This window comes from Bubalus kerabau, chromosome 1 (genome assembly GCF_029407905.1).
Source record: "Bubalus kerabau isolate K-KA32 ecotype Philippines breed swamp buffalo chromosome 1, PCC_UOA_SB_1v2, whole genome shotgun sequence".
Taxonomy (NCBI): Eukaryota; Metazoa; Chordata; class Mammalia; order Artiodactyla; family Bovidae; genus Bubalus; species Bubalus kerabau.
This window is the reverse complement of record NC_073624.1, coordinates 60002906-60147084: the sequence shown is the minus strand read 5'-3', so window position 1 is coordinate 60147084 and position 144179 is coordinate 60002906. Positions and strand designations below refer to the sequence as shown.

The 144179-nt window shown below is 40.3% G+C and overlaps 1 protein-coding gene across 2 annotated transcripts; it reads right to left on the bottom strand.

The window, feature by feature from the left end:
• Positions 1–26482: 26482 nt before the first annotated feature.
• Positions 26483–88766, bottom strand: LOC129641498 (histone H2B type 1-K-like). 2 transcript variants are annotated; one of them, XM_055566204.1, is made up of 6 exons: positions 88617–88766; positions 72566–72628; positions 71312–71428; positions 46916–46973; positions 46704–46792; positions 26483–27192 (listed from the first exon to the last, which is right to left on the bottom strand). In XM_055566204.1, exons 5-6 carry the CDS (start codon positions 46723–46725, stop codon positions 26840–26842), a joined length of 375 nt encoding a protein of 124 aa, XP_055422179.1. In that variant the 5' UTR covers positions 46726–46792; positions 46916–46973; positions 71312–71428; positions 72566–72628; positions 88617–88766; the 3' UTR covers positions 26483–26839. The 2 variants fall into 2 exon arrangements, 1 of the variants encoding a protein (XP_055422179.1); XR_008709362.1 differs by lacking the exons at positions 26483–27192; positions 46704–46792; positions 46916–46973 and adding an exon at positions 63734–63815.
• Between the last annotated feature and the right edge of the window lie 55413 nt (positions 88767–144179).

Genomic DNA, 144179 nt, shown 5'->3' with positions numbered 1-144179 from the left:
GACAAGCCTGACAACTTCATTAACAGTATTGACATTAAGCAACACTGACTGTATCTTACAGTTAAATAGAGAAGGAAAAATTACAATTTTGGTACCTTTTAATCAAACTCCGCTGGAAGTCCCTGTCAGATCTGTCCTTGTTATTTCTTGTGCTTTTTCCAGCATGCTCTTCCTATAAGTGTTGCTGGGGAGATGTTCGTCTCCCAGCCCCCTCTCTGCATAGTAACCACGAGAGGTTCAGGAGGAGATGTTGCATAGTGTTCACAATAGATTAGCTGTGAGCACTCTCTCTCTGGCACGCTACCTGCCACTCACAGTGCCCAACAGACAGTTGCTGACTTTCATCTGCGGAATGCTCACAGTCAAAGAAAGATGCCTTTACGCGGTGTTTATTACCTTTCTAGAACCGCTTCTGCCTTTAGATATTTTCCTGTAGGCTGAAATGCCTTTGTTCTTGACTGAGAAAGAATCCTGAATAGAGAATTAATTTCACTTCCCCAATTAACCTAAGAAAATAAACGTGGAGAAATATAGCAGGAAATAGTCTATAAGACAGAGGAATGACACAACTAGTGTGTCATGTTTTAGCAACAAATGCAGTTCAAGGCTTAAAAAAATAGTTGAATTTCTATTCAAATGTCTTGTTGAAATCACATCTTTTTGAAGTGGTGTGAACATGCCTTTAAAAATACTATAAGGGATTTTTTTGTTTTTCCATTTCATATATTTACCTTATGTCTATGACAATAATGCATTTGGTAAGAAGTCACCATTTTGACATCTTTCCTTTGAAATGTCTTTATTTTATACATTTGCTTCTTGTCAATGTTTTGAATATGTCATCCCTTTGAATGCATTCTCTGGGCTTGTGCTTATGTGTGGTATCTAACAAACAGCTCTTCAAGGGGCGTTGTGAAATTATTTGGCATCCAGACAATTTTTAAAGTCGACCAATAAGATTTGTATAGAGTTTTAAGTTTTACTCTTCCTTTATTATCCCTTTTGCAATGCAACTTTCCCCCCACACATCAGTAACCTTTGACATTGAGCCCCGTCTGCCCAATCATACACTGAAAATTGGTAATGATGAATCCAATTCGCAGGGGGAGTTGAGCTGTCACCTAATTTCCCTGAGACAGGGTGTCATGGGCATAATGACAGTGTGTCCACAATGACATAGTTGGGTCAGCACTATTGGGATATGACACAATTTTAAGAATGTCCATGTCAGAAGGACAGTTTGGCTTCCATCAAGGAAAGACATGCTCCTATATAAAATATGAATTGTATACTCAAATAAAACACATAGGAAGAAGTGGCTGTGTGAAATCTTTTTATGCCTTTGTGCCGTTTTCCTCTTACCCTCTGAAGAGTTCCCACAGGACCAGCACTAAGCTTCTCTTCATTAGAACCCAGATTTCAATTTAAATTTTAATTAGAATAGATGACTAGAATACTTACCATTCTCTGTAGTTTCTGCATAAAGCTAATCAGCATCTAGAAGCATGCCCCGTGTTTTCATAAAAAGATTAGGATCTTATTCCACAAAGATTCACTGCTATCCATAAAATTATTTTATATCCACCATACCACTATTTTTGTGGATGAGTCATTTTTGGAAGAAAATATTGCGTTTCCATTTATATAGTCACAAAACCCAGCAGAAAACTTGATTTTAAATATGTTCAAACCTTCCATTTTTATAAGATCATAGCTTTACTAATACACATCCCATAAATCCCCAGAACCGCGCCCCACCCCCGCCAGTACTTCAAGTGTAACTTTGAATATTGTAATATTTTCTACAAAGTAAAAGGAAATGTTAGTAAGCACCCTATACATGCTATCTGTAACCCAAACTGGTTCCATGATAATAAATACAGATCTGAGTGATCACATTTAATGACTATGTAATCAGCACCTACATTTTTGCACTTTAGAGTTTACAACACAATTGCGTTCACTTGTTCATTCACTTAGCAAATATTTACCTTTACTGAGCTATTCTGGGTCAGGGACTGTTCTAGATTGGGAGGGTAGGAGGCAGATTCAGAGTGAATAAGACTGACAAAGCCTGACCACATACTCCTTACATTTTCTCAACTGGTTAGAAAAACTACTATCCAAATTTTACAGACTGAAAGAACTCAGGATCAGAGAACTAGGCCACTTGTCTAACATTATCACTCAGCTGAATGGCCAAGCTGGGACTTAGGTCTACAGTGTCTTCTCTCCAAGGTTAATGTATTCAGTTCAGTTCAGTTCAGTCACTCAGTCATGTCCAACTCTTTTCGACCCCATGAATCGCAGCATGCCAGGCCTCCCTGTCCATCACCAACTCCTGGAGTTCACTCAGACTCACATCCATCGAGTCAGTGATGCCATCCAGCCATCTCATCCTCTGTCGTCCCCTTCTCCTCCTGCCCCCAATCCCTCCCAGCATCAGAGTCTTTTCCAATGAGTCAACTCTTCGCATGAGGTGGCCAAAGTACTGGAGTTTCGGCTTTAGCATCATTCCTTCCAAAGAAATCCCAGGGCTGATTTCCTTCAGAATGGACTGGTTGGATCTCCTTGCAGTCCAAGGGATTTTCAAAGAGTCTTCTCCAACACCACAGTTCAAAAGCATCAGTTCTTCAGCGCTCAGCCTTCTTCACAGTCCAACTCTCACATCCATACATGACCACAGGAAAAACCATAGATAACAGTAAAAATAGGTATGAAATTCAAGGTTCTCTGTAAGACAGTTCTTTTTTCCTACATGTTTACTATAGAACAAATTTATCTTAAAATCATAACAAATACCAAGAGCAACTCAAATAGAAAGGAAAAATAAAACATGGCCATTCTCTGGCGCAACTGTTGCTTCACTCCTTCTTAGCTAACTTTGTTCCCTCCAAAAATGAAAACAACTGGGACATTTATGGTTATTATAAAATTTATGCTTGCTGTTTGCTATGAACTAAATGTTTATGTCCCTCAAAATTCTCACATGGAAGCACTAACCCATAATGTGTTGGTATTTGAAAGTGGGCCCTTTGGGAGGAAGTTTGGTTTAGATAAGGTCGTGAAGAGGGCCCCCATGATGGGCTTATTAGAAGAGGAAGCAGGACCAGAGTTCATTCTCTGTATCTCTTTGTCTCTCTTCCATGTGAGGTCACAATAAGAAGGCGGCCATCTGGAAGCCCAAAAGGGGACCCTCACCAAGAACTGAATCTGCTGGCACTTTGATCTTGAACTGCTCAGCCTTCAAAACTGTGAGAAATAAATGTCCACAGTTTAAGCCTCCCAGGCTATACTATTTTGTTTTAGCAGACAAAGTAGGCTAATACAGTTATAAAAGAGAAATCAAAATATTGAAAAGAATGGTGAAATGTAAAAATAATACAGTTTCACCATTCAGAGATAACGTTATTGCTCTATCTCAGTACACATATATCCATATATTTATAATTATTAAAATATGATCAAACTGTACATATTTCATGTTAATAAATACAGATCCATTTTTAAAGACTCTATAGCATTCCATTCTGGGTAATATCATAATTTATTGAACCCTTCTCCTTTTAATGGACATTCAACTTTTAACTAAAAACAGCCAAAGTTAACATCCTTTCATAAATATATAAATAAAGATCTTTATATATTGTCCATCCGTTGCCATTGTATAAATTCTTAGGGGTGAAATTGATTGGGTATAATCATGGACACATTTTATTAATCATACATATGTCAATTTATAATTTCTACCAACAGAGTATGGGGCACCCATCCCTCATGCTCTTATCTGATAAGCAGAGGAAAAAGCTATAGCAATGTTGTTCTTTTTATGTTTCCTTTTTCCCTCATAACAGATTAATACACATACATTATAGAGAATTGAGAAAAGTATGCCATGCAGCAACTAAGCCTGTGCACCACAACTATTGAACCTGTGCTCTAGAGCCCAGGAGCTGCAGCTCCTGAGCCCACATGCCCTAGAGCCTGTGCTCTGCAACAAGAGAAGCCACCACAATGAGAAGTTGGCACATTGCAACTAGAGAAAAGGGTGTAGCAGTGAAGACCAAGCACAGCCAAAAAACAGATAAATAAAATTATTTTTAAAATTAATAATGGTACATCCAAGAGGTAAATCAGCATTCTGCTATATATCTTTACATGAATTTTAATGTCATAACTTTTTAAAGTTGTGCTTATTTTGTAAACATACTTTTGTGTTCTTCCTTTTTCAAACTAAATCTTTTAATTGAAAGAATTATTTATCTAGAGAAAACTTTACAAATCATAATGATGAATTTTTGCAAAGTAAATGTATCTATGTAACCACCATCCAGGTCAAAACCAGAACATTATCAGCCCCTAATTTCTGCCCACAGGAAGTCTCCCTTGAAGTCCTTATCAGTTAAATCCCCCCAGAAGTACCCACTATTCTCACCTCTAGTACCATAGATTAATTTTGTCTGGTTGTGAAATTAGATATTGTATTCTTTCATTTCTGTTTTTTCACCCAACCTATATACCCACATTGTTGCATGTAGCTAGCAATAGTCTATTCCTTTTAATTGTTATATTGCTATATTATTACAACATTGTACCACTCTTTATCTTTTCTACTGGTGATGGATATGTGAGTTGTTTCCAATTTAAGTTAATATAAATAATACTATAATAACATTCCTCCTTAAAATCCCCTCCATCTTCCTTTTCTGGACCACCTGATTTCCAAGGCCTACTGTACAAGTACCACCCTGGGAATTCCATTTGCCCCGTCCCTTGGCTGAATTCTTACCTGGATTCCATAGCTTCCTCATTCTTGATTTAATTTCTTATCTTTATGGATTCATCTCAGGTAGCTTCCTGAAAAAGATGCAAATGAAATACATTTTTTGATGTCTCACAGGTTGGAAAACGTTTTCTCTTTGAATTGTAAAAGCATTGCTCCACTTTTTCTAGCCTTTTATGTTGCTAGTGTGAAGTCCAATATCATTCTCATTCTAGATCCTCATAATCTCCAGTGTGTGTTGGGAAACTCTGTGATACTGTGCCATCTAGTATATTTTATCCCACTCAGTTGGTTCTTTCAATGATTATACCCGCATTTTTCAAATCCTGGAAATTTTCATCATTATTTCTTCCATAATTTCTTTCCCTCTATTTCCCTCAGTTCCCCTCATTCTAGCATTATGACAAAAAATACTACCAACTAGTTTGTATTCTGTTTTAATTCTTGGGAAACCTCCTGAACCTTAAATCATTTTTGCTTTTCTTTTTGGAAGATCTCTTAACTTTATCTCCAATTACTCTATTGATTTTTTAGAATGTTGTGCTAATTTATTTTTAAAGTCCAAAATTTTCTATTTTTTAAAGTAGCATCCTGTTTTTCTTTTATTTATTTAAGTAAATAACTTGCTGTTTTTTATTCATTTTTAAATTTTGTTATACATTTTTATTTCCTTTACATCCCCTAAGCTGCCTTTTTGTTTTGATCTCTTTATGCAGTTAGAGAACTTCCTAAAAAATCTGTGGATTATTGGCTATCTGTTTGTATTTGAAAATAAAGCACTAAAAAGCCATGGGCCAGTTTGACAGTTAGTAGATTTCATTGTAAAGTTATTGGGAGTGGTATTGGGTGATCCTCTAATGCTAAAGTCCACAGGTTTTTATTCTTGGGGGATTCTGTTTCCTCAAAGAGGACTCCTTTGTTGTCTTTGCTGAAGGGTATAATTCTTATAGCTAGGATTCTGTAAGCAGGGGCATGAAAGATGCTGCTTTTCTCACCATTGTGTATGTGTGTGGGAAGGGAGGTGGTGGTGAGAGGTGTGTATAACTCCAGGACTCACAGGAGTTTCACTTCTCTAACGATATTGGGCATGTCATTAATCTTTCTGAACTTCAGTTTTCTTATCAATGGTAATTCCTATTTCATAGGATGCTATGAGAATTAACACCCTATGAATGGGATTCCTTGGTGGCTCAGATGGTAAAGCATCTGCCTGCAATGTGGGAGACCCGGGTTCGATCCCTGGATAGGGAAGATCCCCTGCAGAAGGAAATGGCAACCCACTCCAGTACTCTTGCCTAGAAAATTCCATGGATGGAGGAGCCTGGTGAGCTATAGTCCATGGGGTCGCAAAGAGTCAGACATGACTGAGCGACTTCACTATGAGAATTAAACCAGATACCGTGCATATAATATTGAACATATAGGTTATATATAACCCAATGAACATTCTAGCAGTTATCACTTTCATTGTTAGTATTACAATTGCTATTATAATTATAATCAATTTCACAAATGGCAAGAATCTTCTTGGATATTCTCTCTCATCTCTTAGCAAAACAACTTGCTGTAATGGTAAAAATGAGAAAGAGAAAGTATTAAAATCATATTGTCCAGATTATATCACAATTTATTTTAAAAAGCCTCGTCCAGGGACTTCTGAGGTGGCAAAGTGGTTAAAAATCCACCTGGCAATGCAGGGAACACTGGTTTAATCGCTGGTCTGGGAACAAAGATCCTACATGCCATGTGGTTCACTGTGGCTCAGACAGTCAAGAATCTGCTTGCAAATGCAGAAGATCTGGGTTTGATCCCTGAGTCAGGAAGATCCCCTGGATAAGGAAATGGGTACCCACTCCAGTATTCTTGCCTGGAGAATTCCATGGACAGAGGTGTCTGGTGGGCTACAGTCCATGGGATCACAAAGTCAGACATGACTGAGAGACAAACACAGCAACCTACCAATGCCACGGGGCAACTAAAATCATGGGGCCACTAAGCCAGTTATTCATAAGACCAGTAGTTTGCAAATATTTTCTTAAATGGCCAGATAGTAAATATCTTAGGGTTTATGGGACAAACTCTCTCTGGCACATTTTATGACACAGTACCACAGAAGCAACCAAGGACAACTCATAAACAAATGGACACAGCTGTGTTCCTAATAAAACTTTATTTAAGAAATAGGAGGTGACCTAATTTGACTTGAAGGCTATAGCTTGCCAACTCTGCTTAAGAAAAATGTCTTCTTACACTAATAATGAGAAAACAGAAAGAGAAATCAAGGAAACAATTCCATTCACCATTGCAACGGAAAAAATAAAATACTTAGGAATATATCTACCTAAAGAAACTAAAGACCTATATATAGAAAACTATAAAACACTGGTGAAAGAAATCAAAGAGGACACTAACAGATGGAGAAATATACCATGTTCATGGATTGGAAGAATCAATATAGTGAAAATGAGTATACTACCCAAAGCAATCTATAGATTCAATGCAATCCCTATCAAGCTACCAACAGCATTCTTCACAGAGCTAGAACAAATAATTTCACAATTTGTATGGAAATACAAAAAACCTCGAATAGCCAAAGCGATCTTGAGAAAGAAGAATGGAACTGGAGGAATCAACCTGCCTGACTTCAGGCTCTACTACAAAGCCACAGTTATCAAGACAGTATGGTACTGGCACAAAGACAGAAATATAGATCAATGGAACAAAAGAGAAAGCCCAGAGATAAATCCACGCACCTATGGACACCTTATCTTTGACAAAGGAGGCAAGAATATACAATGGATTAAAGACAATCTCTTTAACAAGTGGTGCTGGGAAATCTGGTCAACCACTTGTACAAGAATGAAACTAGAACACTTTCTAACACCATACACAAAAATAAACTCAAAATGGATTAAAGATCTCAACGTAAGACCAGAAACTATAAAACTCCTAGAGGAGAACATAGGCAAAACACTCTCTGACATACATCACAGCAGGATCCTCTATGACCCACCTCCCAGAATATTGGAAATAAAAGCAAAAATAAACAAATGGGACCTAATTAACCTTAAGAGCTTCTGCACATCAAAGGAAACTATTAGCAAGGTGAAAAGACAGCCTTCAGAATGGGAGAAGATAATAGCAAATGAAGCAACAGACAAACAACTAATCTCGAGAATATACAAGCAACTCCTACAGCTCAACTCCAGAAAAATAAATGACCCAATCAAAAAATGGGCCAAAGAACTAAATAGACATTTCTCCAAAGAAGACATACAGATGGCTAACAAACACATGAAAAGATGCTCAACATCACTCATTATCAGAGAAATGCAAATCAAAACCACTATGAGGTACCATTTCACACCAGTCAGAATGGCTGCGATCCAAAAGTCTACAAGTAATAAATGCTGGAGAGGGTGTGGAGAAAAGGGAACCCTCTTACACTGTTGGTGGGAATGCAAACTAGTACAACCACTATGGAGAACAGTGTGGAGATTCCTTAAAAAACTGGAAATAGAACTGCCTTATGATCCAGCAATCCCACTGCTGGGCATACACACTGAGGAAACCAGAAGGGAAAGAGACACGTGTACCTCAATGTTCATCGCAGCACTGTTTCTAATAGCCAGGACATGGAAGCAACCTAGATGTCCATCAGCAGATGAATGGATAAGAAAGCAGTGGTACAGATACACAATGGAGTATTACTCAGCCATTAAAAAGAATACATTTGAATCAGTTCTAATGAGATGGATGAAACTGGGGCCTATTATACAGAGTGAAGTAAGCCAGGAAGAAAAACACCAATACAGTATACTAACGCATATATATGGAATTTAGAAAGATGGTAACAATAACCCTGTGTACGAGACAGCAAAAGAGACACTGATGTATAGAACAGTCTTATGGACTCTGTGAGAGAGGGAGAGGGTGGGAAGATTTGGGAGAATGGCATTGAAACATGTAAAATATCATGTATGAAATGAGTTGCCAGTCTAGGTTCGATGCACGATTCTGGATGCTTGGGGCTGGTGCACTGGGACGACCCAGAGGGATGGAATGGGGAGGGAGGAGGGAGGAGGGTTCAGAATGGGGAACACATGTATACCTGTGGCAGATTCATTTTGATATTTGGCAAAACTAATACAATTATGTAAAGTTTAAAAATAAAATAAAATTTTAAAAAAATGTCTTCTGTTGAAATGCTCTAGTTGGCTTAATTAGCACTGTTTCTGTAACTCTTTCTGATTCTTTCTGACTCTTTGTGACCCCCAAAACTTAGCCCATCAGACTACTATGTCCATGTGATTCTCCAGGCAAGAATACTGGAATGGATTGTCATGCCCTCCTCCAAGGGGTTTTCCTGACCCAAGGATTGAACCTGCATCTCTTATGTCTCCTGCACTGACAGGTAGTTCTTTGCCACTAGCCACCTGGAAAGCCCATTTCTGTAACCAACAACTCCAAATTCTCAATGGTTTATTACAATGGATGTATATTTCACTCTTGGTAGGCTGCCTTCCAAAGGTGCTTTGGGGATCCTATTTCCTTCCAACTTGTGGCAATCCATCTTTTAGGATCCCTGGGAGACCTCTGCTGGATCCTTTGCATCCAGCCAATCCCTGAGTAAAAAGATAGAATGAAGAGGATGTGGAACTTCTCATGGCCAGGCTATACTTGAACCCACTTATTAGGGACTAGGACTAACTACAAAAGAGCCTGAGAAATATAATAACTTCTTGTAAAAGAACCCAGTAAAGATTTGAAGATCAATGAACTTCTAGCCAATAGATACCAAAAGAGAGAGAGAAGACTTAGAAGTAAAAAACAAGCCATTCAGCTTCTGCAGAGTATTTTCCCTCCAAAAATTCTGAATCATCTTTCAGGGATAGATACATAATTTGTTGGGCACAGTAAACAATGAGACCCCTTGTACAAAAACCATGTAAAAAGCTTTTCCTTCCTTCTTTCATTTCTCTAGAGCTGTCACTGTATCTTCTTAATTTGTATTTAGCCTTTCTTCACTTGGTCATGAGGACACTCACAAGGAAAGAGTGCTCATAGGCACCCAGGACCCACCAATAATTCAGCCCATGAGGTCTACTCTGGACCCTGGCTCCCCCTGTATATACACTGAAGTCCCCTCCCCCCAGTGCCACCCCCAGGGTAGAGGAGTCAGCAGCCAAGTCTCAGCCTGGGGCAGATCAGCCTGCTGTGAGTCAAGACTCCAAACCCCAGCTCCTGCTCTCTTGTCATCAACTGCTGCTGCTGCTGCTGCTAAGTCGCCTCAATTGTGTCCGACTCTGTGCGACCCCATAGAGGCAGCCCACCAGGCTCCTCTATCCTTGGGATTCTCCAGGCAAGAATACTGGAGTAGGTTGCCATTTCCTTCTCCAATGCATGAAAATGAAAAGTGAAAGTGAAGTCGCTCAGTCGTGTCCAACTCTTAGCGACCCCATGGACTGCAGCCTACCAGGCTCCTCCATCCATGGGATTTTCCAGGCAAGAGTACTGGAGTGGGGTGCCATTGCCTTCTCCATTTGTCATCAACCTTCACTTACAAAACACACATTGAAGGATAAAATTATTGAAAATTTCAAGATGGTAACCACACAGAATTAAATGCCAAAAGGGGGGCCCCATTTGAGTGTGGAGTCCTATACAACTGTGCTGGCCACATCCCATGAGGCCAGCCCTGCTGTCCTTTCAGCTTGATCCCTCACTGAAGGAGAAGGACCTAAGGATCCCCACTTCAAGAAGTTTAATAAGAAGTCAAACTCAGAGTATCAAACCCAGAGCCTCTCCTACTCCTACCCAGCTTTTTTTCAAACTTCTTCTCCAGAAAAGACATTACATCTTGGCCAAGATTATGAATTTGGCCAAGAATTGAATTGGCCTTTAACAAGACAACCCTTAGTTCTGAATTGTCTAAATTATTGCAGGGTAAGGAAATGCTAATGGACTCAGCCCTTCAACATTGCATCATTCTATTATTTTTCATATATAACATTTATTCCTATTTTAGAAGTCATATAGGTGAACTTCAGGAAGTTAACCACCCTTTCACTATTTATTCTGTGCTAGTAACACTGGAAAAGGCACTATGGAGTTAGGGTGGAGAGTTCTGACTGACTAATATACAATTCTACTTTAAGGATTAGCTTTATGGCCTTATGCAAGATGCTGCACTTTTAAAAGTCCCCATTTTGTCATCTGAAAAATGGGTTTGATAACATCCAATTCACAGTATCACAGTGAGGATGGCAAAAATATGACATGTGTACAGATCTTGGCACGTAGTAAGCTATGCACTGCTGATAATACCAGTTGTTATTATTGGGAGCTGGGGAGAAAACATCTTCAGTATGCATGTGTGTTAAGTTGATTCAATTATGTCCAACTCTTTGCACTGTATGGACTATAGCCTGCCAGGCTGCTCTGCCCATGGATTCTGCAGGCAAGAGTACTGGGGTGGGTCGTCATGTCTTCTTCCAGGGGATAAACACAACCTTAAACTGCAAGATTACAAGTTTCGAGGGAGAATAAGTTCTAAACAAAAACTGCAAAGCCAGTCAGTAAATACACAGAGCCACAATAACATGACAGATCACATGTGTTATAGGAGTTGTAACGGTGGTGTAGCAGTTTCTCATATGGATTTGAGATACTAGTCAGAGAGTCTTTGCAGGCTCTTCCTGAGTCTGCTGGCTCTAAAGGTAAACACTTTTACATAATTTTCTTTGGGGCAGGGAGGGGCACACAATTTAAACACAAGGCCATTTGGTGGCTTAGGGATTTACAATGGGGCAATTATCTTTGTGGGTGAAATGTGAATGTGAATGCAAGCAAATAATGTAATACATGTACCTACAGTAAATAATAAAAATCAGGAAATGTAAGTGGTTTCTGGATATTGCCTTACTGCTGCCATTCAGCCAGCATTAGTTACAAGCTATAAGCTCAATGGGGAAGAGGAAGCATCCTCATAAAATAAACATTTGCCTGTAAATTTTCCAGTTGAAGGAGAGGGCAGCTCTTAGCCTGGCTACCTCCACTGCACATGACGATTGGACATTAGTGAATCATACCGCCTGGGTCAGCCTAAAATTGTCTTATAATGAAACTGAGATATAATAGGAAGGTATGCTATTTTTGTATTTCCAAAGAAAGAGGCCTCTCATACAGCTGTGCTCCTGTGTTGAAAAGTGACCCTCAAAACAAGAAAATGATACAGGACCATCTAAGCTCTGAGATTAAAGGAGGCAAGGAGACAGTCTTGTTTCTGCTTCATGAAAGGATGTTCTCACAATAGAAATACCTCTATGGTTACCAGTAATAAGAAAAGATCAAATCAATCCTCTTTCCCTGAACTGTGGTGATCTTACACTTGATTTTAAATATGGGAGCCCTACTTACCTCATCAAGTTGATTTTATTTTTGACTTCAAAAATTATCTAACTATTCTTACAGGGTCCGTGTATAAAAATACAAATGTCTGCTCAGTTCTTTAATGTCCTAGCAGAGTACTGGAATTTCATTTAAATGTGGAAGATTAGAATGAACAAAACTTGCAAATTTCCTAGTGGATCACAAGGCCTGTTATATGCTTGAGGATACTGTTACATAAGATGTTTATATCTGACCATGAACTGTATATGTCTGTCCTCTATGTCCCCAGAAACTTGTCTAAACATGTTGGATTCTCGGTGAGACTAGAGGCCATTATATTTTAAATGTGTATGCCAACACTGTATTTGTAAATGTCAGAAATTCACTTCTATTTCTGTTAGTTTTTTATGGCTGCTAAAACAAATGATCACAAGTTTAGTGGCTTAACACAACGTAAATTCATTAATTCTGGAGGTCAGAAGCCTATAAATAGGTCCACAGGTCTACATTCCATTTGGAAGCTCTCAGGGAGAATCTCTTTCCTTGCTTTTTCCAGCTTCTAGAGGCCACCTGTGTTCTTTGATTCATGGTCCCTTTCCCTCATTCTCAAAGCCAGCTGTGCAGCATCTTCTCTTTTCTCTGACCTCTACCCTCCCTCTCACAAGGACCCTTGTGACTACATCAGACTCACCAGCATAATCCAGGGTAATCTGTCCTCCACAAAATCTCTCATTTAATAACATCTGCAAATTTTCTTTCACAGATTCACAGGTTATAGGGATTAAGGCTTTTTTTTTTTTTAAATATGAACCACTTTTAAAGTCTCTATTTAATTTGTTATAATATTGTTTCTATTTTCTGTTTTGGTTTTTTCCCTGCGAGGCATGTGGTATCTTAGCTCCCCTATTAGGGATCCAACTCGAACTCGCTTCATTGGAAAGTAAAGTCTTAACTACTGGACTGCCAGGGAAGTCCTGGTTCCGGGGATTAGAAGGGAGGCATCTTTGGGAGGATCAACCATCATACCACCATGTCTGTCATCACCACAGCTCTTTTTTCCACTTCATGCTTAAATGTTCATAAGACTTTATATATCAGCATATAAAAAGTTCAAGATTCTTCCATGGCTTAAATAAATAAACAGACCCTCTCTTGATGGCAAATCTTCCACTATCCACCCTTCCTTATCTTTCTTCCTATTCATAGCCAGGTAACTGAGCAGAGCTACCCTAGGGGTAGTAGAGCTACCCTACCTCTAAGACAACTTTCTTTTTTCCAGTCTTAAAATCTTCACCTGCTGCTGCCTGACACCTGCCCCCACCCTCCATCAGTGTTTGGCAAAAGTCAGCAATGACACTTCCATTGTCAAAATCCTATCCTAACTTAACTTCTCAGTAGCATCCCATACTAATGATGCATCTTTTATTCTTCAGACTCCCTCTTCCTTGGATCTCATGATGGACTTCTGTTGTTTTGTCACCCAGGACTTTATCGTGGTATGGGTCCTTGATTTTCTTCTAGGGAACCACTCCTCTCTCCCTCAGTTTCAGTGGTGCTACATTTACCCCAGTGACTGGACTGGGCATGTGACTTAGGCCTAACCAATCAGAGCATCATCTGTGCTTGGCCACCAGTGATTGGTTCAGGGACAGGTAAATGGCCCAATCCCAGCCAGTGAGATGCAAGTTAGTGAAGAGAGAGACTTTTTCCAGCAGGATTATAGAAGCCAGCAGCCAGTTTGACACTGACCAGAGTCTGTGAATGAAGCCAATATGGAGGAGAAACATAGAAAAAAGAGAAGAAAAACCATGTTGTGATTATTTCATCTCTTGATTTAACCTAGGCTGAATTCTACCTCTGGGGGGCTTTGATTATGTAAGCTAGTATACTCCTTTCAGTTGCTTAAACCAACTTGAACATTTTTTGGTCACTTTCAACAGAGTTTCACTTGACATGATTGCCACCATGTCATCTCTGAGGGAAGAGTAATTTAATCCCCTCATCACCCACTGCAGTTATTTTCTACAATGTACAGATGGAAAAAAAAAATCCAAATCACTTAAATGGGAATTCTGATCTTTCCTCTCTTCAAAGAAAATGAAATGGATTTAACTTGTAACCTAGACCACCTAATGCAAAGAACGAATTCATTGGAAAAGACCCTGATGCTAGGAAAGATTGAAGGCAAAAGGAGAAGGAGTGGCAGCTAATGAGATGGTCAGATAATATCACCAACTCAATGCACATGAATCTGAGCAAACCCCAAGAACTAGTGGAGGACAGAGGAGCCTGGCATGCTGCAGTCTATGGGGTCACAGAGTCGCACAGGACTAAGTGACTGAACAACAACTAGAGCTCTATGTCTGAAAATATCTCCTTTTTAATTTTCCTTTCTCTCTTAAATTTCTCACATACTATAGCAGCTTGGAACCTCTCCCACTCTAGACAACTGACTCCCAACAGACTCCCAACTTCTCTCTTATAACTGCTTCCTGTCTCCTATCCCACAATCTTTTGTGAGTGCAGTTGGCTCTCATTATCCATGGATTCAGCATTTGCGAATTCAACCAATTGCAGCTCAAATATTTTTCATATGCTTAAGGGACTTGAGCGTCTGTGGGTTCTGATATCTGTGGGGCGGATTCTGGAACCAATCTTTCTTGAATACAGGGGAATTGTATTTTTCCCCTCTTCTTCCTTGAGCCCCATCATCTCTCAGACCAATGAGCATGACAGGCCCTCTCTTGCTGCCCTGTGGTCAGACTCCATAGGAAAGACCACCAATCCCCCCAAACCTCAATTTCTCCACACAGTGCCAGGGAGCTCCTGAAGGGTGAAGTTGTTTTCTGACTAATCCTTAGCGAAGAAGAAATCTTATTCTTTCATTAAATTCAACAAACATTTTTTGAGTATATTTGGAATAACTTGTGTGTGTTGAATCTATTTTTTCAGCTGCTCAGTTTATGAAATCTGAATACGGATCAAGTGTTTCCCATGAACAGTGCTTAGCATAAGCACTCAGAAAATAACTGTTCTTATAGAGTTTGAATTTTACTTGAGGTATACAGATGAAAAAACATAATAAATAAGCAAATTACATAGTACACTAGAAAGTGATAAGTAGTATAGAAAAAAAATTAGAAAGGGTGTTTGGAAAAAATAACTTTACTCACCTTGAAATGAGAGAGAGAGTTTCACAGAGATTGCCCAGTTAGTAACTGGAAGAGTTCCATGTCTTTTCCCTACACCATGCTGCCCTAATTAAAACTTATTGTAAAGTCATTATGTATTAATGGTAATACATGAAGGCTTTTAAATTACAATCATGCTTCTAGAATACATGGCCAGAATAACTTGGGAGTGTGCATTCACAGGGAGAAGGCAATGGCACCCCACTCCAGTGTTCTTGCCTGGAGAATCCCATGGACAGAGGAGCCTGGTGGGCTGCCGTCTATGGGGTCGCATAGAGTCGGACATGACTGAAGTGACTTAGCAGCAGCAGCAGCAGTGCATTCTCAGGGATTTTTTTTTTCATTTTAAAAAATTCTCTCTTTTTTTAGTGTACAACACTAGATTTCTATTCTATATACACTCTATAAATACCAGACACATTTTAAATCAATTCTAGTAGTAATTTTGGATTTTACCCAATATTTAAAAGAATAAACATTTGATTGTAGAAAGCACAAGTGTTCTTTATTGGAGAAATATGGGATAAATGAGAGACTCAGAAGACCTGAGATCTAGTCTGGGTTCTGCGTGTTTGGTCTTAGACAAATTATTGAGCCTTGCCTGCTTACTCAGTAAGGCCTTGAGGGAAGGGTGACTTCCATACTTAATAAGTGTAAAGTGTTAGTTGCTCAGTCATGTCTGACTCTTTGTAACCCCATGGACTGTAGCCTGTCAGGCTCCTCGGTCCATAGAATTCTCCAGGCAATAATACTGGAGTGGGTTGCCATGCCCTTCTCCAGGGAATCTTCCTGATCAAGGGATTGAATCCTTGCACCTATCTCTTGCATTGCAGGCAGATTCTTTACCATCTGAGGCACCAGTCAATCCCCCACTTAATAAGAGGTCCTCTAAAAATGACAAGTCTGTGAAAGCACATATAAACTTGAATATTCAATTTAGAAATGAATTATTTAGACACATGTTAACTACCTGTTTTCTAAAAATGCCATAAAAATGTGTAAGGGGAAAATTCTAATTTGATCCCCCTGTTGGTGCCTATATGCAGTGGGCTGTATTCTCTACTCTGTTACATGGAAGGTAAGATTTCCCTTTCTCTTTTAAAGAAATCAAAGGGTGAAACTACCACTGCTTCCCTTTATCCATTAAGTTTCATTAGTTACTGTAAAGTTTTACTAACATTAGAATGGTGCCAATAGACTTGTTCAACACAGAGTTGCCACAAACATTCAATTTGTAAAAAAAAAAAAAATGTAGTATCTGTGAAGCTCAACATACCAAAGCGTAATAAAATGAGATATGCCTGTATTTACTATAATATAGGCCCTAGTGAAACAAAAAATTGTTTCTCTGTTTCATTCATGGCTCTGTCCTCAGCACCTAGTCAAATGTCCGGTCACATAGTGGTTACTCAAAAAAGAGCTGAGTTTCCTAGATGAGCTGGAAGACTGAGAGGCAGTAGGAGCAGAGACCACGGTGAAACGGCAGACCACAGGCAGAGCAGGAGAACATGGAGCTTCCTCACTGCCCTCTACCCACGAGCGGCTTTCCCACTGATGAACGATGATTTATTTCTTTTACGTATAAGATGAGTTCAGTTGTCCCCTAATCTTTGAGTCTGGCTTTTCAAATGGATGAAAATGAGGTTCCAGAGAACATCAAAGCAAAGCAAATACCACATTGGATGAGTCAGCCTGAGCCGATTAGAGTGGACAGTTAAGGAGCCTGATTATGAAACCTGATTATGCAGGTGGGATTCAGGGTGTGGCCAAGGCCCCTTTCATCCGGCAGTGAAAAAGTCACACAACTGAAAATACACAGTAGAGTCAATATATGTCCATCTCCACACAGAAGTAGTGCCAAAACTGAACATTAGCACATTTGCATTCAGCTTTTCAAAAAAAGAAAAGAAGGAGAGAGAGAGAGAAAGGAAGGAAGGGAAAGTACGGAGCAGCTTTCTAGATCTTGGTCCCATGCGGTGCTGAATGCAACACTTTTAGGGCGCACAAGGTACTGCCTTGCTGTGAGAGCCAGAAAGGACTTACTCAAAGGGAAGGTTAAACCCCAGGAAACAAGGAAAGGCATGAACATCTCATTTCCTTCCATTTGGCACAATGCTAAATAAAACCCAGCAAGAACTAAAGTGCACAGGACCACCCTGCAGCAGGGGAAGAGAATCTAACACGTATAAACAAGCATCTTTCAGAAACTCAAATTTTGTTTCTTAACAGTTTGTAGTTGAGGCATGGAAATTTTTAGTACTGATTTATTTATCCATACTCCCATCCATTTAATAAATTCAAATCATGTGTTCTGTGCTGGGGTAGGTACAGGATGTAATAGATAACCAAGATATGTTTGTCTTTGTGAGGACCTTCACTCTACATGGGAGAGATAGTCAAAAAATGAATAATCAGATTCTAAGCCCGTTTTTTAAAATGGGTAATTCTAGAAGTCTAGTTTCCTGGGCCTTCTGTAACAAACTATCACAAACTTGCTGTCTTAAAACAACAGAAATTTGTTTCCTCACAGCCTTCAAAGTTAGAAGCCTTGAAATCAGGGTTTCAGCAGGGACACAATTTTTCTGAATGCTCTAGGACAGAGGGTTTCCTTGCTTCTTTCAGGGTCTGGGGGCCTGAGGTGTTCCCTAATTTGTGGTTATATAACCCCAGTCTCTGCCTCCTCTTCAAATGGCCTTTTCCTCCTCCCCATCTGTCTCTCCTCTCTGTATTTCTTACAGACACGCTAGGCATTGGATTTAGCACCCACCCAGATAAACCAGGATGCCTCACCTCGAGATTTTTAACTTAGTTACATCTGCAAAGACTATTACAAATAAGATCATATTCACAGGTTCCAGGATGTGGACAGGTTCCAAGACCGCCCGCTACATTCAACCCACTACAAGTAATTTATGTGAATAATAAGAATTAATATTAGGAACCACCCCCCTCCTGGAGGAAGGAACATTTGAAATGATGTATAGAAAATATAGGAGTTATACAGGCAAAGTTGGAGCAGTGGGTTGTCTTTCTAGGAAAAGAGAACAGCATGAGCTAAAATCTAAAGACTTATAAAGATGCTGGGACAGACTGAAGGCAAAATAAGAAAAGGGTGGCAGAGAATCAGAGGGTTAGATAGGATCACCAACTCAATGGGCATGGATTTGAGCAAACTCCAGGAGATAGTGAAGGACAGGGAAGCCTGGTGTCCTGCAGTTCATGGGCTCTCAGAGTCAGACAAAACTCAGTGACTAACAACAAACTGTATAGACATACTGAGTGAACACAAGTGACAGCAAGCAGCTGCCAGGGTAACCTGCATCTAGGTGGTAGCCTGAGTAAAGAAGAGCAGTGAAAGATGAGGCTGGAAGTGGAGGCAGTAGCCAAAGCATGGAGGCATCATGGCACACCATGGAGCTTGAGCTGTTGGTCAGAAGTTCAGCTCATGTTTTCACAGCTGTCAGCTCAACTGTTGGTCAGGTGTTGGAGTGGCTGCACTCCATCCATACTGAACTTCCAGCTTTTCAAACTGGACATGCTCACTCTCACCTCTAGGTTTTGCTTCGTGCTCTTTATTCTGCCAGGAATGCTGAGTATAAATAAGGAAAATAAGACTTAGGGTGCTCATGGAATCAGGACACAACCCCAGATGTTCTGCCTCCAAAATCACTTATTTGTCCAAACTACTACATTACAGCCCCAAATAAGACATTACAGGTATAAATGGTAGGTTTTGTACCTGCATGCTATATTTGAAAGTAGCTGAAAGCAGCAAAACTTCAAATAATAGTGACAAGAAGGGAGTTTTTCTCTCTCAAGTAAATGAGGAGCTGGCATGGTATCTCTGCTGTCTAAAAGTCCTCAGGACTTTCCTGGTGGTCCAGTGGTTAGGACTTTGTGCTTTCACTGCAGGGTACACAGGTTCAATCCCTAGTTTAGGAACTAAGACACCACATGCCACATGGCAAAAATAAATAAATAAAATCCTCAGTAACCAAGCTCCTTCCACTCCCTTGAGTATGGGCCTGTCCTCACAGTACAAAGTGGCTGCTAGAAATCCTGCTCTCAGGTCTCTGTTGCAAGCACAAGAAGGGATGAAAAGAAAGAACAATGGACATAGGGCACCCACCAGATGATATGTAAGGCAAGCTTGTGAAAGCCACCCATGACATTTCTGTGTCTGTCTTAGGCAAGAATGCCCACCTTCCCCTAGCCCTCCTGTCTTTAGTAGCAGGAGTCAGGAGAAAGCATCACATGCTCCAGATGACTCTCTCCTGCCCCTATCTGTACATCACTATTGGCAGGAATGAAGAGGGGATCCTGGAGCTCTGTGTACTCCTAGCTGAACATCATGCTGCCCTCATCTAATCACTCACAGTCTCACCACCACTCTCTGCCCTGTCATCATCTCAGCATGCCTGTTACCCTGTATACATTAGTCACCACAAGAACCCCTGAATTCTAGGCTAGGCTTCATCCTCAGGACTCTAATTCCTGCTCAACTTTATGGACAGTGAGGGAACACCCACCTCATCTGTCACTTACTACTCTCCTACCTTGCTTCATTTTTCTTCATAGCACTTGTCATGACCTGAAACAATGTCTTTTAACTTGTCTCTTTCTTCCTAGTAGACGGTAAACTCCATGGTAGGCTAAGGTAGGGATTATTGGAATTTACTTTATTCTCTGCTCTATCTCTAGACTCCAGACCACTGTAGGTGCTCAGTAACTATTTATTGAATGAATGAATGAATCTCCCTGGTCAGCACTTATTCACACAACAAGACCTGCAAGGGAAACTAGGAGATATTGTCTTTATGCAAGTGATCATAAGCTTTGCTAAAACTTGGAAGGAGGCAAGAATAGGAATCGTGGAACAATCAGTAACCCCTACTGGAGAGAGCATCTGCTAAGTGATCTTACATAAACCTTATAAATAAGTTTTTTTTTTATATATGGCAACCCACTCCAGTATTCTTGCCTGGAGAATCCCCATGGATAGAGGAGCCTGGTGGGCTATAGTCCGTGGGGTTGCAAAAGGGTCAGACATGACTTAGCGACTAAACAACAAATAAATAAGTTTACCTTCACTAAAATAAAACATGAAAATATTTTATGTTTTATATTATATAAACAAAATAAAAATAAGTTTAAAATAAAATAAATAAAAACACATAAAATAAATAAAATCATGCAAAAATTATGTGACTAATGAGTTTTGGTGACAGAAAGCCCTGTCAGGAAAAAAAAGAAAAATAGATATATACATAGATCATGAGACTGAACTGTGCATGTGAGCAAACTGGTGCTCAAGGAAATGACAGAACTTACTCTGGGACAAGGAATTCATTAAGTGTCAAAATGAGAGCCAGAACTTTAGGCTTTGTGTTCTCCCAGGTATACCATGGACGTTCTCGTCATTCAGTTGGGTTGTTTTGATTTTCCACAGACAGAGGCATGTGGGGAGAGAGAGACGACTCTATTTGTGGTCAGAAAATCCATATCCTTCCAACAGGACTAAAGAGTAAGAGGTGAAGACAGCTCAGGAGAAATGAGAGGCCAGGAAATTCTGAATTTGTAAGCTCTTATGTTTGAGGTGAAAAGACATCAAATGTTCCATTAATGACTGTTGAAGTCAAGCTAGTTCTAGATTTCATTTTGTTAATCCAATACCTTATCTGCTATATTATTTGCTTATTGAATATTGCATCTATACATTTAAATGTAACCTTTTCACAGAGTCCTAGATAAATTTCCAGGTTCATTTGTGTTAGCTAATTGCCTATACATTTTTGAAAATGAATTAAAAATAAAAAAGAAGAGTCATCTTTCTATCTTTTCCAGATCCTCTCATAAGATCTGAGTGTTATAGAGTATTGATGATTTTGCTGGTGATGTGTGAGGCTGAGCCAAACTCAGCTTTCTCTGGTTCAGATGTTGAGTCTAAGGAAGTGCTGACAAGCAGGAGTTAAAAAAAAAAAAAAGTTGGCACTTCTTTTGGTAAGCTATTTGATATGTGTGACCATTATTATTTCAGAAAGAAGGATGGTTTCCTGTAACAGATCCAATCCTCTCTACCCACCCCACCACCACCACATCCACATGCAACATCATCACCTTGCCTGCAGTCCTGAAAGCAATTACCACTAAGAAAGAAGCTCTAGGACCACCTGTGTCTTCATGCTGTGAAGTTTACAAAGAAAGGGGACAAGGGCTTTCTAACACAGGCCTCTGATCCCACCTCATCAAGGAAGCAGGATTTGAGTGGTACTACCATAGCAAGGGAATGGAGACCTACTTCAGTATTCTTGCCTGGAGAATCTCATGGACAGAGGAAACTGATGGGTTATATAGTCCATGCGGTCTCAAAGAGTCAGGCATGACTGAGCACTAAGACACTTTGCCATAGCATTTTATTTTCCTTACCAGAGTCCTTACTTTGTTACACAGTAATTCCTCCACTATTAGTCTTCACCTGCCTGCTATGTGCCCTGTGAGGGAAGGGTCTGTCTCTGTTTTTTCATCTAGTTATCTCCAAATCTTCTAAAGAGCCTGGATATTCAATAAATATTATTTTATTCAGTCAATTCAATTCACAGCTAAAAGGAAGAATGTGAGGGTTAAAGTAAGTAGGGGCATGGAAAGCATCAAGGTTAAGGAAGGACTATGTTAACAAGGAAAAAAATGGTTGAATATAAGCTCAATAAAATGTAAACATCTGCCCACTGAAATTTAGGTCTTCGTAATGAGATGATCTCAGTTTATAACTTATTTTTTTTTAAATTTAAGGCAAGATATATTTCTTTAGCATGCAAACTATATAAAGGGAATCTAAACAACTTAAGCTTTTGTTGTTATGGCATTGATTTGGGTCAGTGTCATTTTAAGCTTCACAGGAGATAGAAGCATAAACTGGTTGTCATAGAAATTAGGAAATGATTCAGATTCTTAAAAAAGCTTGATTGGAATTTGGAACTGACTTGCAATTCAATATATTTTTAGTTGATGTTGAAGCCAAACTCAAAATGAAATCTATCAGTTAATTAAGCGTATTGAAGAATTTTTAATTAGATTTCATCAAAAGAATTGCTGTGATGAAATAATGGTATCCTATTTAGCACATTTTCTCAAATTTCTCTCCCTATCTGCCCCCCACCACCACTTGACTCCAACTTTTCCTAACCCTTCAAACAAAAAGAGACAAAACAAATAAAATAACCTTTATGCATTTATGGAAAAGCTGTAACTTCCTGCCTTATTTCTTACAGGTCACTTTTGTTGTTCAGTCACTAAGTCATGTCCAGCTCTTTGCAACCCTGTGGACTGTACCACTCCAGGCTTCCCTGTCCTTCACTATCTCCCCAGAGTTTGCTTAAACTTATGTCCATTGTGTCAGTGACACCGTCCAACCATCTCATCCTCTGTTGCCCTCTTCTCCTCCTGCCCTCAATCTTTCCCAGTATCAGAGTCTTTTCGAATTAGGTATCCAAAGTATTGGAGCCTGAGCTTCGACTTCATCATCAGTCCTTCCACTAGAGGTCTTTTCCAGAAAGTAGTGTTTGGAGACAAAGAATGCTGCAAAGTCCTTCAGATGTTTGAGTTCCACCCCAGCCATCAGTGTTAGAATCCTGAAATTCTAAGGAGTAGGTGACATGAGAGTTGGTTAACTTAGCATTTATATTTCTATACATATATAAGTTATGAAGATATAGATTTCTATAAATATAATGCTAAAAATAAAGATCTTATGTAAACTTTGTGTGTTTACCTTTACTAAATGTCTTTATAAAGACTTTATAAAGAGACTATCCTGACATTCTAAATATATTAAGTGTATAATTATAGTCACTCTGCTTTTTGTTCATATTTACAATTTCTTCTTCGCTAAATACTTTTCAGTAGAATAATAGCTAATGTCTCTTAAGCTCTTACTATGCTTTGGACACCATAGTATTTATGTACATTGTGGCATTTAATTGTCCCGACCACCCTAGGCATTGATACTACAATGATCTGTATTTTACCCAAAAAGAAATTGAGCACAAAGAGATTAAGTGACTTGTCAAATAAATGACAAAGTCTGATCTCAGACTCCAAAGCCTTCACCACCTCCCTTAGTTCTAAGAAATGCTTATAAATTTGTAAGATCTGGTTAGAGATAATATGCATAATAAAGAGCCTTTTACATCTGTATCATGACCATTCATTTTGTGGCTTTATGACTTTTAGAGTGGTTCTAGCTAGATTCTGGGTCCCTCTTCTGTCACCTCCCCCCATTGCATCCTTGTCCTGGGCTACCTGTCCAAAAGGTCAGCTTTACCTAATAACTTTCTGATAAAAAAAAAGTCCCTTCTCTACCACCCATTTTGCCTTCTTTTACATTTCCACTAGAAAAATATTCCCAAAGGAAAGAACCATAATGTCTGTACACAAAAATAAAAAGAAAGAATTCTCCCAGTTGTCAAGAAGTGTACCGTCACTCTTAGAACAGCTGGGATCTGCTTAGATAAAATTTGGGGTCTGAGTTGTACCTTGAGTGATTGCATGCGGCCTTCACAAAAAGGAAGCCTACATACAAGCTTATGCTAGGTCCTACTTTGAATTAAGCAACATTTTGAAAAATTACATACAATAGTCTTATATTGACAAGTACATGAAATAAGAATGGTGTGTGGATCCAGATTGCCCTTTTATTTTGATAGAGTCGTCCTATCTACTGCACCATGTCAGCAATGTGCATGTTCCCTAGTCTCCGGTTTGATGGTTTTCCCTCTAGGTTTATCTGTGAACTAGGAAAAAAAAATAAAGCCACAAGCAATGAAAGAACTCTTATTATGAGATGCATCAAAAAGAGTCTTTTTTTTTTTTTTTTAAAGTATAATGAGAAGTATTCAGAAATGCAACCACTTCCCAATGTTTCCTTCAATTGTGACAGAGTTCAACTGGAGTTGAAAGACATGAACAGGACAGCCAGCTTTTGCTCTCTGACTTGCATGGGCATAAAAACTAAGTGGAATTATCCTTTAACTAGCACTCCCCTAAGCACTGTTAAGAGATAAACTGAAAGGTATCAAATTTTTTTAGAGTTTATTTGAGTGAAAATCAACTGGACTCAACACCAAACCGGAAGTGGTTAGGGGTACCCTGAAGACAGTGGCCAGGGAAAAGACTCTATGTAGAGAAGGTACAGGAGCAAAGCAAGGAAATTATTTGATTGGCTATAGTTTAAAGCCTAGCTGGCTCTGATTGGTTGTCTCTAGGTTTCAATTTCATAGCCTTGAAGCAATTACAGGCTTAAGTTTTACTCTGCTACATTTAGACAGCCTAGCAACAGAGCCACACCAGTCTAATGGCCCCCTGGGTTAACAAACTGAACATGGCTGAAATCACTTTTTTAGAGAAATGTAATACATCTTGCCAAACAGCAAACTGAGCTGGAAGAAGAGGATGGAAATTAATTTGGAGGCAATCACACCTGAGCAATTCTAACCAGCCTGAAAAAAAAATTCTGTCATATTTCAAAAGATCTTACAAAAAGCTTTCAAGTTCTTGCAGACTCTACAATCCATGTTAAAAAAGAAAACAAAACAAAAACCCTCACCAACAGTAATTGTGGCTTCTATCCAATTAAAGACCTCTATATGTTAATTTTCACAGACTTCTTAAAAATGTTAAGCTTTTTTAAAGTAAATGAAGACAGGGAACAATATATATCCATTCTCTTAGTTGAAATTTTCTAAAATTAAAGATTTTTAAATTTGAATTTTCCTTGATTTTCTTTCTTCAGACTGAAAACTCCAAATCCATTTAGGTTTTGCTCTTAAAACAAGTACAACTGAAAGAAAAATTTAGATTAAAATGCCTTAGGTTGAAGTGCTTTCACTAAAATGTACCCCATTTCAGAAAATACTTTTGGCTTTTATTTACATTTGAACACTCTTGTAAATTAGGGTTTTTTTCCCCCTAAAGTGGCTTAAAACTTTTGCATCATAAAATGCCAATCCTTTGATTAGATACTCAATCCCATATGTTAAAAATGAGCTTCTGATAAAAGCAGCTTCTAAGAAGCTTTTCTAGACTATAACTATAAAAAAAAGTCCATTTGCCTATTTAGCTTGCCATTGCTGAATAAGGAAAAGTTATAAATGTCATCAAAAGACAGACTATTTGTTATATTTTCCCATCTGCTTACTACATTGGTTATTTGAGTCTCTTGTAGGTGTAAAATGCTCTATATTAATAAATTCAAATTATGTCTGTTGTCTTGTACAAACACAGATGTCATTTTTGCAGCTTGAACTTGTTTAAGTTCACAAAATAAAATATTAAAAAAATAAAAACATGAATTTTGAATTGAAAGAGAGAAAAATGGTAGTAAGCATGAAAAGCCCATGTTCAACTTTTATCTGTTCATCTCTTACTCAACATTTCAATTTGTCACTAACCTCCACTGCATAAAATACTTTTAAAAGTTTTTTTTTTTGGTATGATGGCATCAAATGTAATAATTTCTTATCAATCTTTATAATTACAATGACTCATTCACAGATATTTAAATTCAAAACCAGAGTGAATTTTTTTTACTTTGTTTATGAAAATTGAAACAAGCTAGGGCATTGGTACACAGGCCAATTGATCATCTGTCTGTTCTTAGCTTTTTGTCTCACAGTGATCAAACAATGATTTCATCAGAAAATGAACAGTTTGGTTAGACCAATCAACAAAGCCTAAAAGATACTCTGAGGACACAGGTCTCAGGTATTTCTTTTCAAAGTGATATAGAGTAATAATACTTCAATATGACTACAAGGAACTTCAATATCAAACTCTGGCCTGGCTTGGGAACCTACCTTCAAGCAGTCCTCTCCCTGTTTCTGTGAGATTCATATTGGACATATTCCAGCTCATTTTCCAGAGCCATGTCCAGCAGCCAGAGATGGGGAGCATATTGTAAGACTGCATCTTTTTTCTCTGAGTGCGAATTTACACTTTAGGATCACTTTGTCCTCCTGGAAGATGAAATTGATGATGATAACCTTTATTGAGCACTTACCGTATGCCAGGCACAGACTAAGAAATTTTTATTATTAATGTTTAATCTCGATGACAACCCTATGATACAGATATTATTGTTGCTATTTCCATTTAACAGATAAGGAGAAATAGAAACTTAAAAGCCTCAGCCTTCTCTGAGATCATACTCTTATTAAATGAGATAATCAGAACCACAACCCAGATTTGGCTGAGTGCAGAATATATACTCATAACTACTATAAAAAGTGAAAGTAAAAAAGTAAAAGTGAAGTCGCTCAGTCATGTCCAACTCTTAGCGACCCCATGGACTGCAGCCCACCAAGCCCTCCGTCCATGGGATTTTCCAGGCACGAGTACTGGAGTGGGGTGCCATTGCCTTCTCTGTTAACAGCGGCTAGGCGTATTATATTTACTTGGAGCTGGTATACTTGTGACAGCCTTAGTGCCCTCGGACTCGGGCGTGCTTGGCCAGCTCCCCAGGTAGCAGCAAGCGCACGGCGGTCTGGATCTCCCTGGATGTGATAGTCGAGCGCTTGTTGTAATGCGCCAGGCGTGATGTCTTGCCAGTGATGCGCTCGAAAATGTCATTGAGGAAGGAGTTCATGATTCCCAAGGCCTTGGAGGAGATGCTGGTGTCCGGATGGACTTGCTTCAGCACCTTGTACACGTACACAGAGTAGCTCTCCTTGCGGCTGTGCTTGCGCTTCTTGCCGTCCTTCTTCTGGGCCTTGGTCACAGCTCTTTTAGAGCCCTTTTTAGGGGCAGGAGCAGACTTAGCCGGTTCAGGCATGTCTATAATGACAACACCCAACAACACAGAAAGATCTTGAAATAACCACTATACTATATTGATTTCAACTATTTTAGAAATCCAAACCCACTGGCTGTTAAGGTTCAAGGATGTTTTCTTGGTCATTTCATTTGAGGCTCATCTACTATTTCTTAATACCACTGACAAAAGCCCTAGATAAAGCCAAAACTTCTATGGTTGCTGAGCTCTTTGGACTTATGTGTTTTGAAATTAAAGGAAAGATAAATCCTAGTTGTTTCTTGGGTTTACTATAGAACTTGATAAAGAGTCATCAACATTTCTGCCAGGATATTTATCATCTTGGCAACTCTAGAGAAGGAGATGATTTTGCCTTCAACAAATTAGATTTTCCTCAAAAGTATATATGAAGTAAACACTAAATGTCCCCAGTATCATTGAGGTTTATTTTGGCACAGCTGAGCTTATGTAGGGAAGTACAGAAGAGTTCAAACATCGTCTTCTACAGTGGCTGAGGCCCTGAACAAAATGGGAGCCCGCTCTCACACCATCTTCCGAATTTCCAAGCATTTGAGACTATACTCTATGTCCAGATATTCATAGCTGTCCTCACAGTCCCCTGCCCCCTAGCCCTACAGAGCTCCCTCCACTGTGGTCTTAATCAACCCTCTTCACCTTGGAGCTACAACTTGTATTGTATCCTCTTAGAGCCCTGCTAAATATGAAGTTACGGAATTCCAAACTTCAGACATGAATAAGATCGTAAATATCACTTCCCAAGCATCTCTTTGATGCAGATAAGAAATCTAAAACTTAGACACATGCCCCAAATCATCCAGTTGCTGAGTGGCAAGGGTGGGGGAAATGCTACATCTGCCTGAGGACTCTCAGTACAGTGTTCTTTGCATTGGACCATGTTGTCACCTCCTACTCCATGCTGTCAACCAGTTAACCCCTGAAACTACTCTGTAACATAAGTCCTTGTGAACAACACTTCTCTTTCCTCTCCAATCACCTTTGTGTTTCAGCTTTTGAAGACAGGAATAACAAACAACTTTAGTGATTTAAGAAGCTCCAGGCCTAAACAGTCCATTAGATAGATAGCCTTCTGGGCAAACAGCACTTCTATTCATTGTTAAGACACATTCATCAATGGTTGTCTTTGGTTTGGCCCAACCAAAACTCTAGAAAGATCTTGGAAAGGCACAGCTTATTATAGAATGAATTATGAGATCAAAAGCAAGGATTGTGAGAAAGCTTACAGAATTTAGGATTACTCACCCTGAAGAAGAAGAAAAAGCAATGAAAGCTACTTTCGGAATCGCCTTTGGTCAAGGGGATTTATAATACAGAAAACAGTGACTTGTCTTCCATGGTTAGGATGCACAAAGAGAAATTGGGCTTAAAGTGCAGCAAGATAAATGGATGGCCCCACTGAGTGTCAGTGTGGTCAATTAGATGGCCTCTGGAGGCTTTCTATAAGCTTGACTGCAAGAGGGGACCTTGACCTGCACTATGCAGAAAGCCCTCTTATCAGAGGCACTGGAGAAGCGTGTGTCTATAATGGTCAAGCCAGGCTCTCTGCTGACGGCAGAGGCATGCACTGTGCAGTCTTGAGTTTCCCCACAATCACATTACCTAGAGTTGATTTTGTTTGCTTTATAACTGCTGAGAAATTGTGAGGAATCACCTACCACACACAAGCTTCTATCATGTGGGCAATGAAGCTTCTATTGTCATTGACAAAGGGATCAAATTTCATCCTGTCTCAAAAAGAGAGTCCAATTTTGGACCATAATCTGGTTAAAACTGCTCTCTGCAAAGAGGTTTCTAAATCAGTTTCTTTCCTAGCACAGTGGGATAAGATCTGCAATTCTCCTCTTTGAATTACTCTGGCTGTGCTCTGGGAAGCACAAAGTCAATCTTCATTGCTACCAAATCTGAAGGTTAAGTTTCCAGGCAAGAAAGGAGGTGATGCTGAAGCCATGATCAATCAGTGATGTCAACCTGCCAGAAGTAACTTATCATGGTACAGGTATTGGACATTTTAGTGTGTAGCCTTCTTTTTTTCCTCACTCCTGAGAGTCTGACATTCAGTCACTTTATTTATTTTTTCTAATTTGTTGGAAGAACGATGCAGAGAACAGAATTTATGATCTGACAGTGAAATGCTTTTTCATTACCATCTTTGCTTTATTGTACACTAGTCCTACCAGCATTTTGTCATGTCCTTTTGAAAATTTGCAACTTTTTTTTTAATTTTATTTTATTTTTAAACTTTGCATAATTGTATTAGTTTTGCCAAACATCAAAATGAATCAGCCACAGGTATACATGTGTTCCCCATCCTGAACCCTCCTCCCTCCTCCCTCCTCCCTCCCCATACCATCCCTCTGGGTCGTCCCAGTGCACCAGCCCCAAGCTTCCAGTATCGTGCATCAAACCTGGACTGGCAACTCGTTTCATACATGATATTTTACATGTTTCAATGCCATTCTCCCAAATCTTCCCACCCTCTCCCTCTCCCACAGAGTCCATAAGACTGTTCTATACATCAGTGTCTCTTTTGCTGTCTCGTACACAGGGTTATTGTTACCATCTTTCTAAATTCCATATATATGCGTTAGTATACTGTATTGGTGTTTTTCTTTCTGGCTTACTTCACTCTGTATAATAGGCCCCAGTTTCATCCACCTCATTAGAACTGATTCAAATGTATTCTTTTTAATGGCTGAGTAATACTTCATTGTGTATATGTACCACAGCTTTCTTATCCATTCATCTGCTGATGGACATCTAGGTTGCTTCCATGTCCTAGCTATTATAAACAGTGCTGCGATGAACATTGGGGTACACGTGTCTCTCCAAGGTTAATTGTGAGTTTGTTGGAGCACATGTAAATCACCAATTCTTTTTCTTCAGTTGAGAGATAAACTCTGGTTTCAAGGTAGGAGAAGCTTTTTTCATTATTCATTCCAAATGTGAAATGGCCTTTAGTTAGTTAGTTCATCTAGTTGATCTTAAAATGAAAGTCATCTTTTCAACACCTAACCCTTTATAGGTAGGCTAGTGAGTTTCCAGTTGGTAGGAAAGTGAATTATCCTCTTTAGCAAAGCTTCTTTTGTGTGGGTTGTGGGGATGGTTTAGGTATTTAGATTGTGATTCTAGTGTCTAAAAATACTCTTTCTTAGAGAAAGACAAATATTTCATATTAATGCATGTAAATGGAATCTAGAAAGATAGTACTAATGATCCTACTTGCAAGGCAGCAAAGGAGACAGACATAAAGAACAGAATTTGGACATGAAGAGGAAGGAGAGGGTGGGATGATTTGAGAGAATAGCATTGAAACATATACATCACCATATATAAAATAGATAGCCAGTGGGAGCTTGCTGTATGACACAGGGAACCCAAAGCCGGGGTTCTATGAAAACCCAGAAGTGTGGGAGGGGAAGGGGGGAGGGAGTGGGGTTCATGAGGAAGGGAACATATATATATCCATGGCCAATTCATGTTGATGTAAAGCAGAAACCACCACAAGATTGTAAAGTAATTATCCTCTAATTAAAAATTTTGAAAAAGAAAGTGTTAAAAAAAAAAAGATACCCTTTCTTACTGCTGCTGCTGCTAAGTAGCTTCAGTTGTGTCCGACTCTGTGTGACCCCATAGATGGCAGCCCACCAGGCTCCCCCGTCCCTGGGATTCTCCAGGCAAGAACACTGGAGTAGGTTGCCATTTCCTTCTCCAATACCCTTTCTTACTAACAATCCAAAATTAGAAAGTCTGAACCATACCAAATAAATTATAGTTGCAGTGGAGAAGACAGAGAAAGAGACTGAACAGTGGAGAATAATAAGAGATAATTCTAAGTACAAAAGAGGTAAATTCACGTTTGTCATTTTGATACAAGTCTTCCACTGTATACTGTATCATTTGATACAAATCTTCCCAATTTTACCTGACTTTTTTGACAGTGACTTAATCTACTGGGACCACCATAACAAAATACCATAAACTGAGGAAGCTTAAGCAATACAAATTAATTCTCTTACAGATTTTTAAGCCAGACGTCTGAGATTCGAGTGCCAGTACATCAGAGTCTGGTGAGGGCCTTCCTCTAGATTTTCAGACAATCATCTTGGTGGTGTGTTCACATGGCTTTACCCCAGTGAGTGCATATGGGAGAGAAAGATCAAGCTCTTGAATGTCTTTTCTTTATAAGGGCACTAATCCTACAATAAAGGTCTTACCCCCATGACCTCATCTAACCCCAACTGCCTCCCAAAGTCTTCATTTCCAAATACTCTTTATACTGGAGGTTGCATGTATGTTAAGTTGCCTCAGTCATGTCTGATTCTTTATGACCCTATGGACTGTAGCCCGTCGGTCTCCTATGTCAATGGGATTTTTCCAGGCAAGAATACTGGAGTGGATTGCTATGCCCTCCTCCAGGGGATCTTTCCAACCCAGGGATGGAATCTGCATCTCTGATGTCTTCTACATTGGCAGGCAGTTTCCTTACCACTAACATCACCTTAGAAGCTCAAAATAAAAATTTGGGGGATATATGAACATTCAGTCCATAACAGGCAGTAAAGCTAAAGTTCAACTAAACTATGAATCATATTCAAAAAAATTTTGAATTTTTACACAAATCTTCTTGTGTGTTTCCAGTCTTTTAAGGATCCTTCAAACATCCACATCCTCCATTCCCAGACCTGCACCCCACTGGCTGCTTTCAGCCACATCTTCATTCTTCCAGGTGGCTCCAGCTCTTCCCTTCCTGTCTTCCTCATCAAACTGTCAGTTGTCACCCCAATCAGAAAAGGGCAGCATGCATGATCAAAGGAGTGATCAAGCTGCATTTTGAGTCATTCCTTGGCAATATTCCTCCTCCTTATTCTTCATGTGCATCTCTGCAACCTGTCTTGCATGGCTCTGGCTGATCTACTCTCTCTGGCTCATCAAAGATAAGACTCTGCATAGTTCCCAAAGCCTTAGCAGCCTGGGAGAAGAACTGCATTATGGCTTACGTGGATAAAATGCCTTATAACTTACAATGCTTTCATATATACCAATTTGTATGATCCTCACTTTTATAAGATATTTACCTTGATGACACAGATCAAGAAATTAACATCAAAGAGTTGAATCCCTTGCCTGAGGACCATGGAAAGTAAGTAGTGTATTCAGGACCCAACTCACGTCCTCCCAACCACATCTCCAGGGCCCTTCCAGGACATCAGAAATACCTCAGAGAACAGCATCACGAGGTCAGTAAACCAGCCAAATGTGGCTTCCAAAGCTTTCTCCACAAACTGTAATCATGATACAATAAACTTTTTGTTGTCCAATTATTCTAAAATGGGCTTCCCTGGTGGTTCAGCAGTAAAGAAACTGACTGCAATGCAGGAGATGTGGAGACACCAGTTCTATCTCCCCTGGAGGAGGAAATGGCAACCCACTCCAGTATTCTGGAAAATTCCTGGGAAATCCCATGGACAGAGGAGCCTATGGGCTACAGTCTATGGGATCGCAAAAGAGTCAGACATGACTGAGCAACTAAAAAACAACAATGCCTGGCACACAGTTAATTATCTATAAATATAATAATAATATCTATGGGGACTTCCCTGGTGACTCAGTCAGTAAAGAATCTGCCTGCCAATGCAGGAGATACAGGTTCAACTCATATTCCAAAATGCTTTTTAAACATTAAAAACTAGCAAATTTTAATAACTGAAATTCTATAAAGGAATATGTACATGCTAAGCCACTTCAGTCGTGTCCAACTCTTTGGGACCCTATGGACTGTAGCCCTCCATGCTCCTCTGTCCACGGGATCCTCCAAGCAAGAATACTGGAATGGGTAGCCATTCCCTTTTCCAGGGGATCTTCCCAACACAGGGATCAAGCCCAGGTCTCCTGAATAGCAAGTAAATTAAGGGTAGACCTAACAGAAGCAGTGGAGAAGGCGATGGCACCCCACTCCAGTACTCTTGCCTGGAAAATTCCATGGATGGAGGAGCCTGGTAGGCTTCAGTCCATGGAGTCGCTAAGAGTCGGACATGACTGAGCGACTTCACTTTCACTTTTCACTTTCATGCATTGGAGAAGGAAATGGCAACCCACTCCAGTGTTCTTGCCTAGAGAATCCCAGGGATGGGGGAGCCTGGTGGGCTGCCGTCTATGGGGTCACACAGAGTTGGACAAGACTGAAGTGACTTAACAGTAACAGAAGCAGAAGAGATTAATAACAGGTGGCAAGAATACACAGAAAAACTATACAAAAAAAGTCTTAATGACCCAGATAAAAGTGATGGTGTGGTCACTCCCCTAGAGCCGGACATCCTGGAGTGTGAAGTCAAGTGGCTTTATGAAGCAATACTATGAACAAAGCTAGTGGAGGTGATGAAATTTCAGCTGAGCTGTTTCAAATCCTAAACGATGATGATGTTAAAGTGCTGCACTCAATAAGCCAGCAAATTTGGAAAACTCAGCAGTGGCCATAGGACTGGAAAAAGTGAGTTTTCATTCCAATCTCAAAGAAAGGCAATGCCAAAGAATGCTCAAACTACTGTACAGTTGCGCTCATTTCTCATGCTAACAAGGTAATGCTCAAAATCCTTCAAGCTAGGCTTCAGCAGTATGTTAACCAAGAACTTCCAGATGTACAATCTGGGCTTAGAAAAGGCAAAGGAACCAAAGATCAAATTGCCAGCAACCACTGGATCATAGAAAGAGCAAGGAAATTCCAGAAAAATATCTACTTCTGCTTTATTGGCTACACTATAGCCTTTGACTGTGTGGATCACAAACAAACTCAGTGGACATGAGTTTGAGCAAACAGTGAGAGATGGTATGCTGCAGTCCTTGAGGTCGCAAAGAGTCAGACACGACTGACTTGTTGAATAACAACAATGAGCTGCCACCACAGGCTTCTCTTAGTTTCACTCTTTCCATCCAGCTGCCTCCAAGGAGGAAACGTTTGTTTTTTTAAAACTCCTAGTGGGCTCCCGTGGAGAAGGCAATGGCACCCCACTCCAGTACTCTTGCCTGGAAAATCCCATGGACGGCGGAGCCTGGTAGGCTGCAGTTCCTGGGGTGCTAAGAGTTGGACACGACTAAGCGACTTCACTTTCACTTTTCACTTTCATGCATTGGAGAAGGAAATGGCAACCCACTCCAGTGTTCTTGCCTGGAGAATCCCAGGGACGGGGGAGCCTGGTTGCCTGCCGTCTCAGGGATCGCACAGAGTCAGACATGACTGAAGCGACTTAGCAGCAGCAACAGCAGCAGTAGGTTCCCAGCATTAAGCTATATTCCACATGAGAATCATAGGGTATCAATCAAGGGAATACATTCTGAACCTGGACAAACCTCAGTCCCAAACCTGACTGTGCCACTTAACCATGTGACCTTGAGTTTATTAATTTTCCTTTCCAAGCCTCAGTTTCCTCATTTGTTAAGCTGGAATAAAAGCAATAGCTAGAATGATTGTGAGGATTAAACTGACTCGTGTAAAGCACACAGCACACTCTCTGCCATGTGGTAAATACTGCCTGTCATCATTATTGTTGTTACCAATTATTGTTCAAAGATAAGCAAGATGGTTCCTACCTCAGAAGACTCATGACATAATGGAAAAAGTGAAACAGGCTTAAATAACACTAGGGCATGAAGATTTCAGAAAGGAAATGGAACAGGGACATAGATTTTCATCCCATAGCTCTCTCTCTGCTGCTGCTGCTGCTGCTAAGTCTCTTCAGTCGTGTCCGACTCTGTGCGACCCCATAGAATTTCCAAATGTCATAACTCTCTTGCCCTAAGACTTGGCAAAATCCTCACTGATTTAAACCCCAGTACCTTTTTCCCTGGAAAATAAAAATTTTAATGCATGAACGTATGTCTGCAGAAATGGTAAGCATATGGGATAAAAATTCAAAGCAAAAAAAAAGTATAACAGTTTAGGACTCCAGCTTGATGTACTGTTGCAATTCACAGCCTTGTCAGTCTGTTTTATAACACCATTGCTCAAATTTGTGACAAAGTCCCAGCCCCAGAATTCTAGAATGAAGAAATTTGGCATGAGGTAGGCTTGTTTACAGTCTCTTCTTGTGAATATTTCCATTTAGAAGTGTCTTTAGCTGGGGTTTCTGGTATAGGCACCCCTGATTATAAGCAGGAAAGTAAAAATACTGAATCTCAAGACAGAGTGGGGCAAAAGTTAAGTTGGGCCTGAGATAATCTCCCTATGCCCCTCCCACTTGCCCACCTTTTGGAGATGTTCCTTACAGAAATGTAAAGCCAGCACGGCTGGTTTACCAGGCATACTTGTATTTTCTGTTATTTACCAAATACTTCTCAAGGACCAGGAGCTTCTTCAGATAATTCATAATGAGTTAATATAATCCATTAGCCCTCATAACAACCCTATGAGATGGAAGCTTTTACTGTTCTTAATTTACATATGTGGAAACTGAGACACAAAGAAATTAAGCAGTTTACCCTAGGGCACAGAGATGGTAAATGATGGGGCTTGAATTATAAACCTAGACAGGCTCTGAAGCTCATATTTTAACTTCTTTGTTGTTTTTATTGTTGTGTTGAGTCACTAAGTCATGTCTGACTCTTTGTGACCCCATGGACTCCAACATGCCAGTCTTTCCTGTCCTTCAGTATCTCCCAGAGTTTGCTCAAACTCACGTCCATTGAGCCAGTGATGCCATCTAACCATCTCATCCTCTGCCACCCTCTTCTCGTTTTTCCTTCAATCTTTCCCAGCATCAGAGTCTTTTCCAATGAGTCGACCCTTAGCCTCGGGTGGCCAAAGTATTAAGCTCTATGCCAGTGTTGATTTGTGGGGTGTTGGTGTTGCTGGTTTTTCACCTATGACGACGTGCTATTTATGAAACTAGTGTTAGAAGTGCACTGGCTGTGAATGTGATCCGGGTCTCTTTGGGGACACCTGGCCTGTGTAATTTGAAAGCATTAATGTTCCATCTAAAGAGTTAAACTTAATTCTGGCATATTGGCTTATAAGGATTAAACCTTTCCTACTGAGATAATGATAGATTTATATAGTTCAGTTTTACAATAACATGAGTTCTAATGCAATTAGGTGGTCTTCATTCTTACTAGGTTTGTGATTTGTGATCTTAAATTATAATTGTATGAATATGGGAACAAATAGGGACTACCAGATATTGAACATATGGCTTCTTTTCATAACAATTTAAATTGGAAGTCTATATAATTTTTCATTTCTCAAATCCCCCTTTCACACTCAAATTGCAGAGCCAAATTCTACTTTAAATAAGGTGATATGTGGATAGATATGACAATTCAGCTGTTTTTAATATTTGTTAGAAGGGGAAGCAGTATATTCATTTAATGCCTTCTTTTTCCTGCCACCGTGAGATAACCTGAATACCTGAATTCAATTTGGCAATTAAGAAACATTGCCGCTCTAGTATGTGATGGAAAATATGTCCACTGCATGGCCATGGACTAGCACTAAGTAGGTATTCAAAACACAACTGAAAAATGAATAGTCTGAGAGATTCAAAGATGAATATAATTCTTCCCTGCCCTCCAGTAGCTTGAGTTCAGTTCAGTTCAGTCACTCAGTTGTGTCCAACTCTTTGAAACCCCATGAATTGCAGCATACCAGGCCTCCCTGTCCATCACCGACTCCCAGAGTTCACTTAAACTCACGTCCATTGAGTCGGTGATGCCATCCAGTCATCTCGTCCTCTGTTGTCCCATTCTCCTCCTGCCCCCAATCCCTCCCAGCATCAGAGTCTTTTCCAATGAGTCAACTCTTCCCATGAGGTGGCCAAAGTACTGGAGTTTCAGCTTTAGCATCATTCCTTCCAAAGAACACCCAGGACTGATCTCCTTTAGAATGGACTGGTTGACTCTCCTTGCAGTCCAAGGGACTCTCAACAGTCTTCTCCAACACCACAGTTCAAAAGTATCAATTCTTTGGTGCTCAGCTTTCTTTATAGTCCAACTCTCACATCCATACATGACTACTGGAAAAACCATAGCCTTGACTAGATGGACCTTTGTTGGCAAAGTAATGTCTCTGCTTTTCAATATGCTATCTAGGTTGGTCATAACTTTCCTTCCAAGGAGTAAGCGTCTTTTAATTTCATGGCTGCAGTCACCATCTGCAGTGATTTTGGAGCCCCAAAAATAAAGTCTGACACTGTTTCCACTGTTTCCCCATCTATTTCCCATGAAGTGATGGGACCGGATTCCATGATCTTCGTTTTCTGAATGTTGAGCTTTAAGCCAATTTTTTCACTCTCCACTTTCACCTTCATCAAGAGGCTTTTTAGTTCCTCTTCACTTTCTGCCATAAGGGTGGTGTCATCTGCATATCTCAGGTTATTGATATTTCTCCTGGCAATCTTGATTCCAGCTTGTGTTTCTTCCAGCCCAGCGTTTCTCATGATGTACTCTGCATGTAAGTTAAATAAGCAGAGTGACAATATACAGCCTTGACGTACTCCTTTTCCTATTTGGAACCAGTCTGTTGTTCCATGTCCAGTTCTAACTCTTGCTTCCTGACCTGCATACAAATTTCTCAAGAGGCAGGTCAGGTGGTTTGGTATTCCCATCTCTTTCAGAATTTCCCACAGTTTATTGTGATCCACACAGTTAAAAGCTTTGGCATAGTCAATAAAGCAGAAATAGGTATTTTTCTGGAACTCTCTTGCTTTTTTGGTGATCCAGCAGATGTTGGCAATTTGATCTCTCGTTCCTCTGCCTTTTCTAAAACCAGCTTGAACATCAGGAAGTTCATGGTTCACATATTGCTGAAGCCTGGCTTGGAGAATTTTAAGCATTACTTTACTAGCGTGTGAGATGAGTGCAATTGTGTGGTAGTTTGAGCATTCTTTGGCATTGCCTTTCTTAGGGATTGGAATGAAAACTGACCTTTTCCAGTCCTGTGGCCACTGCTGAGTTTTCCAAATTTGCTGGCATATTGAGTGCAGCACTTTCACAGCATCATCTTTTAGGATTTGGAATAGCTCAACTGGAATTCCATCACCTCCACTAGCTTTGTTCGTAGTGATGCTTTCTAAGGCCCACTTGACTTCACATTCCAGGATGTCTGGCTCTAGGTCAGTGATCACACCATCGTGATTATCTGGGTCGTGAAGATCTTTTTTGTACAGTTCTGTGAATTTTTGCCATCTCTTCTTAATATCTTCTGCTTCTGTTAGGTCCATACCATTTCTGTCCTTTATCGAGCCCATCTTTGCATGAAATGTTCCTTTGGTATCTCTAATTTTCTTGAAGAGATCTCTAGTCTTTCCCATTCTGTTGTTTTCCTCTATTTCTTTACATTGATAGCTGAAGAAGGCTTTCTTATCTCTTCTTGCTATTCTTTGGAACTCTGCATTAAGATGTTTATATCTTTCCTTTTCTCCTTTGCTTTTCACTTCTCTTCTTTTCACAGCTATTTGTAAGGCCTCCCCAGACAGCCATTTTCATTTTTGCATTTCTTTTCCATGGGGATGGTCTTGATCCCTGTCTCCTGTACAATGTCACGAACCTCATTCCATAGTTTATCAGGCACTCTATCTATCAGATCTAGGCCCTTAAATCTATTTCTCACTTCCACTGTATGTTTTGTTAAATGTATTTGAGAATTTTATGCTGTTTACGTTCTTGCTGCTGCTGCTGCTGCTAAGTCGCTTCAGTCGTGTCCGACTCTGTGCGACCCTATAGACGGCAGACCACCAGGCTCCCCCTTCCCTGGGATTCTTCAGGCAAGAACACTGCAGTGGGTTGCCATTTCCTTCTCCAATGCATGAAAGTGAAAAGTGAAAGTGAAGTCGCTCAGTCGTGTCCGACTCATAGCAACCCCAGGGACTGAAGCCCACCAGGCTCCTCCATCCATGGGATTTTCCAGGCAAGAGTACTGGAATGGGTCGCCATTGCCTTCTCTGTACGTTCTTGCAAATATGTTTAAATTTCAATTTCTAAACACTTGCTGCTTGTATGTAAAAATACAATTGGTTTTTGAATATTGAGTCCTACAACCATGCTAAATTCAATTAGATTTTCTTTTTGTAGATTTCTGAGGATTTTTCATATATAAATTCATGATTGTATAAACAAGACAGTGTTACTTTTTCCTTTCCAATCTGTGTGCATTTTTTTCTGGCTTTACTGGACTTATTAGGACTGATCAGTACTTTTTCCAATAGAAATATTGACTATGGGCATCCTAGCTTTATATCTCATCTTAAGTGGAAAGCGTTTAGAATTTCACCATTAGTATGATGCCTGCAGGTTTCTTTTCTTCACAGATATTTTTTATTATGTTGAAAAAGTTTCTCACAATTCCTTGTTTTCTACAATTTTTTTTTTAAAAAGCCATGAATGGGTATTGAATTTTATCAAATGCCTTTTCCTACTCTATTGAAATTAAAGCATTAACAAAATGTTAATCTGTTAGTATAGTGAATTATACCCTGGTCCATCAGTTGGTAAAGAATCTGCCTGCAATGCAGGAGACGCTGGTTTGATTCCTGGGTCGGGAAGATCTGCTGGAGAAAGGCTATCCATTCCAGTATTCTGGCCTGGAGAATTCCATGGACTGTATAGTCCATAGGGTAGCAGAGTCAGACATGACTGAGCGACTTTCACTTTCATAGTGAATTATATTGATTGGTTTCCAAATATTTAACTGTTGAATTTTTTTGGAATAAATCTCAGTTGATCGTGATACATTATTTTATATAATTTATGTAGTGCTGGATTTGATTATCTCGGTCTCTAGTTTCTTCTCTTGTGATGCCTTCTTTGTCTAGTTTTAATATACTGGCTTCATGAAGTGAATTGAAATCTGTTCCCACCTCTTCTATAAGAGTTTGCAAAATTGGTAGTATTTATTCCTTGAATGCTTGACAGAATTCATCAGTGAAACCACTAGGGCTGGAGTTTAACTTCAGGGAAGTTTTAAAATACAAATGTCATTTCTTTAATCTAATAGATACCGAGTTATTCAGATTTCCTGTTTTTCTCCTCAGGCATGCTTGGTGGTTTGTCTTTTTCAAGATTATCCTTTTTGTGTAAGTTGTCAAATTTATTGCCATATTTGTCATTTGTTGTTCTTTAATGTTTATAGAATCTGCAACGATGTCCCTGTTTTAATTCTTAAGGTTGGTAATTTCTGTCCTCTCTTTTTTTCTGGATTAGTCTAGCTTAAGTTTTATCAATTATATTGATTTTTTTCAAAGAATCAACTTTTGGTTTCACTTATTTTTTCTATTTATCTCATTCTATTTTGTTATTTTCAGACTTCCCTGGTGGCTCAGATGGTAAACAATCCTCCTGCATTGCAGGAGACCTGGGTTTGATCCCTGGGTCAAAAGGATCCCCTGGAGAAGGTAATGGATACTCACTGAATATTCTTGTCTGGAAAAATCCACAGACAGAGGATCCTGGCAGGCTCACTGGTGGGTCCCAGTTCATGGAGTCACAAAGAGTTGGATACAACTGAGCCCCTAAGCAAGCACGTGTTTCATTATTGTGTATTTATCTCTATTATTTCCTTTCTTCTGCTTACTTTGGGTTATTGCATGTGTGTGTGTGTGTGTGTGTTTCTAATTCCATATAGTTAAAGTTTGGATTTTTTTTGAGACCTTTTTTAATCTCTTTTAATATAAATGTTCCATGTTATAAATTTCACACAAATTTGACAACTCTGTTACACAAATTTTGATATATTTTCATTTCAACTCAGTTTAAAATGTTTTGTTTTCTCTTGTGATTCATTCTCAATCAGTTATTTAGAAATGTGTTATTTGATTTCCAGTTAGTGATATTCCTGAGGTTTTTATTTTGTTGATTTTTAATTTAATTCATTTTTATCATAGAATATAATCTATGATTTCAAGCTTTTCAAATTTATTAATGAGTTATGATCCAACATATGCTTTGCCTTAACAGAGCTGATCTCTATAAAGCAAGTTTGCTATGTAAAAGAATACGTTCATTTTTATTTCAAATAGATATTGCCTACTTTCCATAAAAACACAATTTGTAATGCCGTTTTCCATATTGTCTTTATTGTAATATGTTATCAAATTATATTTTCACATATGTTTAGTAAAATATAGTATTTAAAAATTTTTTTGCATCTCCCAGTCAAGTTCAAGAAATTTTTTAGAAATTAGTATGCATTTACATTTGTTTATGACTTGCTTGTCAATGTTCTTTATCCAATGCTATCTTTTAAATGTAAAATTTCAAGAATTTTCTTGAGTCTTAAATTTGACACTATTATTTATGGAACTGACACATTTTTACCCTTCATGTTTCTTTTACATAGTAGCTAAAACAAATATATATGTACATATATATGTATATACATGGACTTCTCTGGTGGCTCAGATGGCAAAGAATCCGCCTGCAATGCAGGAGACCCAGGTTAGATTCCTGGGTCAGGGAGATTCCCTGGAGAAGGAACTGGTAACCTACTCCAGTTTTCTTGCCTGCAGAATTCCATGGACAGAGGAGCCTGCTGGGCTACAGTCCATGGGATTGCAAAAGAACTGGACATGACTGAGTGGCTAATAGTGTAGTGTATGTGTGTGTGTGTGTGTGTGTGTGTGTGTACGTGCGTTGTATTTACTACTTACAGAGTATACATATATTTTTCCTCTAATCCTTAAAACAGTCTTCAAGTGACATATATATTTACCTATGTACCATCAGTATGTGCCTGGAACTAGATTTACAGCATTCAAGTTGCAGTTGAAGAAACTGAACTAATCAAGTCATTTGCTGAAGTTTACATAGGAAGCCAACTGCAGAGCTGGATTTGGACTTAGGTCTGTCTATCCCCAAAACCCATGTCTTTATCACTATGACATGCAGCCTCTCTTAACTAAAGAAAAAGTTCAGATTGCCAGTGGCTTTTTTTGTTAGTACTATAATTATAATTGTATGCTAAAAGATAATAATGATGCATTTATATATGAATGTTGAAGCTATTTTACCATAGGAATCATGAAATTCTACAATCAAGAAGTAAAGTCATCTGATCTCAAGTATTCAGAGCCAAATTCAATCCTCCTATCATTATCCAAAGATCATACCTAGCCTATCCCACCCATAGTGTTCGCTGTCTCTGTGGACTCAAATTCTTACTAATTACTATGCCAGTTCCTTTCCTTCTCATGCTAACTATAGTTTTAATGGAAAAATACCAGAGAGTTATCTATAGAAGGTCAAGGTCCGAGAGCCTGTACTGATTCATGAAACATGCAATCACAGTTTCCACTGCAGGCCACGATCTGTATCCATTTAGATGAGCCTCAGGAGTTGGAGAGTTGAGGAATCCCATTTGGCAGAATGGCAATAAGTAGCCTTTCAAAATGCTTTACGTGCAATCATTATTATCTTAAATTCTGGAAATAGAGTGAGTAAAAGAGATGCTTTTCCCATTATCCTTATTATCTCCATAAAAGCAATTTGTGCTGGGTTGTCATTTTAGAAAATTGTGCATTTCAAATACATCTGGCCACTGCCATGCTTCCTTCATTATGTAATGGCAGCTGACCTCCACTCACACTGACATCTTTCTAATGACACTCAGTCCACCTCATTAACACAGGTTTAGGATGATATACTTACAGCCTCTCTAGTTGTTTGGGTCTCTCCAGATAATTAATCCTAGTTAAGAAGTTTATCTCTTCCCTCAAGTTGTTGCTATCAGTTAGAGTACTTAATAGTTTTGACCAAAACAAAAAAAAGGCAACCACATCATTCTTGACTCTACAGAGCAAACAAAAATAATACGACTTTGTCCTGTTAAGATCTGTTGGGTGATAGTATCCACTCTAAGGGCTTCTCAACTGTGAATCAATGCCAGGCACTATTCTAGGCTCTAGGACACATCAGCGAACAAAATAGCAATAAAAAAATTCCTTCATGGAGCTAATATTCTACAGGGAAAAAATATATGTACCTCATTTTATTATGCTCCACTTTCTTGCACCTCACAGATATTGTATTTTTTGCAAGTTGGAGTTTTGTGGCAGCCGTGCATTGAGCAAGTCTATCAGCATTATTTTTCCAGCAGTATTTGCTCACATCATGACTTTGTGTCCCATTTTGGCAATTTTTACAATATTTTAAGCATCTTTGTTGTATTTGTTATGGTGACCTGTGATCAGTAATCTTTGATGTTACTATTGTAATTGTTTGGGGGCACCACAAGCCACACCCATATAAGACAGCAAATATAATCAATAAATGTATGTGTTCTGATTTCTCCACCAACCAGGTATTTTCTCATCTCTTTCCCTCTCCTTGGGCTTCCCCACTCCCGGAAACAAAACAATATTAAAATTAGGGCAATTAATGACCTTACAATGGCCTCTAAGTGTTAAAGGAAAAGTCATACATTGCTTACTTTAAATCAAAAGTTGGAAATGATTAATTTTAGTGAGAAAGGCATGATGAAAGCCAAGATGAGCTGAAAGCTAGGCCTCTTGCTGCAAACAGGATGAGAAGATTGTGAAACAGCTTTATTGCTAATATGAAGAAAGTTTTACTGGTCTGGAGAGATGATAAAACCAACTACAACATTCCCTTAAGACAAAGCCTAATAAAGAGCCAAGTCCTAACTCTTAAATTCTGTGAAAATAGAGAGAGGGTGAGGAAATCACAGAAGAAAAATCTGAAATTATGAGAGGTTGGCTCATGAGGGTTAAGGAAAGCAACTGTCTTTGTAACATCATAGTGCAAGGTGAAACAGGAAGTGCTAATGTAGAGGCTGCTGCAAATTATCCAGAAGTTCTAGCTAAGATCATTAATAAAGATGACTATACCAAACAAAAGATTTTAAAAGCAACTTTCTATTGAAAGAAGATGCCATCTAGACTTTCATAGCTAGAGAGGAGAAATCAATGCCTGGTTTCAAAGCTTCAAAGGACAAAATGACCCGCTTGCTAGGGGCTAAGGCAGCAGGTGACTTTAAGTTGAAGTCAATACTCATTTACAAGGATCCTTAAGAATTATACTAAATCTACTCTGTCTATGCTCTACAAATGTAACAAGAAAGCCTGGATGACAGTACTTCTATTTGCAACATGGTTTACTGATTATTTTAAGCCCACTGTTGAGAACTACTTAGAAAAAAGATTCCTTTCAAAATATTACTGTTCACTGAAAATGTACCTGGTCACCCAAAACTCTGATGGAGATGTATAACAAGATTAATGTTGTTTTCATGCCTGCTAAAACAATATCCATTCTGTAACCCATGTATCAAGGAGTAATTTTGACTTTCAAGGCTTATTGTTTAAGAAATACAGTTCATAAAGCTATAGCTGCCATAAATAATGATTCCTCTGATGGATCTGAGTAGAGTCAATTGAAAACCTTCTGGAAAGAATTCATCCTTCTAGATGCCATTAAGAACATTCATGATTCATGGGAAGAGGTCAAAGTATCAACATTAGCAGCTATTGAAAGAAGTTGATTTCAACCCACATGGATGTCTTTTAGGGGCTCAAGACTTCAGTAGTGGAAGTCACTGCAGATGTGATAGAAATAGCAACAGATATAGAAATGAAGCCTGAAGATGTGACTGAACTGCTGCCATCTTATGATTAAGTTTTAATGAATGAAGAGTTGCTTCTTACGAATGTATAAAGAAAGTGATTCTTGAGATGATATCTACTCCTGGTGAAGATGCCACGAAGATTGTTGAAATGACAAGAAAGGATTTAGGCCATTACCTAAACTTAGTTAATAAGGCAGCAGCAGGGTTTGAGAAGACTAACTCCAATTTTGAAAGAAGTTCTGGTGATCTAGTTGCTAAGTCATGTCTGACTCTTGCGACCCCAGGGACTATATCCCACCAGGCTCCTCTGTCCATGGGATTTTCTGGGCAAGAATACTGGGGTGGGTTGCCATTTCCTTCTCCAGGGGATCTTCCTGACCCAGGGATTGAACACATGTCTTCTGCAGTGCAGGCAGATTCTTTATCAACTGAGAGACCAAGGAAGCTGGGTAAAATGCTATCAAAGCGCATTGCATGCTACAGAGAAATCACTCATGAAAAGAAGAGTTAATCAATGTGGCCAACTCACCTGCTGGAGAGATAAGAGATTCAGGTTTGATCCCTGAGTCAGGAAAATCCCTGGAGGTGGGAATGGCAACTCATTCTAATATTCTTCCCTGGAGAAACCTATGGACAGAAGAGCCAGGCAGGCTACAGTCCATAGGGTCACAAAGAGTTGAACACAACCGAAGTGACAGTGTGCATGCGACTTCACTGTTGTCTTAAGAGAATGTCACAGCCACTCCAACCATCAGTAACAGCCACCCTGATCAGTCAGCAGCTATCAATATGGAAGCAAGATCCTCCACCAGCAAAAAGATTATGCCTCCCTGAAGGCTCAGATTATGTTCAGCATTTTTTAACAATAAATTATTTTTAAAATAAGGTATATACATTTTTAGACAGAATGCTACTGCACACTTAATAGACGAAGGGTAGTGTAAGCATAACTTTTATATACACTGGGAGACCAAAAAATTGTGTGACTTGCTTAATTGTGGTGATCTAGAACCCAACCCACAATGTCTCTGAGGTACGCCTATGAATGTATCCATTAAAAAAAATATGGCTCCCAGCTCTGTCATTTACAAGCTGTAAGTGGTTGTAAGTTACATAAGCCGCAAGTTACATAAACTCTTGTTTTTCTCATCAGGGTAGTGATTATAGGTAAGGTGGTTACGAAGGTGGAAAGAGATAATATATGTAAAGTATTTTAACACAAGGCCTAGAACAAAAGCCCTTAATATAAATGAGATTTATTATTGTTATTATTACATTTCTGTTCACTGCTATTTTCATAGACAATGTACACAATATTTTTAAAAAGGTATTTTATATACTCTCAATCTAATCAGTCAGATGTCCACAGTCTAATTCTCTGTTTAATTATAGCTGATGAAATTTTAGCCATGTCCCCCCTCCCCCCCTGATATTATCTCTACTCAACCACACTGTATTTTCTTTATTTTGTTTAAGTCCTTGTTAACTTAAAATGGGATCAGATATATTCTCCCAAATCCAATTCGTTCAGCACAAAGTTAACTTTCCTGTGCATATAACGCAGGTCCCACAAGAGAAGGATGTTGATGTCGTGGCTGATCCATGGAGATGGAAGCAGTTATGAGAATCAACAGCACCATGAAAGCTCTTGCAGACAAATAGTCAAATGCATCACAAGGCAGGATGCTAAGGGACCAATCAGCTCAGAAACATTGATTCTGTCACTTACACTGCTTAGAGGAAATGAATGATAAAAGAAAGGGACAATAACAAAAAACTCTTATTTAAAACACCATGCAAGAATGGGTAGGGGAGACATGGGATGTTCTTAGAGCGTTCAAATAGAATTCATAGATCTGTGCTTCTAGTCTTCCCTCTGTTCCAACCCTGATGCATGACACTGAAAACGTCAAACATTCTCTCCATGCTCACCTGTAAAATCAGGCCAGGCCATCCTAAGCTTCCTTGTTGCTTCTAATTGCTGTTAATCTCTGCTGCATAGTTATTTTTGAATGAGAAACCTATAAGAATAGAATTTTTAAAGATAATTTCCTTTTGTCTTCGTCAATAATATGGGGAAAATAAGCCTTACCTGACAGGATTGCTATGAAGGTCAAATTGGAAAGTGCGTGTAGAGCACTTACTATGACGTCTGGAATATTGTAGATTCCCAGTGTGATGCTGCATCATGTCATGATGATCCTGACAACATGAAATAACCAAATGAAAAACAACGTGTCTTTAAAACAAACTACCCAAAGACAGAAGTAACTAAAGGAATGTAGAAACAAAATTAAAATGCCTGGGTAGACAGATTATGAATACTGCTGGTTCATCTTTCTATTTGAGAGACAACATAAGGTAATGGTTTAACTCATGGCTTTTCTTGACACTGAAACCAGCTCTTTCACCAACTGTGGGACTTTTAAACAGGTTTTGTATCCTCTCTGTAAATGAAGATGCAATGATACTTCCTTATTAAGATGTGAGCTTATATGTCCAAGGCACATATGAAGCACTATTTAAGTGTTTGTTAATTAAAATACTTTCCAAATCTGTAGTCATGGACATGCTCACTCCTAGCAAAGGACAAAAGAGTAAAGGAAAGATATATCCATTGAATGCAGAGTCCCAAAGAATCTCAAGGAGAGATAAGAAAGCCTTCCTAAGTGAGCAATGCAAAGAAATAGAGGAAAACAATACAATGGGAAAGACTAGAGATGTGTTCAAGAAAATTAGAGATAACAAGGGAACATGTCATGCAAAGACGGGCACAATAAAAGACAGAAATGGTATGGACCTAAGAGAAGAGAAGATATTAAGAAGTGGTAGCAAGAATACACAGAAAAACTATACAAAAAAAGATCTTAATGACCCAGATAACCACGATGGTATGATCACTCCCCTAGAGCCAGACATCCTGGAGTGCGAAGTCAAGTGGGCCTAAGGAAGCATCAATACAAACAAAGCTAGTGGAGGTGATGGAATTTCAGCTGAACTATTTCAAATCCTGAAAGATGATGCTGTGAAAGTGCTGCACTCAATATGTCAACAAATTTGGAAAATTCATCAGTGGCCACAGGACTGGAAAAGGTCAGTTTTCATTCCAATCCCTAAGAAAATCAATGCTAAAAATGTTCAAACTACTGCACAATTGCACTCATCTTACATGTTAGTGAAGTAATGCTCAAAATTCCCCAAGCTAGGCTTCAACAATACATGAACTGATAATTCCAGATGTTCAGGCTGGATTTAGAAAAGACAGAGGAGCCAGAGATCAAATTGCCACCATCTGTTGGATCATAGAAAAAGCAAGAGAATTCCAGAAAAACATCTATTTTTGCTTCATTGACTATGCCAAAGCCTTTGACTGTGAGGATCACAATAGACTGTGGAAAATTCTGAAAGAGATGGGAATACCAGACCACCTTACCTGCCTCCTGAGAAATCTGTATGCAGATCAAGAGGCAACAGTTAGAATTGGACATGGAACAATGGACTGGTTTCAAATTGGGAAAGGAGTACGTCAAGGCTGTATATTGTCACCATGCTTATTTAACTTATAGGGAGATACATCATGCAAAATTCTGGGCTGGATAAAGCACAAGCTAGATTCAAGATTGCTGGGAAAAATATCAATAGCCTCAGTTATGCAGGTGACATCACCCTTATGGAAGAAAGTGAAGAGAAACAAGAGTCTCTTGATGAAAGTGAAAAAGTTCGCTTAAAACTCAATGTTCAAAAAATGAAGATCCTGGCATCCAGTCCCATCACTTCATGGCAAATAGATGGGGAAACAATGGAAACAGTGAGAGACTTAATTTTCTTGGACTCCAAAATCACTGCAGATGGTGACTGCAGCAACGAAATTAAAAGAAGCTTGCTTCTTGGAAGAAAAGCTATGACCAACCTAGGCAGCACATTAAAAAGCAGAGACATTACTTTGCCAACAAAGGTCTGTCTAGTCAAAGCTATGGTTTTTCCAGTAGTCGTGTATGGATGTGAGAGTCGGACCATAAGGAAAGCTGAAAGCTGAAGAATCAATGCTTTTGAACTGTGATGTTGGAGGAAGACTCTTAAGAGTCCCTTGGACAACAGGGAGGTCAAACCAGTCCATCATAAAGGAAATCAGTCCTCAATATTCATTGGAAGGACTGATGCTGAAGCTGAAACTCCAATACTTTGGCCACCTGATGTGAAGAACTGACTCACTGGGAAAGACCCTGATGCTGGGAAAGATTGAAGGCAAGAGGAAAAGGGGACAACAGAAGATGAGATGGTTGGATGGCATCACCGACTCGATGGACATGAGTTTGGTAAAGCTCCCGGAGTTGGTGATGGACAGGGAAGCCTGGCGTGCTGCAGTCTAGTAGCAGTGGCAGTGAGAGTCGCTCAGTCGTGTCAGACTCTTTGCAACCCCATGGACTGTACAGTCCATGGAATTCTCCAGGCCAGAATACTGGAGTGGGTAGCCTTTCCCTTCTCCAGGGGATCTTCCCAACCCAGGGATCAAACCCAGGTCTCTCATATCACAGGCGAATTCTTTACCAGCTGAGTTACAAGGGAAGCCCAAGAATACTGGCGTGGGTAGCCTATCCTTTCTCCAGGGGATCTTCCCAACCCAGGAACTGAACTGCAATCTCCTGCATTGCACACAGATTCTTTACCAACTGAGCTATCAGGGAAGCCCATGCTGCAGTCTATGGGATTGCAAAGAGTCGGACACAATTGAGCAACTAAGCTGAACTGAACTGACAATGGAAAGGAAGGAATATTGTTTTTATGAAGAAATGATTACTGCCCCTAATTTAGTATTGTTTTTCCCATGCTAGACCCTGGTTGAAGAACTTTATGTGGATCAACTAATCCTCACGATAATCCTGTGGAATAGGTACTATCATCATCAGAAGTGAAAAACATCCAGAAGGAGACAGTCCTGGTGTCTTCAGTGTCGCCAAGGCACAAGGTTGAATCTGCTCATTCCTGTATGTCTCCCCTGGTTTTCTGGCCTCTGCAGATAGCATATCTTGGATCTCAGTTGCCCAGAAGCTGAGCTGCTCTGGGTGAACTGGGACAAAATTAGTCTCACCTTCTTGTCCTTTTCTCTTCTTGGTGCCTGCTGTGGGATCCAATTCACATGCTCCTCTTGTTTTTCCTCTTATCAAAACTAACTCTTTTCACATTCTCATATTAGGACAAGTGATAGGCTGATAGTCCAAAGACTTGGTTTGAGACGTCCATCCCTGGGTTGGGAAGATCTCCCTGGAGAAGGAAATGGCAGCCCACTTCAGTATCCTTGCCTGGAAAATCCCACTGACAGAGGAGCCTGGTAGGCTACTGTCCATGGGGTCACAAAGAGTCGGACACGACTGAGCGACTTCACTTTCACTTTTCTATCTTAAATGCTGTATATTTTGGATAAGTTACTGGATGCCTTAGAGTCTGAAATTCATGTGTAAATTTTAGTCCACTCAGAGTTTCTGAGAATGTTTGTCAGAGAGAGGGGAGAGAGGAAGACTGGTATGACAATGAATGCACGTTGTCTCAGAAAACTGAAAGGAGGACACTGGTTAAATCACCAATGTTCACTCTACCTCTGGGCTAGACTTGGAATGGCAAACACCACCTGAAATTACCAGCTTCCATCTCCTATGGTGTTATACGTCAGTATAGGGAAATGCACTTCTAAGGGTCCAAGGGTTCTAAAATTCAAGGTTAGAGTTTTGACCGTTGATTTCCTCTAGTTGGGTGCAACGATTTTCATTAGGCAGAGTACCCAGTGATTTTCACTGTGATAAAAGCCTGCAGTGAAGATTTTCAGTGTCTTATGCATATTTGCTGCTCCTAAGGAATAAGAGGAAAGAGAAGCTGTCTATAGAGGGATGTTTGTTTGCTTTCACTTACTTTTATCACCCAGAATAATCCCAGTTTGAAAGTCTCCAGCCAGAGGACTATCAAATGTGATAATAAAAATGCTTGCAACATTTATTTTCTGCTTTTTCAGAAACTGGCTATTTTGATCCTATTTAGAGCAATATTAGTGCTTTCAGAAAAATGCTACTAGGTGACATGCATGTAATTTGGCCTACCACTTTAAAAATTACTCTAACTTATAGTTTAGGAACTGTTATGTTTATGGCATGACTTTAAAAAAAATAAGGAATGAATAAAAAGGCTTAGTGGAAAACTACAAATTTCTTTTTACCCGAGGCATTTTAAGCTTGAGAAAGTGAAAGAATGCATTTGTTATTTTGACCTTTTACAGACCTATTTGCCTTGCAGGTTGCATTAGTGATTCTTCAACATCTACTAAAATTACTAGCAGTTATGTGTATGAAGACATTATTTCTCAGCCATTTCTTTGTCCACCTCCTTATGAAGGAGACATTCTGTTGTTCTGGTTCAAAATATTAGAATCAATTGGAGTTAATTGTTTTCCGTATCACCAGGTAAATATCTACTCGGTATAAAAGCAGGAATGGCAGCATTTTATTGAACAACTCTCCAGATCTTCTGCTGCAAGAGCTGCATATATATTATTTATAAATTCCCAACAACTCTGCAATGCAGTTACTATTACCCCCACTTCACAGAGAAGAAAATAGAGGATTTGAGCACCTAAGATGCTTGATTGAGATCACACAGCTAGCAAGTTACAGAACCTGGAATCAAAGACCAGATTTCTCTTCTTTCTCATTCACCATAATTTACCAAGCCTGTTTAGAATAAGAAAAGAGAGCCCCGCAAAAAATAATTGATATGAAATTTCCCAATGCAAAGATGCATCTAAGTTTCTCTAGTTAGAGGGCATTGGTAGAGTTGAGTTAAAATAATTTGGGCTTTGAAATCTACTAGACCTGGATTCAAAATCGGCTCCACCACTTGACAAGTATGTGGCCTCAGAGAAGTTACCTAATATCTATAACATCACTTCATTAAATTGGGCAGATTAAATAAGATAAATCTCATAAGTACTGAATGCATTATTTATACCTGGTGTGGACTTAATAAGTGGTATATCTCTTTAGCCTACTTTTTTTTTTTAAGAACATAATTCTAAACTGCCTAAGCATGTAAGTATTCTAAAGTAGCTGTCTCATAACTTGCCAAGGTCACAATTACTGCATTTCTTTTGTTTTGTCACTTATCAGCAGGAACATAAACCACCTTTTTACAGGGATTTGTAGGATTTGTAAGAGGACCCTCTTACAAATCATACATGTGTGAAAAGAAACAATTCTTTTTTTACCATCAGAAAAATAGAGGCCACTTTCCTTCCTCAGATGCACAAGGTTTCTATTATGTGAAAGCAGATTGAATGTGAGTCCAACAAGATTTGGCACAGGGTCTAATAGGAACTGAAATGGAACTGGGACTCAACGTGATTATCACAGTAATTTTTATAAATACCAAAATGGAAAACTTTGTTGTGCTGGAATGAAAAAGTGAATTGACTGTCCCATTAACTATCCATCAGTGCTTTTCATAGGTCATTTGAACTGAACCAAAAGAATGTTAAAAGAACTTGAAATGCTGATTTCTATAACTACTAAACAAAATCTGACCAACACCCATAAACGTAATAGGATTAGGCAGCAGCTGCTTTGAATAGTGGACAAAGTTGCTTTTCTAAAAGATGGTGGAGAACTGTATTTACTGGGTCCAGGAAGAAGTGTCAATTGAATTCACTGAAGAAGTTCATGAGAAGGGAAAGCTTGGCAGAGCTGAGGGTGTACACAGGCCAAGACCAAAGTGCTGTTTGCAGAGAGGGCTCTCCAGGGGGGACTCACTGCTCTCTCCCAAATGGAAAAGCCCGTGAAGTTCTGTGCTATGCAGAATTTTCTTTTTCTTTTTTTAACTCTTTACCCCACTATACTTTCTGGCCAATTTGCAATGTTCTGCTGCATGGAATTTTTAATCTTCTCAGTTCCATACTTTTGTCATAATTAAGTTTTGAAATGACAATGTTTCCATGTATATCCCACTAGAATAGTCTTTCACTCATAACTGCTGACTTTAAGAAACTCGATGACATTAGGAAGTAAAATCTATCTGCATTCTACATAGGCATTTATGTATTTACACAATGTCAGTGAAGCAACATAACTGCAGTGTTCTTCTGGCCAGCTGCTCTGTCAGAATGAGGATAATGCATAGCTCTTTCAAATGCCTCAGCTTACAGGGGAATTTTCATACAAAGAAAGGAGAGAGAGAACATTTTATTGGGTACATATGATGTGTGGAATTCTATACTAAATGTTTTACTCAACCCTCTTCATTATCTGTAAGATAATCATCATCTACATTATTCATTTGAAAAAACCAAGGTTCAGAGAGGTTCAGCAACCTATTCAAAGCACACAGCTAATTAATAGTATATTCTGAGCTGAACTCAGATATTTGAATCTGAGCCCAGACTATTACAGGAAGATAAAAGTACACTTTAAAAGTACACTGGAGTGAGAATACTGAAGTCCAGCTAAGGAGTTTATACTTAGTATTTGTTTTGTAAGTGAGAGAAAATTATTCAAGATAATGAGGAAGGAAATGTATGAGTTTTCTGGGCTCTTTCAACCCAAGTCTGAGTGCCTTTCTTTTTACTGTATTATCTTCATCTTGTTCATGGAAAACCTATCATTTCAGTCATCTATACTCTTCTATCTTATGCGGAAACTTCTCTTATTAACTCTGCTTAATAAATCGAGAAAAGGAAGTACAAAGAAGTAAAAGAGTTTGCCTAAGGTCAAAGTTAGGCAGAGATAGAACTCTGGTCTCTCTGGACTCGTTCTTAATCACAGAGCATAACTCTGTGCATCTATGTATATAAATATGTACAGTAATAAGTATTTGAATATAGAGACCCATATGAAATTTCAGCTTACTATAAACCCCACTGTAAAAATTTTTTCAAAACACTATATATTTCAGGTAGGGAATATCCAAAGTGCCATGATGACCTATAACATAAGGAGATCAGCAAAAACAAAGGAATATAAATAACTGTTGCAATCACCAAGCTGAAGTCATGGGATGCGAAAGATTATTGAACTCTTTCACAAATATCTTAACAGGAGTGCCTCTGTATTGATGCTGACTCTTCATCATTTTTCTCAGCTAATATCATTGCTGCACAGAATATCATAAAGTTTAGAAATAAAGAAAATAATTTGAGAATGCTCCACAGGAAAAAAAAAAGTTCATTTCAAGGAGAAGTGGATTTTTTTTTCTACTCGTTTTTGCTTCATCATGGCACATTAACTTGATGAAAATTTCCCTTGTGGATATGAGGAATTGTTTTGACCCTATGTACTTGTGTATTTATTTTGATGGCTCCAAATTTAGCAAAGCATTATTGTCATCATTGATCCTAGAGAATTATTCACCTGTTAGTGAGTCAATAGCTGTATGGGTTTATGGTATCATGAGAGATATTGACTGTCAAGTTTATTTACAGTAATTGATAATTTTTAATTGTTCTCTGTTCCTATTCCTAAAATAGCTAAGCAAAGATGATCACAGAGTAAAGAAACTGTGCATATAAGTGAGAGGGGAAAGGGGTTAGGGTTGTGTACTTGAGTTGAAATGCTGCTGCTATGTCGCTTCAGTCGTGTCCGACTCTGTGCAACCCCAGAGACGGCAGCCCACCAGGCTCCCCCATCCCTGGGACTCTCCAGGCAAGAACACTGGAGTGGGTTGCCATTTCCTTCTCCAATGTATGAAAGTGAAAAGTGAAAGTGAAGTCGCACAGTCGTGTCCGACTCTTAGCGACCCCATGGACTGCAGCCTACCAGGCTCCTCCATCCATGGGATTTTCCAGGCAAGAGTACTGGAGTGGGGTGCCATTGAGTAGAAATAGAACATGCCTAAAGACCCCTGCCGTGCCATGCTAAGTCACTTCAGTAGTGTCCAACTGTTTGTGACCCCATGGACTGTAGCCCACTAGACTTCTCTGTCCACAGGATTCTCTAGGCAAGAATACTGGAGTGCGTTGCCGTGCCTTCCTTCAGGGGCTAAAGGTCCCTAGAATCGTTCTAATGATGGCAAAACCATAAGTAACCCGCAGGATCCGAGAAGACTGTTGTCTCCCAAGGGAAGTGTGCCCTGAGTGAAGTGGTTCCCTTCCTTCCTTGTCTCTCCATCCTGACTTACCTCCACCACCTTTCACAGTAGATGACCTTCTTCCTATAACAGTGGCAGATACAGAGTATGCACTCAATAAGTATGTCAAATTACTGAATTATATCATGAGGGTGTTTCTGCTTTTTTACCATGAGCCCCTTAAGTATAACAATGATGTGTGTATATGGACTTTGCATGCCTAGAGGATTACTTCCTGCCTGGATCTTCACACATGCTCAGTGGTTGTTTTTGAGAAGTAGGATGGGAAAAGTAAGACTCTGAAGACAGCCTGTGTTCAAATTCTAGCTCTGCTATTGACTAGCCTTGTAACCTTGGGCAAGTTACGAACTGCTCTGTGCCTCAGTTTCCTCATCTGCAAAAATGAGCTAACAGGGAACTTATAAGATAGCTGTGAGAATTCTATGTGCTTTTATATGTAAAAATACATAATTTTTTTTTTTCTCCAGTGCAGATGGTCCTTGCAGGTAATGACCTGCCTTCAGGTAATAAACCCAGATTAAATTCTTCCTATCTTGTAATGCCATCATCCTTAATACCTGGTATCTAAGATTCTATGGAAGGGGAAGAAAGAGGATGATGATATCTGGAAGTTTTTCTTAGCAGTAGGCCTGGTAATGACAAGCAAACCATTCTCAGGACTCATCCTAGATGCCAGGGGACTGGCTAACAGAGCTGTCCTTACATGCACTGGCATAAAGTGAACCAGTTTAACATTCTCTCTGGGCTTCCTAGGTGGCACTAGTAGTAAAGAACCCACCTGGCAATGCAGGAGATGGGAGACACCTGGGTTCGCTCCTTGGGTCAGGAAGACTGGAAAGACTTAAATAGAGGCTAGCAATCATTTATAAGGCCAATGCTCTAAAATCCTATAAGTAGGTGTTAATAGCTGCATAGTCTAGTTTCAGTTGTCTAAGTACCAGTGTTTTAATTTTAAATTCAACTGTTTTCTACATGGCCCTGTAGGTAATTCTGGCACCACTCTGCCACCATTGATGTTTCCAGTCCACCTGAGACCTTTAAACCTGAGGTCACAAAGACCTACTGAGGGAAGGCCGGTGACATACATGAACAACATAGCAGAGGTGGTGGGACTGCAGGACTCTGCGGGGCAGAACCTGCTCCATGAGGCCCCAGAGCAGCAGTCAGCAGGAACACCATCCCAAACTGGCCCAGGGCTCCAATTTTCCTAATCAAAGCCAAAAGTTCGGCTTTTCAAGTGAAATCTTCCAAAATTAAAATGTTGGCAACTACTTTAAAACACAGGGTAGGCAAAATATATGTTTTCTAATGAAAGAATAGACTTTTCAATGAAATATTAAGGTAATATGTTAAGCATATTACCTTAAAGAAATCTGTGAAAAGGATATGTTGATGTTATTTAAGAGAGTGAGTGAAAAATGCCTGAGAAAATGGTATGGAAGCAAGACAATAAGGTGTATAAAGAAGGCAGTCAAAGGGTGAAAGCCTATTTTACATGTCTGTCCCCACACCGAGCCCAGAGTATGGGTCCGATTCTGCCACTCCATCCCCAACTGTGTTCTTCCTGACATGGGGTTATGGCCCCTATTATAGGATGGTGGTTAAGTGCCTAGACTCTGGAACCAGTCTACCTAGGCTTAAAGACCAACACTACAACTTAACTGGCTGTCAACCCAGTTCCCCCATTAGTAAACTGAGGATACAAGTGGTATCCATTTCAAAAAATCGCTGAGTGGTGACAATGAGCTGCTGCTGCTGCTGCTGCTGCTAAGTCGCTTCAGTCGTGTCCGACTCTGTGCGACCCCATAGATGGCAGCCCACCAGGCTTCCCCGTCCCTGGGATTCTCCAGGCAAGAACACTGGAGTGGGTTGCCATTTCCTTCTCCAATGCATGAAAGTGAAAAGTGAAAGTGAAGTTGCTCAGTCATGTCCGACTCTAGCGACCCCATGGACTGCAGCCTACCAGGCTCCTCTATCCATGGGATTTTCCAGGCAAAAGTATTGGAGTGGGATGCCATTGCCTTCTCCGGACAATGAGCTAATATGCATAAAATACTTAGAACAAGCCTCATCTGTAGTAAGTGTTCAGTATACCTTAGCCATTCCTTTTTTTCTTATTACCTCTGGCTTGTGGGTTGAATTTGAAAATTGTGCCTCCAGTTTGCATTTTTTGCCTTAAACCAGAGTAATTGGGATTCAAATCAGAAAGCCCTTAGCAGCCTGTTAAATGAATCATTAGCAAATAGCCTAGCTTCCTGGGAAATGCTGGGCACCTCTTGCTTTGCTAGGCCCCACCCTCTCCTACCCTCTCTCTCTGCTCCTTGCTTTAATACAGCTTCTACCTAGCTCTTTTCTGTGGTCATAGCTCACATTTTCAACCCTAGCCTTACTTTTTGCATTGACAATTTATTTTTCTGCTTTGAACTCAATCTCCCCTAGATAAATTGAGTTCAAAGACCACCATGTCCCCTGACCTCTCACCCCTTTTGACCATTACTACTGATTACTGGCCTGCCAAGCTGAAACTATCAGAAGAAATAAGATGTTAGGCAATTCATCCAAAGTCATGTAGCCAATAAGGCAAGGAACTAAGGTTTGAACCAGATCCCATGACTATAATCAGGGATCTCAAACTTTCAGCCATACTGCAGTCTATCTCTATTTTGCTGAAGCAGAAATTTGAGCCTCAAGCAATGTGAAGGGTAGCTTATGAGAACAAACCACTTAAACAGGAATTCAGCCTCACCTCAGGAGTTATATCTCAAGGAGCCTTTGCTGTTCTAAGATCATTCTGGAGGTGTACAGAATTCCCAAGCGGTGACAAAAGCTTTATTTTTTATGACAAATGTCCATACAGTGAAAGATCAAGTTTTAGTGAAAGTTAAAAAAATTCATGCAGTTAGAATCAGTAAAAGATTTGCATAGGAAGTTGGTGAATCTCAACAGAATTAAAAGGAGATTCATAAAGATCTGAATGTTTCTCTCAGCAAAACCAAGATTCTACACACAGAGTCAAAAAATGATGTCTCACTAGCCAAGTCCTATGATTTTGGGGAGGAAAGACCATGTTATTCAAAAACATTTGAAATCTGTTAAATAGAACATTGACTCTCCAGTATACCTCAAATGGCATTCTTTTTTTTGAAATTTGGGCTCACTGGCTTTTATATAGAATAAATGAGTGTGAAGATTTAAGTTTCTATACATAACATTTTGTATTCCCCCTAAAGATACCCAAGACTTTCTTGGTGGCTCAGATGGTAAAGAATATGTCTCCAATGCAGGAGACCCGGGTTTGATCCTGGGCCAGGAAGATCCCCTGGAGAAGAGAATGGCTACCCACATCAAATTCCATGGACAGAGGAGCCTGGCAGGCTATAGCTGTGGGGTAAGAGTGCAACATGACTGAGCAACTAACACTTTCACTAAAGATACCCATTAATTTGGTTATCCTATTGCCTAAATAATATATAATAGCCATTTTAAATATTTTAGCAAAATGCCTTTTTTCTCCAGGAATTTTTAAACTTATCTTAAAAAGTCATGAGCCTGTAAGAATGTTGTTTGAAGATTAGTGAAACATCTTGTTGGTTCAAATTCAGGCTTACTTCATAGAGTTTACACAGCATATGCCAGGAACAGTGCTAAGAACTTTCACAGATATTTCATTTCTTAGTCACAAAAATTCAATGTGCTTTAATAACATTATCCCCATTTTACAATTTTGGAAACTTTGATTCAAAGAGGTTCAGTCTTTTCCCAATGTCACACCACCGGAAAATGGTAGATTGGGGTCCTACTTAAGTTCAGGGCTTTTCACCATTTCATGCTGCCTCCCTTAAAAGCAGTTTTCCAAAAAAAGTTAGCTAGAAAAGTATCTATCCATTAAAAATTATTCCATTGTCCCTCCATGTGCCTTGTCTTGACTGGGATGGAGGACAGCATCAGTTGTTTGAAATATGCAATAACAATTCCTTGCATAGTAGTTCTAATTTTAGCTTCCTGAGGACCCTGTTTCTTCAGGCAATGACTAATTTGCATGGCAAGTTACCTCTGAACGAGACACTAGAGTTGAATCCAAGGACATTTAGAATAGTTTCACAGGATGGTTTGGTTTCAGAACTGCATAAAAACTTGCTAAAAATTCTGCGTTTATGACACACTATGTATTATATACTTAACCTTTTTATAGTTTTCAAGTGTCTACTGAATTCTACTTAACACAATAACCATTTATATTTCATAATGATAATAGCAAGAGTGACTTTTTAAAGCTCATTTAAAACTCTTTATTCTTGATAATATCCTTTGCCAATACTTGGCCATTCTCCTGCTAGGTTTTCTAAAAGTATTTAAAAGTATGGGATCATGACCCAGGTCTAAATCTTATGTCGTCAGACTCTTCCATCTACTACCCTCCCTGGTGCAGTCAACTACTAACACTTAGTTCATGTTCCCTAATTTTCTGAAGATTTTTACTCCTAACTCACTGTCGCATCCTCCAGCGCCACTTTATCACAATTCTTGGTGAAGTCTGTAGATCAGAGCCTAGTCAGTAGTAAATACTGTAGGCTTTGCGGGCCAAGAGACAAAACAGCTTGCTTATACAACAGAGCAGAAAACTCTTGCCTGGCCCACCCACCCTTTCTTGAATTCAGAATCCACTGTCTTCATTTAGAACACTTCCCTCAGAGACCACACCCTCCCACCTCACTAAGGTGTCTTAGTCTTTATTGGTTCCTCATCTCCTGAACTTCTGAACTCTTAAATGTCCCAAAGTCATTAGGCCTCTCCTACATCACTGTTCTGGAAAATCACATCCAGACTCACAACTTAAAATACTATCTTTCTACCAACAACATCCAAATTTGTACTGTACTCTAGATTCCTTCCCTGACTTCAGATTTTATTGGATCTAAAGATCAACTTGAGGACAGCTGACATCTTAACAAATTGTCATACATAAACATGGTATATCTCTCTATTTATTTTTTTTAATTTTATTTTATTTTTTAACTTTACAATATTAGTTTTGCCATACATCAACATGAATCCTCCACAGGTATACTTATGTTCCCCATCCTGAACCCTCCTCCCTCCTCCCTCCCTGTACCATCCCTCTGGGTCATCCCAGTGCACCAGCCCCAAGCATCCAGTATCGTGCATCCAACCTGGACAATATACTAACGCATATATATGGAATTTAGAAAGATGGTAACAATAACCCTGTATATGAGACAGCAAAAGAGACATTGATGTATAGGACAGTCATTTGGACTCTCTATTTATTTAAGACAACTTTATTTTCTCTCAGCTATGTGACAATTTTTAAGTTTTTACTATAGAAGTTTCATACCTCTTTTGGTAAATGCATTCTTATGTATTCGATACTTTTCAAAGCTAATGTAAATGGTAATTTTTAAATTTACTTTAATGCATTTATTGCTCTAATATAAAAATATAATTGGTGTTTGTGTACTAATATTTTACCCAGGAATTTTGCTGAACTCACTAGTTCTTGTAAGTGTTTGAACAATCATTTGGTTTTTTGTTGTTGTTTTTTTTAATCACATTTGCCTTTAGTCCTCCTGATTTGACATTACTTCTATGAAAAGCTCATTGCTACTTCACTGTTTACTTTTGTTTTGCTGGGCAGAACTTAGAATAATGTGAGAACATAATCTGGGTGAAGAGCCAAAAAGGGCCCAGAGATATAAAATATACAAAAGATTATTCCAGTTAAAAATCTCTTTTTCTAGTCTTGCCTTCCTCATTTCTCGTTGAGAATTCACTTTAAGGCCTAAAAACTTTTGGCATATTCCAGTGGAAACTAAGAATTTCCTAGTGGCACCTCTGGAAGGTATTCCAAAATTCTCTTTGGGTACCGGTTGAAAAGGAAAGCTGATCCAGTGATTCAATTCTGGATGTATATCCAAAGGAAATGAAATCATGAGTTTGAAGACATATCTGCAACCCCATATTTACTGCAGCATTATTCACCATAGCCAACACAACATGGAAACAACCTAAGTGTCTGATGTTGGATGAAGGCCCATGGAATGATATTTAGCCTTATATAAAAAGAAAGGAAATCAGCCCTTTGTAACAACATGGATGAATCTTGAGGGCATTAATCCAAAGTAACATAAGTCAGCCAGAGAAATGAAAACACTGCATGGTCTCATATACATGTGGAATCTAAAAAAAGTCTAATGTGAAAGTCATGTATCCAACTTTTTGTGACCCCATGGACTGTCCATGAAATGCTCCAGGCCAGAACACTGGAGTGGGTAACCTATCCCTTCTCCAATGGATCTTCCTGACCCAGGAATCAAACCGGGATCTCCTGCATTGCAGGCGGATTCTTTACCAACTGAGCTATTAGTGAAACTCTCAAAAAAGTCTACAGTTATAAAAAAAAATCTAAAATATATCTAAACTCACTGCAATGGAATCTAAAAGACGCCTAAACTCATTGAAACAGAGACATTGATGGTTACAAGCTGGGATGGGAGAAAAGAGGAAATGCTGATGAAAGAGTATGAATTTCTAGTTATAAAAGAAATAAGTTCTGAGCATCCAGTGTCCAGCACAGTGACTGTAGTTAGTGATACTGTATTGTACTTTTCAATTTTTCTGAGTATATCGTAAATGTTCTCACCACTAAAAAAAAAAAAAAAACTAATATAACTATGTGAGGTGATGGATGTGTTAACTAATCTTCTGTGGTAATCACTTCATAATATATACATATGCTAAATCATCCCATTTTACATGTTAAACTTACACAATGTTGTCAATTATATCTCATAAACCTGGGAAAAAGAAAAGGAAATCTGGGATGAGACATAATAGAGAAAATTTAGCAGGTATGATATGTAGGTTCCTTGGAAACCAGCTTTATGAAACCCAGACTAATTGAGCCCAGTGTATTTGCTCAACAGATCTTTATTGAGCACTTACTATGTGCAGAGCAATACTAAGCTGGGGACTGGCAATGCAATAGTAAATAAAAAGAAATATACATCACACAGCCCTTTTCCTCATAGGCATTCTGGGGAAAGTAATAAAACAGTAAAGAGGTGATTACAGTATGGAGGTGGGAGGGAGATGCCAAGACGGGAAAGTGCAGTGTGCTGAGGGACCCCTAACACAGAGTTACAAAACCAGGAAATGCATGGTATACATCTGTCATGTTAGCTGCTAGCCCAGCATCTCTGATGTTTCTTTGAATCCTCAGGAAATGTCCAGCCTTATATACATATGTCTTCCCTAAAATAGGACCCAGAAGAGTTGCCACACAGCCTCTTTTGTAACTGGGGCATGGGTGTATTCCCTAGACCACACTAACCAGACTCATCTCTGAAAGATTTTGACTTAGTACTGTAAAAGAGGAATACAAAGGCCCCCATGGAACCATTTGGCCTTCACGGCATCCAAGCCTTAGCAGCTGCACTCATTGGAAAGTCAGGTATAGTTTCAATACTGGCAACAGTAACAGATACAGTTAAAACAGGTCCTAAAGTGAAGTCAAGACTCCAAAATTTTTGACCCATGTAATAACCTTGTCTGCTTAATAAACCAGCTTTGTTTTCTACCACTTGCAACTAAAAAAAAACCCCAAATATAAAAGGTTTCCCAGGGTAACTGTTATCTAAACTGAGATGTCAAAAAGGAATGAGTGCTAGTTATGGAAAAAGGAAAAGTATTTGGAGTAGAAGGAACAATATGGTCTAATGAAGAAAGAAAGTATTTGGTGGCCAGAAAGTTCATTCAGAGTTTTTCCATAATAAACTTTTTGGCCAGCCCAATAGTTATGTATTTGGGGGGCCTAAAATAATTAGAAGGCTTGGAAGGTGATGAATGGTGAGAAATGAGACTGAACAAGCAGGGCCATCTAGGATTACACAATCCATTTTAAGAAGCCCTTAGCAAGATTATCTCAACAAATGGGCAGAATTGAGATTATGGCTGAATATATTGCCAAGAACTAAGAGGCTGGAACAGGCTCAGGCCAACTTCATTCCTGTTTGCTGCTTCCAGGAATGCTGTTTTCCTCAAAACTCTCTAGCCAAGGCTGAATCTCATTACCTGTATCTCCAAATTGTGTGTGTGCTCAGTTGTGTCTGATTCTTTGTGACCCCAAGAACTGCACCCCTCAGGCTTTTCTGTCCATGGAATTTTCCAGCCAAGAACTCTGAAATGGGTTTCTATTTCCTACTCCAGGGGATCTTCCTGACCCAGGGATTGAACCCGCATCCACTGCTTCTCTTGGCATTACCACTGGGCCACCTGGGAAGCCCTATCTCCAAATTAGATATTGCAAAAGAGCAAGGTGTCTATCATGAAATATTTTCCAACACGGACTAGAAAACTACCTACAAAAGTTTTATCCAACAGAGGTATCCAGTGGATGGACTTTCAAACCAGAACAAAAATGTACAAAGCCTTTTAAGTGTCATTTACTCAATATCCCCATCTCAGTGCGTTTTTCCAGGGAACCCAGCTCATATTCTGTTTACTACACCCAGAGACCCACTGTCCATTCAAGACATAATGCAACAAAATAGCACCAATCACAAGTGCCAATTTGTGAAATATTGTCACAAAGTCGGCCACACCACCTGACACACCAGTGACCATGTGGTTGAAGACCTAAGATCAGCATATTCTCAGGATAATAACTGATATTGTTATATATATAAAAAAAGATGCTAGGTCAAATAATATTGAGACATGCTTGTTGAAATACCTTATGTGCTGAGAAAATGCTTAATGTGCACAAAACCTTCAAAACAGAGATAATATACAGCATGTTCCAAATTTATTTGATTACTCTCTTGCCCACAAACCCCATCTAAGGTCACGATGTCTCTTTAAATGACCTGAAAGTCACATAAAGTGGAGTCTCAAGCCAGCATTTACCTGAAAGAGGAAAAAAAAAAAAAAAAAAAAAGAACCAAAAGGAGCAAAACCAAGTGGCTTCCCATCTCAGGTTGATATAGTTTCCCTTTTTTGTGAAAAAGACCTAATTCCACATATCTAATATTTTTCTTTTTCACAGGTTTTTTTTCACTTCCTTTGTATTACTAACTTCTTACCTGCGGTGTTGGTCTCCCTCTGTCTTGGGGGAGAAAGTTCCTTCATTAAATTCACATGGTAAATCTACACTTCCCAGGATCCAGATTTTTCACATTCTAATCTGGATCTGACACATTTTCCAATTAAGATATACACACTTGAATATAAACAAAGGCAGGACCTTGAGGGGAGCAAAGGAAGTTTCTTAATGAGGTCATCTGTTTTAAACAGCAGTTGATATGAATCAAAAATAAAAAAGCTCAGGGACCTAAGATCAATTATAAACCAATGTGGGGTAGGCAGTGACGAGTAAAAGCCCAGACCATGAAAATGCTTTGAATCTCATCTTGAATGGAAAAGCTACTTCTGGATTATAGCTGCCCCAGCCGAAGGAAATGAATCAGAATCACCTTGTCATCAGACATTGTTGGACCCCAAACAAACAGAAGGGCTTTGCAGAGCCTTCCATATTTGCGTTAGTGGTTCTCACACTTTAATTAGCATCCAATCCCTCTGCTGCTACTGCTAAATCACTTCAGTCGTGTCTGACTGTGCGACCCGATAGACGGCAGCCCATCAGGCTCCCCCGTCCCTGGGATTCTCCAGGCAAGAACACTGGAGTGGGTTGCCACTTCCTTCTCCAATGCATGAAAGTGAAAAGTGAAAGTGAAGTCGCTCAGTCACGTCCGACTCTCAGCGACCCCATGGACTGCAGCCTTCCAGGCTCTTCTGTCCATGGGATTTTCCAGGCAAGAGTACTGGAGTGGGGTGCCATTGCCTTCTCCGTCCAATCCCTCTAGGTTTGTCAAAACTGATTACTGGTTTCCCACCTTATGAGTTCAAGATTCAGTAGCCTACTCATTTCTATCAAGTTTGCAGGTAATGCTAACAATGTTGCTCTGGGGACCACACTTTGAGAACCAGACCTACATGATAACAAACTACAGCCTAGGGCAAATCTACTGATGAACTTTCTTATTTCCTTTCTTCCTTTTTTTTCTTCTCTTCTCTCTCTCTCTTTTAAACACATGAACAACCTAATGCTAAAATGCTTGAGTGCAGACAATTGGGCCAGAGAAACACTGAGTTCAAGCCCAGATATGCCATTCACTATCTAAGGTCCTAAAACAATTCACTTACCCTATGGAAACTCCAACTGTACCATATGTAGAACAGGACAAGAACAGCCCCTATCACATGGACTGTTATGAAGACTGAGTAGGAGAAAGCTCTCCTCAGAGACTCTAGCTCATAGGAAAGCACTTAGAAGACTTCCCAGGTGGCACTAGTGGTAAAGAATCTGCCTGGAATGCAGGAGATACCGGTTCAATCCCTAACCTGGGCAGATCCCCTGGAGGAGGAAATGGAAACCCACTCCAGTATTCTTGCCTGGAAAATTCCATGGACAGAGGAGCCTGGCAGGCTACAGTCCATGGGGTTGCAAAGAGTCACACATGACTAATCAGCAGCAGTAGCAAAGCACTTAAGAAGTGGGGATCGCAGTCAGTATGTTTTGCTTATTTAAAAAAAAAATCACTGGAGGTATCCTAAACTCCAAGTACTGAGCAAAGAGAGTCTGGGTGTTTTAAACTGTACCTTTCAAATCTCCAATGGGCAAGACATTAAATCTTCAGGCTTTCAGGACACAGACCAGGAATTACTATAGAACTCATCCCCAAATTACCAAGTTGTTTTTTAAGATTCTTTTTTCACAGAGAAATATATTCTCCAATTACTTTTCCCTTTAAATGATTCCCATCTGCAGTATAAATTGGACTTTGAGGCCTCCAGGCAAAAAATTATAGAAGGGCTTCCTTACCCATTACTAATTGTAAAATAAGTAGGGAGTCCTGTATTTCTTGGGGATCCTCAGATTATGGTGTAAATATCAGTCCTTCCCCATCAGGCTTGGTTAGAACACCCTGATGTGAGCATACCTGGTGTCCTCCGGCCTTACTTCTTAACAGTTTATACATCTGTAATTGTTTTTGTTTAATGTTTCTTTTCTCTCGTCAAACACATATTTCATAAGAGAATTATGTTTACTAAGTTCCCACTGTACTGCCTATAAATTGAAAAGTCTATAGTAAATATTTGATAAGGATCAAACCAAATGACCAAATTCCCAAGAATTTGGAACAGCAGAATGAGAAAAGTAATTTCTTTTGTGAATCTACCAGTCATCATGCTTCAGGAATGTACGTATTTAACAAGAGAAAGTAAGATTTGATTCCTCCAACAAGCTCTGGCAATTGGATATTGGAATTTCCTACTGAATTAAGGACTTTATTCATCCATTTTAAGAGTCCAATAGAAAAACCCCTAATAAGAGAAATAATGTATTTAACATCTATTTAAGAAATAATGAGGTTTTGGGATTTTATACATGTTGGAAATTCAAGTAATCATACAGCATCTATTTTAGTATCTGGCAAAATTCATTCAACTCAGTTGTATTTTTTTCTATTGAAAATACTGATCTTTCTCCTTGTTACTTTCCTTGGTATATTCTCTTTAATAAGGTTATAAATGTAAATGCATTTCTGGGCCTTTGTTTTTCTTTTCTTAGTTTAAATTACCTCTCCATTTCACCACAAATTGTGTATTTGGAGTTCCATTTGTGGTCAAAATGCAATTGTTTAATTGTGTAATATGTAATTTGTAATATAATTATGCTGGCCAAATTATTTCCTGGGCTGCTCAATTACTGTGATTACATTTGTTACATTTACAAGCCACATGCTGTTATTCTCCTTTCCCTCTGGCTGCTAAATAGTTTTATTTCACTTTTAGTTCTTAGCTTCAGAGCTTCAAGTGGGTGTCATAAGGAGAAGTGAAATTTGATATCTTGTTTTCTACCATTACAGCCCCACTTGTGTTAATAAAGATGGGAGCTGAAGCTGAAAAACCACAAACAACTTTTACCATTATGTGTCCACTCAACACTTAGAAAGAGAGATTGATGATAGTGCATTGAAAATTTATCTTCCAGAACATTCCATCTCATACGAGGAAATGACTAACATTTATTGGGTGCTTTCTATGTACCAGCTACTGACTAAGCACTTTACATACATTTAAATATTCATCTTCAGCACACTTGTGTCTTAACCTAGGGTCCACAAATGGCAGAGCCTGTACACAGGCTTCTGTGAAGGTAGCTTAATTTGGGAAATGAACAAGGAAAGGAAGTGGGGACTAGGAAGGGTGAAACAGCAAAGTGTGGAAAACCAGCCCAAGGATGTGTTGTCTGTAGGATCTATCCTGTAGGCAATGGGAGTACTAACTCATGAAGGCAGCTCTGAAAGTCTGTGCAGAAAGCACCCCAGAACAATCTAAGACTCTGAAGAGAGGAATATTTTCCCCCTGGATTTTGTGACCATAACAAATGTTGACATAACATGCTGCTGACACCATAACACTTCCAGGGCTACAATAAAAGTAGTGAGTCCCACAAGTGCCCCATTTTTCCAGGGGCAAAATGCAGGACAGACAAGGGTCAGCAGAGGGGAGCTCTGTCAATTAAACCTAGAATAAGAAGGTAGGCAACATAAAATGAGGTACTAGAGGCCTCCTATACACACTGCTTCCTCTCCTTTTCTCTTTTTTGCAACATACTTCAAATACCCTTTATTAATATTCCTATAAATCACCAACATTTTTGTAGCTTTATTGGGATAAAGACCCTGACACTGGGAAAGATTGAAGGCAGGAGGAGAAGAGGACAACAGAGGATGAGATGGTTGGATGGTATCACTGACTCAAAGGACATAAGTTTGAGCAAACTCCAGGAGTGGGTGATGGACAAAGAAGCCTGGAGTGCTGTAGTCCATGGGGTTGCAAAGAGTTGGACGTGACTGTGTGACTGAACTAAACTGAACTAATTGGGATAAAACTAATATCAAATATACAAAAAACCTGCTCATATTTAATGTGTGTAATTTGGTGAGTTTGGACATATGCTGCTGCTACTGCTAAGTCACTTCAGTTGTGTCCGACTCTGCGTGGCCCCATAGATGGCAGCCCCATCCCTGGGATTCTCCAGGCAAGAACACTGGAGTGGGTTGCCATTTCCTTCTCCAATGCATGCAAGTGAAAAGTGAAAGTGAAGTCATTCAGTCGTGTCCGACTCTTGGCGACCCCATGGACTGCAGCCTACCAGGCTCCTCCATCCATGGGATTTTCCAGACAAGAGTACTGGAGTAGGGTGCCATTGCCTTCTTGGACATATGCATCCACCAACAATCTATCACCACAATCAATATAATTCATTCACATCCCTTTGCTTTTTCTGTTTTTGTGTTTGTGGGATGACCAATTAACATGCTGCTGCTGCTGCTGCTAAGTCGCTTCAGTCATGTCCGACTCTGTGAGACCCCATAGACGGCAGCCCACGAGGCTCCCCCGTCCCTGGGATTCTCCAGGCAAGAACACTGGAGTGGGTTGCCATTGCCTTCTCCAATGAAAGTGAAAAGTGAAAGTGAAGTCGCTGAGTCTTGTCTGATTCTTTACGACCGCATGGACTGCGGCCCACCAGGCTCCTCCATCCATGGGATTTTCCAGGCAAGAGTACTGGAGTGCCTTCTCTGAATTAACATGAGACTTATCCTATTAAATTTTTAAGTGTACAACGTCATATTATTAACTATAGGCACGATGTTTGCACAGCTGATCTCCAGAACTTAATTTATCTTGTAAAACTGTAACTTTATATCTGCTGAACAACAGCTCCTCATTTCTCCCCCTCCATCCCCTGGTAACCATGGTTTTATTTTCTGCTTCTATCATTTGACTATTTTAGATAGTCCTATAATTGGATTCATGCCATGTTGGTCCTTCTGTGACTGACCTCTCACTTAATAGCATAAGGTCTTCATTCCATCCTTGTTGTTGCCAATGAACCATTCTTGCATCCTAAGGATAAATCCCACTTGATTGTGGTGTATCATCCTTTTAAAGTGCTGTTGAATTAAATTTGCATGTATTTTGTTGGGAGTTTTTTTCATCCATGTTCATCATGGAAACTGGTCTGTAATTTTACTTTCTTGTTCTGTCTTTGTCTGGCTTTGAGATCATACTCTTTTTCAAAGAATACAACCGAGGCTTGAAGACATTGCCTAAGGATATATTAAACAGAACCAGCATCTGGCAGAGTTCGTGATCTTGTATCAGTATGCCAGCCTGTATTAATTTCCTGGAGCTGCTTAACAAATCACCACAAATCAGGTGATTAAAAGAAATTTCTGACAGTCCTGAAGGATAGAAGTCTAAAATCAAGGTGTCAGCAGGGCCATGCTCTCCAAAGGCCCTAGAGAAGAATTCTCAGGTAGCTTCTGGTGGCTGTTGACAAACCTTGGCATTCCTTGGCTTGTGGAAGCATCATTCCAATCTCTGCCTCCATCATCTCATGACCAACTTCCCTTTATGTCTATACGTCTGTGTACAAATTCCACTCTTCTCATAAGACACCAGTCACATTGGATTTAGAAACCACCAAATTCAGTATGACCTTATCTCAATTTGATTACATCGGCAAAGATCCTGTTTCTAAATAAAGTCTATGACAGTTTCCAGGTAGATAAAACTTTTGAGGGGACACTATTCAATCCACTACATGGCCCCAGTTCCTCTCCTTTAGACTATTCGGAAATACTATTTTAAACATTTTTAGTTTTATTTATTTATTTTTTGGCTGTGCTGGGTCTTCATTGCTGCATTGGCTTTTCTCTAGTCGCAGCAAGCAGGGGCTACTCTCTCACTGTGCTGCACAGGCTTCTCACTGCAGTGGTTTCCCGTGTTGCAGAGCATGGGCTGTAGGTGCACAGGCTTCCTGGGCTCTAGAGCGCAGGCTCAGTAGTTGTGGTACATGGGCTTAGTTGTTCCACAACATGTGAGATCTTCCTGGGTCAGGGATCAAACCCATGTCTCCTGCACTGGCAGGCAGATTCTTTACCACTGAGCCACCAGGGAAGCCATAAATGTTTCTCTCTCTCTCTTTTTTTAATTTCATACATATCTCTTTCAAGAATTCAACATTAGGGATGTCTGAATAAATACCCATTCCCCTAGAATAAGATATTTATTGTTCTCCTTCAAAGAAGGCTTTGTGTTCAATATGCCTCCAGACCTCTCAGATGTTTTCCAGAAGGCAAATCTACTACTGGTTGATCAGGAGCCTTTAAAAGACATCATGTTTGAGTGTTAAGCCAGTCCCAGCCAGAGTTTACCTTGAACCCACCACTGCTGCGAGGGTGGTTGAAGCCATTACGTGAAACAAATGGGCAGGCATTGGAGAAACACCCAGCCCTTTACACTTAATTATCAATCTGAGAAAATTCGTTTTTGTCACCTTCTGGTAAGTTGGGCTGCTTGAAAAAATTTTCAGGGGTTCTAATAGCATTGCTAGTTAGTGTTAGTTGCTCAGTCACGTCCGACTCTTTGCAACCCTGTGGATTGTAGCCTGCCAGGCTTCTCTGTCCATGGGATTCTCCAGGCAAGAATACTGGAGTGGACTGCCATTCCCTTCTCCAAGCATTGTTAGGGGTGTCAATTTTGATCATATTCAGTTCGACCAAGTTTCTGTCCTGATCGAGTGAAATGAATCTAATATTAAAGGTATTTTATGCAGCTATGATTATACATGGCCCCTTGGCTTTTGCATACATTATGTTTAATCCTCACAAACACCCCTGTTGAAACAGTATCATTCCAATCACACCAGGAAACTGAGACTTCAGGAGCATAAGAAATCTATACATGGTCGCAGCCAGTAAGTGGTAAATCGGGGGTTGACATTAGATTTTTTGACTCCAGAACCAGGATATTCTCCAGTATCAAGCTGCTTTTGCTCTATTCCACAGATATCAAATGCCTTCAATCATGTTGTTTAGGGTTCACTATTTCTTGCTTTCAAAATATTTCCATAAAAATATCAATACATAGAAGATTATGAGCCAATTTAATAGTAGCTATCAACCTTCATTGAGTTCCCTTCCATAGGGCCAAGCATCTTATACGAGTGAGGTTGGAAATATTCTCCCTAGTATAATGAAATCCAAAGTCAGAGAGTCTAATTTACTTGCCCAAGTAGATGACAAAGGTGAGAAACATTAGGCAAGAATACAACTCAAGCCCTGCTTACTCTAAAGCCTGTTCTCTCAACTACTTCACATAATGATTGTCAACATCAAAGCCTTAAACAAACAACATAGGAGCTTCATGTAAGAGTTTATTTTAAGGGAATGGAGAAGACTTTATGCAGAGCTGGTATTAGAGATAAGTCTGAAAGCATAAGAGAGATTTGATAGCAAATGAACAGTGAGAGGAGTCTGAATACTCACTCATTTATCCGCTCATTCATATGTGTTCTATGGAGCTAATACTCTGTTCCAAAGACTGTGCTGGTGACCAGATGAACACAATAGCCACAATCTCTGCCCTTGTGTGGCTTGTAGCTCCTGGGAGAGAAGACAATAGTTGAACAAATACACTAGTAACTGAACTCATGGCCAGTTCTTTGAGTGCTGTGTAGGACACAATATACACTATAGAAAAAGAACAAAAGGGATTTTACTTAGTGAGAATCAAGGATGGCTTCTTTGAGGAAGTGACATAAAAAACTGAGCCCACTTCCCTGGCAGCACAAGCTGTGAAGAATCTGCCTGCAACGCAGGAGACCAGGTTCAATCCCTGGTCAGGAGGATCCCCTAGAGAAGGGAATGGCTCCCCACTCCAGTATTCTTGTCTGGAGAATTCCATGGACAGAGGAGCCTGGCAGGCTACAGTCCGTGGGATTGGAAAGAGGAGCACTCTACTGAGCAAATTTCACTTTCACTTTTCAAACTTTTAAGAATGGAGAAGATTGCTCCAGTCAGAGGAGTCTACAAAGCTCTGAGATGAAGAAAGAAAGTCAATAAGAGGGACCCTGGTGTATAAGTAGGAGAAAAGCCCAACAATTGCCAGGAAGCAGGCAACTCAGGGCCTCTGGGCCACACTTGGAAATTTCAGTTTCATTCAGAGGACAGTAGGAAGCCATTAAAATGTTTCACCAGACAAGTGAAATTCTCCAATTTTTATTTCTATGTCAATCTAGCCATTCTGTGGAGAACAGATATGGGAAGGCCAATTAAAAGGTTATAGCTGTGATCCACATAAAAGTACTGACGGGTTGTCAGGGTGGTGGCTGTGGAGATGGCCAGAAGGAGAGAGATGATTTTAAGACAGAACTGGCAGTTTGTGCTGATGGATGAGATATGGGAGGAGAAGGAGGAGAAATAAAGAGACAGGAATGAAATCAAGGACGGCCCCAGCTTTCTGAATTGAACAACTGAGTGTGGGGCATTTACCAAGATGGGGAAGAGGCAGTAGGGATGGGGCAGATGAGATGGGCCTGGCAAATGCATGTGGGGTGGTGAGGAGAATGAAGACATCTGTTGCTTATGGGGACTAATTTGTTTGGATGTAAAATGACATGCTACCTCTAAGATAACTGTACTGAATGAAAGCAAGTCACAGCAGCACATGTCAAGTAAGGAGTAAAATGGCTGAGTCACACCCTGCACTAAATTTTCATTCGGCTCCCAAGTCACCCTCACCTAGCTCAGATGTCCATTTGGCATGGCCTTCTGGAGTATCCACTGATGATGCCAGAATAGATTCTGCATATAAACAATAAAGAAGATAATTTAAAAAAAATTAACAATGCAGAACTGCAGAATGAACTCAAGTTCTGGATGGTAAACACACATGTTTGAGTCAAGAGGGAAAACCATAAGAAGCAGGAATACCTTCTGAAAAGAGAGGAGAATAGCAGAAGAAAACTTTCTACAGACAGTGACATATATACTTGCCTTGTAAAGCGATCAGAATTAACCAGGGGAGAGGACAATAAACAGCATTCTTGGCAGAGTGAAGAGGAAGAACAAAGATGGAGGCACCGTGTGTTTGGCATATTTCTGTGACAGCACATGGGGCTCTGAGAGCAGGCAGAGGGAAGGATTTGGGGTGGAGGGGATAATGTGTTTGAGGTCAGGTTGTAACAGTTTATCAGTGCTAGCCCATATTATTCATTCTACTTCTAACCAACAATATATGCGCCACCATATATTGATATATATATATGGTATATGGATATTTATCTCCCCATCACTCTTTTTATTTCTTCTCTTTCTCTCTCTCATACACACACACACACACATACAGTTCTATGATGCTGTTTTGCATCTTAATGTTGCTAATGCCTCCTTATCTGTACCTGGAGACAAGAAAAGTAAGGGAAAGAAAGGTTATGTGGATAAATTGTTCCCGAATGCAGCTAAAGATAGCTCTGAACAGGTGGATCTCGGTGACGGCAGCTTTTGCAATTCAGAACATCATTTCTTTCCCATTTTCATCAAGACCACCCAGCCAATAGTCTTTATCCCTTCAAATCATTCTAACATCATTGCCAGATTCATCTTCTGGGGAAAATCAAGTGAATATCACACCATTCCCCTGTTAAGAACCTTACCCTAGTTCTCTAAGCCCATCAAGGAGCTCCTGCAGTTCTCAAAAGCCACAGAGCCCACTAGAGGGTAAATCACTATAAAGGGGAAAAACGCCTCTTAAAATTTTAAGATGAAATGGAAATATACAAGGAAGGGAGTCGAATAAATACATTCACCTGAATCTGACTCACATAGTATTTGTAGATAAGAACATGTTTGATGGTCTCTGAACTCATGGTGGGGGATGATGGCCTGGAAGAGAATTGTCTATCAATACAATCATTTAATGTGTTTGTTGCTTTGGAAGATGATACGTGGGAGGAAACCTGAGACAGGTGGTTGTACTATATTTACACCTCACTGCTGTTTTTCCTTCATAATCAAAAGTGACACTGCCAGGGATAACTGCTATCTTCCTGTGCAGGTGTGAGCAAAAAGGCTGCTATGAAGCCCCCAAGCACACCGCCGGCCCCTAAAGATGGAACCTTGCTTGGTGGCTCCTACAGCAGCGCAGTCCAGTAGAACCTTGGAGTGATGGATGCGTTCTCCCTCTGTGCTGTCCCACTGTGTAACTGTGAGCCACATGGAGCAACTGAGCAGTGGAACTGTGGCTAGTGCCACCGAGGAACTGAAATTTTAATTTCACTTAATGTAATTAACTTACATTTGAATAGGCACTTTTGGCTAATGGTACCACATTGAACAGCATAGTTCAACACCTTCCAAGGTCCTTTCTTCTAGTTCTGCGTCTCCTCTTTGTGTGTGTGTGTTTTATAGGTGGTTGTATTTGTTTTCAGAATCTGCTGAAACAAATAACGACAAAGTGAGTAGCCTAGGGCTTCCTTGTCGGCTCAGTGGTAAAGAATCTGCCTGCAAAGCAGCAGCTGCAGGAGATGCAGGTTTGATCCCTGCATCAGGAAGATTCCCTGTAGGAGGGTATGGCAACCCACTCCAGTATTCTTGCCTAGAGAATTCCATGGACAGAGGAGCCTGGCAGGCTACAGTCTACAGGCTCTCAGAGTCGGACAAGACTGAAGTGACTGAGCATGCACGAGTAGCATGTAACAACAGAAACATGTTTACTGTCATGGAGCCAGAAGTCCAAAGTCTAGTTGTCAGCCCCGGTTCCTTCCGCAGGATTTAAAGGCGAGCCTATTGCATGTCTGTCCCCAGGTGCTGGTGGCTGGAAGGAATCCTTAAAGTTCCTGAGCTACCAGGTGCATCATTCCCATCTCTGCTTCTGTCTTCACATCGCCTCCTCTACTGTCTCTCATTCTGTGTCTCAAGCCTCCCTTTCTCTCTTATAAAGAGACATGGGTATTGGATTTAGGGTCAGTCCTAAATCCACAACAATCTCATCTCAAGATCCTCAACTTAATTGTATCTGCAAAGAGCCTGTTTCCAAACAAGATGATGTTGACAGTCACCACGGATAAGGACTTGGACATGTCTTTTGCAGGGACACCTAACAGCAGTATTCTGGCACTTTCTTCCACAAAGCAAGGCTTTGTATACTTGCATAGGGACACAAGTCTTCCCAGGTGGCTCAATAGTATAGAATCTGCCTGCCAATGCAGGAGACACAGGAGATGCAGGTTCCATCCCTCTGGTTCAGGAAGATCCCCTGGAAGGGGGCATGGCAACCCACTCCAGTATTCTTGCCTGGAGAATCCCATCGACAGAGGAGCCTGGAGAGCTACAGTTCATGGGGTCGCAGAGTCAGACCCGACTGAGCATGCATGTACACATAGGGACACAAATTACTTTCCCAAACAACAATTTGCATGCTTGTCCTCATGGTATCCAAAACCACATGTCTCTTTCCCCTGGGCCAATCCCTCTTCATGCTACAGCCTTCCTTGTTGAACTATTTTGATTCTTTTACATTCAATCAATTACATTTTTAGGTATTTTCCAATATTAAAAGTGAGTCACTCCTTGGAAATAAAAATCAGTGAAACAGAGGTTCTCAGGACACTCTGAAAACACTCACTATCTCTCCTGCCCTTCTCAGATCCTTCACTTGGAAAAAGATTAAGTGTTATGCAAATGGCACCCAGCTTTGTTCCAGGCATCTGCAGGTGAGATTCCTTCTTTCTCAGGTGCAGGAGGACATGTGGACACTTTCTGCCTCTCTGTGTGGGGAGGGGCAGTTACAGACACTGGAAGACTGGTTCCAGGGAAGAAAGGTGCCCTGCCCCATCCCTAGTCCCCGGGGGTGGAAGCCATTGGTGGGGTAAGATCCAGCATAAGCCCCGTTGTCTCCTCTGAGGTAGGATGAACAGGCCAGTTGGCTCTGTTCTTGGTAATGACTATATATAGCAAGCTGGCACAGTTTTTAGACAGAGATTTCTCACAAGAACTTGGCAAACATTCCATGTTTCCTTTGCTGCAATATGTAAAATTGATATTTCTGAAAAAATTGCTCACACATCTTAATGTAACCTGTTTAGTAGTTACACTTTGTTGTTTTTTTTTTTTTTTTTCCCAAGCAAAAGGAAGAAAATGATTAATTATATGGTTTTGGAGGCTGGGGAGGGGAATCTGACCACAGGTCCCCTGGAAAATCAAGGCCTGACAAATTGTCTTTGCTGGCATCTCTCACAGCAAACCTTCTATCCAGCGTCCCACCCATCCTTGAATCACAACCACATACCCACCAGTAATGCTGGAATTGAAAGACCCCAACTAGCTCAGAGGTTCCACCTTTCCATTCATTCTGCAGCACCCTACCAACTTCATCTTCTAAAATACAAAGGCTAATATGTAAATATTAGCATCCGAGTGAAAGGAAGGTCCTTGGCAAATAATATACTTTTCCCCCCTCACTTTGCCTTATATTTGAAATATTTAACTAAATATTTTAAAATAAATTGATAAATATTAAACTGAGTCTCAAATATAATATTGAGGACTAAAGCCACTCCCTCACACATAATTAAATGATTAAATTGATTTTTTTAAAAACTTCATTTAAAATTAAAAAACTTGGAGTTCCCTCAAATTCCAAATTTCTTTGCCCAACACTCAAGATTCTAAAGCTTCACACTCTCCTTTCACTGATTTCATCTCTCAATTCTGGCCTTTAGAAATCATATTATTCTTGTGTAGTTATCAAACAACTACCATTATTGTCAATGGCTTTATGAATTTTCTTATTTAGTTTTAAAAACTATCCTATGAGACGATTGTTACTTTTCCCATTTTACAGATGAAGAAAAAGATATTTAGAAATGTATTTTTGTTCAGAATCATGCAACTGATAAATAGAAAAGCAGGAGTTTGAAGCCATTTGATATCAAAATTCACATTGATAAACTAAGCACAACATCAGGCACAATTATTGTTGCTGTTTAGTCACTCAGTCATTTCCTACTCTTTGCAACCCCATGGACTGTGGTCTACCAGGCTCCTCTGTCCATGGGATTCTCCAGGCAAGAATACAGGAGTGGGCAGCCATTCCCTTATCCAGGGATCTTTCCAACCCAGGGATCAAACCCATAAACAAAGGTAGTGTTCAAAATCCAGAAATTATCATTGGGTGTAATCAGGTACTATCCCAGTCTGTTCTGTCCTGACTCCCTGCTTTGGAAGGTCCTGTCTTGAGTTTATGAATACTGTAATTCCCCCTGAAAGCCAATGGCAGGGATTCTGTTTGCTATTGTTGCATAATAAATTATCCCAAAACTTACCAGCTTAAAATAACATTTTATTATACTCACATTTCTCTGTCTGAAATTCAGACAAGGCACATGGACATGGCTTATTTCTGCTCCATGACATTTAAGACTTTACTTGGAAAGACTCAAAGGCAATGTGGTGACTCAATAACTGGAGATGGAATCATTTGAAAGTGCAACTATCTGTCCAAGATGGCTTACTAGCAAGACTGTCCACTGATGCTATCTGTCAGCTGGGCATTTAGCTGGGCGTATTGGTCAGAGCACCTATTCATGGCCTCTTCAACATGGTTTGTGTAACTGGACTTCCTATATGCAGACTGGCCTTCCTAGAATGAACATCCCAAGAGAACCAGAAGAAACTGCATGGTCTTCAGATGCAGGAGATGTGGGCTCGATCCCTGGGCCAGAAAGATCCCCTGGAGAAGGAAATGGCAACCCACTCCAGTATTCTTTCCTGGGAAATCCCATGGTTGGAGGAGTCCAGTGGGCTACAGTCCATGGGATTGCAGAGTCAGACACAACTTAGCAGCTAAACAACAACAAGGAAGTCCTTGGGCCAGTTCATTTCAAACAGAGGGGACATAGACCCCACCTCTTGACTGAAGGGGTGTCAAAGATTTGCTAACATTTTAAAATCACTAAATCAGTATCACCCATAATGAAAGAAAAATTTTCGTGAGAGGCTGAACACCAGTTCCTGAAATTCAAGTACTGTAGGTGATGTCTATACAAAATGCTGAAATCACCACAATGAGGCTAGTATTTGGAGCACAAAGGAAATCTATCAACCAGTTGTCAGAGTCTTCAGAAAAGAAATATGAAGGAGTTTCTGGATGGTGGCAACAGGGTGTCACACATGGAAACAACATGCAGGGGTGGAAGGTGCCTCAACCAGATGGTAGTTATTATTAAATATAATCAGGGATCATCATAATCTGTTTCTTCCTGCCTCCTCCAAGGAGGAGACTTTTTCCTCATTATAGTAGAAGTGTAATGATCTGCCAAGGCAATGGGCCTCCCAGATATGTCATCCTTACCTCTGTTCCCTGTGACATTTGGAAATAGGAGAGTGGCATGACTCTCTGAAAGGGCTGCAACAGATTCAGTGTCCTCTGAGGAGAGCCAGGGTTCAGGTTAGGCAGCGACAAGAGAGTTGTGTGATAGCCTCAGAATTATTTTACAACAGAACCCAGGCTCCAGAGGTTCCAATAAAGTGAGTTAGGAGGGAAGACAGTAAAAGAAGGAAGAGTTATAGAAGATGAAATTTAGCAGTGTTTGTGGTTGCAAGTAAATGGGGAAAAGCACATAGAATTAAATCAAAAGGACATTTATTGTATCTAACAAGAAATCTTGACAGAGACTGGTCTTGGATCCCTTTGATTCTACCAATCTGTCATCTACTATGTGTAGCAATGTCTCTCTTCGTAATATAAGTAGGTCTGTCCCAGCTACGTGTCACATCCTTGGAAATCAACATATACTCTTGAAGCAAAGTGAGAAGAAGCAAAAGCGACTTTTCTCCTCACTTGCCTTTTTTTTTAAATGAGGAAAGAAAGCTTACCCATAAGCCTTCAGCTGACTTCCCTTAAATTCCACTGTCACACTTTCATCCCTACATCAATCACTGGCATAGAGGAAGAACGATCATGCCTTAAAACAGTGATTCACCTCTTAGGCTAGACAGGTTGCTACCCAAACAACAAAATCATGTCAGCCAGGAAAAGGCAATGACTGCTAGGAAGACAATCAACAGTATCAGTCATGATGATGGATGGAGCTTCAAGGAATGAGATCAGTTTAGTTCAGTCACTTAGTCATGTCTGACTCTTTGCGACCCTGTGGACTGCAGCACACCAGGCTTACCTGTCTATTACCAACTCCCAGAGCTGCTCAAACTCATGTCCATCGAGTTGGTGATGCCATCCAACCATCTCATCCTATGTCGTCCCCTTTTCCTCCTGCCTTCAATCTTTTATAACATCAGGGTCTTTTCTAAAGAGTCAGTTCTTCACATCAGGTGTCCAAAGTACTGGAGCTTGAGCTTCAGCTTCAGCATCAGTCCTTCCAATGAATATTCAGGACTGATTTCCTTTATGATGGACTGGTTGGATCTCCTTGCAGTCCAAGGGACTCTCAAGAGTCTTCTCCAACACCACAGTTCAAAAGCATCAATTCTTTGGTGCTCAGCTTTCTTTATGGTCCGACTCTCACATCCATACATGACTACTGGAAAAACCATAGCTTTGACTAGACAGCCCTTTGTCAGTAAAGTAATGTCTCTGCTTTTTAATATGCTGTCTAGGTTTGTCACAGCTTTTCTTCCAAGGAGAAAGCGTCTTTTTATTTCATGGCTGCAGTCACCATCTGTAGTGATTTTGGAGGCCAAGAAAATAAAATCTGTCACTGTTTCCATTGTTTCCCCATCTATTTTCCATGAAGTGATGGGACCAGATGTCATGATCTTAGTTTTTAGAAAGTTGAGTTTTAAGCCAGCTTTTTCACTCTCTTCTTTCACATTCATCAAGAGGCTCTTTAGTTCCTCTTCACTTTCTGCCATAAGAGTGCCACAATGAGAAGATGGAAATGTTAAAACATCAGGAGACTTAGGAAGCCCTCAGTTTACCCACGTGTGAAAAGAAGGGTATGTACTCACTAATCTCCAAGGTCCCTCCAAAGATGAGAGCCGAATCTTCTATCAATGACTTTATCATACTCATACCTTTTCTTTTATCATGGCTATTTCCCCATATTTATCTATCAGGTTATTGGCAGGCTGAAAGCAGGGACCTTGTTTGCTTTGTCTTTATATTCTACATGATCAGTAAATAGCTGAGAGTGAAGGCAATGCCTAGCACTCTTCAAAGCTTTGTGACTTTGTGAGATCAACCTGGTTTTCTCTCAGTGCTTCCCCAAAGTGAGAGATAAAAACAAGACTCGATCATTGTTTCCCTATGTATTGAGCATCCATCATATAATTGCTATTCTTGTGGAATCCAAGAAAAGGGTAAGAGCCAATGGCATAAACAACTCTTAATAAAAACAGGCTAGCACATGGAACCCATGCTGCATCTTTAGACAGGAGCAGCTGTGCTTCTTTCACTGTGACCTGGAGAAATGTATCCTGACAATGGCCTGGACATGGGACAGAGATTTACTTTTCTGTCTGTGGATTGAGTTGTAAAGAGCTAGTGGATGACTGGGACTTCCCTGGTGGCTCAGATGGTAAAAGAATCTGACTGCAATGTGGAAGACCTGGGTTCAATCCCTGGGTGGGGAAGATCCCTTGGAGGAGAGCATAGAAACCCACTCCAGTATTTTGCCTGGAGAATCCCCACGGACAGAGGAGCCTGACAGGCTACAGTCCATGGGGTCTCAAACAGTAGACCCCAAGACAAGACTGAACAACTAAGCACAGTGGATGACTGAGAGAAGGTGACTGACAGAGAGAGCAGCAATGGAAGAGTAGGAGAGACAGTCTTTTTCAAACATGTCTTTTTTGTGGTATAGAACAACTCACAAATTTGATTATTGTTTGGACTTAGCTAAACCATCATTAGTCAGAGGATTTTTATTTATGGATTCATAATTTTTAAAACTTGCTGGAGCTTCTTTCAAGTTGGCTGGTTTCCTGTGAGATTCAAATAGAAATGATCAGATAAAATGAATACTTGTTACATTAGAGAATATATGTATTTTTAAATTTAACTCAGTGTTAGAAATTTGATATTACAGTTTCCAAAGAGTATAAGCACAGTTGGACAGAGACTTGCAGAATCCTATAATCTCAAAGATGGAAAAGGCTTTAAAGATCATTAACTCCAACCACTCTCTCAGTGTTTGGATTCCCTCTACCAGCAACCTTGCAACATCATCATGCATTGAAGTTTGAGCATCTCCAATGATGGAAAATTCACCATCTTTCAAGGCAGCCCATTTTATCCATGGGGCTCCAGACAATTAAAGAAGTCTTCTTTCCATTAAATATGAATGAATGAATGCTGAATGTTAAGTCAGTTCGGTCATATCTGACTCTTTGCGACCCTTTGAACTGTAGCCCACCAGGCTCCTCTGTCTGTGGGATTCTCCAGGCAGGAATACTGGAGTAGGTTGCCATTTCCTTCTCCAGGGGGGTCGTCCCCACCCAAGGATCGAAACTGTGCCTTTTACACCTCTTGCATTGTCAGGCAGGTTCATTACCACTAGCGCCAGGACCCAGACAATTAAAGAAATCTTTCTATTAAATATATGACACTGAAGCTTTCTCTTAGTTTATCATTTTAACTACTGAGCAAGTTTAATTTTCTTCTTTGTGATGGTCCTTCAATTTGGGAACATAGTATGATTTTTCTAAATCTTTTTACTGTCATGCCAGTTGGATATAAATGAGTCTTTCTGTATTCTTTTTAATGTACAGTGCCTACAAATTCTCAAGATTCTTATGTGAGAAAATAAGAGAAGATCTTATCCTCTTGCATCTGAAATGCTCCATGTTTGTAGTTGCTGAATTGACAAGCTATATAATCTGTGGCATTATCAAAATACAACATTGTCTCCTACCTTTCCATTAAAATGTAATCAGTGATGGTAAAAAAAAAAAAAAAAAAAAAAAAAAAGATTTTTCTTACTCTTAAGTAACAGACATTCCTAAGGTACTTTCAGTTACAAACATAGACTCGGTTCAGTAATGAAAATGTCCACTTCAAGACAGGAATCAAAATCATCAACTTGGTCAAGCACTTGGTCCTTTCCACTTCCTCAGCTGGGGTCAGCTTAGGCTGGAAGCCTGCAGCAGAAAAAGGGAAGTGACTTCTTGTCCTTGTGCTGGGTGGTACTTGGCTTCTCTGTTTCTCCCTTGTCAGCTAATTTCTGACCTTTACACAGTTAGAGTGGATAAGATGAAAGAAAATGTCTTCAATCATAACCTGCTCTCTCTCTCTGGGCTTGGTAGGTATTTAATCCTTTTTTGTGTGTGGGGGTGTTTTTGTGCACTTGGTTTGAGAATTCCATCTCTGAAGACCATTTTCCTGAAAATCTCTTGGCCCTACCACTTGTATCTCTACTTTGACTTGTTGTGCCAAGGATTATTACATGAGACCTTTCCTTAACCTCTAGAATCCACATTCTTGCTGCTGGGGACACTCTTCTTACACAGGTAGATGGATTAAACAGGACTCAAGAAAACCTTACATTACCTCTTTCTCTTCTGTGAGGCCCACCTGTGGTCCACTCCTCACCTCAACAAACTTTGGGTGTAGAAACTAGTTTTCTGTAGCCACCCTGAATCACAAAAAGGAAGCCCCAAAAAAGAAGCCCATGTTCTCTGGGCAGAGAACCAAGAGTGGTGATTATAAAAACCCTCAGGTATGAGTCGGGTACCAGTAATTCCCCACCAACACCACCTAGCAGTATAGTGAGCACAGTGGAGTTCTCCAAATGGCTTCATGGACGCTCCCCCCAGGGGAGCTGGCTGGAGACAAAGTTAAAGCTTCATACTGTTTCATACTCATAAATACATAGCATGAGATCTTATTAGCCATCTTATTCTTTCAAGCCATATTGAATGTAGTCTTTGCCATCATCCCTGTGGCAGACTGCCAGTGTTCTCCAAAATCTGCTCTTCCTTTCTTCCTATTAAAAAAGGTTTTAGCTTTCCCATTACCTTAAGTGGCAGGATGCATTTTTCCTGCCTCCCTTGCAGCTAGGTGTGACCCTGGTATTAATTAATTTCTGATCAATAGGATGTAAGCAGAAGTGAAGAGTATCCCTGTCACTCCATATGTTTAAAAGGAAACCACGAGGTTCAATTCCAGTTAAGATGGAGTAAGCACACCCCACACTCTTTCCTACTTATTACAACTGAAAAGTCTGGGCAAAGTATATAAAGCAACTACCAGAGGACTCTGAAAAGTATATAAGAGCATGAGGACTGAATAAGAAGTTCAGGACCCCTACACAACCCAACAGTGTTGTTGCAGTTTGGTTTTGCCTCTCATATATGTTGACTTGGGCTCTGGATCAGCCCCAAAATGGAATCACAAACAGGAAGCTCCAAAAGAAGCCCATGTTCTCTGTGCAGAGAACCCAAGAGTGGTGGTTACAAAAATCTAGGCATGTGTCAAAACTCATAGGACTATACACTGCCAAAATGAACTTTACCACAAGTAAATTAAAAATAACTTTTAAAAACAAAATAGTTTTCCCTGAACATTCTTATTCCAATGCTTTAGGAAACTAGCATAAAATGGAGCCATTCTGCCAATGCAGGCAAGGATAACACCCTAGTGGATGGCAAAGAAATGGTGTGTGCTGCACACCCAGCAGTGGACTACTGTCTGGGAGGTCTGCTTTCTGTAGCAACCCTACCTCTATCTTACCTAATCAAATCTCTAATGGTTTTCAACTGGACAACTAAGGTGTGTCTGCTCCATCTATGGTGGGTGGAGGCACCTGTTTTAACCTCAGGCACTATGTCATCCAAGCCAATCTGGGTTGGATTGGATTTAGATTCAGTCATACAATATATTTGCCATGCCTCCCAAGTGAGTCACACCTGAAAATTTAATACTGATAAATATGTTGATAGGACCACAGAGAGAGCCACAGGGCACCACTGACCTTTACTATAAGGAGAAAAGGAGAGAATGGAGAATGCTTACTGAAACATGAAGAACTAATAAAACTTTTCAAGTGGAATTTCTGTCTAGGCTGAAAGCAATGAATTTAATCATCAAACAAATCATTAATCCATCTAATTATGTCAGGTCTAGCTTATTTTCCCCCATTTTATCCACAAGAAAATAATGGGAGATTTTTCATTAGCGACTTGCTAAAATGCAAATATACACTGTCTCTTGGATTTCTCTGGCATTCTAGTTTTTGAAAAGGCAAATAAAAAGTTAATTTAGCCAACAAACCTTGTTTTTGGTATGCTAAAGTTTGTCTTATGGTAAACTTCCTCTACAAGGCAGACACACACTGTAATGATCAATCCTAAAGTCTGCTTCAGGAGCAAGTGTGCCAATCTGAGGTTGGCTTAATCTATGCTTAACATTTCTTTTGAAAATCAGAAAAAACCTTTTCTGGGACTTCCCTGGTGGTCCAGTGGGTAAGACTCTGCTCTCCCAATTCAAGGGGTCCAGGTTAGATCCTGGATCAGGGAAATAGATCCCATATGCCACAAATTAAAAATAAAAAAACTTTTCTTATATCCATAGTTTTCTGGCACATCTTTTCTTTGTTTTCATTCTTCAATAATAATCAAAGCAGTTCAATGACCTGAGCTTTCAAGTTCTCCACAACCATGAAAAATAATCTAGGTTCACATGCCAAAAAAAAAAAAAAAAAATCACATGTAGTACCTGAGTTTCCTGTCTTTCTAACTCCTTATCCAGCTGAGGTTTCAGACCTTCATATCAGAATTCATTTACTCTTTATCTCATTCACTCATTCAACACATATCTACTGAAAGTCTCCTATAAAAGCCAAGCTTTAATAAAAGTATTGAAGATCCAGCAGAGAACTAAACAGATAGAATTCTCTCAAGGAGTCTACATTTAATCAAATTAAAGTATAAAATTACAATAGAGTGTCAGATGGTGACCAGTTGGATGAAGATGTACATTGTAGGGAAGAGGAGGCTGGTATAAGTGTAGGATTAAAATTCTTAAATGGATGGTCAGGAAAGGAGTTACTGGAAAAAGGTTCACATGAGCAAAGGATTGAAGATGGGGAAAGAGAAAGCCATGTATATTTCTGGGGTAGAGGGTTCCAGGCAAAGGGAGCAGCAAGGACCAATGCCCCAAGATAGAAACATGCCTGACATGTTGGGTGAACAGTAAGAAGGACAGTGTTGTTGGGTGGAATAAATGAGGGGAAGAGAACCAGGAGATGAGGACAGGGGGGTGATGGGCAAAAGACTACGTAGGAGAGGGTCAGTCACCAAGAAGTTCTACATCACTTGATCCTCCCTGGGAATTTCTGGGTGAATTTAAGATATAAGCAACATACAGTATTACTCTGACTCCCTTCCAGGAGAGTTTCTTTAAAATTTATTTATTTAGCAAATATTTATTAAGTATCTGTAATGTGCCAGGTGCCTTGCACGGGACTTTACAAACCTCCCAGGAACCTTACAATCTATTAGGAAATGAGTCTTTATAATTCACAATGGGAACTTAAGCTTTTACTCTGAGCAAGAAGGTATGCACTGGTTTGAGCAGAGTACTGGCTTTGACTCAGGTTCTAAAGGGATCATTATGGCTGTGTTGCTAAAAATATTGTAATAGTTCAGGAAGAAAACAGGGGAAACAATTAAGAGGATATTGAAATAATCTATGCAAATAAAGGATGCTTCAACAAGCATAGTAGTGGAGAGACAGACAGTGCCAGAATCTGGGTACCTTAGAGTCTACAGAATTTGTGGGCTCCCCAGGTGGTGCTAGTGGTAAAGAACCCACCTGCCAGTGCAGGAACCTCAAGAGACAGGTTCAGTCTCTGGGTCAGGAAAGCCCCCTGGAGAAGGAAACAGCAACCCACTCCAGTATTCCTGTCTGGAAAATCCCACGGACAGAAGAGTCTGGAGGGCCACAGTCCGTGGGGTCACAAAGAATTGGACATGACTAAAGGACTGAATACCACACCGCCACCACCATGAAAAGAAAAAGAGGAGTCCAGAATGGATCCAAGGTTTCAAGTTTTTGTTTCTCCCTCTGAGGAATCAAAAAGAAAGAATCATCATTTTCTTAGCTGGAGAAAATAATCCTCCTCCTCTTAGGAGGAGGATTGAGTGGGAAAAAAAATCAAGGGTTGTATTTTGGACATTTTAATTTTGAGAAGTTTATTATATATCCAAATGGCAGTGATGAATAGGCAAGACTTGGAAAATGTCCAGGTGTGAGACAGGAATCAGGGAGTCATATGCAAATAAAATTTAAAACTGTGAAGCTCTATGAAGTTACCAAGGAAGTGAGTGAAGACAGAAAAAGAAAACACCCAAACTCTAAGTCCTAGGGCACTTGAACACTTAGAACTGAGGGAGATAAGGAGAAATCAGCAAAAGAAAAAAAGGACTGAGAAGAAGCAGTCAGGAAGATAGAAAAAGAAGTAACCAGGACAGTGAAGTGTATTAAAGCCAAGTAGAAAATCACACCAGGGAGAACAGAGTGATCAAGAGTCACTATTAGGAAACGTCAGACAAGGATAAAGACTATGTGGAGGTCATCTGTGAGCCTTACAACAGCAATTTTGGTGACTTGCTGGTCCAAAAAGAGTTAGAAGTCTGAGACTGGAGCAGCAAGACCAGACATATTTTTCTGTAAACTTAGGAGAACAAGGAAATAAGTTGAATTTTGGATTTTTCTTTGTTTTTTTATTTTTTAAAGAAGGGGAAAATCACAGTTTTGCATGATAGGAATAATCCAGCAGAGCGCAAAAAAAGGTATAATTTTAGCGGGGAGCGGGGAGAAATTTCTGGAACGTTGTCCTTGAGTAGGTAAGGAAATGGAATCTAGTGAGCAGGTGAAGAGCTTGACTTCAGAAGGGAGCACAGAGAAACCATGTGTACTGCTCCCACCATTTATTTTTCCTAAGTAAATCACCAGGCCCCTCCTCTTGTAGTTTTATCATTCCTATATATCACATCTATTGCTCTTTATAAATAAGATTTGAGGTTTTATCCCCTGTCCATTGATCAGGTGAACCGGATCCTTTGTATTCATTGAGATACTTCATTGTTCAGGACTGTCCTGAGCATGTGAGATGCAGCTCTGCTCTCATAGAGCTGGTACTACCAATGTGCCAGTAGATACGCAGATGAAGAAGATGAATTTGGGTGGTGATGAATGCAAAGACAGAACCACCCTGGAGTAAAGAGGGTGGGAGCTTGTTTAGAATGAGCCAAGGGGTCAGGGAAAGTCTTCAACACTTGAGCTGCCATCTAAACTTTGAGAAGGGACCTAGTGTGGGTGAGGGACAGATGCTGGAGCTGGAGGGAGAGATGATGCAGGGGAACAAAAGAAAAGAACAAAGAGAAGTCCAGTTGGCTTAGAGTATAGTGAACATGATATAAGGAAGTGCTAGAAGAGGTCAGCCAGTAAAGGCTTAGGAAGGTGTTATAGACTGAATGCTTGTGTTCCCCCAAATTCACAAGTTGAAATCTTAACCCAATGGTATTAGGAAGAGGGACTCGGGGGAGGTGGTTAGGTCGATGAGGGTGGAGCCCTTATGAAAGAGATTAGTGCTCTTATAAAAGAACCCTAGAGAGCTTCTTCAAAGATTCCCAGGTGGCTCAATGGTAAAGAATCCACCTGCCAATGCGGGAGATGAAGGAGACTCAGGTTCGATTCCAGGATCGGGAAGATCCCCTGGAGTAGGAAATGGCACCAAACTCCAGAATTCTTGCCTGGAGAATCTAATGGACAGAGGAGACTGGTGGGCTACAGTCCATGAGGTTGCAAAGAGTCAGACACGACTGGGCAGCTGAGCACACATGTAGAAAACTTTCCTCACTCTTTCTGCCATGTGCAGGCACATCAAGTTCTGAACAAGGAAGCATGCTTTCACCAGACACTGCATCTGTCAGCACTTTGATATTAGACTTCCAACCTCTAAAACTATGAGAAATAAATACTTATTCATTAAGACACCCAGCCTATGGCATTTTTGTAATAGCAGCCCAAACAGATTAAAACAAAAGGAGACTCAACTTTATGCCAAAGGCACTGGTAAGTCATTAGTGAGTCTTAAGTCTGACCTGCATTCCAATTTTAAAGATATCCTTCTGGATGCTGTGTAGAAAACAGATCGTAAGGGAATCTGGGAGCAAAGGGAACAGGGAACAAATTTCTGCGGTTCTCCATGCGAGATGAGGAGGCTTGTTCAAGATCAGGGGCAGTAAAGATGAAAAGAGGTGGATGAAATTGTTTTCTACTTCAAAGGTTTGACCAGGATGACTTGCTGATGAATTGGATGTGAAGAGTAAGAGAAAAAGAGAAATCAGCAATGATTCCTAAGCTTCTGGCCTGAGTCACCGGGTCAAGCTGTTATTACAGAGATGGAAAAACAACACAGGGTAGATTGGTTTGGGGGAACAGTAAAACCTGCAATTTCATTTTGGATTTAATTTGGAAATACCTATCAAACATTCAAGTGGAAATAGTTACTAGGCAATTAGCTATAATAAATAACAATAGCTGACACTTCTATGGTGTTTACTATGAACTAGGCAAGGTTCTCGGCATTTTATAAACATTAAATCAGCATAGATTGCATTCACATACTGTGTGCGTTCACCTGGGGAGAAAAGGCAGGTGAAGAAGGAGGCTCAGGATTAGGCCCTGAACACACTAGCATTTAGAGGTCAGCTAGATGCCCTTCTTCCCCACATCCCCAGGTAAAAGTCACCAGTTATAGGCTTTTACATAATAGATCAGAATTCCAAATCCTCTTTGTTGACAATATCTACACAGACAGCTGCTTACCTCCTATCTCTTGGTGTGTCTTCCAAAGTCCCAGGCATTAGTGGGAGGAATTCATGTAAATACCAGCTGTATACATAAGCCTTTATGTTTTTTGTTTAAAAAATGATTGCCTCTAAGGATGCTTCCCCCGTCTTGGATTGCTGTTTATCTCTATTTGAACCCCCGCCCCCAACAACCTCCCAAATGCACTTCAGTGGGGAAACTTATTAAGTTTCAGCTGGCTCTCCATCACATGTTTGCTATATGCTTCAGGTTGTATATGTCAATTGGCCTTTCTGGAGAAAAATTCAGCTGCCTTCTTCACCAAATTTACAGCTAATTTCTTCCTCTCAGGATAAGTTTTCACTTTCATCAGAACTCTACTATCTGCTAAGTAACCTTCTCAATTGAATACTAGCCCTGATATATATAATTTGTGTTTTTTCCACTTTACCAAAACAAACAAACATAGAAAACAGCATTAGTCCCAAGAGAATGGGTTAGGGAGAGTTGGTGGCCAGCATGGTAGCTCTGTAGGCCAGCACCTCTTTTGAGAAAACAACCATAAAAAGTGTACTATTACTGATGGCTCAGTAGTTGCTTCTATACTGAAAACAAGCCCCTACTATACAAATTTCAGTGTCCTACATTCTTAGGATTAATTTAATAGCACTTACTTGGACCACTTTTAATGATGAGGTCCAAGTGTTTAAATGGTAAGGGTGCATTATCTTTTTCTCCACTGTTTTATTATTTGGGGCGATCAGATTTGGCTTCTGTTTATGATCTGCACCAAGAGACATAAAAGGGGCTTTGATTCCAAAAGTATATACATAAATCGTGTGGGTTTTTTTTTTTCTTTTTCCTTTTGGAGATGATGAAAGGACAATATTTTTTCTTTTATGTTTCAACACTAAACAGAAGTCCTTCTGAAATTTTTTTAAATAGCAGTTCTTATTAATTACAAGTGAAGGCTTAAAGAGGGTTTAAATAAGAGGAACCAAAACGATCATGTTGGTGGCAGTACTCCATGTATTATTTCTTACATGGTGCTCCCTTGCATACAAATCCTCTCTCAATCTCGCCCCCTCTTTTTTTCCTCTCCCTCTCTCCCTCCCTCCCTCTCCCTCTCTCATTGTTTCCAATTTTCAGTCCTTGTCCCTTGACATTTCTGCCTCTGATAGCATCATTTCTGACCTCTTCCCTGGGGTTTTCCTGCTGGCTTCTCACCGCAGCATTCAGGACGTATCCAACAGGGAAATCATACGGAAAATGAATCTGAAAGTAAGGTTTTGGTTCATCAAGGAGATAATACGAGTCAGAAAATGTCTCATCTAATTCTCTGGATTCTGCCTTATAATCGGCCGTGAAATATTGAACCCCTGATTTTAAATCAGAACCTAAAATGAGTCCAAGATATAGATATTTAAATGAAAATCTTTAGGGGTTTTCCTCTCCCACATAAATTAATACTTTGATTTTCTGCCAGTTCAGTGTATGGATTTCAGATATGCTGATGAACTGATTTTTTTTTTTTTTCAAAAGGACTACAGAAATAAACTACTTTGTATGCCTTTATTTGAGGAAACAGCTTCTAATTAGAAAACTGCTTCATTATTATTTATAACATTTTATAAATTAGGTTTGTGCTAGGGTTTCTTCAACCTAAATATTTTACAAATCCTCCCCTATATTTTTAGTTGGAAATATAATACACAGCTACAACATTTTATGGAAAGCAACTGATCCCCAAGTTAAGTATTTCAACATTTTAAGGCAATGTAAATATTTAAAACAGATCTAGAAGGATAAACTGGCATAGTTGTATGTTTGTAGAAAGCTCTCAAGAATATAAAGCTTCTGTGTTGAAGGACAAATTAGAATTTAGGAACAGCTAGAGGCAAAGGTCCTAATAGATGAACATGGAGTGTTTATCCCAAACCCAAATCTGTCAGGACAGGGCAACAATAGAGGAGATTGGATGAAATTTCATGGGAATAGATGGAGGATAGTGTTTTTGAGGCAGAAGGAAACTCCTTTAGAGAAAACTACTAAGAGATTTTATCATATTTTCATTCAGTTTTCCTAATGGCCTGTCATATTTCTAAAACCCATGAGTTGTTTTGTTCTTTTATAAATAACAAATTTAACATAAAAAGCTCAAATAGCCTGTTCTGAATCTCCTAAGAAAAACACCTGCATCCCGGCCCCCCCACCCTGCCCCGCCCGTCCCACGCCCGCTAGTTTACAGGAAAGAGGAGGGGAATTCTTCTGACCTAAGAGCACTTCCTGTTCCCTTCACCCCCACCAAGATCAGAGCCCCAGGGATCAGCTTTCCCAGCTCTCTTGATTTCTGCTTTTTCATACTTGTAATTGATTCATCATCTAACACTTTTTGTTCCATGGACATCTTCCCCAATGAACTATTTCAGGAATTCAGGAACCCTGTCTGTCTGGTTTGCTTTTCTTAGTTGAGACACTGTGTGGCATAGAGTCAGTTTTCAAGAAATGCCTATTGAATGAAAACAAAAGAGCATGATCTGGAAAAGATACAGGCCCCAAGAAAGGTGGAAAGTTGAGAATGGAGCCACACGAGAAGGGTAATACAGTAACATCACCATCATCAAAGACAACATCAATGCCCTTCTATTAAATGCACACTCTGCACATTATTGTTGTTGTTGTCATTATTATTATTGGCATTATTATTATTAGAGCACAGGCCATGCTGTTCATCTACTTGAGTTTGAAAGCAGTTCCTACTCTCTCCTGACTCTGTGAACATGAGAATGTTATTTAAGTGGGTTCTCTCTCTTTCCCTATGAAAGGAGAATTCTAATGTTATTTTATCTCTTATAGCTATTGTGTTAAGCAGCTGCTGAGACGGCTTAGTGTACAGTCAGACCCTCAGCTGAGTAGTGTACATCAAGCACTGGGCTGGAGCTCAGGGAATTCTTTTAGGAATGCTGTACACAGGTGTCATATCCCCACTTTGCAGAAGCTGGAACCCCGTGTCTTGCTCTAGGTCATCCAATGATCAACCATAGAACTGGGATTAGCCAAGGTGTGGTATTAGGACTAGTTGCATTGACTCAGAGAAAGTTACTTACCAACTAATTACCAAACACTGTCATAAGTAAGACCCATTGAAGGTCCAGAAGAGATGGCCCAGGTGGTAAGAGTGAGGCACGGTCAGCCACCATTACCACCTCTATCTTTGGACACAAACAAGAAGCAGAATCTATCCTCAGAGAAATCAGATTTCAATTAAAAGGAGACCATTGAGAACATTCAGGAAAAGCTTTTTAGATTCAAGGGAGATTGTGAGTTTCAGATGACTCTTAGGACTGATTTGGGAAACTGAGAAATAATGGGCAATGTGGTCAGATACAGATACATGTGAGGAATAAAATCCATGGGGAAGGTGGTAGCCTGAGAATATTAAATTTTTTAGAAAACCTGGTGTAAACATGGATGAATAAGTGACCATGCACTGGGACATTCTGAGGAGTGAAAGAGGGTGTCATACTAGGCAAACCAGGATTTATCATTCCCTTTTGGATGAAGGTTATGATAGAATTGATTATGACAGTCTCAAGCAGCTTGTGATGCTAAGGATATAAATGTTGGGAATTGGGATGTAGTCATTCTGGTAACACGAAGTTCTCTGCAACCCTAAACATTCTTCTGCAAGGGCAGAAGGGAACCAGAAGAGGAACCATGCCTTGCTGAGGGACCCAGAGTTCCAAGTTGCCAGTTACATCTACAAATTAGGAATGCCAATAGAAAGAACTCTTGGCTTTTATTTTTTACTGTTTTCAGTGTAAAACTATGCAATGATAATAAAAATATTTTTAGCAAAATATTCAAAATGCTCACAGGGGTCACACACTCCAGAACCCTTCAGAGCCCAGAGGATGGTTCCTGACTACTAGTATTTGAGCACCTTTCAAGGGGCAAAGAAAGCAGTGAAGCCCTCTAGTTGTCAGAATGTTTCCAAGCAGCCAATCAAAACACCACAGAGTGAACTGGAGAGAAATATGAGCCATCCTCTGGCCAAGACACTTGCTTCTAATTAAGTAAACGTGTGTACAAGAATCAGGACTATAACACACAATAGGTGTTCAGTAAAGGCTGGAATTAATTCTAAGCTTAGAGGTTGAATCTTAGCCAAGAGACACTGTTGCTATAGAAACCGCTACTGGAGACCAGCCCCCCACATAATACACCACCATCAGCCCCACAACCTCTGCCCAAACCCAGGGTACAGAGTTTGGAGAGAAATATCTGGGGTTCAGATCATTTAAAACCTTGTAGACTAAAGATCTTGATCTTTTTCTAAGCATAATGGAAAGCCATTGAAATGTTTCATGCTGAGAGATGTGGGGATAGGGTGTCATGTTCAAATTTGCATTTTGGAAAGATTGCTCTGGCTGCAGGGTGTGGAACAGTTTGCAGGAGAGACAGAATAGATCCAAAGATATAAGTTATGTGGTGGTTAATAATAGTAAAGGCAAGGGATAGGATTAGGATGGACTAGAGTGGTGGAGGTGATGAAGAGAAGTAAAGAGATTCAAGTGAGATTAATGAGTAAATTCAGCAGAACTTGGAGGTAAATTTAGTATAAAGGACTGAAGAGTGGGAAGTGTCAAGAATGATACTATATTAGGAAGGTGTGATGTTCATAGAGAGGGGCTACTCTCAGAGAAGACACAGGCTGGATGTAAAGTGGGTGCAGAGCATGAGCTAGATTTTGGAGAAATTTTATTGGTATTGCTTTGACTCACACATACTATTAGAGACACTGAGTAGGCAATGACTATACTGATTAACAGCATGGATAAGAGGCCTGGGCTGGAGGCAGCATAGAATGAGTCATCTGTAAATGACTCCATCCTTTTAACCTTTCCATTGGGGACATTGGTTTGTTTTCTTTCTTACTGAATGGCTGATTGACTAATTTGATTTGAGTGATTTTGAAATAGAAATAGAAGTCTGAAATAGAAGCCCCTTCCTAACTATGTTGAGCATTCCTTGATGGAGACCAAAGGGTTTGACCAAAGATTCCCTCACCGCAATGCTGCCAGAGGATGGATTTAAGCTCGGCCAGTGGGATACTCTTAGCCAGAGCTCACCTCTGACCCAAGGTGGACATTCTCACTGGCCCAGCAGTAGCCCAGGTGGCCTTGAGTCCAGCCTGTTTCTACTTCACAGACTTTGCTGTGGTTCCTGTTACCCAGCTCTTGATTCCTGCCCATTATCCAAATTTATGGTAGAGTCTGTGCGCCTTCTATCTCTTCATATAATTGATCTTTATTTTATTTTTTGCTTAAATTGAACAGTTTTATGAAATGAAGAACTCTGACTACTGATACCTTTCCTTTCAATGTATGTTTCTTCCTCTTTCCCCAATTTCCTTAAAACTACTTCTATCCTGAGTTATTCTTTCTAACTGGCTTTCTCTCTGCCACCACCATTCTTCCTAAACTCCATCTTGCACTTTACTTCTCCTTTCACAGACCTTCCCTATCTGGCCAAAATATCAAACTAGAGATTCAGGGTTAAGAAGCAGAGTGAATACAATGACTTCATAAAATCAAGAATTTAAAACTTCTGACAAGTCAGAAAAAGAAGTTGAAATTTATGGAATGAAATTTAATTGAGATAAATATACATTTTTGAGCTTAGCTTCTAAAATGAAGTATAGAAGATAAACAATGGTTTAACAGCAACATTATATTAAAAAACAAAACAAAAAACCCTTAAGGAAGATTGCCAGATAAAATATCAGTGACATACTTATTCTAAATAATTATTCATCATTTATCTGAAACTTAAATTTAACTGAGTGTTCTATTTTTTGCACCCCAATGTTCATAGTAGCATTATTTATAGCTTTCAAGGTATACAAGCAATCTAAATGTCCATCAACAAGAATGGATTAAGAAGATGCACTATATATATATATGTATATAAATATACATACATACACATATATACAATGGAATACTACTTGGCCATAAAAAGAACAATATTTTGTCATTTGCAGCAAAAAGTATGGATTTGGAGGGCATTATGCTAAGTGAAATAAGGCAGACCTAGAAGACAATAAAAATATTATATGATATCATGTGGAATCTGAAAAATACAAGTAGTGAATATATATAAAAAAGAAGCAAACTCACAGATACAGAGGACAGTCTAGTGGTTACTAGTGGGGACAGGGCAGTGGGGGGAGGGCAATACAGGCATACAGGGGAAAAGGGGTCATTATGGGGTTATATGAAATAATGTGTGTAAAACTTCTGGAAGTTATAAGGCACTATAAAATTTAAAGTATCTTTCACTCAATTTTTTTATAAAGAGAAAAAGATTAACTGGCTGTTCTGTATTTTATTAGTAAATCTGGAAGTCTTGATGGAAAGCTCAATATAGGTCTTCAGATATGGGTGCTCTAATAAATCAGTTTTACAGTATATGAATGGGAGAGTGAAGACTAGAAGGAGTCATTAAAGCATAGTTTTAAAAATCACTGGATTAATATTTCTAATATTTCTTTGAGCACTTGCAAAATATCTCAGGCACTCCACTAAGTACTTTTTATGTATTATCTCATTTCAGTTCAGTTCAGTCACCCAATCGTGTCTGACTCTGCGACCCCATGAACTGCAGCACGCCAGGCTTCCCTGTCCTTCACCAACTCCTGGAGCTTGCTCAGACTCAAGTCCATCGAGTCGGTGATAACATCCAATCATCTCATCCTCTGTCATCCCCTTCTCCTCCTACCTTCAATCTTTCCCACCATCAGGGGCTTTTCCAATGAGTCAGTTCTCGAATCAGGTGGCTGAAGTATTGGGGCTTCGGCATCAGTCCTTCCAATGAATATTCAGGACTGATTTCCTTTATGATTGACTGGTTTGACCTCCTTGCTGTTCAAGGGACTCTCAAGAGTCTTCAACACCACAGTTCAAAAGCATCAGTTCTTCAGTGCTCAGCTTTCTTTATGGTCCAACCCTCATATCCATACATGACTACTGGAAAAAATATAGCTTTGACTATACAGACCTTTGTTGGTAAAGTAATGTCTCTGCTTTTTTATATGCTGTCTAGATTTTTCATAGCTTTTCTTCTAAGGTGCAAGTGTCTTTTAATTTAATGGCTGCAGTCACATAGCTGCTGCTGCTACTGCTGCCAAGTCGTTTCAGTCGTGTTCAACTCTGTGCGACCCCATAGACAGCAGCCCACCAAGGCTCCCCCATCCCTGGGATTCTCCAGGCAAGAGCACTGGAGTGGGTTGCCATTTCCTTTTCCAGTCACATAGCAGTGATCATTTAATGCTCTCTAGTACTATCTGATGAGGGAATGGAAGCAGATGAGGGATTGGAAGCACAGAGAGGGTTATTAATTTATTTAGGGTCACATAGTTAAAAGATAGGAGACCTAAAATTCAAACTTAGGTGCTCTGACTACCAAGGCTCACCCTGAACTGCTATGTTATTTTACTTTTAAGATTTATAGCTGAATGAAATTTGATTTTCAGTGCTATCATTCCTATTGAGTTCTGTGCTCCTTTCATTCAGTTACCATCAGATTAATCTAAGCTTTTCTAAAATAGCACCAACTCAAATGAATTTAATTTGTTTTTTCATGACTCTCAGTTCACAGTTTTCCTTTTAACTGGTTTTCCTTAATTAGTATTTTTTAAAAAATGGTTCATATACCTCTTTAAACTAGTTGCTTTAAGGTATCAGCTCTTACAGCTGACTGTAAAAGACTGTTAGCTGCTGGGGTCAGCATTCATTCCATCACTTTAAGCATTCATTGAGCCTCCTTCATCTTTTCACAGCAAAACAAAGTGGGGGAAAGAGGCTGGATTTGTTTGCCTGGCTTCATTTGAGCAAATGAAGATGGAGATTTCTCTGATGATTACAGCCTAGGAAGGGAGGCAAGCAGTTAGAAAAAGCAACGGTGCACACTAATTGTCCTGGTGTTTGCTACGACCTCTCTTGCCCCTGTCACGGAGCGTCAGACAGGTAGGTTAGAGGCAGCAGGAGGAGCAGCCTGACCTAATCAAATGCTGTCCTGACCATTCCTAGGAAAGCCGCCAGCTGTGGCTCGCAGGAGGCAGGAGCTGATGTGAGCTGCGTGGCTGTCACCCATCCTCCCCAGCTCAGTGTGATCCTTGATTCTCATGCTGTCAGCCACATCCTACCATTCTCCACCACCAGGTGAAAAAGCGGATTCCTAAAGGCACAGCCACCAGGACCAGGCTTTAAGCTAGGAGGCTGGCTTCTGGAGAAGGGGTACAAAAGAACAGCCTCCTTTCGCTCATGCATCTGTGTTCTCCTACCCACAGGTGGGCCCTTTGTCCCCTGTGAATCCACCCCATCCATCCTGTTACTCGTCGCCACTAACAAGCTGTCAAGGTCTCAGTTTTCTCTTTGTGAGGTGCTCTCAAATACTGTTTGTCTAATGTCCCCCATGAACCCTGGAGGCATGGACCATTTCTTCATATTTTATAAAGAACGGTGTAAGTTCAGCACTCCATAAATATAAAATGGTGAACAGCAAATTTCCCCCATACCGAAGCCATTTCATTTTCTTCAGCAAAACGGCTCCTTTTATTTCCATGCAAAAAACCCAACGAGGGAAATTTCTTCATTGCTCAGACAGCTACAAAATGTGATCACATTTTTCCCCACAGCTAATGTGCTCTTATGTATAAAATTTAAATCTGAAAGTCTGAGCAGATGGCCTATAAAGTTCTTGTTTTCCCTCTGAATCTAATTTCTTCCTGCTTATAGTGGGATTTTTTTAATCATTTGAAAAAGAACAATAAAATGTTTCTATAAAGTGTAATAATCATTATCTTAATGATTGTTCACTTCCAGTGAGATCTCAAAGGAGAGATTGGACCTTGACTTTGGGTCTGGAATCTTACCTGCCCTGTCACGTTCACAAACATGAATCAATTCCACAAAACCTTGCCAGGTGGGGCCTGCACATTTCGGAAATGGTCATCATTCTTACTTAAAGTAGGCAGAAGTTCACCTGACTTTAGAGAACTAAATGACCTAAGTAAATTAGCTGTATAAAGAAAATGGGCAAAATATGAAGGCTCATTTAGAAAATATTATTTTTGAGTGCTTTTAGAACTCTTTTATTTCATTTCATTCAGAGACATTAATGAGCTAATTACCATTTTACTAAAGGAGGCTCATAGGACTTCAACTTAGCAATACTTAATTGATCAGTTTGGAGAATTATATGATTAAAATTGTTTTGTTTTTCAAACTACTCCATAATTCATATTCTTTTTTTTTTTTATCATTTATTACATTCAAATGTATCTGTCCACAGGAAGGTTAAATAAGTACATAAAATATAGGAATTGACATCACCTTTTAACCCCAACATTATTTTGCAAGTTGAATTCATTGGCATCACCTGCCCTTAAAATGTGCAGAACTGAGCATGAATACAAATGAATAACAGTTATAAGTGAAGCTAACACAGATGAAATAAAGTACATTCTATCTATTTTCAAACATATGCCTTGTCCTATAGTCCTACCTTTCTGGAAAATTGAAGGCCAGGTTCAAATTTAGAACTCATGTGCTGCACCTAAACATGGCAGCCCAGGGAACATCTTCACCCAGCCTGCTCTTCACTCACTTTCTCTTCCCAATCCAGTTCCATCCTGCACTATAAGCCAGCATGTACTCACAGCACATGTGCCTCCAGGTTCACATTTCCAAACTGCAGTTCTACCCTCCCCTCCCCACCCCTGCAAACAGCTCTCCCTTGGCCATCCTGCAGGCCTAAGGATATCAAACTCTGGCATCATAGTCTTCCTTTGGCAGAGACCCATGCGGATTCTGGAATTGGATTCAAGGCCATTGAGATAGGAAATTCCAGGGACATGGATATGAAAAATGTAGTTTGATAGGTGCAGAGAAGAGAGAAGTCCAAGTAGAATCGTATTTACCTATCATGTCATGTTCACAACCATCTACTGAGATAATAAAACCTTGGACTCTTGGTCCCAACAGTAGGGACGTAGCCACAGGAGATCCAGAGTGGGGCCCTGCCAGATACAGGACCGCCTGTTGTTACAGCACTATGGACCAGGCTCACAGTACTTGTTTCACAAAGTACTCACTAGGCACAGAGAGACAGCACTGGCAAGAGTCCTACTATGTGCCATCAGGAAGACAAACATCCATAACATTTAGTCTCTGTCCTCAAGAAACTTATAGTCTAGGTGGGAAGATCACGAGCACAGAAAATAATTGTGTTACAGGGATGAAAGCCAAAGAAGAGGTAGAAGTCAAGTCAATGGCTTATTCTTCCCCAGAAGCAGTTAGGAGCTAAGAAGTACTAAATAAACAAGTTTTCTTTAACCACTTAGATAATTGTTCTGCCTTCCTAAGTCAGCCTCCATGATACTCCTTGAAAGAAGCTTAGTATTATCCCATGGAACACTCTGGAAATGAACTGGTTAAGATTTTGGCATCCTTGAGTGCTAAGTCGCTTCAGTTGTGTCCGACTCTTTGCCACCCTATAGACTATAGCCCTCCAGGCTCCTCTGTCCATGGGATTCTCCAGGCAAGAATACTAGAGTGGTTTGCCATGCCCTCCTCCAGGGGATCTTCCTGACCTAGGGATTGAACCTATGTCTCTTGCATCTCCTGCATTGGCAGGCATGTTCTTTACCCACTAGCGCCACCTGGGAAGCCCCACAAATCTGATGCAGGCAGGATTAGAAGGAGAAAGATTCAGCTCCCAGTTTAGCACGTTGTGTGCCAACCCATTTGCCCACATCAATGTCTATTTAAAGTGAAGCCAATCAGACCATCTTCACCTGTTCTACTGATCGCCTGTAGCAAGGGAGGAACAGAAAGCCCACAAGTTGGTCTGAAAAATTGAGCCTCTGTGTAATTTCCAGTCGTGTGTCTGCTTGGAGGCACACAGCCAACACAGCCATCAATCTGGCAGTTCTTTCACAGTGACCCAATATATATTTGCTAGGCCATTTACGCCATCTGCCATGCAAATGTCAGTTAAGGAAACAGCATAGAGTTGTGGGAATATCGGGGTTAAAATGCCACTTAACAGGAATGCACCAGTTCCAGCAGCAATTGCCCACAGGAGAACAAAGAGCTGGGAGAGCCAAAGGCAATAAAAAGAGAACAGAGGTGTAACAGACCAAGGCTCCCAACCTTGCTTTCTCTTCAGGCTTATTTTATCATGGCACCTATAGGCACAAGGGCCTTCCTTACTGGCAAAGACACTCTGTATGATTCCATTGAATTAAACCGCTTACATAGGAATTATACATATAACATTTATATATAAACATACATTCATATATATATAAAGATATAATTTTAGATAGCTTACATATAATTATATATAATTTTGTAAATTTAAATATATAATTTTATAAATTTAGGTATAATGTATATACAATCTCTATATATCCATATACATAAAACTTTTAAGGGAAAAAGTATCATCCATAGTTCCATCTCTGTAAGATAGTTCCCTATCCCTGAATATTGCCTTCTTGTTTGGGTGCATATGTTAGCAGTACTTGTAACCATCTATTGAGCCCTTACTATAATATGCTGGACACTGTATTAGCATCCAATTACATATTTTTCTAAAGTTTACATCAACTCTAAAAGGTCAATATTTTTTTCTGATTCTGTAGATGCAGCAAACAAGGCTCAGATGTGCATTTTTTAAGCCCCAGGACACCCAGCTTGTAAATGAAAGACCCAAACTTCAAATCAGTTCATCCATATCTTTCATACTGAAGCCAGTCCTGTAGGTATGCACACTTATTTGTGTGTGTGTGTGTGTTCTCAGTTGCTCAGTTGTGTCTAACTCTTCGTGATTCCATGGACTGTAGGCCGCCAGGCTCCTCCATCCGTGGGATTTTTCAAGCAAGAATACTGGAGTGGGTTGCCGTTTCCTCCTTCAGGGGATCTTCCTGACTCAGGGATTGAACCCACGTCTTCTGCATCTCCTGACCTGGCAGGCAGATTCTTTACCTCTGAGCCACCTGGGAAGCCTTCATGTACACTTGTTGGGTGTGTGTATGCTTAGTTGCTTCAGTCGGGTCTGACTCTTTGCAACCCTATGGACTGTAGCTCACCATGCTCCTCTGTCCACGGGATTCTCTCGGCAAGAATACTGGAGTGGTTTGCAATGCCCTTCTCCAGGGGATCTTCCTGAACCAGGGATTGAACCCACATCTCTTAAGTCTCCTGTATTAGCAAGTGGGTTCTTTACACACTAGTGCCACCTGGGAAGCCCATACACTTGTTTATACAGGATTAAAATCAGAGAGCATATACTATTTCATGTTTAGCTTTGTTTGGTTAACACCATAAGTATTTTTCATGTTTTATATAGCATCATGTTTATCACTTTTAACATCTAGATAATTACCCATCTAATGAGTTATATTGATTCATAGTTAATACTACAATGAAATTGTTAGTAATATACAGGTTTTTGCATCTGTTGTACTATTTTCTTAGGATCACTTTCCAGGAGTAGATCACTGGGTCAAACAGTATGACCAAATTTATGGCACTTGGTAGGTATTGTCATGTTGCCTTTCAAAAATATTCTATTAGAAGCATGTGAGTGTTTCAACTTATAATAACCATACCAGCACTGGATGTTTTATTAAACGTTTCTTTGTTGATTTATTACATGTAAAATAGCATCTCAGGCTTGCTCTGGTATGCCTTTTTTATTCCCAAGTGGTGATGGCTACTTCGCCCATCTACTTGTTTACTGCTCTTAGGTTGTCTCTTACAGCTATTCCCTCTCCCAAGCCCATAAATCTCAAGGCGTTTTGTATAAATATGTATGTACTCTTCATGTGGAGGTACTATTACTTCTTTGCATTATTGTCTTCATTCTTGCAGAAATGTCTGAAAAGGAAATGCTAACTTGACATATAAAATGCCAGTGACAAATCCTTCTCCAAAATGATGTCTCAAACTGAAATAAGAGATAGTATGAGCAAGTTATTTGGAAATACAAAGGTAAATATCAAGAGAAAGAGCTGAAAAGGCTTTAAGAGGTAGCTTCCTCAGGTGGGGGCATGCAGAAGGGACAAGGCTGGGAGATGCCCTTTTTCATAGGTCTTACATAACTCATTGACTTTTTATCTGGCAATTACAACTGAAGAAAAAAAATTACATTAAATTTATAAACTCTTCTCAACAAATGAATTGAAGGCTCACATAATGCTCTGTGCCCTTGCTTGAAAACATCTTCCAATTAAGCTTTCTTCTTTCAAATATTAACGTATTTTTACATCTCCTCTTATTACTCACAGCCACAAGATGCTAAAAGGAAGGGACAAAATCTGGCCAAACTGTGTTCAGGGTTGCTATCAGAGTCATGTCTTTCTGAATTCCAGATTCTCATTATTTCCATTTTTTATGTACTTTGCAGAGACTTAATTAGAGCTCCTACATTGCGGTGGGGATCCATAACAGGAGGGGGTCCTCTCTCCAGAGAAGAATTGATGCTCATTAACAAAGGAGAAATGAATCTCCAAATTAATTTTATCTGGGGAAACTAGGATTCAAATACCTGTGAGTAGTGATCTGCCATTTTGCTCTCTTATAGGAGCAAATCAAAATTACCTGAAATGAATCATGTCCCCTAAAACCAGGCTGATTTCTAAACCCAGACCCTCTGAGTTGAATCCTTGCTCTCCCACTTTCCAAGCATATGACCTTGGGCGAGTTATTTAACCTATCTTTTTCTCAGTTTTCTTCTCTGTAAAATGGAGATAGTAATAATATCTGCCTCATAGCTTTTGTAAGAATGTCATGAGTAGATACATTTAAAGGATGTAGAATAGTGCCTGCCACAGAATAAGAACTCAGTAAATGTTTTCAAATAACATTGTTTTGTTTTGTTTTTTTTTAATAGTTTATCCTTGAGAATAAGAAACTTTGTCCATGATCAGGATGCATGGCATAACTGTAAATAGAGATATGTATTGAATCAAAAATCAGATATATTCAAATACTAACTTCGACTCTGCTGTCTATCAGCTATGCAACTTGGTGCAAGACATTAATTTCCTCATTATGCACTGGATCCTAATATCTAGCTCATAGGATTGACTGAGAAGATCAAAGAACAGAATGTGTCTTAAATCTGCTCATCTCAGTTTTGCCAGCATACGTTGCCCAAAGGGCTGAAGAGAGCAGGAGCAAAGGCAGAATTATAGCAGTTACCTGAGATGGTTGGAGCTGAACCATCTTCTCTTGCTCTAATGGTACCAATTGCCGGTGATTAGTGGGAGAGAAGTGGGAGCAGAGAAGGCTGTTGAATATGTGTTCATTACTAACACACAATTATTGTTGAGCCAGGTGCTGTGCTGGGACATAAATCAGGTCACTGCCCTCAGTGAGCTTGGTGCAGAGCAGGAAACAAAGGCACACATAATTAGAATTCTGTGTTCCAAGTACAAGAATAAGGCTGTACAGATGGCTGCACAAAGGAGAGGCGCCTAGGGTGCAGGGAAGCTGCTCAGAAAGGAGATATATTCGTAATCTATTGCTGTGTAACAAATTACTCCAAAACTTAGTGACCTAAAATAGCACATGTATATTATCTCATCATATCAGTGGGTCAGTAACCTGTGCATGGCCCAGCTGGGTCCTCTGTTTCATAGTTTCTCACAAGGCTGCTGTCGAGGTGTTAGTCCAAGTATGCAGTTTCATCTGAAAGCTCTGCTGGGGAACAGACCCACTTCCAAGCACTATGGCTGTTGGCAGAATCCATTTCTGTGTGCAGTGTTGGAAAGAGCATTGACTTCTCTCTGTTAACTGGAGGCTGTCTTCAGGTCCTTGCCGCAGGGACCTCTCCAATGTGGAAACTTGCTTCATCAAAATGATCAAGCCAAGAAGGCAAGAGAGAGCCTACTGGCAAGATGAATCTTACAATTGTTCGTGACCCTACCTTGGAGTGATACCCCATCACTTTTGCCATACTAATTATCCCAATACTTTTGCAATCTTTGGCAAATTACTAGGTTCAGCCCAGGCTCAAGCAAGGGTGGGGTATTGCAATAAGGCCTGAAGACAAAGAGGCAGGGGACATGCGGGTCTTCTTAGAAATAAGTCTACCTCCAAAGGACTCTTGAACTGATTCTTGAAGCAGAAAAGGTGATCTCCATCTACAGGAGGAAAGTAGGTCATGGAAGAGATAGCAAGAGAAAAGAGGGGAAAAGGATAAATATTATCTTACTTCTTAGGCTGTTATTTCTAGTATTCCAGTTGAAGTTGAAACTCCAATAGTTTGGCCACCTGATGCGAAGAACTGACTCACTAGAAAAGACCCTGATGCTGGGAAAGATTGAAGGTGGGAGGAGAAGGGGATGACAGAGGATGAGATGGTTGGATGGCATCACTGACTCGATGGGCATGAGTTTGAGTAAGAGCTCTGGGAGTTGGTGATGGACAGGGAAGCCTGGCATGCTGCAGTCCATGGGGCCACAAAGAGTCGGACACGACTGAGCGACTGAACTGAACTGAAGCTGTTATCTCAGAGGAAAAGAACAGAAAAAAGATACACTTCAAATAATGGAAGGAAATCAGACAATTGAGATAGATAAGAAAAGAATAGTGGTGAATTTTGAAGGGAAAAACAAAGACTGTCAGTCTTGCTTGTGGATTAGTTGAAAGCCACAATGCTGATGAAGGTGATTTTCCTAGATTTATTTTGAACTGGTGAGTGGATACGAGGTCAGAGTGACAGAGGTGGGCATGTACTGAAGTAAGGATGACAGCCACAGTCTGTTCCCCTGGCTTTTAGTTTTTAATTTATTTACTCAATAAATAGACTTCTTCTTTAGACTACACTCTGTGATGGCCACATAATTAATTAATTAATCAATTACTTAATGCCAGTCATGATACTTTCCTCTTTTTAGTTTTTAGTGTAGCCTATGTTTTCAGGTTTTATTTCCCTGATGTGCTTGTAAAAAAAGAAAAAAAAATGGATTGCAAGAATCACAGCCATTATATTGAGTATTTCAGCTTAGAATATTATATTCTCGAGGGTCTCCATTATTCTGGTCAAGATTTATTATAATGAGGAAGGATGATGAGTACTCTCGATTGAACTTTGGGGTTCAGTTTGGTCACTCTCTTCTGCCTCGATGTCCACATTTATAAAAAGAGAATAACAGGACATTCTGTCACTAGTTGATGTCAGTATTAAATGAGATAACACAGTCAGTACAATTTAGGAATTATAAATAATTCATATAATACATAAGAAAATAATTCATTCCACAGTTATTGAGTGCACTGCATGAGACACCATGGAAATGTCTGGAACAGAACCCAGCCCTTAGGTTTGAGGGGCTCAACAGTAGTGGGAGAGAAAGATATTTCAACACATCCTTAGAATGCAATCCCCTAAATGGGATAACAGAGACTTATACAAAGGCCATTAAGGCTATTGACAAATTTATCACATCATATTGTAAATATTCATTCTTTCGGAAAGTCACATAACATTTAACAAATATGATGGTTTGTGTGGGGTTTTGTTTATTGAGGGAAGGAGATATGACCACAGTGCGGTGCCCAAGCACATGGACTCCAGAGAAAGCCTGCCTGAGTTCAAATCTTGGCTGTGATACTTACAAACTATGTGAACTCAGACAAGTTACTTAACCGCACTGTATCTCATTTGCCTCTTTCGTAGAACGTGGATGATAACAGTATCTATCACGCAGGTTTTGTGAGGGTTAGACAAGTTAGCACAAGCAAAACTCTTAGAACAGTGCTTGACATATCATTGTAATAGGCACAGTATAAGAGGGTGTTTTCATAACCATGGGCAAAGCCCTATGCTGGCCCCAAGGATATAACACCAAAAGAGAAGAATGTAGTCCCTGCCTCTTAGTACCCTGATGCTTACTGGGTGGGTACTCCATTACCTACCAAACCATCTAGGCCAGGAACCTGGAAGTTATCTGAGACACACCCCTCTTTCTCAGTTCCACCACTATATGCCCAGCCCTCACAATCACTGAGTCAGATCATGTACATTTTGCAAAGTTTCCATATCTGTCCCATTTCTCTAATGCCCATAACTCCCACATTCATTCAGTAACTCATCTTCCCTCACCTGCATCAGTTTCTTTGGCTCCAGTGCCTCCTCGATGCTACTGGTTGTGTGCCAGTCTGAGCAACTTTCAAATCCCTATTGTGTTCTTCATCACTTCCTGGAATAAAATTAAATTCCTTAACAAGACCCTTCATAATATGCTCCTGGAACACCTCAATACTTACCCAGAGGCAGTATTGCCTAGTGGTTTAAAGACACAGACTCAGGAGCCAGGCAATTAAAATGCAGTTTCACCATTTACAATCTCTATAATCTTGGTCAGATTAATGATTTAGCATATATGAAAGTACTCTGGCACAGAGTAAATATTATATAAATGTTGGCAATGATTATTACTTCCCCAGTCTGAGTCTCTCTTTCCTAACTTCTCCATCCTGTTACAACCATATGGAACCACTGTTCATTCCCTACATGGCATCTTATCTGTCTATCTAATTCCTCTCATCATCCCATGTGATGGACCCCAGCATGAACCCCAGTGAGACCCTCCTTTGGTGTTCATGACTTTACCTTTGTTGTTCATGGTTCTGTCCTTAGGTGCACATGAGGCCTGTGATTTTGTTACACTGTATAAGATTCTGTCTTAAACTAGAGACTCTCCTTGCTGGCTTAATGAAATGAGAAGCCATGTTGGAGAAGACCATGGTAATAAACCCGTGGGCAGCCTCCAGGACCTGAGGACAGCCTCGGGTCCTCAGTCATACAGCCATGAAGAAATGAAAGCTGCCAACAACGTAAGTGAGCTTAGAAACACATTATTCCACATTCAAGCCTCCAAATGAAAATTCAGCCCATCTTATATCTTGAGTTGAGCCTTGTGTGACCTTGAACTGTGCATGCTTAGTCACTCAGTTGTGTCTAACTCTTTGCGACCCCATGGACTGTAGCCCACCAGGCTCCTCTGTCCATGGGATTTCTCAGGCAAGATACTCGAGTGGGTTGCCATGTCCTCCTCCAGGGGAGCTTCCCAACCCAGGGATTGAACCTGCATCTCCTGTGTTTCCTGCACTGGCATGCAGATTCTTTACCCACAAAACCATCAGGGAAACCCTGACCTTGAACAGAGAACCCAAATAATCCATGCCCAGACTCCTGACCCACAAAAACTGTGAGACAGTAAATGTTTATGCCACTGAGGTTGTGGTAATTTGTTACTTAAAGATAGAAAACTAATACACCCCCAACCCTGTTCTCCTAGTGAACTCCTACTCAAACCTCTATTAAAGTGTCACCTCTTTTGCGAAGCCTTCCATGATGCTCCCAGGCACAAGTGGCCTCTCCCTTCTGATACGCCCATGGCACCTCTTGCTCCTTTTCGTAACAGAACAGTTGCACTGCATTGTATTGTTACTGTCTCTAAGTCCTTAAGGATAGGAGCTATATTTTTTTCATCTCTGAATTTTCAGTTTCTGAAATATGATGTCAATTTTGTAGGAGAGAGGAAGAAAGAGAATGAAAAAGCAGAAAAAAAGAGAGGATACCAAGGCAACTAAATGTTCAATAAATGTTTGTTGATAAGTGAATGAATAAACAGTACTTTGATTATTTTCTTCTCTGGTCTATTGAATTCTACAGAGGCACTTTCATTTCACTCTGATAGGCATCTCAAATATTGAGGCTATCATCATAATAAATGACTAAATTATCACTAACTTGGATTGCAAGCAAAAAAAAAAAAATGAAAATAGCATTGAGAAAATGGCACTTCACCAAGAGAAATATTTTCATTTACTTTTATTCTTAAAAAGAAAGCTTGGGCAGAATAAGGACCAAATAGTAGATGTAGAAGTGATGGGGGTAATTTTTTAGTATGCCAAACACTGGAAATGCATGTTGAAACAGACCAATTGATAGGGAACATGGATAAAACTCAACCAACTTGGAAAAGATCTCTTTTAACTTGATTCAACAGAGATAAACAATAGAACTAGCAGAGTCTCAATTTCTCAAATTTTTATGAAAGAAATTCAATGTGTTTATTTGAAGGAAAAGTAAAACAATTAAACTATCACTTCTTCCTTCTGTACGATCCTGGTCACTCTGGAGTACATGGTTACTTATTGCACAGACTTATTGTTCATTGCATGTTATGTTATAGTTGAGAGGAAACAGAAGCAGAAGAGGCCCACTCTAAGTAGTATATTGAATATTATTTGAGTAATACATGTGTGTGTGTGTGTGTGTGTGTACATATAAAACCTGACTGAAGCATACTGTAACCACAGGTAAATTCTGGATTTTTCCTGGAGAATCCCAGGGATGGGGGAGCCTGGTGGGCTTCTGCCTATGGGGTCACACAGAGTCGGACATGACTGAAGTGACTTAGCAGCAGCAGCAGCTTTCTACAGATCAGGGCCACCACAGGCAGGAAAATGATGAGCAATCCAGCTGCTGGGATGGAATGATGGATGGGTACACAGACAGGCACCTGCTGCTAACATTCAGTGACAGTGACTGCCCTACAGTGTTATGATGCTTGCTGAGAAGAATAAGCATTAACTTCTTACAATAGTGGCTATTTCATGCTACGTGTGTGCCCAGGAGATTTGCAGTTTACCCACTGTGTTGCTTAAGGAGATATTCCACATGTCAAACATGTTATACGAGTGCCAGGCACTTAGTAGGGATATAGTAATACTGCTAAGTCACTTGAGTCGTGTCTGACTCTGTGTGACCCCATAGAGGGCAGCCCACCAGGCTCCCCCATCCCTGGGATTCTCCAGGCAAGAACACTGGAGTGGGTTGCCATTTCCTTCTCCAATCATGAAAGGAAAAGTGAAAGTGAAGTCACTCAGTCATGTCTGATTCTTAGCGCCCCACGGACTGCAGCCTACCAGGCTCCTCTGTCCATGGGATTTTCCAGGCAAGAGTACTGGAGTGGGATGCCATTGCCTTCTCCGACAGTAATATTAGCTGAACATAAATCTGAATTGCTGCTCTAAAACTGTTCCCTGCCTTTGGGAAATGAATGCCTGTGATGGAATTGGCATTACCAATAGCTTAGGTCCAAGGAGCGGTGGCTGCATGGGTGCAGGAGGGCCTAGAGGAGCTATTCCACGTTCAAGGTCAGGAGGGGCGGCAGTGAGGAGATACCCCTCGTCCAAGGTAAGAGAAACCCAAGTAAGATGGTAGGTGTTGCAAGAGGGCATCAGAGGGCAGACATACTGAAACCATAATCACAGAAAACTAGCCAATCTAATCACACTAGGACCATAGCCTTGTCTAACTCAATGAAACTAAGCCATGCCCATGGGGCCACCCAAGATGGGCGGGTCATGGTGGAGAGGTCTGACAGAATGCAGTCCACTAGAGAAGGGAATGGCAAACCACTTCAGTATTCTTGCCTTGAGAACCCCATCAACAGTATGAAAAGGCAAAATGATAGGATACTGAAAGATAGGATACTGCAAGTCAGTAGGGGCCCAATATGCTACTGGAGATCAGTGGAGAAATAACTCCAGAAAGAATGAAGGGATGGAGCCAAAGCAAAAACAATACCCAGTTGTTCGTGTCACTGGTGATAGAAGCAAGGTCCGATGCTGTAAAGAGCAATATTGCATAGGAACCTGGAATGTTAAGTCCATGAATCAAGGCAAATTGGAAGTGGTCAAACAGGAGATGGCAAGAGTGAACATCGACATTCTAGGAATCAGCGAACTAAAATGGACTGGAATGGGTGAATTTAATTCAGATGACCATTATATCTACTACTGCGGGCAGGAATCCCTCAGAAGAAATGGAATAGCCATCACGGTCAACAAAAGAGTCCGAAATGCAGTACTTGGATGCAATCCCCAAAACAACAGAATGATCTCTGTTCATTTCCAAGGCAAATCATTCAATATCACACTAATCCAAGTCTATGCCCCAACCAGTAATGCTGAAGAAGCTGAAGTTGAACAGTTCAATGAAGACCTACAAGACCTTTTAGAACTAACACTCAAAAAAGATGTCATTTTCATTATAGGGGACTGGAATGCAAAAGTAGGAAGTCAAAAAACACCTGAAGTAACAGGCAAATTTAGCCTTGGAATACGGAATGAAGCAGGGCAAAGACTAATAGAGTTTTGCCAAGAAAATGCACTGGTCATAGCAAACACCCTCTTCCAACAACACAAGAGAAGACTCTACACATGGACATCACCATATGGTCAACACCGAAATCAGATTAATTATATTCTTGGCAGCCAAAGATGGAGAAGCTCTATACAGTCAGCAAAAACAAGACCAGGAGCTGACTGTGGCTCAGATCATGATCTCCTTATTGCCAAATTCAGACTGAAATTGAAGAATATAGGGAAAACCACTAGACCATTCAGGTATGACCTAAATCAAATCCCTTAGGATTATACAGTGGAAGTGAGAAATAGATTTAAGGGCCTAGATCTGATAGATAGAGTGCCTGATGAACTATGGTCGGAGGTTCGTGACATTGTACAGGAGACAGGGATCAAGACCATCCCCATGGAAAAGAAATGCAAAAAAGCAAAATGGCTGTCTGAGGGGGCTTTACAAATAGCTGTGAAAAGAAAAGAAACGAAAAGCAAAGGAGGAAAGGAAAGATATAAGCATCTGAATGCAGAGTTCCAAAGAATAGCAAGAGATAAGAAAGCCTTCCTCAGTGATCAATGCAAAGAAATAGAGGAAAACAACAGAATGGGAAAGACTAGAGATCTCTTCAAGAAAACCAGAGATACCAAGGGAACATTTCATGCAAAGATGGGCTCGATAAAGGACAGAAATGGTATGGACCCAACAGAAGCAGAAGATATTAAGAAGAGATGGCAAGAATACACAGAAGAACTGTACAAAAAAGGTCTTCACATCCCAGATAATCACGATGGTGTGATCATTGACCTAGAGCCAGACATCCTGGAATGTGAAGTCAAATGGGCCTTAGAAAGCATCACTACGAACAAAGCTAGTGGAGGTGATGGAATTCCAGTGGAGCTATTTCAAATCCTGAAAGATGATGCTGTGAAAGTGCTGCACTCAATATGCCAGCAAATTTGAAAAACTCAGCAGTTGCCACAGGACTGGAAAAGGTCCATTTTCATTCCAATCCCAAAGAAAGGCAATGTCAAAGAATGCTCAAACTACCACACAATTGCACTCATCTCACATGCTAGTAATGCTCAAAATTCTCCAAGCCAGGCTTCAGCAATACATGAACCATGAACTTCCAGATGTTCAAGCTGGTTTTAGAAAAGGCAGAAGAACCAGAGATCAAATTGCCAACATCCGCTGGATCATCAAAAAAGCAAGAGAGCTCCAAAAAAAAATCTATTTCTGTTTTAGTGACTATGCCAAAGCCTTTGACTGTGTGGATCACAATAAACTGTGGAAAATTCTGAAAGAGATGGGAATACCAGACCACCTGACCTGCCTCTTGAGAAACCTATACGCAGGTCAGGAAGAAACAGTTAGAACTGGACATGGAACAACAGACTGGTTCCAAATAGGAAAAGGAGTACGTCAAGGCTGTATATTGTCACCCTGCTTATTTAACTTCTATGCAGAGTACATCATGAGAAACGCTGGGCTGGATGAAGCACAAGCTGGAATCAAGATTGCCGGGAGAAGTATCAATAACCTCAGATATGCAGATGACACCACCCTCATGGCAGAAAGTGAAGAGGAACTAAAAAGCCTCTTGATGAAAGTGAAAGTGGAGAGTGAAAAGTTGGCTTAAAGCTCAACACTCAGAAAAAGAAGATTATGGCATCTGGTCCCATCAGTTCATGGGAAATAGATGGGGAAACAGTGGAAACAGTGTCAGACGTTATTTTAGGGGGCTCCAAAATCACTGCAGATTGTGACTGCAGCCATGAAATTAAAAGATGCTTATTCCTTGGAAGAAAAGTTATGACCAACCTGGATAACATATTGAAAGCAGAGACATTACTTTGCCAGCAAAGGTCCATCTAGTCAAGGCTATGATTTTTCCAGTGGTCGTGTATGGATGTGAGAGTAGGACTTTGAAGAAAGCTGAGCGCTGAAGAATTGATGCTTTTGAACTGTGGTGTTGGAGAAGACCCTTGAGAGTCCTTGGACTTCAAGGAGATCTAACCAGTTCATTCTGAAGGAGATCAGCCCTGGGTGTTCTTTGGAAGGAATGATGCTAAAGCTGAAACTCCAGTACTTTGGCCACCTAATGTGAAGAGTTGACTCATTGGAAAAGACTCTGATGCTGTGAGGGATTGGGGGCAGGAGGAAAAGGGGACAACAGAGGATGAGATGGCTGGATGGCATCACTGACTCGATGGACGTGAGTCTGAGTGAACTCTGGGAGTTGGTGATGGACAGGGAGGCCTGGCGTGCTGAGATTCATGGGGTCTCAAAGAGTCGGACATGACTGAGTAACTGAACTGAACTGAACTAGGTCAATGTGAGTGGTATTCTGGCCCTGTTTCTTCTAAACTTAGACTTGCACAATTTCCAAAAGAAAAAACAAAAGCAACACTGGGTTTGACCATGATACTTTGTGTTCACTAGGGGAGGAAAAAAAGCCAGTGAGCTGGTGGGGAAAATAGAAAACTCACTTAGTTTGTTTATTGGAGCAGCCAATGGATGGTGTTGCTCTAAGCTTTCTTTTTAAAGCCTGGGAGCCTCTCATCTTGGGCCACCCTCAGTCAGCTCCATAAAGATAAAGATTGTCTTAGCTTCCTATTCTTGCTTCAAAAAGTACCACAAACTTATTGGCTTGTAGCAACATATATTTATTCTAAGTACTGAAAAATCAGTCTTCCTGTGCCAGAGTTAAGTTGTCTACAGGGTTGCTTCCTTCTGGAAGGTCTGAGAGCACCGGTTTCCTTGCTTTTTTTAAGCTTCTGATGGCAACTTGCATTTCTTGGGTTCTGGACCCTTCTTCCATCTTCAACACATCTGCCTTCATCACACTGCATCCTGCTCTGATGGGACTCTTATGATTCCATCAGGCCCATCCAGATAATCCAAGATAATCCCCCCACCTCAAGATGCTTAATTTAATCATACATCACAATCCCTTTTGCCCTATCAGGTGGTATATTCTCTGGTTCTGGACATCTCAGAGGACTGCTGTCCAGCCCACCACAAAGATTCAGCCACAAATCTAACTGATAGAATATTGAAACTTGAAGAAGGCAGTGCAAACTTAGGATCAACACCAAATGGAGCCTGCCGTACAGAGAGAGGTAAGTTAGAAAGAGAAAAACAAATATTGTAATTAACGCATATATGCAAAATCTAGAAAAACAGCACAGATGAACCTACTCGCAGGGCAGGAATAGAGACGCAGATGTAGAGAACAGATGTGTGGATATGGGGCAGGGGTGGGTGGGATGAACTGGGAGATTGGGACTGACATGTATATACTACCATGTGTAAAATAGCTACCTAGTGGGAAGGAACTGCATAGCACAGGGAGCTCAGCTTGGTGCCATGTGGAGGGAGGGGATACAAGTATACATACAGCTGATTCACTTTGGTGTACAGCAGAAAGTAATACAACTTTGGAAAACAACTATACCCCAATTAAAAAATCAACATACAGATCTTGGACTAACAAATGTGCTTTTATGTATAACAAGGTATGGTTGCTTTGAGTCTTTGAGCCAGCAGTTTCTCAACCTGTTTTCCTTCCAGAGGACGAGGCAGCACACGTGAACTTCTCACCGACAAAGACTGCTCCCTCCCCAACGCTGCAGAACTCCATGGCTGAGAGCCACTGTTAGTCCTGGAGACGTCCATGGGGATGAGGAAGCTCCTGACTTTGGCTGTAAGGATTCTCTCCTAGACCCCTCTGTGATCCCCTGGTGACCAAGTACGTAAATTTATTTCCAATTGTGCTTAACAACCTCAGAGGGAATTTACTCACTTTTATCAGCATAAAAATGTCCTTACATCATGCTTTCTACTGACTGGCTACATTTTCTTCCTCAAGTCCAGCCAATGCAAAACAAAATCAGCTCCTGGGTTTTTACATCCTGTGGCTGGTACTTATCAGGCCAATTGCTGCCAGTGGGTGGGTGAAAATTGGGAGCTAGGAGAGTGTGGGCCGGGCTGAGCCTGATTCATTCCTCCTGGTTTATTTGGCTCCTGATGTCATCAAAGACCAGTGTTCTATTATATTTCCTATATTAGACAGGGAAGAGCTGCCAGCTGGGAACAGCTTGCCCTCTGCCCCTACAATAAAGCCAGACAAAGTCTGACTTGCCAGTCTTGGGCCCCATCAGAATATCCATGGCAGAGATTTTCTCTACTTAATTAGAATCTGTCTTAGTGGGCCCACCAGGCCCCGAGAGCCCAGAGATGCTCCTACACAGCAGTTTTCTTTCTTCCCCTCTTCCTCTGGTTTGGCACTGTCTTGTCAACAGGTGTGATCAACAGTAAGGAAACATGCGGTGCCAGTGCTCCTATTCTGGTCCAGGATGAGAACCCACCCCTGAAGGGACGGCGCTTGCAGCGTTAGGCAGGCTGCCACGGAATCGTCCTTCCTTGGCTCTGGTGCCCATGGTGAGCGTCTAGGCAACTTTTGATTGGGCACCATGCCCTCCAAACAGATGGGCATGAATGTAGGCAGGCAAGAGACCATTTATTTATATCAACTGTATTTGCTGAGGGCAGGGTTCCCAGCTGGGAACATCAAAACAGTTCTTTGTCCTGGCCGTCGGCGGCTCGGATGGAGGTGAAGCAGCCTTGCAAATTCAGCTGGATTAATTTTGAAAAATAAGAACAATGTTTCTATGGACACCAGGGGACATTTTTGGCTCCCTTCAATGGTTCGGAGCACAGAGCAGGCTGGGCCCAAGTCATTTTAATAAAATCTCCCATCCCTGTTTGGATTTGGTGGGAGAGAGCCAAGAAAGCTTTCCAAATCAGGCCAAATTTAGGTGAACAGAGTCCACCTCACACCGAAGCCAGTTTTGTGAATCCTTTTATACACAATGGCATGACTCCCAGAGAAAATTAAGCTGAAGTCACCCAGGCTCAGGTGCAAGAAAGGCATTCAAGTTGACCTTACCACTGCACTGTTTTTTCAAGCATCCACTGACCTTCTTGTTGTCCCTCCTGTAAGTGATGAATGAGATCAAGTATAAGCTAAAAGTGCAAGAGTAGACATTAGGTCCAACTTCCATGAGAGCTTCAGTTGGCTTTAAGGGTAAAAAGATAAATTTTAAGAACATTATTACCTACATTTAGACAATTTAGCAATTGAAGAGGTCTCTGAAGAATACAGCCTTATTATTAGTATTCGTATTAACTACTAAAACATACTGGTTGCTTACAATGCATCTGGCATGGTCTTATGTACTTTACACGTATTATTTTGATTCATTTTCACAATAACACCATGGAGGTGGGTACTATCATTAGTATCATCACAGATAAGCAAACTGATATTTATAGAGATGGACCCAAAGCGCACAGCTAATAACAGATAACCAGGGTATAAAGCCAGGACTGCCTAACAAAAGAACTCAGGGCTACTGACCCCTGCTTCTTCTAGAAACACTGAAGGCTGCCATTCTGTTTAGTAATTGGTTTGCTAACTTGGGGAAGTTTCTTATAATAGTGATTTAGGTCACTGTTTCTCAAACTTTAATGTGTCTACAAATCATTTGGGAGATTTTGCTGATATGCAGTTTCTGATTCAGCAGACAAGGCTCAGTAGAATCAACCTGATTTGGTAAATTTCTGCAATTCTACTAAGTCCATGAGGCTGGCACCCAGCTGCACCAAGAGTGGCAAAGTTTCAGGGTGGAGAACTACTGAGTCACATAAAAATGACCAGGAAGCTTTTAATAATATTAATGCCCACATTGTACCCCCAGAGATTCTGATTTAATTGCTTAACAACCACTGGGCTAGCGATTCTCTTACTTATCAGCTCTTGTCATCGATTTGAGATGGGAATACCAAACTCTACAAGATGCCCTTGGTTGCAATTCTTACAGATGGAAATTAAGACCATGGAAGAAGATGAGTAGTTGGAGGGCCTTCTCAGTTCCTTGTCAGTTTCTTTTCCTGATGCTGATTATTTTACAATAATCCTGGAAGCAGGTGATAAGAGGGACCTGTTACTCACAATGGATTTGAAATCGAACAGCTGGGAGCGAGAGCAGACTAAGATCAGCAGCACTGCTGGGATCATTTAAAAGCAGATTGTGACAAAATGTGCGTTGATGGAGGTGACAAAAAATTATAATCAGAAACATCATCTTTCTGTGGCAAAGGTTTTGTTGATTGTTATTTTTTAATTGAGAGGATCTGAATAGGGAAACCCAGCACCATTCAAATCTCTACTGTTTCAAACCTTTAATTAATTACATATAACAAGCGATAGTATGAATCAAGTGCTCAATGATTCCATTTATTAGAGAGGACCAGTTGATTCCATGTTAGCAAGTATATGGCTGTTGCTCCTTCCAGGGCTTCCTGCTAAGTGTGATCAAACCAAAAGGATTATAGATTATTAAATTCAAATCAATATTTTTGCTGCAAAAGCAAAGCATTCAGTGAGAGGGGGAGGAAAAAGTATCCTCTTTTCAGAAGATCTCAGTCTCATGCATTATTGATGCAAAGATGATCAGATAAAAACTGGAACTTGGCAAGCTGTCAAATAAAAACTGCAGAGTGAATCAAAAATTTATAAAATAGTATTGAGTTTTTACAATTCTATTATAGACACCAGTAATCATTTTTACTAAAACAAACCTCTTATATGATTGTACAGCTGGAATGTTAGGGTACAAGGACTTAGGACTCAACCTCATTTGGTGAGGAGTGGGGAGGAGAATAGCACAAAATTAAAAATTAAATGTGAAGAGCAAATGATTTAGTCACAGTTCAGTAACAGATTGAGTAAAAATAATGGTTTAAAAAAAATAATGCCAATGTCTTCCTTCTTGGGCTACATTCTGCTGACTTCCTTGAAAAATTACTGGCATTAGACTCAGAGCAGGATGAATTGCTTTACGAAATCTGTAAACTTAATTTGTGCATGTGCCAAACACATGCACAGCACAAGACATTGGGGAGGAAAAATGACTTAGTGAGGTATTTTGTCAGTTATGGATTTTCTTTTATAGAAAAAAATCCCAATTCTATAGTTTTATTAGTTTTCTCATCTTATATAGCAGCGTTCTCTCTCCCTTTTTGGGACTGAAGCTCTGACTTCAGTCAGAAATATATTTAAGAATGGAGAGATGGCTGTCACCATTCCTAAATATTCAGAAGATAATTGCCAACCAAAGTTAGAGCATCTTGACGTAAAACATCCCTTCAGCTCCCAAACTGATTTGCCTATCCAGGATCAAGTAAATAGCTGTAATTATAAAATCACACATATTAATACAGAGTCAGGAAATGACACCAAGAACAGGGATGCTCGCTTCTTGTCCTTGGCTTTTCCTTGGTGCCTGAGCAAAGAAAAAGACAGTCTCTTGGACCTACAAATGACTCCAAAGCAAAGTAAGTGTAGACGCAGCCAGAATCGTCAGTGCTGGGTTTTCCCACTTTAGGGCTGAATCTGAAACTTAACATTATTATACTGATTTCCATATGAAACAACTTTGTCTTTAAGAAACAGAATCGACTCCATGTAATGGAATTTGATCAAAAGTGTGAGAAGGGGGACATGTCTTACTTAACCTGACCCAGAGCCAAACTACCCACGCCATAACCAGGGGTCGCCAACCTCCAAGATATAATACCTAATGATCTGAGGTGGAGCTGATGCAATAAAAATAGAAATATAGTACACAGCAAATGTAGTGCACTTGAATCATCCCCAAACCATCCCCCTTACCCCTGGTCCCTGGAAAAATTGTCTTCCGTGAAACCAGTCCATGGTGCCAAAAAGGTTGGGGACCAATGCCATAAGCCATTTAAAGTCCACTGGGGATGGAAGAGTGTGGTGAACTTTAATAGGACACTTTGATAGGCAAAACTTTCATATGAATTACATATGTGCCAATTAGCCTTAATATTACACACTGAAGACCTCACCCAAAGTGCTGATGCCAAGAAAACCTATGAGATTCATCAATGCCTATGCATGAAAGAGCACAAAAAATTCAGATTCTCTATCAGGACTTATGAGTTTGTTGAATCATTATTTTTGACTTGATGTTTCATTCATGTCACTGCAGCTATTTTCAAGAGCATAAGAAAAATGCAAATGCCAGGGAAATTTTTATTGCTCACCTAGAACCAACTTTAAAAGGCTCCCATGACCCTTACATTTGTCTTGGATAACTGGTTACATTCTCTGTGGTGCTCAGCTTCCCAAGATTAGGGCTTAATTATGCAGTGGTGGTCTTCCCAGTCACTAGACTAGGAAGCTCAGCATCAACTGGATGGGGGCTGGAGACACCTGGAGTGAGAACAAATCTATGTTTGAAATAAGCCTGTGATACACTGTGTGTGTGTGTCCCCTGCCTCATGGAAGTCCAGGGAGGAAAACAGAGACCACACTAATTACTTTGTACAGCAGGGATCTAGTACATGCAGCTGGTTACGTGAGTATAGAGGAGGGCACAGGCCTATTGGACAAAGTACCAAAAAATCTCTAGAATCAATTCTAAAGGAAATCAACCCTGAATATTCATTATAAGGACTGATGCTGAAGCTGAAGCTCCAGTACTATGACCAAAGAGCCGACTCATTAGAAAAGACCCAGATGCTGGGAAAGATTGAAGGCAGGAGGACACGATGGCTGGATAATATTTCTGACTCGATGGACATGAGTTTGAGCAAGCTCTGGGAGATGGCGACAGACAGGGAAGCCTGCATACTGAATCCATGGGATCGCAAAGAGACAGACACGACTGAGAGACGGAACAACAAAGAGTGAAATGCTTTCAAACTGTACTCGGGAGCTTGGTCGGCTTAACCAAACACCCTGGTTCAAATTGCATTTCAGGCATTTGGATCTCCTGACTTGTTTCTGTTGGGAGGTATAAAAATCTCTCCTCATTTCCTATCGTCAATTGCAACACGGAATGGCTGCAAATTGTTCAAGCAATTACTGTGTCTCACCAATTGGGTGCCTTTGGCCATAAGGGGCCTTTTGGGTTTGCAATAGTTCTGCTGTCATTTCTCTCCTTTGGCTGATCCTGGTACAAATTGCTGACGGCTCTGAGAGCTGTCCTCTCATGCACTTGCCCGCTGGAAGGGCAGTCACACTTCTGCAAAAATACTGTTTGCTTTTCGATGTGCTGTGATGGTGGGAGTGGAAGGCTGGTAGAGAGAAGGGCAGGGACCAAGGAGATGGCTCACCCCCAATGCTAATCAAGCCCCCACTGATGAGTCCTGCTGACTCTGCCTCCTAAATATCTCTCAAGTTCACCCCCTTCTCTATTCCCATGAATGTTCCCACTATGTTCCTTCAGGCTATTTCATTCTTCAGCTTAAATATCACAACAACCTTCTCACTGGTTCCTCTGCCTTTGACCCCAGCTTCATCCTATTAATTCTCATGGCAGTAGTTCTCAGCCAGGGTTGTACCTCCCTCGGTAGCATTTGGAAATGTGTGGGAGTGTTTGGGGCTTGTCATGATTGGGTGGGGGGACATGCTAGCATTAAGGGGGCAGGAACCAAGGACACTGAAATACCCAACACATTCATTTCCTATTGCTCTGGTAATTAAATACCACAAACATAGCAGCTTAAAACGACACCCATTTGTTATCTCACAGTTCTGTAGGGCAGAAGTCTGGCAAAGGTCTAAAGGGCTAAAGTTGAGATTTCAGGAGGGTCTTGACATCCTGGGGGAAGAATCCCTGTCCAAGCATAGACAGGTTGTTGGTAGAATTCAGTTCTATGGGACTGTAGGACCAAGGCTCCGGTTTCCTTGCTGGCTATTGGCAAGGATTGTTCTCAGCTTCTAGGTGGTCTCCCATGTTACTTGGCTCATGACCCCCTTCACCTTCAAAGCAAGTAATGACAGGTTGAATTCTTCTTACAGCTTGTGTCTCCTGCCTTCTCTTCTACCTCAATTTTCTCTGACTTCTGCTTTCCTCTTCTATTTGAAGGCTCAGGGTGATTAAAGCAAGTCTATGACAGCTCAGGGGGCTTTCCAGGTGGTGCTAGCAGTAAAGAACCCACCTGCCAATGCAGGTAGACATAAGAGACGTGAGTTTGGTTCGATCCCTGGGTCAGGAAGATTCCCTGGAGGAGGGCTTGGCAACCCACTCCAGTATTCTTGCCTGGAAAATCCCATGGACCACAGACCCTGGAGGGCTACAGTCCATGGGGTCGCAGAGTCAGACATAACTGAGCACACAGCATGCACACACCCCCAATCTAAGTCATCCAGGACAACCTCCCCATTTTAAGGTCCTGTCTTGCAAAACCCCCTCTGCCATGTAAAATGACATACTCCCAGTTTCTAAGAATTTGAACATGGACATCTTTGGGGAGGCATTAATCTGCCAACCACACCTGGAATGAGCTGCACAACAGAGAATTTTTCCACCCAAAATGCCAATAGCAGCCTCGTTGAGAAATACGGAGAGAGCCATTGATCTACAATGCAAATCTGATTGTATCTCTTTCCTGCCTGAGAATCCTTCAGGGAATCTTTATTGCCTTCAAGATGAAATCCAATGCAGAGTCTAGAAAGAGCTTTATGACTCATTGTCTCTTTAAGCCCCTAGCTCACATATTATTACTATTCTGCCATTGCCTCTTGGCTTCAGCCACAGCAAATGATTTTCTGACCATCCTGTGTGTTCTCTTACCTTGAATTCCTTATGAAGGCTTTTTCCTCCACCTGGAGCACTCTCCCAAACTCTCATCCACTTCCCTGAACTAGTTAATTAACTCCAACTCAATTTTCAAGAGAAGAAGTATCATATGATATCCCTTATATAAAGAACCTATAAAGAAATGATACAAATAAACTTATTTATAAAAACAGACTCACAGACTTAGAGAATGAACTTATGGTTACCAGGGGTAAGGGTTGGGGAAGGGATAGTTAAGGAGTTGGGAGGGATGTGTAAACACAGCTATATCTAAAATGGATAATCAGTAAGAACCTACTGTATAGGACAGGGGACTCTGCTTTAAGTTATGTGGCAGCCTGGTCAGGAGGAGAATCTGGCGGAGAATGGCTAGAGGTATATGTCTGGCTGAGTCACTCTGTGGAGCACCTGAAACTATCACAGCATTGTTAATTGGCTATACCCCAATACAAAATAAAAAGTTTTTTTAAAAAGTTGATCCCTTCCTTAAACGTGAGGAAAGAGACTCATCAATATAAAGTGACCAAGGTCACACAGTTTATGTGGAAAATTCAGAACTAGAAGCCAGATCCATCCCTTTTGCTTTAACCATATCACCTATGAACTAGGAAGATGGCAGAACTTGACTGGCTTGGCACTTTAGTCCCAATTTCCTCAAGTCATCATCTCATGCCTCCTTGTCCACATGCAGGGACCTTAAAGCAGTGAAAGATCTCTAGACAAATAGGGAACTTCTCTATTCATGAGTCAAATATATATAAGGTATGTGATGAAAAGAAATATGTGAATTTAACTTCCAAAAAGATGAGGTGATGAATAATGGCAATTACCTTAGGAATAAATATTGATTATTTGAGTGATCAGGATACCTAAGTGGTATAAAATCTAGCCTTGAAGTAGAACATCTGTCACCATAATGCACCAGTCAGGACGCTTGGTTAATTGTACCCAACCCCCAAGCCTTCATCTCTTGGTATCCATGTCCTTGTGTGTTCCCCCCCATACTAAATCACTGCTGACCCTTATCAACCACAGAATACAGAAGAAGTGGCAATGAGTGACTTAAAAGGCTAAGTTATGGCAGACATTTACATCCTCCACCATGGTCCCCTTGACTGCTTATTCTAGGGGAAGCCATTCACCATGGCGTAAGAGCACAGGCAGCACTGCGGAGTGGTCTGTGGGAAGAGGACTTGGAATCTCCTCCCAACAGCCAGTACCAATGTACCGCCATGTGCCTGAGACACTTAGGAAAAGCGCTTGCAGCCCCAGGCAAGCCTTTGGATGACTTCAGCTTCAACCAACAATGGATGGACCAACCAACCCCAAGTCAAGACCACCCAGACAAGCTGCTCCTGAATTCCTGACTCATAGAAACTGTAAGAAATAATAAGGGTATATTGTTACCTTAAGCCACTATATTTTATAATTTATTTTACAGCAATAGAAAACAATACAGGTTGCAAGTGACAGACCCCAATTTGAACTGACTTTTAACCTACATAACTATGGGAAAAGCCTGGGGTTGCTTGGCTTCTGGGAAAAAGGAACAAGGAACACAAAAGGAGCCGGAACTCTTTTCTTTTATCTCTCATCTCTGTTTCTCTCTGCATTTGTTTCATTCTGTCAGATAAGCTTCCTCCACATGAGAGAAAACACCAATATGACCAAGCATTATATCTCAATCTCTACCATCCTATGTTCTAAAAGCCTGGAAAGTGCTCTGATTGTCCCAACACAGATCACATGTCCATTCTAGACCAATCCATGGAGGCCAAGTTGGTGGGATCCATTGGATACATCCAAACCTCATAATTAGGGTGAGGAAAACACTTCTTAGGAGTGGAGTAAGGTGGGCAGTTTCACTGTTGGTAAAACAGGAGGTCCACTGCCCACCGTGTGTATGTATAGCAGCATGAGGCACACATATGCATGCTCCAGGTTGCCCTGTGCGAGGCTGCTTGGTGACACTCTACATCATTACTTCCACGTGTCATTTCATCACCTGGCCCCAAGAACAAACTTCTCACTGGTCAGAAGATCACAGAGAAGTAAATACTGATTTTCAAAGAAGGAGAGGAAAAAGAAAAGAAGAATTAACCCAAAGCAGCTCAGTTTTAGAAAATCCTTTTTAAAACACTTTCCTTAAAAAAAAAAAAAAAAATGCTTTCCTTAGAATGTAGGACCTGGAAAATGAAAGAAATGATAATACCTAACGATAACAGACACCATCTATCAAGCATATGTCAGACACATGAGGTTCCTAGATATCACAGAATTTATCCCATCTTGCACAGCAGAGTCCAATTCTTAATCACTATGCTAAATACCAAAGAAGGGAGGGATCATACAAGCCCAAGACTTATCCAAGCTCCTTTTTAGCACCCAAGTTAAAGACTGGCAGAGCAAGCTGAACACAGCTCCTGATTCATTCTCCTGTAGACTCTGTATCCAGCAAGACCTCACCTCAGCACTCCTCCAAGCTCCACCTGGAAGAACTGAACTCCAGCCCACACCTGCTGTTCTTGTCTATGCAACAAACCAGACCCAAGATAAAGGTTTTCAGTATTTTGTTATAGAAAATATCTGCTTAATAAGCTCTGCTAAACAAGTTCCATCTTTGGGTGGCTCTCAGAGGCAATTACATAAAAAGAAAACCCATGTGACTCATTCTGACTGAGGGTAAACCATGTGGAACCAAAGATTGTGAGTATTCATCAAGGCAGGCCTGCCATCATCAGTGACAAGTGAGGCCACCATATGGGAGTTGAGGACCATGCCTGTGGTATATCAACCATAAACTGTGTCTTTGAGAAGATATATCTCCATCTCATGATTTCTTTATCTGAAAAAGGAGCATAAATCTCAGAATTATTGTGAAGACCAGCTGAGGTAACATTTGTAGAAACATTCAGCATCAGTTCAGGTCAGTTCAGCCACTCAGTAGTGTCCAACTCTTTGCGACCCCATGAATCGCAGCACACCAGGCCTCCCTGTCCATCACCAACTCCCGGAATTCACACAGACTCATGTCCATCGAGTCAGTGATGCCATCCAGCCATCTCATCCTCTGTCGTCCCCTTCTCCTCCTGCCCCCAATCCCTCCCAGCATCAGAGTCTTTTCCAGTGAGTCACTCTTCGCATGAGGTGGCCAAAGTACTGGAGTTTCAGCTTCAGCATCATTCCCTCCAAAGAAATCCCAGGGCTGATCTCCTTCAGGATGGACTGGTTGGCTCTCCTTGCAGTCCAAGGGACTCTCATAGTTGATAAATATTGCTGGAATTTGTCTTTTATCAGTAGAAATTGGTTTTGTTCTATGTTTCACTGCATGAAGGTTTTCTCCTCAAGGAGACTATAAGTTCCTTATGGCAGAGACATTCTCTTATTCCTATTCTGTACTCTATACACCAGGTCTCCCAATTGGCTCAGTGATAAAGAATCTGCCTGCCAATATAGCAGACAGGAGATGTGGGTTCGATGCTTGGGTCAGAAGAATCCTCTGGAGGAGGGCATGGAACCCACTCCAGTGTTCTTGCTTGAATAATCCCATAGACAGAGGAGCCTGGTGGGCTACAGTCCATGGGGTCACAAAGAGTTGGACACAACTGAGTGACTGAGCACGCACTCTACACATCACCTACGAGCAGGTAGTGCTTGATGTGCTAACACAGTGGGTTATGCTGGGCTCCATGGGGAGCACATTAAACCAGCAGGCAGCATGCTTTCAAGACTGCAATATGCCTTCATCTCAACCAGGTAACAATAATACCGATGAGCATTTCAAAGACTGGACAGGTATTCAAGCTAACAGGTTCAGTGACAAGCCTATGGATACAAATAAATATTTTAATCCTACAAGTCAAAAATAGTGTCAGCAGACACAGGAGATCAGTTAACAGGACCTACTTTTCCACTACTTGATCTAGGCAACCCTGCCCTCTCTATGACCCCTTTGACAAAAAAATAAATCCAAGCCAGCCGCGTTTCAAACCACGTTTCATCCTATTATCTTACTCAACTTCATAGCTAATTGGACCAAAACTAGCATTTTAAGAAAAAACTAGCATAGAATGAAGAACTGGGCCAACCAGACTCTTTCCCTCAGGAACCTGTTTTAGTCCATTTGATCTGTTATAACAAAATACCATAGCCTGGATGACTTTGAAACATTTACTCCTCACAATTCAGGAGCCTGGGAAGTCTAAGGCCAAGGTTCTGGCAGATACAGTGTCTGGTAAGAGCCTCTTCCTCATTGACAGCCATCTTCTCACTCTCACCCCACATGGGAGAAGGAAGGATTCTTAAAGAAGGGGTTTGGGTGGACTCTGGGAGTCGGTGATGGACGGGGAGGCCTGGCATGCTGCAGTTCATGGGATCGCAAAGAGTCAGACACGACTAAGCGACTGAACTGAACTGAATACTATCATTCAAACTTCACCTTTGTGACTTAATCACCTCCCAAATACCCCCACCTCCTAATACCATCCCCGTAGGGGCTAAAATTTCAGCATATAAATTTGAGAAGGACACAAACATCCAGTCTCTAATAGAATGTGAACTTAGAAATACTTAGAGAATAAGGCAGTGCCAGATGGACGTTAAACTGAAAGAAATCTATTAATATTAGGAGGCAGATTAGGATAGGAAATAAACACTGGAGCCAGATGGCCTGGCTCCATGTACCAGCTCTGTTATTTCCCACCTGTGTGATCTGGGGCAAGATACTTTACCTCTTTCTGTCTCAGCTTCTCATCTGTAAAATGGAGTTGATCATAGAACATGCCTTGTAGGTTTATTGTAAGGATTCAGAGTATATGAATATGGAAAGTGCTTGGAATGAGAGCTGACATATAGCGCCATGCAAGTGATAGCTAGTATTACCAGGTAAACCCCAAGATCAAGGCAAGTCCATGCCATGCACAGGGCATTGTGAGAAAGCAGAAACTGTGAGAGAACATAGGAAGCTGGGTAATACTAAGGGAGAATGGAGCATGTGCAGGGAGAAGCCATGTGTCACAAAGACCCTCCAGCTCATGAGAGAGATACCCAGAGCTTAACCGGTCTTGAAGATGACCTTGAAACAATTTCCTTAAAATAAACTCCCTGGAGAATGGGCCAACCTTCCTGTTCTCTGAGCTGGTCCACCTAAAGAACCCAACACTTGGTTCAATAAAGGACCCTGAATAGGCAGAAGCATTGTGTCTTTACCACTAGGAAGTTTGCAAAAGTTTGATGGAAATAACATATCCCAATTTTTTCCGGTAAAAATAATGAGGCTCTGAAAAAAAAAAAAAACCATCAGTTTTGCCCCTTACCTTGTCATGAATTTCTGGTGCAAGCCCCAAGTTGGCACCTAGGAGCTTTATATATCTAGCAAAGTGATAACCCTTATCAAAGAGGCAGAGTCTGAAGCAAAGAATGTCTTGCAGCTCCGATAAGCTCCAAGGCACTGGGCCAGGGTAATGGACCATAGGAGGTGGAGCCGGGGTCTGCCAAGCTCAATAATGCAGTATTGTTGCTGCATTATAAAATGTTTTAATTTACATTTTCAAGTGCAAAATATTTTCACCTCATGCTTTGGCTAAATTAGGTAGTTAAAATCTGTGAAGTGGCAGTAATTGGAAACAATGGATTTTATATTTGACATTTATTACTTTAGTGGAATCTGTTTTACATTTACATCAAACATCCAAGGACCCCTGAAGAAGTTTCTTTTGCTATTACATTGCTATTTAGTTCTAATAATGCACTTTGAATCGCCAAGTGTTGATTATAATTATATCATTTCAGATGGAGTAAGAGATGAGACAAAGATAAACCTTTAATGGCAATTGTACCCCCTGTTTTTCCCTTTTTTTGTTGATCTTTCATAAGCTGATAATTTTCTCAATATATTTTACCCTAATTTTTTACAGGTTCTTGTTATTGTCTAACTGCTTTATATATTTTGATCTGTCTTCACCAAAATGCTGCTTGAGAACAAAGATCATGGTTCATAACCTCATAGTGCTTGCTTTGAATCCAGGCACATAATAAGAATCAAGAAATGTTTGAATGATTATTCAAAATACATTAGTATTATCTTACAAGTGATAGGGAGCAGACTACAGGGAAGGCAGTTGAAAGGACAAAACTCCAGTTTTGTACAAGGAAAGACTCTTTAGCGCTACTTAAGTTGGATTAGGCTGATGCAAAAGTGGTAAGTCCTTTGTCCCCAGCAATGTTCATACAGAAATTCATGACCACTTGATAGTGAGGACATCAGCCAGTAATGAAAAAGTTTGGAGTCAAAAAGAATTGAGTTGGACCCTTAGCTCTGTACCTTAAAACTGCAACCATAGCCAAGTTACTTACTTGCTCTAAGCCTGTTTCATCTTACAATGGGAAAAACAGTCTGTCTCTTATGAAAAGTGAGGAAACCAGATGTCCTGTTCAGTTCAGTTCAGTTCAGTCACCCAGTTGTGTCCGGCTCTTTGCAGCCCCATGAATCACAGCATGCCAGGCTTACCTGTCCATCACCAACTCCCGGAGTTCAGGCAAACTCACATCCATCAAGTTGGTGATGCCATCCAGCCATCTCATCCTCTGTCGTCCCCTTCTCCTCCTGCCCCTAATCCCTCCCACCATCAGAGTCTTTTCCAATGAGTCAACTCTTCACATGAGGTGGCCAAAGTATTGGAGTTTCAGCCTTAGCATAATTCCTTCCAAAGAACACCCAGGACTGATCTCCTTCAGAATGGACTGGTTGGATATCCTTGCAGTCCAAGGGACTCTCAAGAGTCTTCTCCAACACTGCTGTTCAAAAGCATCAATTCTTCAGCACTCAGCTTTCTTCACAGTCCAACTCTCACATCCATACATGACCACTGGAAAAACCATAGCCTTGACTAGATGGACCTTTGTTGGCAAAGTAATGTCTCTGCTTTTCAATATGCTATCTAGGTTGGTCATAACTTTCCTTCTAAGGAGTAAGCATCTTTTAATTTCATGGCTTCAGTCACCATCTGCAGTGATTTTGGGGCTCCCAAACATTCAGTGGTTCTTTCTCCCTTAACATAGTCCACATCTTTCAAGATGGCGGAAGGTCAAAAAGTACCATTTCATTCTTGACTTTGATGCTGAGAGAAACATAGCCTGAGAAAGGGCTTCCCTGACGGCTCAGTTGGTAAAGAATCCATCTGCAAAGCAGGAGACTGCCTGCATGAGACATGGGTTCCATCCCTGTGTCAGGAAGATCCCCTGGAGAAGGAAACGGCAAGCCACTCCAGTAATCTTGCTTGGGAAATCCCATGGACAGAGGAGCCTGGCAGGCTACAATCCATGTGGTTGCAAGAATCAGACATGACTTAGCTATTAAACCACCAGACTGAGCAAAGTTTTAAAATAAAATTCAAAGGTAACCCACTAGAAATAAAAATAAAATGTATACTTTCCAAATCATTGGAGAAACTGAAAATAACTGAGAATACAGGAAGAAAGAAGAAAATCTAAGATGATATAGATAAATGATATAAAAATAACATATTTATTAATGCAAATAAAAGTAATGATGTCGGGACCCATAGCAAAGACCTTATATACTTTATATCATTTAGTTCTCCTGTGTCCCTGAGACTAGCATCACTGTTGGGTGTGCTCATTCTACAGGTAAGAAAACTATGGCTTAGGGAAGTAGAAAATTACTAAATTTGCCTAAATTTGAACCATGGCAGCCTAACTGCAAAGTACATCACCCTAAACATTATGCCACCCTGTATGAACAACAGAAGGGTGCCTATGTCTAGATGTTTAAATATGTTCACAGATTTATACTGGTAGGAAAGAAAGGATCATAAATAAATGAAAATGTTAGATAGTGTTTATTTCTAGGTAGTGGGATTATGAGCAATATTAATTTTCTTTTTTACCATCGTCCATATTTTCTGAAATTTTCTGTGGTGAGCATATATTTTTATAGTCAGAGGAAAGACTATAAAATTTACAATAGATTGTTTCTTTTCTTGTTATACTAGGAAGCCTTAAGTCACGGTATAAAATTCTTGAGATTTTCATGGGATTTATGCTTCCTGGGGGAAAATGCTTCCAAAGTGCTCTTATTATTTCTTCCAGTGGAGCCAGAATTAAAACTAGTAGAAGAAACTGTTTGTTTTATTGTGTCTAGTATATGGACTAAAAAAAAAGAGAAGATTTTAAGTCAAAAAATATTCAATAATCTCTCATCCTATGCTATAATTCAAGTCAAAGTAAAAAAAATTTAAATACAGTTGCCAGAAAGTTCTACAATGAAGCTGAAGCACTATTGTAAAGCTTGTCTCATCTAAGAAGTTCAGAGAGAACCCCCACATCCAGGAAAAGCTCCCCCCACACACCAGTCACGTGGTCACACAGCAACATATTCTCCCCCAAAGTATGTCCATTCCACCAAACCAAGAAATTTCCAGAAAGCATCCTAGAGTTGAGTTCACTCCTTCTGCAATGAGGAAATTGAGATCCTGAAGGGCTGCATCACTTCGTTTCCAGCATTACCTTCTTGACTAAGCTGGGGTTATTACTTTATCACTCACCTGGATTCCTCCCAATGAATTAGACTTGACCCCACCCCAGCCTTACTCAAATTCACTTACCACCAAGCTGATGACCCCACTTTCTCACTCATGGGTTCTGACTATTCTTAAAGAACAGTGTTCTTACCATGTTTGACAAGGTCCTCCATAATCTGACTCCCTCCCTTTCAAGATTATCTAAATCACCCTCTTTAGTTCTCTAAGTTCCAACTACACTCTTCTTTCTGTTTCCCAAACTTACCATTCTACATCTGACCAAGGAATCTTCACAGGTACTTTCTTCCTCTACCTGCCATTCCTCTGGATAATTTTCACACAGAAGCCTTCCCAGACTCTAGTCCAAGTCAGATTCCTTTCACCCATCATCTACATGTCCTGCCTAGAACTCATCACAGTTGTAGCTTTACATTTCTATATTTTCTCCCCACTAGGTTGTAAATCCCATGGAGTAGGGATATATCCATCACCAGCACTGGCCTCATGCCTGCCACATTGTATGACCCCATCAACATTTGTTAGATGAATGAATAGGTGGCGCACAGGGAGTCAAGGACAGTGCAGGGTCAGTGCTTCAACCCACAGTACTTATTTTATACTTTGGGGATAGAAAAAGGAACTTCTGGAATCCCAGGAATATGTCCACCCAATATTGTCTAAAATTGCTTATTCCTCTCCTATCTTAGTAAAACAGTTTTAGAACCAGCTGGGGCTTCACAAAGCAGAAATAGAGACACAGACATAGGGAACAAATGTATGGATACCAAGGGGGAAAGGCACGGTGGTGGCATGTATTGGAAGATTGGGATTGACTATATATAGTGTTGATGCATGTGTGTTAGTCACTTAGTCATGTATGACTCTTTCTGAACCCATAGACTGTAGCCTGCCAGGTCTCCTGTCCATGGGATTCTCCAGCAAGAATACTGGAGTGGATTGCCATTTACTTCTCCAGGGGATCTTCCTGACTCAGGGATCAAACCTGGGTCTCCTGCATTGCAGGAAGATTCTTTACTGTCTGAGCTATAGGGAAGTTTATAAAAATAGATAACTTATGAGAACCTACTGTATACCAAAGGGAACTCCACTCAGCACTCTGTGGTGACCTAAATGGAAAGGAAATTCAAAAAAGAGGGGATCTATGCATGCATAAAGCTGATTCACTTTTCTGTACAGTAGAAATTAACACAACATTGCAAAGCAATTATACTCCAATTAAAATTTTTAAAAAAGAAATATGCAGGTGTTAAAGCTATGCATCAAGCCATTTACAGTGCTGAATGTCAGCAAAATAATAAGACGCGACACTGTGATAACAATAACAAAAAAGAATCAGTTGAGCCATTAGAAGTCATCTAATCCAGGCTTCTCATTTTATAATCAAAGAAACAGGGGTCCAGAGAGGTTACACGGTTTTCTCCATGTTACACAACCAGTAGTGATAGAATGAAAACCCAAAACTAGGACTCTAGCATTGTTTGTAGAGAACCCATCATCTCTTCCACACAGGGCTGCCTTTATCCATTCATCATCAGTTCAGTTCAGTTCAGTCGCTCAGTCGTGTCTGACTCTGCAACCCCATGGACTGCAGCACGCCAGGCCTCCCTGTCCATCACCAACTCCTGGAGCCTGCTCAAACTCATGTCCTTCAAGTCAGTGATGCCATCCAACCATCTCATCTTCTGTTGTCACCTTCTCCTCCTGCCTTCAATCTTGCCCAGCATCAGTGTCTTTTCCAATGAGTCAGTTCTTCGCATCAGTTGGCCAAACTATTGGAGTTTCAGCTTCAGCATCAGTCCTTCAAATGAATATTCAGGACTGATTTCCTTTACGATTCACTGGTTTGATCTCCTTGTGGTCCAAGGGACTCTCAAGAGTGATCTCCAACACCACAGTTCAAAAGCATCAATTCTTTGGCACTCAGCCTTCTTTTTGGTCCAACTCTTAAACCCATATATGACTACTGGAAAAACCATAGCTTTGACTAGACAGTCCTTTGTCAGTAAAGTAACGTCTCTGTTTTTTAATATGCTGTCTAGGTTTGTTACAGCTTTTCTTCTAAGGAGTAAGCGTCTTTTAATTTCATGGCTGCAGTCACCATCTGCAGTGATTTTGGAGCCCAAGAAAATAAAGTCTCTCACTGTTTCCATTGTTTCCCCATCTGTTTGCCATGAAGTGATGACCGGATGCCATGATCTTCCTTTTTAAATGTTGAGTTTTAAGCCAGCTTTTTCACTCTCCTCTTTCACTTTCATCAAGAAGCTCTTCAGTTCCTCTTTGCTTTCTGCCATAAGAGTTATATCATCTGCATATCTGAGGTTATTGATATTTCTCCTGGCCATTCATCATAGTTCAAGCCAAATACTTTTTTTTTTCCTCCTGACTTCTCTCAAAATCTACCTTTCCACCCTCAACTCCAAGTCCCCATTGAATTATTTCGTATTATTTAGAATTGCAAAATTACTTGCTTGTGTTTGGTTTAAAATCCATGACATTCTGAAGTCTCAATAAATCAACCAGTGACAAAAAATGTGTTCAGTCCCTCCTGTATTTTCAGAACTAATCTGGGTCCTGCAGGCAGTAAAGGAAAGACACAAATGTCCTTATATCCATCAAAAAAGAGAAAGGCTCTTTAACAACGTAGTTTGCACAACTAACACTATTACGAGAAGGGGAAAAAGACAGTAGTGATGGTAATCAAGTTTTCGAATATAGCCCCTAAGTGCTACAGGAATTCAGCCAAAGAAAGACAAGGAAGACTGCATACGGAAGGTAAAAACTGATTTGGAGCTTGAAGGAAAGGAAGAACTTGGACCTGCAGAGAGGAGAAAGAAAAGCAAATCACCATCTCCAACAAAGGATAGTGTCTCAATAAGCCTCATCAGCATGTTTTGTAAAATATCAACCAAATGAAGATCAGGGCCAGCGACAATGATGTGAGAAAAAACAAGCGCATAAGGTCTTTCCCAAATTCCATAGAGACAACTGACGGAGACGTTAGGGAGGTTTGGAGTATGACTCTTAGACTCTGCTATGACCTCTCTATCATCACCTTGTCCAGATGTCAGTATCAAAAGTTAATAATCAAGTTAACCATTATTGAACTGTAACTACACAGCATGCATTCTGTTGTGCTTTGCATATATTGTCTCACTCACTCTCACTTAATCCTCCCAATACTTTTATGAGAATAGATAATGTTATTATCCTCACTTTCTATGAGAAAGCTGAGGCTTTGGCAGGAGTGAACAACTTGTGAAAGAAGTTTACATGGCTGAATTACATAAATCCAGAGTCTCAACTCAAAATTTCTGACCTCATCTCAGAGCCTGAGCAACAATAAAGACAACTCAGAAGTTTCCAACATCATTTTTAAAAACCTGAATAATAGCACTAAGCAGGAACTAAGAAGACCATCCATTCTACCTACTACAGATAATTATAAGCAATGTTTTTGAGTTGTGTGGGAATACAGAGATGCAAAAGAGTCAGTTCCTGCAAATTTATGTATCAAAATTTCATTAGTTTAAAATCATTAAGTCAAAACTAAGAGGGGGAAAAAAGCTAAAGTGTAAATGAATTGGTGATCCCCAAACTAATGAATTTCTCTCCATTCTTCCCCCAACACTGAATTGTTCCTCCTGATGTTATTAACAATAATAGCGTTTTAACACACCCGTTACGTGTAACAGAGATAAAGGATGTAAACTGCAGCATCAAAGGAAAGAAGAAAGGGAGGGAGGGAGAGGGAAGATCCAAAAAATTGTCTTCTGTTACTGTCGAAGGATGCCAGCCACAGCCTACCTCCCCCCCGACCTCCGGTAATGTGAGTTGAAAACAGTGACACCTCCTGGCGAAACAAACTCAATCTCCTACAGGATTTCCGTTTGCTCACTTACTGCAAATTACTCTTGACTCTTCTTGTTGCCACCAGGTGTAGTTTTCTTTCCCTTATCTGTAAAAGTGTACACTGACACAGTCCATCCTCAACCTCAGAAACTCAACAACGCAGTGCTGACCTGACCACAGAACTCCACTATCGAAAGCCACCCCCACCCCGCCCCACCCAGTTTCATCCCGAACACTTCAGCATGATTAGCCCAGAGACCCAACTCACAGTCTTCCCACTTACAGTTGCATTAAATATAAATAAAGCAAACTAAATACCAGCTACTGAAAAATAGTTCAATTAGATCCTACAGTGAGAATGCCTCTTGATTTTAATGTGCTTGATCCCCTGGGAAACATGGTTGGTGTATGCCTTTCTTTTCTTGTAGAATGCTTTTTTGGCTTCAGACTTGTGAAAATCATACAGCCACCAAAAAGAATAAGAGATGTTGGTTTTATTGTTAACCAAAGCAGGAGAAGATTTTTTTAATGAGTGTGGAAGGTATTGTTTCATCTCATTTGCAGAACATTCTAGGGCATGATCCCTGTGGTTACTCACCTTGATATTAGATTATTGGAAAATACAGTGGGGTGTTTTGTCCCTTCTTTGAAAGCAGTGCAGGGTTTTGTTTGTTAAACTAGACCACATAATAGACATAGCTGAAGGAGAGAGGAATTGGCCAATCACAAGAGAGAGTAGAGAGCTCAGACCCCATGGTATTTTCAAATTTTATAAAATAGCTGAAGGCATCTGTTGTTCTATCTAAAAGGAAGGCATTGAGCATTTCAAAGCATGAAGATTTACCTTGAAACTGGGTTTGCTTCTATTCCATTCACAGTCTGCGCAATGTGAGTGTTTGGCTAACTAAACTTTGTAAGTTCACAGGTTGGAAAATGTCTATGAACTTTCCCTTAGTTATGCTTTTATTTTGAAAAGACTCCTCCGAGAGACATGCACACTAATTCTCAGGTGCACGTGGATCCCAAATTAATAAAAATTCAAACCCTAGCTCCTTCCCACATCTAGCAATTCTTTTGGCAAATAAACCTTGGAGATTAGATTATGTCTTTGCTATGCATGAACAGAAAACACTTGTATTAGAGAGAACAAAAGCCCTTCAAACTGATCAAAAAAGAAAAGGCAGTTGGGTTGAGGAAGGTATGTTTTGGCTTCTGTTTTGCTTTTCAGTGAAAATTGTGGCTGAAATTTCAACTTCATTCTGACACAGTGATGATTTTAAACATCGGCATTTCAAATCATTCATGCAAAAGTGAACTGTGGTGGGGGAAAGGGGAGAAATTGCTAAGCTCTCTGCTTGCCTTAAAACACATATGAAAGATAGCCAGCAGGACTAGAAGAACGTGTTTTATGATGAATACAGTATCAAAACGACAGCTCTGGATCAAGTCTGCACATTATATACAAATAACGAATATATGTTTAGATTTCTTAAGTAGTTCATTCCTTTTGTCATCAGTGAATAAGGTCTGTGCAATGGGTTAGGCAAAATGCTACGTGTGGTGAACAAGGATGACAAGTGAAGTCAGTCTGGTGGGAGAACAATCGGCTATTTGGGACATAAAAGTGCTAAAAAATCATTCATTGTTTATCTGAATTTCAGGTTTAACTAAGTGTCCTGGATTTTTATCTATTATATCTTATAACTCCCAGAGAAGGTAAATGGACTATTTCAACACAGCGTAAGTGAAAAGTGTGATCTGAGTGCTAAAGAAGCGTATAAGGAGATATTGGTAACCCAGACTTGGGAACCAGGATCTGAAAGGTGAATAGGAGTTAATCAGGAAAAGAGCAAGAGGGAAGGGATTTCAAGAGAAGGTGCAAGTTCTCCTAAGTTCACAGGGAGTCCAAGAGACTGGCACCTGTCACAGTTTTTCAAAATGACAGGGCACAGTGTGACAAGGCAGGGGAGATGAGCAGATGCCAAACCATGGGGACCCTATAAAAGCATTTGGGCACTTTGAGGACAGTGGAAAGTTGTAAAGATTTCTAGGCAGAGGCATTATACAATCAGATATACGATTCTGGGTGGATGGTGGAAAATAGATTGACAGCTGGCAAGATGGGAAGCAAGGAAACCACTTGAAATAAGTTACCTAAGGAACGCTGCTGACTTGAACTAAAATCCTAGCAATGGGGATGTAAGAAGTTGGTAAATCAGAAAGACACTTGTCATAGAAATAGAATAGGAGATAGGCACAAGAAGCTTTGGTGATCAACAGGATATGGAGCTGTTGAAAAGGAAGGAATGAATTATAATAAAAAATGACATGAATTGAGCACTTATTATAAATCAGTCACTATGCTGACTGTCACATATATATACATTCAACTCTGACAAGTCTGTGAAATAGGTACTATTTTTGGTGTTCTATAAATGAGAAAAAAATGAGACTTAGAGACAAGTTATTAGCCTGTAAAACAAGTAAGTAGTGCAGTAAGGATGATGACCAGGTTTGGAGCGTGGGCCGAGTGCTAAACAATGGTACCACTGAATGAGATTAGAAACACAGGAGGCACACATTTGTGGGAAAGATGCTGAGCTGCTTTTTAGAGTTATTGAGTCTTAGGTGCCTGGGAATGATGTCTGAAGGAGACTGGGTAGATGGGTTTCAAGTTCAACCAAAGGATTGGACCAGGGATAGAGACTGTGGAGTCAGCGGGGTAACAATCAAAATTGAAAGTGTAGATAAAATGAGAGTATAGGTAACTATGAGAGTAGAAATAAGATGACCTAGAGAAGAGAATGAGAATGAGACCAGAAAGGGATCTAGTGGAGATCAAGGGTCTGGTGTGACCAGGGTAGCAAGAGAAAGACCAGGACACTGTGCCAAAGAAGAAAAGAGGACATTCTAAGATGTAGGAAGTGTCAGCCCTGTGATATGACCTATGCGAGATGTGGTTCTGTACACATTCTGTACACAGAAAAGAAGTTTCAAAGCTAGTTCATTGAAGTAAAAGGAGTTAAATTAGTACTTTTAGGGTATATACTGGTATACAAGGAGAAATGGATACAGCAGGAGAAAGAGGAGGCTGGGAGTGTAAACTGGTGTATTCCTGATGGCCCAGTGACCAGATAGGAGTAAAGTCAATTTCAGTAAAGACTCTAGTAAAGACTTCACTTCAGTAAATTCTCCAGGCCAGAATATTGGAGTGGGTAGCCTTTCCCTTTTTCAGGGGATCTTCTCAATCCAGGAATCGAACCGGGGTCTCCTGCAGTGCAGGTGGATTCTTTACCAACTGAGCTATCAAGGAAGCCCCATTCAATAAAGACTAAACTGTACATTTTCAGTTCAGTTCAGTCACTCAGTCGTGTCCGACTCTTTGCAATCCATGAATCACAGCACGCCAGGCCTCCCTGACCATCACCAACTCCCAGAGTTCACCCAAACTCATGTCCATAGAGTCGGTGATGCCATCCAGCCATATCATCCTCTGTCGTCCCCTTCTCCTCCTGCCCCCAATCCCTCCCAGCATCACGGTCTTTTCCAATGAGTCAACTCTTCACATGAGGTGGCCAAAGTACTGGAGTCTCAGCCTTAGCATCAGTCCTTCCAATGAACACCCAGGACTGATCTCCTTTAGGATGGGCTGGTTGGATCTCCTTGCAGTCCAAGGGACTCTCAAGAGTCTTCTCCAACACCGCTGTTCAAAAGCATCAATTCTTCAGCACTCAGCTTTCTTCACAGTCCAACTCTCACATCCATACATGACCACAGGAAAAACCATAGCCTTGACTAGACGGACCTTTGTTGGCAAAGTAATATCTCTGCTTTTGAATATTCTATCTAGGTTGGTCATAACTTTCCTTCCAAAGAGTAGGCATCTTTTAACTTCATGGCTGCAGTCACCATCTGATGTGATTTTGGAGCCCAAAAAAATAAAGTCTGACACTGTTTCCACTGTTTCCCCATCTATTTCCCATGAACTGATGGGACCAGATGCCATGATCTTCATTTTCTGAATGTTGAGCTTTAAGCCAACTTTTTCACTCTCCTCTTTCACTTTCATCAAGAGGCTTTTTAGTTCCTTTTCACTTTCTGCCATAAGGGTGATGTCATCTGCATATCCGAGATTATTGATATTTCTCCCAGCAATCTTGATTCCAGCTTGTGCTTCTTCCAGCCCAGTGTTTCTCATGATGTACTCTGCATAGAAGTTAAATAAGCAGGGTGACAATATACAGCCTTGACGAACCCCTTTCCGATTTGGAACCAGTCTGTTGTTCCATGTCCAGTTCTAACTGTTGCTTCCTGACCTACATACAGATTTCTCAAGAGGCAGGTCAGGTGGTCTGGTATTTCCATCTCTTTCAGAAATTTCCACAGTTTATTGTGATCCACATAGTCAAAGGCTTTGGCATAGTCAATAAAGCAGAAATAGATGTTTTTCCGGAACTCTCTTGCTCTTTTGATGATCCAACGGATGTTGGCAATTTGATCTCTGGTTCCTCTGCCTTTTCTAAAACCAGTTTGAACATCTGGAATTTCATGGTTCACGTATTGCTGAAGCCTGGCTTGGAGAATTTTGAGCACTACTTTACTAGCATGTGAGATGAGTGCAATTGTGCGGTAGTTTGAGAATTCTTAGGCATTGCCTTTCTTAGGGATTGGAATGAAAACTGACCTTTTCCAGTCCTGTGGCCATTGCTGAGTTTTCCAAATTTGCTGGCATATTGAGTGCAGCACTTTCACAGCATCCTCTTTCAGGATTTGGAATAGCTCAACTGGAATTCCATCACCTCCACTAGCTCTGTTTGTAATGATGCTTCCTAAGGCCAACTTGACTTCACATTCCAGGATATCTGGCTCTAGGTGAGTAATCACACCATCGTGATTATCGGGGTTGTGCAGATCTTTTTTGTACAGTTTTTCTGTGTATTCTTGCCATCTCTTCTTAATATCTTCTGCTTCTGTTAGGTCCATACCATTTCTGTCCTTTATCGAGCCCATTTTAATGAATTTCAATTAATACCAATCCCACTCCTGGTTGAAAGAGTCATGGGGAAGGGATTCTTCCATGCCATGCTGATGGTATTACTATGAAAAACAAACGTGGAGGTGGAGCTATATTCAACCAAGCAGGTTGTACCCAAAAGAAAAGTCTGGAGAGGTATTGGGGATGGGGCAGTAGGAGGAGTTTAAAGAGGTTTTGGTTTACAGTGAATTCAAGTGACCAGCAGAAGGAAACTCAAGTTTTGCAGGGAATAAGTTAGTTTCAGCCCAGAATAACAGTGATTTGAAATCCAATGGTCTGTAAAAGATGCTAAAATGGTCTGAGAGTGGGAGAAAAAGTGCCCTAAGTTCTATGAAATAAAAGAGTTATTTCATGTTTCTAGTAGTTGTCCCAAAGGAGTCATGGATTCCCCTGGTGACCCAGGAGATTGACTTAGGATCAGAACTTAGATGGGTTACCCTAGGATCAGAGCTTAGTTTGCTTTTACTGACCTGAAGTGAAAAAAAGTGAAAGTGTTAGTTGCTCAGTTGTGTCTAACTCTTAGCAAGTCCATGGACTGTAGCTGCCAGGCTCCTCTGCCCATGGAATTCTCCAGGCAAGAATACTGGAATGGGTTGCCATTACCTTCTCCAGGGTATCTTCCCAATCCAGGGATTGAACCCAGGTCTCCTGCATTGCAGACAGATTCTTCTACCATCTGAGCCACCAAGGAAGCCCTCTTACTGTCTTACTCTCATCCACAGCACTGGGTCTGCCCAGAGGAGGTCCTCAAAGAAGAAAAGGTAGTTGGATCAGGCTTGGATCAATGATCAGGGTGATGGAGGCCTTGGAGCATAATTGTTTGAGCCCGGCAGAATTCTCAAAGCAGATGGCAAGCTGTGTTACTGGGCTTACTGCAGAGACCAGATCACACTGTTCTTCCACGTCAATAAAATAAGGACTAAAATAGTCTAGTGGGCTTAGCAACTGCATCACTGCTCCTCTTTCCAAGAACAATTCTGATGGAGTCAAGGAGAAGAAAAATTGTATTGAGATGAAGTTGGAAAGGAGGTGAATAAACAGGCAGTATGTGAAAATGGTGCTTGTGATAAGCTCAGTTCTAAATGAGAGGACAGATAATGTAGTCTTCAAACATGGTGTCTGCCCATTCTATCTATTATAGAAGGTCAAAATAATACATTCCTGGAAAACTTTTGGGGGGGTTTACTGGTGAGGGAGGGTTTCTCTGGTGGCTCAGATGGTAAAGAATCAGCCAGGAATGCAGGAGACCAAGGACAGAGGAGCCTGGCAGGGTGCAGTCCATGGGGTCACAAAGAGTCAGACAGGACTGAGTGACTAACAATTTCACTTTCACTTTTCCAGTGAGGGAACCTAGTTTAAAACTAGTAGTCATATTGAACCAAAAGCTCTTGAAACAAAGGATTTCTTCATGACCATGCTTCCAGATTTGTTAAATTAGACCACTGAAGAGGCATAATAAATTCTTGCATATTAAATGACTTTTACCTTTTTGATCCAGTATGAATGAATGTTTAAATGAATCCAACTTGCTTTACTCCACTGACTAATGTACATTTATATCTTTCTCTGATGTATTCTAGTTGACAATGTCTATGTATTCAAAGTTCTCTTCTTCAAAAATTTCCTGCAACCAGATTATCAGCTGTCCATGGCCTCCTCCACCCTCACATCATTATTCTAAGCTAGTGAGGTCTGGCTGCCTATGTAATAATTATGTTTAGAGATATATGAAATAGTTCTTAAAGTTCTGTTCATGATTTCCAACCTTGAAGACTAATATGTAAAATAGCATTGTCCTTGCTATGGAGGCTGTCCAGAGAAAGATCAAAATTTCTTCCTCTTGGTAGAGAAGTAAAGTCATTCAGATATAGTTAATAGTCTAGTGATTCGGACTCTTTTGCTTAGAAGATATATATTATCCTGGTTTCATTACTCTAGCCAAAGATATGTTTTGATGTATTCTCTTTTTGCAACTTATCTCCCTAAGTGAAATGGAGCTGGTGGGGCCAGTCAAAGATGTCTTTATTCCCTGAGGGTCAGTGAGAGGTCAGAGCTTTGAGTCAGAGGATCAGTGAGAGGTCAGAGCTTCATTCAAGGGTGGGAATGCTGTGGCCTGGATCTCGCTGGACCACCTGATACACCAAAGTTAACAATTCATGACTTCTATAAGAACACAGCAGGCAACTAAAGATGGGAACGTGGCAGCAGTCAAATCTTCATCCAAGTAGAGTTATTTGCACCATATCCAATGTCATCTATGTCTTTCCTGAAAAAAAGCATTCAGGTTGTAAGAACTGGTATCATTTTTAAGCTGAAAACAAGAGAGAGGAATGAGCCAATGCATGCCAGCTATATTCTTCTTTGGTCTATAGCCTTTAAGTCAATAAACTTATTTTCTTTTTGCTAAATATTGTATGTTTATGCATGCTGAATTTGAAACAGGCAGCTATATTATTCCAACCAGCCTAGAAGATAACTTGCAAAAATGGAACAAATACTGCAGAGTTTCATTTGTCTGACTGGTAGGCCTCAACATTTAAATGTTATGGTGCTGGAGAAGATTCCTGAATGCAAGATCAAACCAGTCAATCCTAAAGGAAATCAACCCTGAATAGCCACTGGAAGGACTGATGTTGAAGCTGAAACTCCAATAGTTTGGCCACTTAATACAAAGAGTCGACTCACTGGACAAGACCCTGATGTTGCGAAAGATTGAAGGCAGGAGGAGAAGGGGATGACAGAGGATGGGATGGTTAGATGACATCACAATTCAATGGACATGAGTCTGAGCAAACTCTGAAGATGGTGATGGACAGGGAAGCCTGGCATGCTGCAGTCTATGGGGTCACAGAGTCAGACACAACTTAGCAACTGAAAAATAAGAGTACATTACTCAGTTTCCTATCTCTGCTCTAACACATTTTTATTGGCTTAAAATAACAGAAATTTATTATCTCATAGTTCTGAGGGTCAAAAGCTCTAAATCAGTATCACTGGGGCAAAATCAAGGTGTCAGCAGGACCATACTCCCTCCAGGAGCTCTAGGGGAAATTTCATTCCTTGCCTCTTCCAGCTTCTGGTTGCTGCTGGCATTTCCTTGGCCTGAGGCTATCTCACTCCAATCTTCAAGGCCAGAATCTTGAAATCCTTCTGCTCTGGCTCTACATTAGCTTCTTCTCAGTGTGTGTCAGGTCTTCCATTCATATAAGGATACTTGTTACTGCATTTAGGGCCTAACAGGAGACACAAGAGATATGGGTTCAATCCTTAGGTTGGGAAGATCCCCTGGAGGGCATGGCAACCCACTCTGTTTTTCTTGCCCAGAGAATCCCATGGAATGAGGAGTCTGGTGGGCTATAGTCCATAAGGTCACAAAGAGTCAGACACAACTAAATGGACTTAGCATGCACACGCACGAAAGAATAATCCATTATATCAACCTGTCTCAAGATCTTAACTTAATCACATGCATAAAGACCCCTTTCTGAGTCCAACAAGGTAAAATTCACAGGCACTAGGGACTAGGATGCAGAGATATTTTGAGGGCCCAGTTTTCAGTGTACCACACTCACTGCTTACCTATCATTTAACACATAAAGTCACACAGATAGAGGCAGAGATCCAATCTGAAAGCAAGTGACAAATTATCAGATTACTCTTCTTAAAATTTTGCTATATTCACTTATCAGAAAAATTCACTTAGAGGAACTCTTTATTCTTACAATGCTAGATGAATAAGATGCCTAGGAAAACAAAACAGAAAGCTTCTTAGGATCACCATTTTGCGTCATGCCTAGGAAGAGCTTAATATGGAAATGAGAGTTAGAACAGAGACCCTGAATCTCTCTGCATCCTGAGACTGTGCTACATCGACCCTCAGTTTTGGTCAACTGAAGCAGGTGTGTGAGGAGAGGAGAAAGAATAGAGTTGTCCACCCTTGGAATTAGTATATCCTTAAAATCCCTATAGAAACTCTATGACAAAGTAAAAGCCATTTGCCTTTGTATTGGAAGAGGACATGCATCCCTGGGGTAATAAAACTCAATTCAATTCAATCCTGGGCCCAGGGGAAAGAGTTAAACCATTCAGAATTTAAATACATCAAATTTCTAATATCTCCAAAGTCATGTTGGTGAGTCATCCAGGCACCATGGTGTGGTGGAAGAGATTAGGGGTGGAGACAGATCAAGAGTGAAAACAAGAGCTGAGAGGCTGCAACTCCGCAAGAGCCCAAGGCAACCCTGAACCTCAAAAACAGCGAGGAGGAGGAAAGGTGCCAGTGAAGTCTTCCAGAGGAAACCTTTGTTTTTTGTTTCCACACTTCATTTCCACTATTTTCTCTCTTCCATTAAACAATTTCCAGCCCTATGATAAATGTAATGTTCTGAATGAGTGTAAGAGATATTCTGGGATTTTAGACCAGAAATCACCCAACAGGCCAGAGGCATACGCACCCCTGTGCTCCCCACATACACACACACACAGACACACAGAGTCATCCTCACCAGAAGACTGTGTGAAGACACCCTCGTGTTGTGCAGAAGGTAAAGTGACTCATGAAGCTAAATTGTGCTGACAGTTTCTAATCCCAGCTCACCAGGGATTTAAATTGTACAATAAGGAAATGACTTGTTGGATAACTTCCAGAGTTTGTCTTAAAATTTAATTGCAACCTACCTAACACTTTTATAAAACATATACATTTTACTTATGTTTCTTAGTCAAAATATTCCTCTAACCTTTTTTCTAAGTAAGTGACAAAAGTGTTCTAGTTGTAATTAATGGAGTACAAAATATTGGGGAAACATGCCTAAAGGCTTAAACTATAATTCTATTACTAATATATTCCCTTGGCTTGCTTTTTGAACTCCGCTGCCTCCTGCCTTGCAGCTGTGTTTAATGAGTGGAGAGATTATTCAAATGAGCCCACAGCAGAGCATTATTTCTGAGGCGCTCACCATCTTGAACCGGCATCCTCTCACGATCAGGCAGTTGGAGCAGACCGTCCATCCCGCTTTGGTTACCTGGCCATGTATGTGGTAATATAACTCCACAGACATCCGATTACATCCCTAGATTTGGAGAGAAGCTACTAATGATCCTGTGACCAAACAAAAGGACAACAGAAACAGCCTTCAAGGTGAAAAATGAGAAGATACCTACACCAGCCTCTACCCCACTTCAGCTTTCAATTTGTCACTGCCTGTCAGTGATGGAGAATGTGAGTGTCTCATAATGAAAACATGCAGCCATGCAAAATAGTCTCTTTTAAAAAGCACTGTTTACAGGCATATGGCCTTTGCCCCAACTAATAATTGAAATGCAACCCTTTGCAAATGGGCAGGCTGATGTTTAATGATCTTTAGGATGTTAAAATGAGCTTCTACTCATGTAAGATTTAAAGTAAGAAAACTCTCTAGGGGAGAAACCCCTGAGATAGTTACAAAGTTGCCAAGAAAATTTAATAAGAACTAATTTTGAATTGATAAGTGTTCATTCCAATATGGCGGGATCAAGCAATAAGAATTCTTCCTGGGAATTTACAGAGAGATAAGTATCTCATGAATAAGTAAATTCTGAAACAGGAGGCTACAGGGTGTTTATTGATTTTGAAATCATTTGTTTGAGAAATTGCCCTTGAGGAAAAGACTATTATGGCTGATAATATAATAGTTATATTCAGAGACAACCCACTTCTTTGGCTGATGGCAGAATATAAAGATTACCCACCCAATACAAAATTTATAAGCAAAAATTTAAACTGCAAAACCCAGGTTACTCGTTATTATAAGCTTCCATTTCCTAATTTCTAGAAGTTCATTTTCAGATGCAATACAAAAGTCAAAAATAAGTCAAATCTAAATAACTGAAATCCTCAGTCCACTAAATATTTTTGCTACAACTGGAATTGGGGGATTTGGAGTGGAGGGGGGAGACTCTCTCCAGGGACATCCTAAATTCCATATCCATTAATATCAATTTCTTACACCATCTGTATCTAACTCTGCAACTCAGGAGAACTGGAATTAAAATTTGGAGGAAACTTTTGAATCACTTCAAAGTTTTTAAAGCAAAATATTACTTCACAGTATCATTCTCATGAAAGAAAAAAAACACAATCATTTTAACAATGGTTGGAAACATAAAGGGTTTCTCTGTAAATTCTGAATTAGAAAGCTCTATATTTCCAATATACCAGTATTTCCAATACAGAAAACAC

Excerpts from the sequence above, each read along its gene's own strand:
- LOC129641498 (XM_055566204.1), bottom strand. The coding sequence starts at position 46,725 with ATGGCCTGGCCTGATTTTACAG. Across the intron at positions 27,193-46,703 it reads GGCCTGGCCTGATTTTACAG|ACATGCCTGAACCGGCTAAG; the intron begins GTGAGCATGGAG and ends TTGTCATTATAG.